The 134,893-nt window shown below is 40.2% G+C and overlaps 5 protein-coding genes across 6 annotated transcripts; 3 read left to right on the forward strand and 2 right to left on the reverse strand.

Annotated features, from left to right (window-relative positions):
* The first annotated feature begins 7,265 nt into the window (after window positions 1-7,265).
* LOC141516661 (olfactory receptor 5AN6-like) lies at window positions 7,266-8,204 on the forward strand. The gene has a single exon (XM_074227658.1). The coding sequence runs from the start codon at window positions 7,269-7,271 to the stop codon at window positions 8,202-8,204; it is 936 nt and encodes a 311-aa protein (XP_074083759.1). The 5' UTR covers window positions 7,266-7,268.
* Window positions 8,205-22,907: 14,703 nt separating this feature from the next.
* On the forward strand, window positions 22,908-23,861 carry LOC141519484 (olfactory receptor 5A1-like). The gene has a single exon (XM_074231717.1). The coding sequence runs from the start codon at window positions 22,908-22,910 to the stop codon at window positions 23,859-23,861; it is 954 nt and encodes a 317-aa protein (XP_074087818.1).
* Window positions 23,862-44,706: 20,845 nt separating this feature from the next.
* MPEG1 (macrophage expressed 1) lies at window positions 44,707-48,296 on the forward strand. Its single transcript, XM_074231439.1, has one exon. The coding sequence runs from the start codon at window positions 44,809-44,811 to the stop codon at window positions 46,984-46,986; it is 2,178 nt and encodes a 725-aa protein (XP_074087540.1). The 5' UTR covers window positions 44,707-44,808; the 3' UTR covers window positions 46,987-48,296.
* Window positions 48,297-50,045: 1,749 nt separating this feature from the next.
* On the reverse strand, window positions 50,046-90,043 carry DTX4 (deltex E3 ubiquitin ligase 4). Of its 2 annotated transcripts, none has more exons than XM_074231440.1 (9): window positions 89,818-90,043; window positions 72,793-73,519; window positions 67,781-67,842; window positions 66,504-66,665; window positions 62,873-62,934; window positions 61,769-61,921; window positions 59,494-59,655; window positions 58,736-58,825; window positions 50,046-56,663 (listed from the first exon to the last, which is right to left on the reverse strand). In XM_074231440.1, exons 1-9 carry the CDS (start codon window positions 90,026-90,028, stop codon window positions 56,430-56,432), a joined length of 1,863 nt encoding a protein of 620 aa, XP_074087541.1. In that variant the 5' UTR covers window positions 90,029-90,043; the 3' UTR covers window positions 50,046-56,429. The 2 variants fall into 2 exon arrangements, with proteins under 2 accessions (XP_074087541.1, XP_074087543.1); XM_074231442.1 differs by lacking the exon at window positions 89,818-90,043 and adding an exon at window positions 81,738-88,172 and having other exon boundaries at window positions 50,047-56,663.
* Window positions 90,044-95,621: 5,578 nt separating this feature from the next.
* LOC141519485 (serine protease FAM111A-like) lies at window positions 95,622-97,293 on the reverse strand. The gene is given in 1 exon segment (XM_074231718.1): window positions 95,622-97,293. A coding segment is annotated over 1 exon segment (1,623 nt). The 3' UTR covers window positions 95,622-95,670.
* Window positions 97,294-134,893: the final 37,600 nt, after the last annotated feature.

The raw sequence follows: 134,893 nt of genomic DNA on the forward strand, positions 1-134,893 counted from the left end.
AGCATGAATGAAATGAGAACAGTAGCTTTGTGACTTCGGGCAAGGCACTCTACTATAAATCCTAGCTTCCTCATAATTTTTAAGGGGAAAGGGTGGAACGGATGATGTGCAAGATCTCTTCTTTATCCCAAGGTCTCTTCTACCTTTTACATTCTATCCGGTTCCAACATGCTATGTTATAAAGTCCCTTTCTGATCATATAGTCTGTGTTCTAAGGTTCCTCCAAGCAATGCCATTCTTTGTTCTAAGGTCCCTCCCAGCTATGTTATTCTATGTTCTATAGCCCTCATCCATATGTTATATAGTCTCTCTCAAATCTAACATGTTTTGATCAAAGATCCCTTCCAGCATATATATATATATATATATATATATATATATATGTATTATTTTTAGTCTCCCTCCACATAACTTCTGCAGCCATTCTCCTTGGGAGCAATTATCTGGAAAAGTTCTTTCTCTCTAATTACCCCCTCTCCCTCCACCATGCACCCTAAGGAAGCATTTAAGAGAATCCCCAGTTTGACACATCTCTCTCTCTCTCTCTCTCTCAATGATGTGGCCAGCAGTCGACTGCTGGCCACAAACCCAGAGCTTAGATTAACAGCACTTAGCAAAGCAGACAAGCTTCCTAAAGGGAAGATAACATGGAGTAATTGTCTGCTACCTTGGAGAGGGTTTGTCTCTCTTTGAGCTCTGGGAGTGGATCAGAAGACAGCATACTGGATAAAATAGTAGATACTTCTGGACCTCAGAACTCTAAAGACAGAGAAGAATCCTCAGTGATAACTGGGTGAGTCATGTTAGTAGACTCATCATTAAATAAAATTGGGAAATCCCTTCTTTGGGATTTTGGCTCCCTTTGATGGGATTCTTCCCTCAACCTTCCAGAAGACAATATACTCTCTCCTGTCCAGATCTTTTCACTCTTAATTGTAAAGTGCTACCTTTCCAAGAGGGTATTTCTAATACTATCTAAAATACATTTATTAAGAAGGTATTATGTTCTGCCTGGAATAATGAGAGTTCTGACCTTAGAGCTCAAATTCTGGTTTGGCCCTTCACTAACTGTACGATTATGATCAGATGAAGTAACCTCTCTGAGCTTCAGTTTCTTCATCTGGAAAACTAGAAGATTAGATTAGATCTCTCCCATCTCTAGGTCTGTGATACTATAACACCTGAACCAGAGCTGATGTTCCATTGGCTATTTGCATTTTATCAAGGTCCAGAGTTTCTAAGTCAAAGGAATAAATTTCTGACTGTGAATTTCTGGCATTATATATTAAGAGAGTATAACATGGCCCAAAGTAAAGGTGGTATTCTTAATCTCATGCCAAATCTCCCTTTTTATAAATCAACAAATCAGATCTGTCTGGAGAAGGAGATTCCTATCACCTCTATAGATGCACCAGCCCATGCCTTCAGAAATCTCTAAGTACCCTGAATCTCTCAGACTTAGTTATGATTTGAACCCATTCCCTCTTAACTAACCAGAGATAAGGCTCCTGTTTGCAAAAAACCAAAAACTATGCTATGTAGAGATACAATGGAAAGAACCCTGGATCTGAAGGCTGGGTTTTAGGTTCAAATCTCCTCTCTGATGCTTATCAGGTTTGTGATCTTGGGCAAGCAGCTATATCTAAATCATTGCATTCATTTCTGAGCTAACCATTTCAGGAAAGACATCATCAAGAGGTAGGGTTGGATAGTAGAAGGAAAACTGGATTTAGAATTAGACGATCTACATTCAGATTCCAACTTTGTCATTTACTACCTGTGTGACCTTGGGCAAATGACTTCACCTCTCTGTCCCTACATTTCCTTATACATGAAATAAAGTTTGGATAAGATGACTTCTAAAATCTTTTCCAACTCTCTTTATCTGATCTTGTTATCTTAATATGGAGTAGAGACAGGAGAAAATGCTCATTATCATGAAGAAGAGAAGACTGTTGGAAGTGATCACTATTCAAGGTTTGTCATAGGGAAGAGGGGTCAGATTCATTCTAAGGATGATTTGACTTGACTTGACCAACTCAGAATAATGAAAAAAACCTGTAGGAAATAAGATTTTGGCTCAATGTAAGGAGAAAACATAGGACTTAGGTCTCCAGAAAGACTTCATGGGAGATCTGGAGTCATCTCTAGAATTGGAGATGCTGTTCAGGATATATTGGTTTCCCCTTCCATGGATTCTCACATGTTGAGGCTGTCATAGATAGGGATTGAAACTAGTGGGGTGAGATGACCTCAGAGGGTTCCAAAATCAAAGGGAGTATTGACCTTAGAATTCAAATTCTGACTTGATCTTTCACTTACTACATGACCTTATGCAGATCACCACCTCTCTGGGCTGCAGTTTCCTCATCTCATCATATGAATTATATTAGAATATAGTTAATTAGTGACTTCCTGAGCCTACCTGTAATCCTGAAAATCTCCTTCCCTCATCTGAGCCTCAAGTGTTTAATATATAAAATGAGAGAATTGGATGAGATGATCTCTGAGATCTCTTCTAGCTCCAAGTTCTATACCTGAGAAAAATCAAAAGAAAACAAATAAAATAACAAAACAGAAAATTACCAAATACCAGGCTAGAAAAAACAAACAAGCAAGCTTTGGAAGTCATCTAATCCAACCTAGGTTGAATGAGCATTTTCTCTCTCTCTGACATCTCCAAAGTTACAGAAATCAATTAATATAGTCATTATAATACAAATTATCATATCAATTATTATCTCAGAAATGTTATTAAATTTTATTTTACAAGCTACAACATTATTATTATAATACAAACACAAATGAGCTGGTATAATTTTGAAAGGAGACAACTGACCTTCACCTCTACTCATGCTGATTCAATTTGGACTCACTCTAGGACCATCTCACAATCATTCCCCACTTTCAGTCTTTGGGCTCTTTTTCTTTCCATTCCCTCATTTCTTTCTCTTCTCAAATTGTGTGTGAAAACCAACAAGGTCCCCCAAAGTGAGGAAGGAATGACATTAGAAAAAAGGTACCTTGATTTCCAAATCTAGCAGCAGATGATGAAAACAATATTCTATTTCTCCATTTACTCAATGAACATGGACTTCTCATTTTGTGCCTGCTGAGTGAGCCATAAAAAAAGATATTTATTTCAAAATCCCTGCCCTCATCATAGAACCACACTCAAAGGATGTGAAAAGCAAAAACAGAAGAATTTAGAGACCATCCATTCTCAGGGAAGTTAAAAGTAATCTGTCCAAGATTATTGCTAAACTAGTCAGTGACTGAGTGGGAACTTAAACCCATATTTTCTGCCTCAGTGTAGTTTTCTTCCCACTGTGGCATTCCAAAGTCAAAAGAAAAAATAAAAGTAGTCCAAAAAGTAAAATAACAAATCAAGGACAAGATTGTCTTAATTATGGAAGCTAATAATCCAAAGTCTCAACATAGTGTTGCTCTTGGGGGCCAAGTCTTGCTGTGATTTGTACATGAAAGTCTTTTATGATGAAGTCTTTGGATGCATTTTGTTACCAGATGGGGACAGAAGATGGACCCAAAAGCTACTGAATGGTGGTCTATAGAAAAGGAGGAGTTGCTGTACAAAATGTAGTCATCTGGGTTCATTTGGAGGCATTCCATTCTATAGTCAACATGTTTTTCTTTGCATTCATCATCTACTGTCCTTTCTCTGAGATTCCCCCAAAGGGTCCAGAAGAATGGAAGTAACAATAGTGTCCTGATACAACTATCCCTAGAATATTGAACTAATCTCTAATTGCCACATTTGGATATGATAACCTGAAAAGCATCCAGAATTGGGAAGAATCTTAAAATCGGAACATGTGATTCACATGTGAAGGACTCAATGGGAAAAGTAAGTTTTAGACCTTAGGGCCTTTTTCAATACTTTGGAGCCTTTGGATAGCCTTGATGAATCCCAGCACCTCCTTTTCTAAAAACCGTTTTTATTAATTATAAATTAATTTACATAAAAGTATACTTATATTAAATGATTATAAATTCAAATATGTAGAATTTAAAAGGAGATGAACTATATTGAAATATAGCTATTAAAACATTTTTCAAATCAACCAATTAACAGAATCCAGGTTAAGAACCCACTCAAATGGAAGACAAGATAAATGAAAAGTACCTGAAAATCTGTCATGTGACCAAGGGATTAAATTTGTTCTTGGTTCTCATAGTCAGGACTAAGAGTAAAAAATTGTAGGGAGAAAAATTTTAACTTAGTGTAAGGATATATTTCGTAAGAAGCAGAAATGGCTGCCTGAGAATTTGGGGGTGTTTCCTCATCAGAGGTTGTCAAGCAAAGGTTGGGTGATCATTATCATGATAGTTATATTTATGTAGTGTTTTATAAACATTATCTTACTTTTCCCTCATAACAATCCTAGGAGGGAAATACTACTTAGAGATTAGGAAACTGAGGGAAGCAGAGCTTGTGATATGCCTGTGGTCACACAGCTGCTAAGGATCTGAGGCCAGATGTGAATTCAGGTTTTTCTAACCTCCAAGTTCAGTGCTCTGTCTATCCACTGGGCCACCTAACTGACCATTTGTAGGGAGAATTCTTGTTTCGGTATAGGTCGGTTTAGAAATCACTGAAGTCCCTTCCCACTCTGAATTTTTGTGTTTCTGAAAACAAGAAACAAAAGAATTATCTCCAGGAAAGAAATCTCTGTGAAGCTTTCCAGAGAGATAATAATAATAGCATTTAGAGATTAAATGTGACTGGCTGTATGTGGCCCTGTCCTTAGAGACAAGAAAATCTAACATATACTGGTAGTATATATCACACTCAAGTCACTCTAAGATTAAAAATTGCTACAAGATGGCAATTTCCATTGGTAGAAGGAATTTATCAATGAGACTTCCTTAAACTACTGAAATCATAGGCTTGTTCAAAAATAAAACCAAAAACCATTCTATTAGCTTCAATAGGTTCCCCTAGTGAGTCTATCAATACTGTTACTATAGCTTCATGAGTCAAGATTAGCTGTAATACCATGAGGTGTCTCACTATCATTTGGTAGACTGTTAACTGCAGTGATTCTATGAGGAGATAAAAGGAAAAAAAAAACTAAGAAAATTTATTTCCAGGGGAAACTTTTTTATCTTTTGTGAAAAAGCAATAACTTTTGAGAAGCAGCTTTAAATGATATCCTGAGTGAAGTGAATGGTAGGTTGGGTTTTCAGAAATGAGAACTCAGAAGTTAAAATGATGGTTACAGATGACTCCGGTTGGGATATTCCAAGATAATAATAATAATTTATCTGTTTCGTTACTGATTATACTTAACAGTAATATGGAGATCTTGTCCGTATACACACATATGTGAGTTTAATAACACACACACACACACATATATATATATATATATATATATATATATATATATATATATATATATTTATATATCTGGAGGGAGAGAAAGGAGTGAGGGAGAGAGAGAATGAGAGAGGTCAAAATTTATAAGCAAAGAGGTTTCTTCAGTTGAGTTAATAAATAATAATAAACAAGATTGAGAAAAACATAAGAAAATGATGTAATTTTTAGTAATTAATAAAGAAATATCTTAAAGGGATGAATATACATAAGTGAATTGACTCCAAACTACTGCTGCAGAATCATAACAATTCACTATTTTAGTGTTTTTTTAGCAGCTCCATCAATAATCCAAGGATTATTGTCCAATTTAACAAATGAAAAACCAAGATTCAAAGAGGGGACTTGCTTAGTTTTATCTATGATTCAAGCAAGTGGCATTGGATAGAATTGAACTCAGGTCTTCTGTTTCTAAATGCAGTTGTTTTGCTGGCTCCTAGGTGGTCTTTAAAAGGGGGATCTTTGGAACTCTTCTTCTGCCCTTTTATTTCTACATAGGTTCCTAAACAACCATCCAATTTTTAGAAATCTCCAGATAGCTTGCTTTAAATACAGAGAGTCTGAAATCTATAATATAAAATAAACAAACTGGATGACCTACTATGATCTTTCCTGCTCTAATAGTTCTCAAATATTTTCTAAATTACTGAGGTTGCAAAAGTCCATGTCAATGTAAAATCAAAAAGTTTTGGTGCAAGAAGGATCATGTTATTTATTGTTTCAGTCATGGTTAGCTCTGTGACCCCTTATTGAGTTTTATATGGCAGAGATACTGCCATTTGACAGCTTCTCCAGCTCATTTTACAGATGAGGAAACTGAGGCAACCAGTGACTAGCCCAAGTTCACATAGCAACTAAATGTCTGAGAAACATATAGTCACCTATTAATATAGTCGGCCTCCATTACATATTCAGGTTCAGAGATTTCAAATCAATTATCCAGCCAAGCTAAGACAGCACCAGTAACACAGTATTTAAATATGTCTAGATGATGAGCAGACAGACACCAAGTATCCGGACAATTGCCAATAAAATCCACCTTTAATCTTGATGTTTTGGTATCAGCAAACATGGTTCCAGCAGCCCGGAATTTTCTCAACTAGCAAAACTGTCTAGGGAGACATGTTACATCTTCCTCCTAGGGAAAGGTTTCTTTTTAGAAGATTTGGAAGTTGTCTCTAGGGTTTCTATTTGTAAAGCTAAATCATTCACACTAGAGCTGGAAATTGGCCAAACTCTATATTTTACTCATGAGGATTTTAGGAGAATATACTGTTAGCCATTCATTGTAGCAGGATAACTGATGATAAGAACTCCTTGGTCTCATTGTTAATTGTGTATTTGACTTGTAAATATGTTATCCCCAGACATGGTCCTATACAGACAGAAATAGATTGTATCGGGGGAAATGTTATTTATTTATTTATTTTTAGATTAATAGAAGACAGAATATTCAGGTTGAGAGGGACCTTATAATTAGAACATAAGTTATGGTAAATCTGGAAAAGGGATTAGAAAACAGAACATGGAATGTCAAACTGAAAATGACTGTAGGCTATAGAATAGCATGTATTACAACTGAAAGTAATCTTAAAATGTAGATGCCTTTGTTGAAGACCGTTACTAATGGAGGCCTAATCATCCCCAACCAAGAGAGAGGAATTATATTTTTTTAAAATAACAGTATGATAAAAATATGCTTTTATACTCTAAATTTTATTAGTCAACAAATATTGGTTGAGGCTCTATTTGATCATTTATCGCTTCTCTTTCTTTACTGCCAATGGTCATTAGTTGACTTGAAGGGCCATTATTAACCCAAAGGTCTCTTTTTCCTTAGCTTTCTGTAGAATTCAAGAGCATCAAACCAATGGCAGGAGGAAAGAACATCACAGCAGTAACCAAATTCCTCCTTTTGGGATTCTCAGATTATCCAAAGTTCAGTGTTATCTTCTTTGTGATATTTCTGATGATTTATCTCATGACCTTAGCCTGGAACCTGAGTCTTATCACCCTGATCAAGGTGGACTCCCATCTCCACACACCCATGTACTTCTTCCTCAGCAATTTGTCCTTTCTTGACATGTGCTATATTTCCTCCACAGCCCCCAAGATGCTGTCAGACTTCTTCAAGGAGAAGAAGAGCATCTCCTTCGGGGACTGTGTTACTCAGTACTTCATTTTTTCTGGAATGGGACTTACTGAATGTTGCCTCCTGGCTGCCATGGCATATGACCGTTATGCTGCTGTCTGCAATCCACTGCTCTACACATCCATCATGTCTCCTACCCTCTGCATGTGGATGGTGGCTGGATCATATATGAGTGGATTCTTTGGTTCCTTGATCCAAATGTGTTCTTTACTTCAACTCTATTTCTGTGGACCAAATGTGATTGATCATTTTTTCTGTGATCTGCCCCAGCTGTTGGTCCTGTCCTGTTCTGATACCTTGGCCCTACAGATCCTTAAGTTTGTGATTGCAGTGATCTTTGGGGTCCTATCTGTCCTCATCATTATGATTTCCTATGGTCATATTGTTGAGGCCATATTGAAGATTAGCTCTGCCCAAGGGAGGTCAAAGGCCTTCAACACCTGTGCTTCTCACCTGATGGCTGTGACTCTATTCTATGGCTCTGGTCTCTTCATTTACCTGCGACCCAACTCCAATGACTCTTTCAGTCATGACAAGGTGGTATCTATTTTCTATACAATGGTCATCCCCATGCTGAATCCTTTGATCTACAGTTTAAGGAACAAGGAGATAAAAGAAGCACTAAAGAGGTGGGAGAAGAGAACCTTTGCCTAAGAAGCATTTGGTTCTGGAAGGTCTTGAAAGGTGGACATTGCAACCTCGGGTTTAGAGGACACAAAGCTTGCATCTCATATTTTCCACTATAGTCATTAGCCTGATAGTATTCCATCATAAAGAACTGAACTTGGGCAAGTCTGTACTCTTTTCCAGTGGTTACTTAACTCAATACCAAATGATGCTCAAGAGAAATGCCAAGCTCTCTTTTCTTCTCCAAGAGCTTCACACCTTTCTCTCCCAACTCTGCCCATTTTGTGGATGGTAGTGTTGTTCACCCATTTGTCAAAGGGTATGGTTTGTGTGATTTTGTTCAAATATTCTCATGCTCAAATTTCCATACACCAGTTGACCCTAGTCACTTGAAAATAGCATAATGGAACCAAACATAGAGTTGAAGTAGAAGAGATTTGGAGAAGGATCATCCTGTCCAACCTTCTTCCTTTACACATGGAGAAAATGAATCAAAGGAACATCAAATAATTTGCCTAAGATTGTACAGGTATTAAAGTATAAGATCTTCTAACTTCAAATCTAACTTCTAAACTTCAAATAGTCTTTATTTCTATCTATTGAATCAAATGAAATAAACATATAGATAGATAGATGTGTGTATATGTGTTTATGTACACATCTACAGATACATATGTGTAAATACACAAAGATATACATGCAAATGTGTCTATATACATATATATGTGTGTGTGTGTGTGTGTGTATTTATATAAATTCAAAACACAAATACTTCATATCCCTATGACTTCTCTTAGGAATAGTCATCCCATCAAAATCCCAGTGATCCATACCAAACTCAGTGGTTCCTTGACACAGTTCAGGTGCTTAGACTCAGCAGTTCCCATTGGGAGCTACGACCATCCTCACTATGAGAGTGAGTAGATAATGTCAGCTACTTCTGCTTTTCCACTCACAATGTTCTTGGCTTCCAAATGGTGAGGATGGTCAATCTTCTTCTCAAGGGGGTGGGGAGTAGAACATTTTTGTCTCATTAATCCTGGAAGAGTGTATTCCTGCCCAGAGGCACAGCTAAACTATTACTTTGTCATCATCAAGGAGTAACTGTAGCGTCAATCAGGTTATCTCTTTGGTAATGAGACTATGTCTTCTCTTTGTCCTTTGCCTTTGGCTCTCATTACCCATGAGCAATTAGTGTTGGGTTTGGAGTCAAGAAGACAAATTCTGGAGTTCCAATCTGACCTCAGCCACTTACTAGGTCTGAGACCCAGGTAAATTATTTAACCCTTTTTGCCTATTTCCTCATCTGTAAAATGAGCTGTAGGAGGAAATGACAAACCACACCACTATCTTTGCCAAGAAAACCCTACTTGGAGTCCAGAAGAGTTGGACACAAATAATCAACTGATTACCCATCTGGTCTCAAATATTTAATATTCTCAGATCTCAGGTTTCTCATCCATAAGAGATAATGTCAATGAAACACTTCAGGTTCTCTTACTATAATCTTATGATTATGACTTTCCCCCAAAGTTCAAACACTGGAATCAACCCCGTGTTAGATGGAAGCATAGTTTCTCCCATGAATTGAACAGAATTATTGATAAAAATGCCTGCTGGTATAAAGACTCAAACCAAAGACCAGATGAAGTAAGCTTTCATTGAGAGAATTTATATTTCCATGGTACTCTGAAGTTTACCATAAGGTAGGAAATATCAGTATTCTTGCCCTTATTTTTCAAATAAGAAGGTGGAGGTAACTCACACAGTCACCAAGTATTGAAATGAAAGTTGAATCCATGTCACCTGGTTCCCTGGTCCAGAGTTCATTTCATTCCACAGAATGGGCTCTCATGGAAGGTAGCCTCTCATTCTTTCCTCCCCATGACAGAGTTAGCATTGTTGACCCCCCTGGATATCTTACATAGCATGCCAAACTTAAAGTGCCCCAAAGTGGAATCATTCTCTTCCCCTCATATCTAGCTCTTCATCTAGTTTCTCTATTGTTGATGGTAACACGGATGCCAGATAGCCTTGAAATCTGTTATCTTTAATTCTTTCTTCTCTCTCACCCCCAACTCCTCTATATTTAATTTTTTATTCAAATCCTGTGTATTTAATCCAGTGGAATTGCTGAAATTCATCCCTTTATCTTTATTGATATAGCCTCCCCCTAGACCAGCTATATGGTCCTTTTGGAATGTTATAATAGTGACCTATCTCATCCCCCTGCCATCCACCTCTCCTTTCTCTAATTCATTATCTCCATGACTGCCAAAACTTTCTTAATGCACCGAATTCAATCTTATCACTGTCTTCACAAAAACATGGCACCCTGTAGCCTAGAAGGTTTCTTATCTTGGTGTTTGCAGCCCTCATTCTAGACTATCTTCTCAATCTTCTTGTATAACATTGGTGTCAAACTCAGTAAGAATCGAACCCTATGCCACACATAAGGATACCTGTCTTATGGAATCGATTAGCCATGTTGGATTCTTTGAAACCCCATTTTGAAGTTTTCTTGGCAAAGATACGGGAGTGCTTTGACCTTTCCATCTCCAGATCATTTTACAGATGAGGAAACTGAAGATTAAGTGATTTTCCCAGGGTCACACACAACTAGCAAGTGTCTGAGACTGGATTTGAGCACAGGGCCTTCTGATTTCTAGGATACACTTGCTATTCATTGCATCACCATATATTAACATTATCTGTTTTGTTGGATTTTTATTTCTTTCACTAAATATTTCCCAATTCTATTTGAACCTGCTTCTGGGATTGACGTGGACTGTTTATGACTTGCAGACCATGTGTGTGATGTCTATTTAATATTAACCCCTTTGTAGATACTCTGTATTCCAATATCCTAGGCTACTAGCTGTCCTTTCAATTTTACAGGTACAGAATCACAGATTTAGAACTAGAAAAGACATTAAAGGTCATCTAGTCTATCCCCCTCCCCTATTTTATGGATAAAGAAAATGGAGTACCAAAATATTGGAATGATTTGACCAGGATCACCCTGGAGAATTTGAAACTGAATCTTCGTGATGCAAAGGCCAATGCTCTTCCCATGATACCACACAGCCTCACACCTTGTCTTGACAAGCTGGCTCCTATCTTTTCTCCAGATAGGAATCTCAAGCCTGAATCCCATATCGTGAATATACTCCTTTGTCACATTTACTGTTGACACTTTTCTCTTGCTTAGAAAAAATAATAGTTAGCATTTCTATGTTGCTTTATAGTTTGCTAAGGACACTATATAGGTTAATTCATTTTCATCTCACAACAACCCCAGCAGGCAGGTGCCATTATTACTCCCAGTTTTCCAGATAGGGAAGATGAGGCTAAAAGGTGGGAAGTTTTCAACTTATGGGTTACCCAGCTATGTATCTGAGGCAGGATTTGAAGTCATTTCTTCCTAATTCAATCCAATACTATGGCAAGCCTTGTCTCAAGAATCAAAGTCACTGAAATCTTTTCCAATTTCACCAAGTGGAAGTATTAGTAGTTATCTCTAGCTGTCATAGATCACTTTGCTCCATCAAAACCCACCTTGCATTATGCCAGGTGGCCCAAAGGTTGTCATGTAGTTTTAAGCTTTAGTAACTTGAAACGACACTTAGTCTTCTGAGACACGTTATTCTTCTTTATATATAAATCCTAACTTCCTTAAATAAGCCCAGGACCTGAAAGACATTTATTAAAGACAAATTTAGGACACATGCATAGCATAAGTTTTCGGGTTAAGAAAGGTCTTGAGGAAGTCAAATGTCTGAATGAAAAGTGACTTTAGAATATGGAACACATGTGTTAGAACATAGAACTCAGAATATCAGATTCAAAACCAGAATGTTACCATTTAAATGAGAGAGTAGGAAGACAAAGAGAGAGATAACGTTAGTCCTGGAATGAATCTTATGGATCAATTGTCCTACTCCTCAATTTGCAGAGAAAGGAATTACTGAAGATCACACAGATCACGATCAATTTCTAAATACTTCTAAAACTTTTAAAAAATTTATTTATTTTTTCCAAGTCCATGCAAAGAGAGTTTTCAACCATCATTTTTTGTGTTTCACAGTTTTTCGCTGCCTCCCTTCCCTTTCTCTTCCCCCAGTAGAAATCAATCTAATACAGATTATACATGTGCAACTCTGCTAACCATAGATCCATATTAATCAGGTTGTGGAAGAAGAATCATATCAAATCAAAAAAAGGGAAAAAACCTTAAAACATAAAACAAATTTTAAAAATTGAAAATTATAAGCCTTAGTCGGTATGGAGACTTTATTCCCCCCCCACACATCTCAGGACACTTTCTCTGGAATTGCCTTTGATGAGTGTACTGCTGAGATGAGCAATATTTCTATAACTTGATAATGGACATCTATGTGGCACAATCAGTAGTGTTAGGCCTGGAGTCAGGCAGATCTGAGTTCAAATCTTACCTTAGACACTAGCTGTGTGTTCTTGGACAATTCACTTTACCCTGATTACCTCCATTTCCTAATCTGTAAAATGAGCAGGAGAAAAAAAAAATTGGCAAACCACTTCAGTATCTTTGCCAAGAAAGCCCTAAATTGAATCATGAAGAATTGGACACATAATAAAAACAACTTGTTAGTTCCTTTCCCCCTAAAAATACTCAATTAAACCAAAAAAAAAAAAGGAGAGATAAAGAGGGGCGGCTAAGTGGCATAGTGGATAAAGCACCAGCCCTGGAGTCAGGAGTACCTGGGTTCAAATCCGGTCTCAGACACTTAATAATTACCTAGCTGTGTGGTCTTGGGCAAGCCACTTAACCCCGTTTGCCTTGTAAAAAAAAAACCCTAAAAAAAAGAGATAAAGAAAGAAAAACAATGTATTGATTGTAGACAACAAAGTTAAAATCTGCTTAGGAAAACTGGTTTAGGGAGACAGGAACCCAGCCCAGCATGAGTAGCGGTGCTGATCCTGAGGGTCCAGGAGAGGGAGGCATGGAGCTGAGACCATGGGGCTTGCTGCAAGAACTGGAACACAGAGGGAGTTTCATAAAATCTGATTGCTGGCAGAACCTTGAACACCTGCTTGTTTCCTCTCTCCCGCTATTTGGGTCTGGAGCAGAATGAATGGGAGCCTCTTTTTGGATGGGAAGGATGCCAGGAGCTTGGGTACAGGCTTGGGAAGCAGCCAATAGTCTGTAGAGATAGGAAACCAAGGAAAGAACAGTAACTCAAATTTATAAACCTGATTCTGACACTCACTAACTGAGTGACTTTGGTTAAATCACTTCACTTCAAGTCTCAACTTCCCTCATCAAGAAAATGGGCAGACTATTTGTCACACCTGCCTGTTGGAGTTGTATAAACTTGGTAAGAATTCCAAGTAAAGGATATCTTTATATTATTGTCCAGGCTAGACGAAGAATCCTGACTGCCGCCTCAGAGCGCATATTATCTATAAATTCCAATGGAGAAGGGGGGGGATACTTTTTCTTTATCTGCCGCACTCATCAATTAAAAAATTATTATAGACAAACTATAGACCAGGGACGGTGCTTGGGTCAGGAGACACAAAAATATAAGCAGAAACAGTCCCTGATTCCCAGGAGATTAATTACAATGGGGGGTAGATCATGGACATATACACATACATTAAAAGATACAAGATGGTTGGAGAAGGGAAAGGGACTAGCATCTTGGGGGATCAGGAAACCTGTCATGTAGTTGAGTGCTTGAATGAAGTCTTAGAGAGAGACCGCAGAGTCTGAGAGACTGAAAAGGGAAAATATTTAGGCTTTGGAGACCACTTTGGTAAAGATATGGAGGTAGAAGATGAAGGTTCATGTGTGCAGGACCAAGAGATGGCCAGTTTAGCAGGACCACAGTGAACATAAGGACTAATATGCAATAAGCCTGGACAGGTAAGGAGCTGTAAGGTTATTAAACAAGAGACCTGTGCTTTTGGAAAATCTCTTCGGTAATTGAGTAGAGGATAGATAGGCATAGGAAGGGTTTGAATTCAGGGAAACAAATGAACAGATTAGTAGTATAACAATACAGATAAAAACTGCTGAGGCCTTGAAGTAGCGATATGACTAGAAAAGTGGAAAGAAGGGGGTGGATTTGAGAAATATCACTGAAATAGAAACCAAAAAAAGTTGCCTACTGATTTCAGATTGAGGATGAGGGAGAGTGAGAAGTTTAGGATATGAACTTGGGAGGGTGGAAGGATGGTCCCAAAGGAGAGAATACATTCTTTCTGCCTTATCAAATAAATCTGATCCATTCAATGGAAATATCAAGGAAGTTTACTTCTTTAAAAAATGTATCTGATGTTCTACTGGGTGTAAATGTCTGTTTTGGACACAGGGAGAGAGGTTTAGACTTGAGATAAGACACAGTTCCTACTCTCAAGGCCCTTACATTCTCCTAGGGAAATATTACACACAGATTAATATTCTGATAGAACTGCCACAGTTCTGGTTTTGGTGTTCTTTCCATCAGTGCATATCACAGTCCTCCCAGATCTCCTCATTGAGTCCCAGGCTGGTCCATGTTTTCACAAAGACCCATCACAGAATGTGGTGGAATCTTCCTCTAGTGATTTTTTTTATTTCCTAGGTCCTAGAACTCTGCCTAAAGGGGTTATCCCCCATTCTTTCTGCCTGACCAGTCTACCTCCTTTGCTCATCATTTATTTCCTTCACAATATTCCTTATTTACTCAATCAATTGACTACCCCTTATCAAGTGCACTGTACTGAGGATATAAATATTGAATTATGTGCCAGTCATTGTAAAACCAAGGACTGGGAAATATATATATATATAATAGTCAAGGTGATCCATTATCAAATAGCTTGCATTCCAACAGAAGACAACACACTTAAAAAGAAAGCTATAAGGGAGAGGGGGTTCAATGAATATGGTTGGAACTGTCCTGGAAGTGAAATGGAGGTCTGAAACTCATCTTTCAGGGCCTAGGCTCCCAAGGACAGAGTCCAGGTTCCAGTAAGAGGGGGAAGAGGAAGATGGCCAGAGTGCCGGCATCATAGTTTAGAAAAGACCAAAGACCAAGGTCTGCTTCCAAAGAAGATAAGGTGAAAGCTCACATATCAGACTTGTCCTGGGGATAGAGTCCAAAGATTTAAACCACCTTCTTTTAGTAAAATCTGGATCCCTATGGATCTTTGGAAATATGTCCCAGCCCAGCTCTACCCACCTCACATCTCTCTGTTGCAGTTTGGGTCACCTGCAACTGACTGTTCATAGATTAAGATGCTGTGATTTATTTCTTTACAGCCTCATTGAGAGAATTGTTGAGTGGATTCATGTTTTCAAGCACTGGATTTGGAGTAAGACGACCTGGGTAGAAATTCTGGCTTCCTCTGTGACCCTAGACAAGTTATTTAGTCTTTTTGAGCCTCAGTTACTGCTCATTGCTAAAAAGAGAACATGAGACCAAATAACCTCTAAAGTCCCTTCCATCTCTAAAGTCTATAATTCTATAATTTCTCTCCATGTCACCCCATCTTAGAGAGCAGCTCAGTATCATTGAATGCGCTACACAGTTTCTCAACAGAGATCCAACTAGAACAACATACCATATTACACAATAAGGTCATTAGAGAGATTCAAAGTACTGTGGGAGGTCTGAGGGGAAACGGGAGGGGGGGGAAGAGCAAGGCATTTAAGGCAAAGTTTAAAAGAATAAAAATTGAAAAGATCTCTCCCCCATGCACTAAAACAAATAAACAAAAGCCTACCACTACATAGTATTCATTTTTTTCCTTGGTTGTACTAATTTCACAAAAGCAAGACCCTGGATTTGCCTCTGTCCCAGCATCTGGAATACAGCTGTGTAGCCCTGCCCCATTTTTGTTCCCCGGTTCATCTCCATGACTCCGGTCAGAGTTGACTTTTTTTTTCTTGAAACTGAGTTGTGGCCAAGAAAATGTTGCTTTCAAGATGAGGCTAGACCAGGGTGTTTTCCAAATGATAGGCTGTGCGTCATTTGGAGTTTGTTTCTAGAGGGAATTTGGTGTTTCAATATGCCTCCCTCAAAGTCACGCAATCAGAATTCCACACTGGATTCTGAGGGTTGAGGCTAGGGTTCCACTTGAACTGGCCCCTTTAGGGATGGGGAGAGGCTTCTCTCAGAGGAAATTGCCTCACTGATTGGCCTTCTCAGACCCTCTTCCCCCACTCTTAACTCCTCCAGAAATTTGTGCTAAGGGATTGGCTGCCCCTGGAGACAAGACAAGGGGTGGTGCATGTGGACAGACCACAGCTGTTGAACAAAGCTGGCATGGCTTCACAGAATTCCACGGTTGGAAAGAATCTCAGAGTCCATCAAGCCTGAGCTAGGCCTGGTCAATAATCCTCTTTCTGACACCCTAGCAAATTTAGTTAAAGAAGTTGGAACAGGTGTGAGGGAAAAGTTCAACATTCCCAAGGCAGCTCGCTCTGCTTTTGGTGAGATCTAATTGTTAAGATATTTTCCCTGACATCAACTTATTTCTGTGTGTGTGTGTGTGTGTGTGTGTGTGTGTGTGTGTGTGTGTGTGTGTGTATTCCAGTCATTAGCTCTGTTTCTGTCCTTTGGGGCTGACAAAAACCAGGTTGATCCCTCTTCCCCATGAAAGCCCTTCATAAAACTTAACAATAGCTTTATATTATCCCTGAGTCATCATTTTCCATGTTAAATAGATTTTCTCCTGCAACCAGCCTCTTCTGGCATTATCTGGAGACCCTTCTCCATCTAATTTGTCCTCCTCCAGAAAACCATTAGTTTAGCAAAGTCCTTCCCAGAATGCAATGCCCATATACCATTAGGCCAGTATACAGCAGCAACATCTCCTCCCCTCCTGGGCGCTATCCCCTTCTCATGGAGCCTTAGATCACTCAACGCTGTTGACTTATATTGACTTGTAATTTGACAAAAATCCCAAGAACATAGTCACTGTTGCTGAGTTCCATTTCCACCATCTTGTACTTGAGAGATTGATTTTTGAAAACCAAATCTAAGACTTTATAGTTTTTCATTAAATTTCATCCTATATCTATATCTATCATCTATCTATATCTATACATATACATTCAAAGCATTCTAATATCTACCCGACGGTGGCTTCTCTTTTAGTGTAACCATTCAATTAGTTCAAAAATCACCTCACTATGCTATCTGACTCATAACTGGGCATTTTACGGATTGGGGTCTTCTATTCCTGGAACCATATTTCAAAAAAATGATCAGAAATCTCAAATTTTATTTTCAATTTATTGAATTTATTTTCTTTTCTATTTTCAAAATATAGACCCTAATTCTGACCATTCAAGTTTGACCTCAGTTTATGTTCCTAGACATTTCCCTGTATACATACTGTTGCTTGTTGTTACAGTTCAGTCACGTATGACTCTTTGAGACCCTAGCTGGTGTTTTCCAAGCAAAGATGCTAGAGGAGGTTTCCCCTTTCCTTTTCTAGCTTACATGAAAGACAAGGAAAGGAAGGTAAACGGAATTAAGTGACTTATCCAAAGTCACATAGTAAGTGGTTGGGGACAGATCTGAACTCATGATAATTAGTCTTCCTGCTCCCAAACTCAGAGCTTAATTTTTAAATATACTATATCCAAACTCAAATATTGATTCTCCCCTGTCTTTGTCCCACTATCCATCCTTTGTTAACGCTATGCCTCTGTGTTTTGAATGGTTGTTCTCAGAATTTTAGAAGCAAAGCTGGGAAAGGTCTAGGATATAGTACAATTGACTCATGTTTACAGATGAGGAAACTGAGGCCCAGAAATATTAAATGACTCATTCAAGGTGATAATAAATCCAGATGTGGAATTTGAACTCGAGTCCTCAAACTCCAGAAAACATGCTGTTTTTCTCCATTCTAATCCTATCTCCAACCCCTAACCCTCATACACTATTTATTGAAGTCATTCCCTTCATTTATATTTTTTATTTTATTTTTAATTTGTGGAATTAAACAAATATTTCCACAACATAGCAAAATAAAAAGATGATTGTATATAAAGCTGTTAATCTCCTATGCACAATTTGCTATTCTTTTCAAAGATACAACAAAATTATCAGGTAATTTTTTTCTTTTTTTCCCTCTCCTCCTCTGTTGCCCTAGAGATGGCTAACCTATATATAAAATTATTCTATACATGCTTCCATTTATCACTTCTTCCCCTGGATAGAGATTGCATCTTTTTATATATCTTTTATGGTTAATTTGAGAATTTGTAATAGACAAACATTTACTCAAAGTCTTTCTGGAGATGATAAATCTTGTGCTTACCAACTTACAGAATTATTGCTAGTGAAGAGTTTTGTGGAACTGAAAAGTGATATAAAGATATCAGTGATTTTCCTTATTTTGCCCTTCCCTCTATCAGAATTATTTGTGTATATGTCATTCCCTCCATTATAAGCCCTTGATTCCAGGCTAGCAGTTTGTTATTCCCAGTTTAGCACAATGTTGTCCTGATAACAGAAGCTGGATGATTTGTTCATTTGAACGGAACCTAGCATAGCAGCCCTTCCCACCATCCATGTGAGTTCCAACAAAAGAAAAATGCAAAAACAAATAAAAAACCTTTAAAAGGACAAAAATCAAAATTTACCTCCAAAAAGAGTTCTGAAATTCCCTGATTTTATCTTTATCCCATTTCAAGATGATAGATTCATAGAGCTAAAGCTGGCACCTAGTCCAATTCCTTCATTTTTACACATGGGGAAACTGAAGCCCATGTCTTTGACTCCAGAGTTTGAGTTTATGTGATTAGATATCACTTTGTTGTTATGCAGTCATTTCAGTCATGTCCTATTCTTCACCTCTTCTAGAGTTTTCATGGTAAAGATACGGGAGTGGTTTGTCACTTTCATTTTACAGTTGAGGAAACTGAGGCAAACAGGGCCAAAGTCATATACCTAGAAAGTATCTGAGGCTGAATTTGAATTCAGGAAGACGAGTCTTTCCTACTTCAGTCCTGGCCCTCCATCCACTGCACCACCCAGCTACTCCTAGTACCCACCAATTGGACTTCATTCAAGAAGCATTTTTTGCTTGTGATCTTTGAGTTGGGAATGAGCACACCTCAGAGATAGGGAGTGGTCCCTGGAGTTAGGAAGGTCTAGGTTCCAGTTTCACCTCAATTTTCTGGCTGTGCATCCCTTGGCACCTGACCTTTGAATAGTTTAGACAACTCTATAGGTGTTCATCCTGGATCCCACTGACTGTCTGGTGAAGTCCATGGACCTCTTCTCAGAATAATGTTATAAGATGTATAAAATAAAACATCAAATTACAATGGAAACCATTTATATTGAAATAGTTATTACATTTTCCTTAACAAGAACACCGAATGTGGAGAAAAACCCAGGCACATATTAGGAATCTACAAGCCTTGGGCTTAAGTTTTGTCTTGGACTCCTCCTGGCTTCCTGGCCAGCAATGCTCCCATCCTTGGCAGCATACCTAGCACATGGTAAGTCCCCAATAAATGCTACCGATTTGGTTTTCCAGAGAGTTAGGTAGAGTGTCTACCTCCCAGGCTATCCCTCCATACCTGGCTGCTTCTCAGAGCTTCAAAAAACCATCTAGAGTCCATAACCCTTGCATGGCCCTTGACCCAAAGTTCTTTGCTTCCTCTTTCCAATAGGCATCAATGTATCACCAAGAGTTTTTCTATGAAATCCCCCTTGCCTAAGTGATTTTTTTTTCAATAAAAATGGAAACTAGCCAGGAAATACTAGGACCAAGAAAGGAATGAGGACTAATGAGAGTCAGCTGTGCCCCCAGAGATGCTGGGGATCTCTACACTCCTGAACCCCCCCCCCCAATCTGCCAGTCTGACTATAATTAGAAGCCCAACCTTTGGGCATCAAAGCTGGATCTCAGAGGAGGTGACTGGCCATCGGATTTCCTTTAAACCCTCCATTGCAGAGTCCACAAATACCAGCCTTTGCTAATCTTTTAGATTTGTTTCCTTAACTCCCCTTCAGTAAACAGTGTTAAGTGACTCATTTAGAACCTTCCTGGTCATTAAGCCAACACTCCCCAGCCAGAAGTAAGGCTTCAGTTTCTGAAACAAAAAAGGAACGGAGAAAACCCAGATTTTACCTGGGATCTGCAATCAAATTGAAACTGGGAAGAGAATGTGGGTGAGTCTTCCCAATGGTCTTTGATTGTCACTTTTAGAAGCCCCCCCCTCTCTCTCAAGGACTGCTTAGATATTCAGGGGTCTAGGGACCAAGACCAGGCTTATAAATCACACTTGAAATGGAGAAACAAAAAAAATTGAGAAGAGGGATGCTTCTGCTATTTCATTTACTAGCTGGGAGAAGTTTTTTGATTGGTCAATCTGGAAACTTGGTAAAACATTAAATTGACTGTATTCAATTCAACCGAATTCAACAAACATTTATGAAACATTTCAGTAAACATTTCTTAGGAGTTGTCAATACAAAGACAAAAGGAAAACCATTCCTCTTTATAGTTATTGGGAAGAAAGTACATATCCCCAGAAACTTTGCAAATATAAAGCAACTTCATTTTGATGAGTGCCAGAATCCTACAAATGAAAAATTCTTTGTTAGGATTGAACGAGACCTCATATGTTAGGTGGTGAAAAGATCTGTGTGAATGTGCTTTTCATAGAGGTGACATTTTCCCTTAGGATCCCTCATGTCTCACTTTCTTTCCCCTTCCCCACAGTGAAATTTCTCCAGCTCAGAGTCCAGTACTCTCTGGATTTGGGGGGAAAGACCCAAAATGAACTCCACCCATAAATACATAAGACCTCAGTAACTTAACCCTTTATACTCCCTCTCAAAAACAATAATATTTCTGAAAAGTTGCTTCAGTCCAGTGGGGAAATGATTCACAAAGAAGGGGTTGCTTATGGTACAATTTCTACCATCAAATGAGGAACATATTTAATATTTGGGCACAGTTCCAACACCTAATCCTATGAAAGTTTTTACTCCTATCTGATATATTCTTTATTCATTTGTAGTTTAGTAAGTAAAGTACTGGTCTCGGAATAAGGAAGACCTGAGTTTGAAGACTCATATACTTTCCAGCTATATGAGTCTGAACAATTCACCTTACCTCTGTCAGACTCAATTTCCTCATCTGTAAAATGAAGATAATAATACCAATGTATGTTTTAATAATCAAATGATAAAATATCTGTAAAAGGTGCTTCTGAAATCTAAAGCACCATATAAAGTCAGCTATTATGATTTCTGTTTAATTCCACATCCTCCACTTACTAGTTATATGACCCTAGACAAAGTAACTTCCTCTCTTTGACCTTCTGGTTCCTTCTCTATAAAATAAGGAAGTTGGACTAAATGAACCCTAACATTCCTGTTTCTGGGGTCCCTTACAATTGTAGTATCCTGACATCCATTTTCAAAGGTCTTCCTCAGGTTTAAAACCCTTTTTGTTCTATGTTCTCTGACCTTTTATGTTTTGAGATCAGAATCACAGAATCTAAGAGCTGTAAAAGGATTCTAGAGACCATAAATCAAACTTTTACTTGACCAAGAACCCTACCTTTCATGTTTAATAATTTAGGTCCTAAGACCTTTCACAGTAGTGATGTACCAATTTCCCATTCAGATTTCAATTTTCATTCCTCTCTGTGCTAACATTTCAAGATTCTTGATAAAATGGTGATATAGCTCTAGCAATACACTGCGGAACAGAGAGGCTGAGGCTTACTCTCTCTCTGTTTCTCTTGTCTGGTATGACAAAATATTTGTTATTTGGCCTTTAATGTTTTGTTTTCAGGATTGCAGGAGGGAAAGATCCAATTTTATTCTAAATATATCACTAATATCTTTAATTTGAAAGGATGTCCTTTTCTAGATGCTTACCTTTGCCTTTTGATTCTACTGGATGGAGAACAAGACACCTTAGATGTCTGAAGTCTGGTAATTGTCCGTGATGAGAAGAAATGGTAAATAACTCCTGATCATTTCAGTTCTTGCCATATGAGTTTCCTTAAAGATGAAAGGATTACCTGTCGACTAGAAGAGGAACATCACACTTATTCTGCTATATCCCAAGAGGCAGAACCAGGAATAAAAGAAACAACTGTAGGCTGGAAAAATTTTCTAACTAGAGCTGAGGAATAGAGGAATGGTCACCCTAAAGAGGTAACAATTTCTCCATTGTTCCATGTCTTCCCACAAAGACTGGATGACCCCTTGTCAGGTAGGTCATAGTAGGAATTCCTTTAGGGATATGGATTGGACTAAACGACTGCTGAGGTCTCTTCTCATTTTGAGTTTCTGTGATTTTGTGATTTGTCATAACCCCTTTCATGGACTAGCATTCAAAATTAAAGCATATATAAGTTGCCAACAGGTTATCTGAAACAAATACAAGAGACAACTGCCTTTAATTTTACTGATGATGTTGGTAATGATAATGGAGATGATTAACCTGGTGTCAGTTGCCCAACAAAGTGGTACTGGGTAAACCCTAGTTCTTATTTACTTTAGCATAAATGTGAGCAAATTACTCCTAGTACCTAAAATTGGTTCATGAAATGCCATGAAATAACTGTTGTGTGGGAAGGGGGGGGGGGGGTTGACTAGATGACCTCCCGGGTCCCTTGCAACTCTATGATCCCGTACTTTTATGATATCCTATAAAGATTCCTTCGTTGGATCACCATTGTAGGAAAATTCTTGGTAGACACTAGAAAAATGATAAATGGCTACAGGTAGAAATACCACAACAGTGACCAGATTTATCCTTCTGGGATTCAATGAGCATCCAGAACTTCAGGTCTTCCTTTTTGTGTTGTTCCTGGGAATCTACTTCATGACTCTAGCCTGGAATGTGTCTCTTATAATCCTGATCAAGATTGATTCCCATCTCCATAACCCCATGTATTTCTTCCTCAGTAATTTATCCTTTGTTGATATTGCTTATACTTCCTCTGTTGCCCCCAAGATGCTCTATGACTTCTTCAAGAAGCAAAAGACTATCTCTTTTGTGGGCTGTGCTGCTCAGATGTTTGTCTTCATTGGGATGGGGGGCACAGAATGTTGCCTCCTGGCAGCCATGGCATATGACCAATACATTGCCATTTCCAATCCACTGCTCTATGCAGCTGTCATGCCCCCCTCCATCTGCATGCAAATGGCTATGGCAGCCCATGTTGGGGGAATCTTCACTGGCTTGCTCCAAACTATCTCTGTATTTCATCTTTACTTCTGTGGACCAGATATAATAAACCATTTCTTTTGTGATGTTCATCCCCTGTTGACCCTCTCCTGTTCTAGCACATTTACCAGCCAAGTGGTGAACTTCATTGTTGTATGTATGGTTGGAGGGACATCAGCTACTATTGTCTTGGTCTCCTATTTGCATATCATTGTGACAGTTTTGAAGATCCATTCAGCCAGAGGACTAGCAAAAGCTTTCAACACTTGGGCCTCTCATCTGCTGACCGTGGTTCTCTTCATTGGCTCTGGCCTCTTTGCATACCTCCATCCTATTGCCAGGTACTCACAAAACCAAGATAAAGTGGTGGCCGTGTTCTATGGAGCTCTGATTCCTATGTTAAACCCTATTATATATAGTTTGAGAAGCAAGGAGATCAAAGATGCACTGGAGAAGCTTAAGGAGAAGAGAAAGCAGATGTCTATCTTCTTTCCTTAAAGCAAAGATCTTGGGTTATTCCATGCCACTGGAGCCCATGTCTTCAACATCAAAAGATTCTCTGGGATCTTGAATCATGGACCAGAATAATTTTAAGAGCGTCAGCATCATGGATCATGTATTCAATGGAAAGAAAAATGGTATATGTGAGTGTAAATGGTATTAAAAGACATAATCAAGGTTATCTATGATGGGAAAGGGAGGTGGGTTAATCATAAAGGGAGAGAGAAGGATTGTAGATGTCCATGAAATAATGAATGCATAAATTAAAAAGTATTGATCAAATACTTGGCATGTGTTAAGCACTTTGCTAGGTACTTAGATACATTCTAAGTGAATACAATTTCTGCTCTGGAAGTATCTATATCTAATAAAGAAAGATAATATATAGAGGGGACTGTTGATTGGGGAAAAGTATTGGGTTTGGAAAGTTGTTGGGTTGACAAGTGAAGTCATTTGGAATAGATTGATACATGCTTTCTATGAGGAAGGACAGAACTGGAGAATGTATATTTGTAGAGGAGAGAAAGATGACATGACTGATGAGCCCAAGATAGACTTAGCAATCAGACCAGTAGAACCCCAAGGCAGAAATTTCAGAAACAAAAAAAAAACAGGGCATGGTTTGTGATCATGGCTGCAAGGTAGCAGGTGAGTAGATGACTGAGGAACAGAATAATGCATAGCTGGGGCCTGTCTGAAATTGTAAGCAACAGGAGAGGCTCATCAATCAGAGCAGAAGGCCCCAAGGTGATTAATTCCATAGATGAAAGGTTAAAATCCTCAGGTCAAACTTTCTGAAGTGTCAAGTGACTCTTCTATATAGGAAAGAGGATGTGGGCAAGAATCAAAAGAGAAAAAAGTGTGAAATAGTGACTGTACTGTGGAGATCATGGGTTCATTGAATTACTGAACTAAAAAGCATTCAGTGAAGGAGATGGGGAGGGAGAGAATGAAATTGCCTGGTTGATTTTGACTGAATTTAGCGAAACACATCTAAATGTCACAGTTCCTTTTGAAAACTAGAAACCTCTTACCTTGAATTCTGGAGGGCTTTATTTTTGTGGGGGAGGATTAAGGTGAGAGAATCATAATTGTGATTATGCTAATCACAATTATGATTATGCTAATCACAATTATGCATATCATTGTCTAAATCTCTATTCCATTGCCACTCTTTACTCATGGAGTCATAAATCAAATAGTAAAGTGTTTAATCAGAACAGAATAGCAAGAAAATGAATGGATAACAGGATTATTCTCATCTATGCAACTCCCTATTTGATTTTATACAAATGCCAGTGGTGAGAAACTAATCCTTTCCCTTTGGAAAAGACCAGTGGTTGAAATTTAGGTGACAGTGTTAACATGGAGGCTATAGTATTTGGGGTTGGATTCACTATCAGAGCCCCCTCCATACAAAGTTGAGTTCCCTAGATTGACATCCAAAGGCTTTCGATTTCAAATATGTTCACTATAAACAGCAACGTCATTATTCTCTCCTTTTCCTCCATGTCTCTGGAGAAATTAAGTGGTGAGAAATTAAGGAAGCAAACTTATATCAAGTGTCTACTATGTGTCAGATACATATTAAACTTTTTACAAATATGATCTTTTTTACCTTCTGGTTCTTCCTCTGTGAAATGAGGAGATTGGATTAGATGAGGCTTCACATTCTCTAGTCTATATTCTAAAATTCCTCCCAACCCTAGTATCCTCAGGCATATTTTTCAGAACTCTCTTCTAGGTCCAACACCCTCTATCTACTCTTGGTTCAGATACAAATCAAGATTAATTCACTCTTGTTAGAGAATTTTATTGTTGAGTTATTTCAATCATGTCTGACTTGTTGTGACCCCCCCTTTTAGAGTTCTTTTGGGGAAGATATTGGTTCTCCAGTTAGAGAGTTTACCCAGAAGTAATTTATTTTTGGAGATGAATATGACTGACACAAAAGGAAGAAGTGATAGGGCAAGGAGGAATAGCATTTAAAGGAACAATAAAATTAATAGCCATGGTGACTTTTTAATGTAAAGAAAATCTATTTAGTGGAAAGAGGAACAAGAGAGGGCTGTGTTCTATCCTGGTGCTATGTGAGACTTCATAAAAAGACTTCTCAATAGTCTAATACAAAACTTAGGTCTGGAAGGAACCTTAAAAGTCAACAAATCCAGCCTCCTAACTTCACAGATGAGGAAATTGAGTGACTTGCCCAGGGTCATATAGCTAGTGCCTAAAATAGGATTTGAAACCAGTTCTTCCCAACTTTTATAGTACAACTTGCTGAAGACTACTTTATGGTATCTTCCTAAATGAAAGTACTATTATTATCATTATTTTTTGTCTCTCTGGTCCTCAGTTTCCAAATTTGCAAAGTGAGTAAGGAGGACTGGAATATCATTAAGGTTCCTCCTAGTTCTAATGTTTCATATTCTTTCTCCTAAATTCGCTCTCAGCACTGATATTCTGTGTTTCATGTTTTAAAATCCCTTCTCGTTCTGATAATTTATTTTCTAAGGTTCTTTACAGCTCAAATATTCTATCTCAAAAGTCTATCTTGGGGACAGCTAGGTCTCGCAGTGGATAGAGCACCGGCCCTGGAGTCAGGAGGACCTGAGTTCAAATCCAGACTCAGACACTTGATAATTACCCCATTGCCTTGCAAAAAACTAAAAAGAAAAAGTCTATCTTGCTAAGTCTATCTTGGGCTCATCAGTCATGTCATTTTTCTCTCCTCCACAAATATACATTCTCCAGTTCTGTCCTTCCTCATAGAAAGGATGTATTCCATCTCAAAATTGAGAAATCTGGATAATTTGGTTTTATCCCTGCCCCCAAGTAAAACTTCCCAGGATATACCTTCCCTTTCTACACTTCTCAAAACCAGCTCATTTATACATTATTATGAATTTCTATCACTGATCCTTTCTACCACAGTAGATTCCCTTTCACCCCGATCGCTGATTGTGGAAGGAGCAGATGAAGCAGTGCAATGGCATCATGATCATGGTACATGAACTGGTACAATAAACACTCAGTTTAAGGGTTAGATAAACTTGAAAAAAATTCTTTAATGAGAACGTATCAGAGAAAAATGCTTAGGTAGAAATAAACCTCAAGGATGTGACATAGCCTACAGGGAGGCAACTGCAGATGGAAAGGAGATAAAAGCAGTCAGAAGGAGTTCCCAGGAGTCTCAGAAACTCTCCATCAAAGTCTTATATTATCTTTCTAGATCTCTTTTCTCAAAGAACTCAGCTTTGTTCCAGAGCATTCTACCGGTGAGCACGGCTAACTCAGACATTCAGACCTATTCCACTATCTTGGCTTCCAACAGACCTAACTGGTACTTTTCAGGTACTGTGGTAGCTCAAGGTTTCCCAGTTCTGCAGTATCCTAACCCTCTACAAATAAGAAATGTGCTGAGCTAGAAGTCGGTTGATCTGTGTCCTAGTCTTGGCTTTGCCACTCACTTTGTGCTCCATCCTTCCCCTCTCCATCCCTCAGCTATCTCATCCCTAAAACCGGAAAATTTGATATGCAAAAACTTGATTTTGGAAAACTTCCAAATCCCTTCCAACTGTCAACACATTTGGTTCTAGCTTTGGGTTCCAATGTTAAAGAGATTTCAGACAGCGTCTAGAATGTCAGGGAGGTGGGGAAATGGGGTAAAAGAGAATCCTCCAATCCCCATCAAACTGCTTTATTTATAAATTGGGGGCAGTCCCAACAAGCTAAAGAAAAATGTAGTGCGTTGGTGGAGAGTGATGGTGGAAGAGAAACAGAGCAAAAAGAAAGCAGAGTAGAGGGACAAAGAGAAAGGAAAAAGGAGAGAAATTAAGAGGAAAGAAAACCCTAAATGGAATCACAAGTCAGACACAAATGAAATCATTGAACAAATAAGCCACTTCCCCATCTCTTGACTAGTTTCCTCACGTGGAAGGTGTAGGGGTCAGACTAGTGGGCATCCTGGCCCTGGGAAAAGACCTGGTTTCAACTGCCAGGACTGTTGGTTAAATTCTGAAAATGACTTTCCTCATCTGTTAAAGAGTAATAATAATGTACATTTGTAGAACTGATAGTGGGTTCAGTGGGAAGAGCCCTGGCTTAAAGGGAATAGGTTTAAACTTGTCTCTTTCATCTGTGAAACCCTGAACAAGCTTTTGCATCTTTCTGGGGCTCCTCTGTAAAATGAGGGAGGGGGCGTCTAGATGGCCTCTAACATTCTTGTTAGCTCTAGATTGGTGTTCCTATACAAATTTTAAGATTTCCACAATCTCTTCCTTAATCATACTCCTTTGCCCATAGTATTATATCCTTTTTTACAAATGAAGAAACTGAGACTCTGAGAGGTTCATAGACTCAGGGATAGAAGAGACCTTAGAGGTCATCAAATCCAAGTTTCTTCTTTTACAGAGGAGGAAAGTGAGACACCACAAATTGCCTGATATAAGGTAGCTAATGAGGAAGAATGGGGATTCCAACCCAAGTCCTCTGCCTCTCTACTCCTCACCCTTTTCACTATTCTGTGCTGCCTCCTGACAAGTAAAATGAGTCACTCATGAGCATACATTGGGGATAGGAGCCAACCTGTTGCTCTAATCATTAGGTAACACTACCTTGAGTTAGTCATTGTAAAGTCTCAATGAGCCAAGTGATGCAAATGGGAGCTGTTACTCCTTCAGATTAACAGCCGGAGACCCATATCACCCTCATCCTGGAACTGGAGGCTATGTGGTATGAACTGACCCTGCTCAAAGGAACAGATGTACCATTCTACCCCCACTATGAAAAGAGCAGCTGCAAATGAGTAGATTGAACTGAAGAAATGAAAAGTCAATGAAGTGGCTCCCCTCCCTCTGTGGCTTTCCTGTGTGAGTATCTCCTTCCTGCCAGCTGTCTGGAGTGGCCCACTAGCACCTCTAAGCTAACCAAGAATTTCTTTTCCATGATGCAAACTCAAGATACAGTGATTCCATTCTGGATTAACTGACTTTCCATGAAGAAGTAGGAAGAAACTTGACCTCAGAATCAGAATGATCTGGGTTCAGAGACTGCCATGGACTCATACTTTTTTATGACCCTGAATAAGTCACAGTGTCTCCCAGGCAACTACAGAAGACTTTATGTTCTGGACAAGTCCCTGATCTTCATCAGTGAAAAGAACTCACCACATCTGTGAAACCACAAATCTAGGTCAAATAATAACACAAAGCAAAACCAACAAAAGAGTCTATGCACAATCCCAAACTGAGTCAAGAGTAGGCAGGTCAAATTTTTAAACTTCCTCACATCAACCTCATTAATTCCAGAAACATTTGTTGAGGGCTATTTTGTAAGAAGAAGCTAAATGTGGCTTCAGCAGCCTGAGGGGAGCAGAGAAGCAGATTTTTCCAGTGCATGACTATGGAGGTCCAGAAGAGATGTGGGTCTGTCTAGCAGGCAATGTGTTAAAAGACCATCCCTCAAAGAGACCAAGGACACTCAGGCCTGCCATCCAGTGCTGGGTCCACAGATTTGCTTACGGATGTTCCTCGCTGTTTGGTCAATTAGCATCATTCTTGCTTGGCATGTAATACATATTGATTAACTGATGATTGCGTGTAAGTCAGGATCCACTCCCTCCTACTGACACTATTACAGAGGTAATAGAGTGTGACTATGAGCAGTTTGATATGTTATGACTTGTTAGTAAACACATCATGATTAATAGTTAATGACATCATCTTGGCTCATTTGTTTAAAGGGGAAAGCATGCCAGGCGTTGTTTGGGAATTAGTCGGAAGTGGGAAACTTTTGTGGCCTCAAACACGAGGATTGCACATACGTGAGATTAGGAGAGATTTCTAGATCTTGGAGGGGGCTGCTTTACAGCAGAATGACAGGCAGGCTTCTCCTACTACCCAACTCCTTCCCTCAACATAGGGTCATGTTGCTCAAACCAATAGATCTTTCACTTACAAGGCAGTCTTCCCAGATGACGTTAATCAGAAATTATTTTTCAAGTTCCTCCAACACTCTGAATTCCCCAGTCATAAAACTTTATTCCATTCAATTTAGCATTTATTAAAGGTCTGTAAAATGCCAGAAAGGAGTGGACAAGAAGATAATCAAGGCCAAAGGTTGATTTCACTGAATATAAGAAGAGCTAGGGTAAAATGGTCTATAAGGACTCTTTCATCTTTGCTGGAAATATAAAAATGAAAAATAAAACCTTCAATTCTGCTGCCTAAGAAAACATTTCCCTATCTATTAATGAGTATAATATAATAGATAATGGGAGTTTGGGGGTTCAAAGACAAAAAAATTAATTATCACAAATTTGAATAGGAAGGTACTTTGGTCTCCATTAAGGCTACCCGTACATGGGAGACCAGGAACACATAGTTCTTCATCCTGGAAATGAGTCAGGAGAGAATTAAATAGCTCCTGCCCTCAAGGAGCTTACAATCATGATAATGAAAAGTTCTTCTATTACACTGTAAATTTTTTTGGGGGGAGGTACTATACCTTATTCACAAAGTCAGAAAATTTGGAAAGGATTTTGAAGTCTAGACTGACCTGGGAATATGCCTTAAAAAGTCTACCCTAGTGGGTGGATCTACCACTTAGAATAATATTTTTAAGTGCATAAAATAAAGAATATAATTATAAAGGAAAGTAATTCTATTGGAGGAAAATGTCTTTTTTTTCCCTACTCAAATGGAAACCCCTTGAAATCTATCCACAGATCCCTGGGAGGATAGGCTTCTAACTTGGGACTATAGTTCTCAAGTTCAGAGCCCTTTATCTTCTCCAATCCTCTTATATATAGATGAATAAAGAGTCCCAGAGAAGGGAAAAGATGGCTTTGGTTGCCTTACTGTACTGAGCAAAGGACAGGACATGTGGGTGCTCATCAGCCCTGTGCTTAGAGAGGGCTTAGATAAATGAGTCCAGGGCTTAGATATATGAGTGAATAGAGAGAGAGGATGTGACATAATGGGAAGATCACTGAGTTGAAGTTCAAGGGCCTAAATTCTAACCTATCCTTGTTCCTTCTCCTGAGTTTGCCCCTCCTCTCTGTGCAATCTCGATCACATGTCTTCACCTCTCTAGACTCAGTTTCTTCAGCTGTAATGAAAGCATTGGGCAGGCTCTCTGAGGTCCCCTCTTTCCCTTCCTACGATCTGTGACTGTTTTTCTGCCCTTGTTGAAATTGTTGGGGGCTGACCTATTTGTGACTTTGGGGGGGATTTAAGACAGTTTCTCTTCCCCAATTTTAGCCCACTATTCTTCTAATCTCCAATAAGCAGGGGCACACATGAAAAGAGGAGTTCACATTTTTGTTTATGAGCAGAAAGACAAAGATGGAGACTGGTGACTTTATGAATAACCATAACATTTGCTAATGTGTGAATTCTTCACTTTTCCCCCTTCCCTTTGAAATTTATTCTGTGTGGTTGCAGAGGATAGAACTGAGATCTATGGGTATAAGAAACAGACAGGAAGGACTGTCTGCCAGTTAGGGGTATTGCAAAATAAAGTCAGTCTCTACCTTCACTGGGTAGAGAGCTCCCCGTCACTGGGAGGAGTCAATCAGAGGCTAGCTCTCCTCACCAAGATATGTGGTGTAGTCAATGTAAAGAATATTTGGCCTCAAGTCATGAAATGCAAGGAATGCAGAATTCATGAAGGAAAATAATATTTAATAAACTTGGAAAGACAAGTCGAAGCCAAACTGTGAAGGGTTTTTGAGCCAGAGGGTCTATATTCACGCTAAAGTAAAAAGGGAATGATTGAAGCTGACTGTACTTAGATCACCTCCAACTCTAAATCTGTTTGGCATCTCAGTACTACAATACCTTCCCAGGAAATCCATTTGCCTTAAGGAAAGAAATAAGCATTTTCTCCATGCTAAATCCTAGGTTAAGACCTTTACAAATAGCATCTGCTTTGACCCTCCTAACAGACCCGTGATTTTTTTATTTCATTTTATTTCATTTTTTATTTCATTTCAGGTGAAACAACTGAGGCAGACAGTGGTTAAATGACTTACCCAGGGTCCCAGAGCTAGTATCTGAAGAGAAAGTGGATTATGGAGGTCCCTCAGTTACTAAATGACTAAAATGGGATAAGGACCGGTGTTCCTGACTCTTAGACTACTGTATGCCACTACATCATGTAGTCCCTCCTGGTTTTTGTTCTAATCATTTTTTCTTCCCCCTTTTACACTTTCCCTTTGACTTCCCTGTCTTTTTTTTTTTTTAGGTTTTTGCAAGGCAAATGGGGTTAAGTGGCTTGCCCAAGGCCAGGCAGCTAGGTGATTATTAAGTGTCTGAGACCGGATTTGAACTCAGGTCCTCCTGACTCCAAGGCCAGTGCTTGATCCACTATGCCATACCTCCCTGTCTTTAACCCCTAGGAAATGTCATCCTATTCAGATTCAATGGAAGAACCAAAGACCATTAATTTGGAGCTAGATGGGGCCTTGGAGGTCCTTGGGTCTTTCTGATTCAGGGCCATTGCTTGATCCAGTCATTTTTGTGATCCAACAGGCCAGGAGCAGAGAATTTAGGTAGGAAGGCAGTATCCTACTGCCTGAGTTGAATGTGCTAAGCCTAGGGAGCCGGGAGATGAATCTCATCTTCCTCCATCGGCTGTGTCTGCCTTTCAACTCATACTCGACTTCTGCCTATCCCATCCACCTCTTAGAGAAGTCTAGGGTTCCAAAGCTGTATGCAGATCGAGATATTAAAGATGCTTCTAAGCAACTTTTTTTGTCTCATATGATCTCATTTGATCATGAGACCAGGCTATGTCCTTCACTTAGAATCCAACTCAGTCACCCAGAGGTTACTAAGGTTCATAGACCTAAAGGACTTTAGAAGTCATCAAGGCTGTGAAGGGCAAAGTGCTGACTTGTCAGAAACATGCTGCTAAATTAGTCTAAGCCATAGGCCTCAGTTTCTGTTTCTCAAGAATCAGGTGAGCATGAGAACCCAGATCTTTGGCTAGAAAAGTCATGTCACCTTAACCTTATAAGATGTAAACAAAGACTAACTTTTCTGGGAATGCTCAGGTATACCCCCCTTCTCTTTGGACCATCAAGTTTGACCAATTGTTGTAAGGGGCAGCAGAAAAGAGGAGGGAATGGGTTGTGGTTTCTGTGGTATTTTAACCCTCCTTCAGCTTCTGAAACTTAGCTTTTCCTGCTCTCTCTCTCTCTCTCTCTCTCTCTCTCTCTCTCTCATAGAGAGTTAGGAACTTCCCCTCTTCTTGCAAGAACCGAAATAAATTTTAACTCTTTGCTACCACTTTGAGAGGACTTCAAGGAGTCATTTTAGCTTAGGGTTTCAATACCCCATACAAGGCCAAGTCCCAGATTTAACAAATGAGACCCAAAGAAATGAAGTGACTTGATGAAGGTCACACAGTTACTAAATGATAAAGGACTCAACTGTTCCTGATTCCAAGACTAATGACCTAAGTTTGAGGCTAAGCATAGTGGGAGATTAATGCCAGTTAGCTGTTGTGAGTTCAGCAGAATTAAAGTTTCTTTGGAAGTATATTTTAGTATTAACTCTAACATGTTACAGCTTATTCAAGTAGTAACTTTATTATTGTTATAAGCTTAAATATGATTTACACAATTATTCTATTCATGTGGGTTAATCGCATGACCCACTTTACACTATACCATGGTGTCCCTCCACTTTTTTCCTTTCTAATCTATTTCTCTTCAACCCCCCACCCCATTTACACTTTCCCTTTGGCCTTCCTGTCCTTAGCCTGCTAGGAAATAGCATCATATGCAAATTCAATGAGAGATCAAAAGATCATAAATTTGGAGCATCTAGTTTAGATTTTACAAATGGGTAAACTGAGACCAGAGAGTAAAATAATTTGCCTGGAGTCACAAAGTTAGTAAAGGACTGAAGTAAGGTGTGAACCCAAGTCTTCATGACTCCAGGTCTTTAGATTCACTATAACACATTACCTCTCCAGCTTCTCTACCATCTACCTCTCTCTAAAAGTCATACAGTCTCAGAGTTGGAAGGGATCTCAGGAATCATGAGATCCAATCTGTAGCTCTGTAGGTATCAAATGCTTCCAAAGTACCAGATACTGCTGAGTCCTGGGGATCTAAGACTCACCAACAACACAGCCCCTGCCCTATGAGAACAAAAGGGGAGACAAAGGTTCAGTATAGAAGTAAATAAGCAAAAAGATTAAATCTAGAGTTAATCCATTCAAGATGGTTTGGGTGGGAGAACCTAAGTAGTTAGAGGGATGAGAAGTTTCTTGTGAAAGTATTCATTCAATCTTTGCTTAGAAACATCTAGTTTGAGAGGACCCCACCTTCTTTTGGGGCAGTCGGGTCAGAAATTTTTATTTTTATCAAAGTTAAATTAGTTTTCTTGACCCTTCCCCCTACAGCTCTTAGTTCTGCCCTCTGGGGCCAAATAAACTGTGATCAATCTCTCAGTTGCATGTTCTCAGACTCCTTGTTTAGGGTTTTAATTCTGCCTGGGGTACAGTACATCAACCAGAGTCCAAGAATTAAAGCAAGTAATCTATTTAATATATCAAGTATTCCTAGATCAAAAGCAGTTCTCTAGGCCCTAGAGAAGGAGATTAAAGCAATCAGAAAAAGGAGTTTAAAGTATTCTTAAAGAAGATTCAAGGGCAGCTAGGTGTCATAGTGGTTAGAGCATGTCCCTGAGGCAGGAGGATCTACTAGCTCTGAGAACATGAACAAGTAACTGCCCCAATTGTCTCAAAAAAAATGACCCCCTAAGGTTCTTTGGGGACTCAGGACCTCCCCCATCAACTCCTGAAAACCATTTTTATACTCTTCTTGCCTTTGGGCAAAACTAGAAGGCAAACTACAGGCAAACATCTCCTGTGTCTACAGTTATCCTTCATGTGGCATTAAATGCAATTGCAGCTGCCCACCATGGATGCCTACCAGGGATCCTTCTGTGCCCTTCTTTTCTATCCCATACAGGCATTTTCTCTCCAGTCTCTCCTGATCCCCCAAACCTGAAGGCATCTTCCATAATGATCGCCTTTTCATCACATTTGCCCATGTAGTCCCAAGGTTATTGTGATATAGTTTGAAGCCTTCTCCACCCCCTCCAACTTTCCTTTATCTCTCTTTTTTTTTTTTTAGATTTTTCAAGGCAATGGGGTTAAGTGGCTTGCCCAAGGCCACCTGGCTAGGTAATTATCAAGTATCTGAGGTCGGATTTGAACCCAGGTACTCCTGACTCCAAGGCTGGTGTTCTATGCACTGCGCCACCTAGCCGCCCCTTTCCCTTATCTCTTAAAGCTAGCTATAATTCTGCAGGATCAGAGTTTATCTTTTTTGTCTCATCCCCTTTGCTGTCTATTCCAGCTATAAGATAACTAACTAATCTTCAAAAACTCCAGGAATGTTGCCATGTTCCCTATCTAATAGAAGTCAGAGGGAATTGTAGAACAGCCCATTCTCACAATTTCCCTCAAATTACTAAATCTGATATCAAACCTTAACTATTCACACTGAATCAGCTCTTGCCCAGGCTTTACTCACTCACCTATAATTCTTCACCACTGCCAGGATTTAAATACTCTCTTGTCCACTACAATATTCTCCTGATCCTTCACCAAGAACAGAGCAATCAGATCCATCCCCACCTTAGCTCAACCACCCCAAAGCCCATGTAAAAAAAAAAATAAGAGGGGGCTGAGTTCTTTGCCAGAGAGCAATAGTGCAAAATCTATAGCCTCCTGTCAGGGTTAAGACTGATGTCAGATCTGAGGAACCCCCAAATTCCCATAGTACTTTTCTTTTCCTCAAAGCTAGCCAGCCTTTCCTGAAGTTCACCTCCCTGACCTCCAAGAAACAGCCTCTTTGTGGTTCTATCTCTGATTCTTATGTATAGACTAGAGGTGACAAAAATCATTGACCTGTTCAGTCTCCTTCCCTCATAACTAATTTATTGAAAGGCATCCTAACCAGTCTCCCTCCTTATTGCTCCCCTTTCTTTTTTTTTTAAGATTTTACAAGGCAATGGGGTTAAGTGGCTTGTCCAAGGTCACACAGCTAGGTAATTATTAAGTGTCTGAGGTCAGATTTGAACTCAGGTCCTCCTGACTCCAGGGCCAGTACTTTATCCACTACGCCACCTAGCTGCCCCCCCTTTCTTTTGTTAATTGATGTTTTATTTTATTTTTTCCAATTACATATTATGAAAGTTTTTCAACATTCTTCCACACGCATACTCATATTTTAAGTTACATAATTTCCTTCCACCCTCCCTTCCCATCCCCCTCCCACCCTTGGCAAACGGTCGGGTGAATATTGTACAAACACATTTGTGTTACACATGTTTACAAAGTAGTCATTTTCAATATGAGAAATTAGGATTAAGGGAAAAAGAAAGAAAACCATGAAATAGGAAAGAAATGCATAAGAGAAAAATTTTAAAAAGAGAATGTAGTGTTCAGTCAGATTCTGAAGGGTTTTTGTTGTTGTTTTATTTTGTTTTTCTTCCTCTAGATGGGGATAATATTGTCCAGAGTTGGTCTCCTAGGTCCAGCTCTCTGAACTGCTAAGAGGAGCTACATCAAAGTTGACCTACTCACAATGTTGTGAATGTGTACCATGTTTTCTTGGTTCTGCTCCCTTCACTCAGCATCAGATCTTAGAATTCCTTCCATGATTCTCTAGAGTTCAAACATTTATGGTTTCTTATAAAACAATAATACTCCATAACATTCATATACCATAATTTGTTCAACCATTTCCCCAATTGATGGACATCCCTTCACTTTATAATTTTTTTGCCATTTTGAAAAGAGCTATTATGAATATTCTGAAACATATGAGACTTTTCCCATTTTTTAATGATTTCTTCTGGATATATGCCTAGTATTGAAATTGTATAGCTAAGGCCAGCTAGGTGGTGCAGTGGCTAGAGCATTGACCTTGGATTCAGGAGGATCTGAGTTCAAATCGTCCTCAGACAAATAATTCTTCCATGGCTGTGTGATCTTAGTCAAGTCACTTTTTGCTTCTTAAAAAAAAACAGGAATTGTATAGCTCCCCCTTCACCTTCCATTTTGATTCCTTTTGCTGATTCTACTGGCTCTTAGTTACCTTTCTAAAACCTAGTTTGTATACAATCCATTCTCAGTCCCTAAACTTCAGTGACTGAGACACTGGGTTCGTCATTATTGGAGGCTGAATGGCCACTTAGGAAGGATTCTATAGGATAGAATGGGAAAGGTGGTTCTGCCCAGGTAACAGTTGGAATAAATGGGCCTTGGGGTCCTTTCTGGCGCTAAATATATGATCACCTTCCCTAAAATTCTCAACTGAAAAACTTATACTTCCTTGAAAGTTACATAAATACATTATCTAAATTTTTGTCTTTTTTTTTGAAGGATCTTTCCTTTGTCCCTCATCACTATCTTAAAGTTTGTGTACTTAAAATTTTTTTTCTGGGATTGAAGATGGTGTTGCAGATCTGTACTTTCATTGGTGTTAGCAATCTTAGGATGAAAACTTCCACCAAAGCAAATCATCAACTTCACTGTAATGTACTATTAAGTGACTTGCCCAGGGTCGTATAGGTAGCATATGTCAGCAATAGGACTTGAACTCCATACCTTCTGATTAAAAGACTGACCTTTGTCCACTCTACCATATTTTTTCCTCTGTATTTCATTTAATCAAGTTTTACGAAGGTGCCAAGGCACCAGAGACATCAATAAAAAGTGAAAATCCATACCTTCAAGGAGCTTACATTCTAATGAGGAGATAATATGAAGATGTATGGATATATAGAAAACCGATACAATGAAATCTTAAGAGAGAAGATGCTAGCAAATGAGTGGACCAGGAAAAGGGACTTGTGTAGAGTGCAGAGGGTGATGCTCAAGCATAGTCCTGAGGGAAGCCAGGTATTCCAACAGCTGGAAGAGCATCAGATCAGAGACACAGAAGAGAGATGGTGCCTTGCGGAAGAACAGTAAGAGAGCCAGCTAAGGCTTCATAGAGGGGACTAATGTCTCAATTTATATTTGATTTTTGGGATAATAGGCAGACAGTGGAGTAGGTTGAGTAGGGAGCAGACATGATTGGACCTTCACTTTAGGAAAATTATTTTGGTGAATGATTTTAAAGACTTGAAAATGCTGATTCTATATATATTTACACACAGATAAGCATGTGTGTAATCATGCACACATATACTAGTAAATATATTTAACTATGTTAAGGATATTGCATATAATATATATAATATTAATGATATATGTATATGGGTACATAGTATGTGGGTATATATAAAATATATAATGTGTAGTATGTAGTATGTAACATGTAATAGGTAATATACCATATACAATATACATTATAGAATATACTATATACTATACACTGTACACTATACACTATACATATACCATATACTATATAATAATATATAATATATAATGTATACTATATAATATGTAGTATATAATGTATAATATATAATATAAAATATATAACCTATAACCTATAATATATAATATATAATATATACTATGTATGGTGCTTAGTAATGTTTGTTGAAAATATGAGGGATCTGGCTTCCGAGGCTTTGCTTTTATTCCTAGCTCTGCTAAATACTACTTGTATGACAATGGGACAGATTCCTTTCCCTTTCTGACTCTCCATTCTTCTATAAAATTAGGGAGTTGGATTAGCTAGTGTTCAAGGTCTATTCAAGCTTGAACAGACTCATTCAGGAGACAGGATCTAATTCGATCCTATACATATTCCCCCCCTTCCAAACACAGACACACACACAGACACACAGACACACACACACACACACACACACACACACACACACACAGATCCCTGACTAAATGACCTAAATGACAAATATAACCAGGCACTTCCTCTATCCAAACCCCTCCAAAAGAGGAAGTGAGATTAGAGACAAGAAGTGACCCGATTTGAGAAATCAGACCAAAGGAGAGTCTTAGTCTCACTTTGCATCCCAGGATCCATAGGACTTCTGTTTTTAATTCTTCAAATTTGACAGCAGGGAACAATAAAAAGTGCCCTGACTTAAAAGAAAGACTCCTGAGTTCAGGTCTCAGTAATATGTATCACCGATGACTTGAGCAAGTCACTAAAACTTGTTAGATCTTGAGGAGAGGAGAGGAGAGGAGAGGAGAGGAGAGGAGAGGAGAGGAGAGGAGAGGAGAGGAGAGGAGAGGAGAGGAGAGGAGAGGAGAGGAGAGGAGAGGAGAGGAGAGGAGAGGAGAGGAGAGGAGAGGAGAGGAGAGGAGAGGAGAGGAGAGGAGAGGAGAGGAGAGGAGAGGAGTGGGGAAATGGATAGAAAATACTGCTATTGGGGCAGCTAGGTGGTGCAGTGGATAAAGCACTGGCCCGGGAGTCAGGAGGACCTGGGTTCAAATCCAGTCTCAGACACTTAATAATTACCTAGCTGTGTGGTCTCAGGCAAGCCACTTAACCCCATTTGCCTTACAAAAACATTAAAAAAAAGAAAGAAAAGAAAAGAAAATACTGCTATGAGGGTACAAATTATGGAGAGCATTAAAGTGCTTCCAACAGCTACCTCAGGTATAACCAAAGATAGTGGTTTCTGTCCCCTTGGGCTAATTTAAAATACTGAACCCCAACATTTCACATAATCCTTCTGTTTTGGCCTACAGGATTACAAAGATCTCCTGGGATCTCTTTTTTTGTCTGTGGTTAGATTAGATGACTTCCAAGTCCCTGCCAGAACTGCCATTCCATGATTCTGTGATTATAAGATTCTTTCCAGTTCTGGTAGTCTCTAATTAGCATTTAATATCTGCTAATTAATTGCTGTTCTATCCTCCCTTTTAGATCTGATGCTCTGTGATCTGTGTTGTCAAGGTCCTGTTCGGTTGTAACACTCCTATTTTCTGAGATCTCTTTCCACCACAACATTCTAGTTCTTTCTAAGGTCCATTGCAGCTCCAACATTCTAATACCAACATTTTATTACTTTAACAATCATCATTCTGGGGTGGGGTAGGGGCAGGAGCAGCTAGGTGGTACAGTGGATAGAGCACCAGCCCTGGAGTCAGGAGGACCTGAAGTCAAATCTGGCCTCAGACATTTGATAAGTATCTAGCTATGTGGCCTTGGGCAAGTCACTTAACCCCACTACCTTGCAAAAACAAAATAACAAAACCCAATTATCATTCTAGAGTCCATTACAGCTCTAAGATTCTAGATGCTACAATCTAAGGATCAGTCTGCTCTCTCCAATTCAATTCACTCCAATTCCATAAATATTCATGTTTCAGGCACTTCCTATTTACAGCAGAGGTTTTAAGCTTGGATCCAGGAATTACATATTTATGTGTCTGTGTTTGTGTGTGTGTGTGTATATATATATATATATATATATATATATATATAGAGAGAGAGAGAGAGAGAGAGAGAGAGAGAGAGAGAGAGAGAGAGAGAGAGAGATAGATATAGATATAGATATGTGTGTGTATATATGTTTATATATGTATACAAATAAATATATATGTATGTATAGGTATACATTGATTAGATATATATGCACAGACACACATATACATATGCATACCTGCATGTAGATATACATATGTATGAATATCTAAAGAAACAATATTTTAATAGATTTAGTTTCCTCCATAATGTCGTGTACTTTATTTTTTGCCTTGAAAAACACTATCCTGACATCTAGAAGCTTCACTGAATTGTCAGAGAGGTCCATGACAAAAAGAAAGTTAAGAAGCCCTGGTTTATGGTAGAACATTCTCCTTCCTGCTCTGACAATTACCATCTATACCTTCTATCTCTGACAGTTCTTGGTCCTTAGATCCCTTCCAACTCTAATATTCTATGTTTTTCCTCATTTTCCCCTTTGTGAACTTCTATTAATATATCTTGTTTTAACATCCCTTTAATTTCCCAATACATCTCTCCCTCCTCCTCTGCTTGAAGAACCATCACTTAATATGGGGGGGAAAACAATAAAAGAAAAAGGGGAGGAAGGCAGCAGCAAAACTAGCAAACACCTCCATTGAGTCTGGTGGCATGCAAGCATTTTTCTTCACCCATAGTAGCCACTTCTGCACAGAAGGGAAGGAGGATCTTTTTCTCATCTTTTTTTTCAGAGTAGGTCATTATAATTATGGTGTCTAACATTCTATCTATACTGTGAGGTAGCCTCCAGCTTTTACATTTTGTGATTCTATCAACCCTGCAACAATAAACAACAATATTCTGTCTAATCAACCTGTATTTCTTTGTCCAAAGCCTAAAGAAACCTCAGAAATGATTTGATCAAATCATCATCATAGACTGAGAGCTAGAAGGAGCTCAGAGGTCAATTAGATAAACCATTTTGAGATCCAATGACTTATCCAAGATCCATCAGGGAGCAAGTATCATAGGCAGGATCTGAACCCAACTCCCTTGCAGGTCTGCACCATGCTACCTCATGAGAACAGGCACTGTTCACTATCCTTTGATCAATATGGAGCAAAAGATGGGTTTGGAAGTCTTGAATGCTAATGGAACAAAGAAAGTTCCAAGAAAGAAGAAAAAGAGAAAGGGGTTAGCAGAGAAGGAACATAGCAAAATCAAAATGTGAGACAACCCAAGTACACCCATGTTATGCTGATTAGTCATCACTGCCAGATCCTTCTTTTTCAAATTTGACATGCAAATTTTGAATGAAGCAAAACTCCCTGTTTTTTTCCCCCCCCTTTCTATTCTTTATTATCACATGACTTTGAACAGAGGAAACATTCAACATTGGGACCACATTTGATTCACATCTGACATGGTTGGGAGCCACAGAAATGTTGTGATGGTGAAGACTTCTGATATTTACAGCCCATTGACCACAGGCCCACAGACCACTCTCTAATCCTTATTCTGATCTCTATCAAAATTGAAGAGATTTCATTAAATGTTCCTGATGTCAGTATTAACAAGGTCTCTTTTAATAGATTGTAAGCTCCTTGAGGGTAGGGGCTGCTTTTCCTTATATTTTGGTAGGTGTAGCATATAAAAGACACTTAATACATGAAAATGGTCTTAATTAGAAAGGGGGAAAGCTAGCTTGGACTGTGGGGGAAAAAGTATGGGTTCTGGAATCAAGGGACCTTGGTTCCAACCCTGTCTGTGATGCAACCTCCCTGAGTCATCTTGGGCAAGTTGCTTCATTCTCCTGGGACTTCATGAAATGAGGGCTTTGATTAGTTGGACATTGGAGGCTCCTTACTCTTCCACAGCTATGGTCCTATGAATGGGTACGTCTTACGTGTCCACAAAGTTCCAGACAATAGATTCTGAAGCTACAAAATGAAACAGTCCCTGATCTCAAGGAATTTACATTTTATGGAAGAGAGGTTAGGGTGAAAGATGAAATATGGTGCTGATGCCGATAGTGACATTCCCTTGTATGCCCCATCTGCAAAGGCTCATTTTTATACCAAGGGAATTTCTGCTGAGAAAATGAGATTTAAACCAGCTTATTATAGCAGATTAAAAATGGTTCAGCACCAACGGCTTCCCCAGGCTTTGGGAACCAATCTGTTAGCTCAATGCCCAAATCACTGGCTAATTAGTCTAGTCTGAAAACAGCTGGCAAATCTATTCAGGTACTAGCAGCTTGAATGGCCCCAAATTAGTCTGATGACTTCACTCCACCAATAGAACTCAATGTTTGGGCTTTCCCCAGTATTCCCACTGAGTCCCAGGAGTCTCATTGTGCTCCCTGAATGGCATAGGAAATTCTGCTCCCCTCAAAAATTAGAGAGTGTAATGAGAGCAGACAGCCCTCTGAGATCTATACCCAGTTCTTGCACTCTCCCCTTTTTGGAGGTTTCTGTTTGTCAACATGATCCCAGTTCAATGAAATTGAGTGTCTCCTTCTCTCTGTCCCCAAAGTCACTATCCTAACTCAACTTCCCATTTTCTTTCACTGAGATTATTCCAATTACCTCTTACTCAGCCTCACTGCTTCCAACCCATCCTCCACATGGATGCTGAAGTGATTCTTCCAAAAGCACAAATTTGATTATGTCCCTCTCCTTCTCAATAAATTTCATTGGTTCCCTATTACCTTTCAAATCAAATTTGAAATCCTGTTTGTTATTTAAAAGAATTCCCAATCTAGCTCCAACTTCCCTAAGCACGGTTGAGTCTGGTTGGTTGATGCAAAAGGATTGGGAAGAGTTACTTCTAGGAACTAAACAGGCGCTGGGCTTCTTGGTGCTAGTCTCAAATCTGGATGGTACCCATTGAATGAAATCAGGAAAGTCGTTTCTTGACTTGAATAGTTTTTAAAAACAAGTTCATAGTTTTTTAAACAAAATGAGGGTATTTTGGGTGGGGGGGGATGAATTTTATAGTCACCTTATCAATTTCAAAAATCTGGATGGTTAGTTGAGGTTTTTTTTTGACATTAGTCCAGATGTTTGGATGATTTGAGGATACAACCTTGATAGCCAGCCCAAAGAAATGGAAGAAATGAGTCCCATCCAAGTTGGCAGGCAACTTTCTGGTATTCGATTAGATGTAGTTTCAAATTGCAAATTCAAATTGCTCAATGCTCTAGCACAGCCGTTTATTAAAAACATCTGGGTGCTTCCAAAAAGGGAAGACAGCTATGAGTTAAGCCTAATTTTAAATGAAAGCATAATGGAGAACAGAAGTATCATTGTAATAAAACTGGAAGGGTGCTTTGAGATCAGCTTCTTCCAATCCCTTCTTGTTGCAGATAGGGAAACTGAGGTGCCAAAGGGGAATGTTAGGACTCTTGGATTCTAATTCCAGTTTTGTGATTAAGTTCTGACTCAGTCATCTGTACAGCACAGAGTTGGGAGATGTTCTGAGATTCTGGAATTTTGACACTTGATTTTCTGGCCTCAGGACGCTCCCAACTCTGTTATTCCATGTTCTAAATGTCCCTCCCAGTTTTACCAGTCTCTGTCTTGTCTGATCTAATGTCTCTGCCACTTCTGACATCTAGTATTCTCAGACATCTGTCCTAATGCCCCTTCCATTTACCTGATAGCCAGAAGAATACTACTGCCTAGCTAACTATGTATATATACCTCCTAGAATATTCACTGGATCTTGAAATCTTGGAATGATGAAAATAGGGATCTCAGATAGTAAGTCAGCCCAGTCCCTTCCTGAGAAGGAATTCCCTCTCCAGCACCCTTGATGGATGAGCTGACCACTTCTAGTCTGTCACTTTCCAGACTCCTAAGAATATCAGGAGTTACCAATCATGCTTACATAGAACAATGGGCTTGCTCATAGTTTTGATTTATTTGGGAGGGAGGCATGAAAAGTTTGATTAAATGGTAATCTAAGTTGGGTAGTTGAAAAGTAATGGAAAGTTTGGATGACCAGGCTCTTTCAGCCTGTAGAGATGGCAACCCTGAACAGAAGTTAAAAGCATAGAATGCCAGACCTGGATCCTTAGACCATCCAGTGTTATCCTTGGAAGATAATTTAAAATATAGGATCTCAGATCAATTTGCTTATCTTCAAGAAAGCCAAGGGATATAAAGCTGAAGTGATATATTCAAGGTCATACAGTGAGCTCATTTTCTGATTCCCCCTTCTCATCCTTCCACCCTCCAGATCACCCCACTGTCCCCCAGAAATGTTCTCTCAATGGGGTAATTATCTTCTTTAGGATTGGGGGGAGGGGAGGAGAGATATTTTTATCCTGAGCAGGTCTTCTTCCACACCCACTGCCAAACTTCATTTTCTCTCTCATTTCTCTATTTTGCAACAATATCAACATGAAAAGAGGAACTTCTCACTTTACTGCCTCGGCAGGGTCAGGTCTGCTGATTCATTTCCCAAGCTCTTTTGCCACTGACAAGAGCACTGTGTGCCATAGATTCTTGGATTGCTGAAATTATGAACTGCTTGGGAGGTGTCCTTCTCTTCTGGACCGTCCTTGTGTGGGGTAAAGGGAAAGATACCCCTCTGGAGAATTCTCCTTATGTTGGATTTCAAGAATGCAGGAAAGCCTTGAACCTCTCAGTTCTGGAAGTATTGCCTGGTGGAGGCTGGGATAATTTGAGGAATATGGACATGGGAAGGGTGCTTCAACTGCAATATAACAATTGCCAAACCACAGAAGATGGGCAGTACATCATCCCAGATGAAATCTTGACAATTCCTCGGAAGCAGAGCAACTTGGAGATGAATTCTGAAATTATTGAGTCCTGGATGAATTACCAAAGTACCACCTCCTCCTCCATCAACACGGAGGTCTCCCTCTTCTCCATGGTCAATGGCAAGTTTTCCATTGGGTTTCAGAAGATGAAAACCCATCAGGTGAAAGAACAAGCTGTGACTACCAGAGTCCAGGTAAGAAACCTGGTCTATACAGCCAAAATCAATCCTATTTCACAGCTAAGCAAAGAATTCAAGAAAGAGATAATGGATATCTCTGACCGCCTGGAGAATAACCAGACTCGGATGGCTAACTTCATGGCAGAACTCCTGATCCTCAGCTATGGAACTCATGTCATCACCAGTGTAGATGCTGGAGCCATCTTAGTACAAGAAGATCAGATCAGATCCTCCTTCTTAGATGACAGCCAGACCACCCGCAGTAGCATTACTGCATCTGCTGGGGTGGCATTCCACAATATCATCAGTTTCAAAATTGAAGATAATCATACCTCCCAGGATGTTTTCCACAAGAACTACCTTTCCAACAGAACCAACTCTGGGGTGGAAAGCATTGGTGGGGTCTCTTTTTATCCAGGTATCACCCTTGAGGGCTGGCAAAAGGGCATCACCAACCACTTGGTAGCAATAGACCGTTCTGGTCTGCCCCTGTATTTCTTCATCAACTCTGACACTTTGCCTGATATCCCAGCCCCCTTGGTGAAAAAGCTATCCAAAACTGTAGAAGCTGCAGTGAGACGCTATTACACCTTCAATATCTACCCTGGTTGTACCAACAGAGATTCCCCCAACTTCAATTTCCAAGCTAATATGGATGATGGGTCATGTGAAGGGAAAATGACCAACTTCACTTTTGGGGGAGTTTATCAGGAGTGTACCCAAATCTCAGGGACGGAGGCCATGCTTCTGTGTCCAGAACTAGAGCAGAAGAACCCACTCACCGGAGGATTCTCCTGCCCAGAAAATTACTCCCCAATCCTATTACATTCCCATTTTAGAGAAGAAGGCTACAACTTCCTGGAATGCCACCGAAAGTGCAGTCTGTGGGTTTTCTGTAAGAAAGAATGTGAGGATGTGTTCCGAGTGGCAAAGGCTGAATTCAAAGCTTTCTGGTGTGTGGCAAGTGGCCAGGTTCCTGAGGATTCAGGTTTCCTCTTTGGTGGCCTCTTTAGTGACAGGACCATCAATCCTGTGACCAATGCCCAGTCATGCCCCTCTGGATATTTGCCATTGAGACTCTTGGATGGCCTCCATGTGTGCAGCAGTCAAGACTATGAGCTGGGCTACAGGTTCTCCGTGCCCTTTGGTGGTTTCTTTAGTTGTGATATGGGGAATCCTTTAGTGAACTCATCCCATCCTGGGAACCGAGGTGGACCTTTCCTGAAAAAGTGCCCAGTAGGTTTCAGCCAACACCTGGCTCTGATCAGCGATGGTTGCCAAATATCCTACTGTGTCAAAGCAGGGCTCTTTACTGGGGGCTCTCTGCCTCCTGCAAGGCTGCCTCCCTTCTCCCGGCCACCCCTCATGAGTCAGGCAGCCACCAACACTGTGATGGTTATCAGCAGTGAAAGTGAGAAGTCCTGGATCAAGGATTCCAGTACCCATCTTTGGAAGTTGGCAGATCCTTCTGAGGTCCGCAGGACCATAAAGCTCATCCATGGTGACGGTGGCTTATCAGGGGGAGCAACAGCTGGTATCACAGCTGGTGTGACTATTGTCTTGGCAGCCCTGATCACCCTGGCTATCTATGGTACTCGTAGGTATAAAAAAAGGGAGTATGAAGAAGTAGGAGAAGAGAATAAAAGTTTGTTTGAGGCTACTGCTGAATATAGGGCATCAAGAGAAGTGGGGGACACAAGTGAGCCAAGTCAAGAGCAATGTCCTTCTCTGGTCTAAATTGCTTTCTGTGCATCATTTGACTTAATCCCTATCCAGAGCTCTCAGTTTCTTTTCTATCCTGACTTTCCCTTCCCAGTCTAGTTTATCTGCTGCTCCTTCTGTCTCAGGAATTAAGAACAGAAATAACAAATGTGCCTGGAGACCTTCTCTTCTCTATTTGGGGATGAGGGAAAGGGTGGCATTACTTAGTTCCATTTAATCTCTCTGGGCCGCAGTTTTCTCCTTGTTGAGTTGGAGAAGGCAAGCTTCTACTACATTATCATCTAGATTCTCGTTTTCTAAGTCCCCTCAAATGCTATGAGTAGAATTTTATGTTTGAAGTTTTCTTTTAGCTCAAATAAATGACAAAGATGGGGAAAGGATCTTAGAAGGGGAAAGCCTCTTTTAATCCTATACTCTGTACTCTTTGTTTAAAGTTCTGATAATCTTATTAACATTCCACATCCCTGTCAGGTTCAGAACATGGAGAATGAGACACGGAAGAAACTTTAGAAAGGAGACTTAGGATACAGACTGTCAGAATGTAGGTCTGAAGAGGATTATTGGGATTGAGGGCTCTTCTCAGCATTGGCATTCTGTGTTAAATGATCTTAAAATGGTGTATGCAGGGGAGAAAGGAGGGAGGGAGAGAAAATAAATGTTTATTAACTGAAAAACAAATTTAAAAATGTAACTCAACATACATGCATTCTGAGCAAGTAGGGGTTGGGGGGGAAGAAAAGGAAATATAACTGAAAATTAGAGACTGACAGTCACCACCTGCAGACATCAAAACAAATAAGAGAATGGGAAGTTCAGAAGATTTGAATTTTGCTGTATAGCCTGAGAAATTGATGGGGAAGAAGGGGTGAGGGTACTTATTTCTGTTCCCAATAATTCTCAATATGATCATAGCTTAAATGAATCATCACTCTCTCAAATTTATTTTAAATTAAAAAAATAAACCCATGTTTCAGGCTATTGGCAATTTCATAAAGGGGAGTAGAGAGAGGGAAGAATGACAGAATCCATAGGAAAGGGGAAGGTGGGAAGAAGCACAGTGTAATTCTGCTTGGGGGTGGGGGTGAGTAGGAGGGATTCTGGGTAAAGAAATAGGGAATGATAGGCAGAATTGCAAAACGTCTTGGTCTCTAATGAAAACTCAATAAATGATTTTTGATTAATTGATTTGTCATCACTCCTTACTTTGCTGTGACAGCACAGGTCCTACTAATAAAGTCCTAAACTATCAGAGTATCTTTTATTCTTTGCCCAGTACACTTTCAACTTCATTTCTTTAAAAACCAAACCAAGCCAAAAAAAAAATCTCCTCATTCCACATTACCTGGTTGACTAATGGCAGTCCTTCCAGAAGGTCATAAAGTTCTCACAGGTATTTTATGGTATAGCTGGCAAATGCTTCTGCTCCAAGGATATCCTAAGATCAGTGGGAGAGGAAAGAAAATTGATGGGAATGATGATGCTGCCCTAGGGGAAATAGGAATTCTGACCTAGGACTCACAATAACCATTCAGTTTCTATCCATGTTCCTTCTAAACAGGATAATTAAATGAAATTTTTAGCTCTCAGTGCTCACATACCACTGTCCCCCGATTTATTTTTACCTTCACCTCCTTTGAAAAGAAAATATGCCTTATTTTGAATAAAACTGGACAGGAAGTGGAGACACTCTCAGGGATAGGCTAGATGGAAGGACAGATTCCACGCTCTCTGCCCAAGCAGACCATGCCGAGAAAGCTTGGTGAAGCATTCTTTTCCCTTCTCCAAACCTTTATACAGTCTGTCTTTCATGCCTGGAATATTCTCCTCCTCAACCTGACCTTTTAGTTTGAGCAGTTTTCCTCTCCACCCCCACTGCCTGTCCTTCTCAGATTATTTCCCATCTGTATCTAATTTGTACCTAGTTATATCTGCCACAAAAGAATGGGAGCTCTTGGAGGGCAGGGAGTGTTACAACTCTTCCTCCTAATAATCTGCCTCAATCCCAAAGTCAGCATATAAAACATGGTTTTTGATTAGTTGATTTGTTACCAATATTCCATTTACTCAGGCAGAAAGTGGATAAGAGCAAATAATCATAATTCACTTTATTTTTTAATGGAATGGGAAGGAATATCCATCATTATCTTTAAAAAACCCTGAACCTGTAATTTAGTGTAGCAAGCTACTAATGATGAATTTCCTTAAGCAATGTAGCTCAGCACCTTCTCTGCAGTGTAAAAACTTCTTAAAAGAAAGGACCATCAATTCTTGAATATTTCTGTTTGCCATATTCTCAGGCAGCTTTCACTCCAACCGCAATTTGCCAATAGTCTGTTTCTCCATAGAGTCACTTGATTTCTGTCCAGTGTGCTTCCTCAAGAAAAAATGTTGTAAGCCTTGGAGTAGTTTCTAATATGAAGATTTGTTTGCATGGTGGAGTTTTTGTTTGTTTCTGGGGGGAGGGGGGTGGTTGAGTGAGTGTATGTTGTGTTGTTTTTGGGTTTTTTGGAGATAACTGGAAATAATTGACTTGTATGTTTTTTTTTGTTTGTTTTTTGGGGGTTTTTGCAAGGCAAACAGGGTTAAGTGGCTTGCCCAAGGCCACACAGCTAGGTAATTATTAAGTGTCTGAGGCCGGATTTGAATCCAGGTACTCCTGACTCCAAGGCCGGTGCTTTATCCACTATGCCACCTAGCTGCCCCGACTTGTATGTTTTATCAGTGCTGAGCTCATAGTGGATAGAAAGCTGATTTTGGAAGCAAGAAGATGAATTCAAGGCTCAATGGTGGCAGATACTGGCTATGTGACTTCAGGCAGGTTACTTACCCTCCTAATGCCTCAGACAAATTTCTAAGAGAAGATGCTGATCTGCATTTGCAGGAGGATTTTCCTCCTCTGAAGTTCCCTAAACCAAAGAAATTATAAATCTAGCCCCTATCCTTGATAGCTGGAGAATGTTACCTAATTTGTACTTTGACCTACCCCCCTCCCCCAGAAAAAAAAAATCAGATTAATTTTTGCTTTTTTTTCTTCCCCACACCCCATGCTTAATCAAATGCTTTCCCCCCAGAACATAATTTTTAGCATATGTTGTTTGAGATTATTTATGCTTCTAACCGAGGGGCAGCTAGGTGGTGCAGTGGATAGAGGACTGACCCTGGAATCAGAAGTGCCTGAGTTCAAATTCAGCCTCAGACACTTACTAATTACTTAGCTGGGTGATCTTGGGCAAGTCACTTAACCCCATTGCCTTGCAACCCCCCCCCTCCATGTATAATCGAGAGTTGAGCTAATCTCTGAATTTATAGGAAATCTTTCCCCCCCTGTTCTTAAGGAGTTCAAAGCACTCCCAATTGAAGGCATCATGGGGAAGAAAGTATATAGTAGTGTAGTATAATGATCTTGAAAAATCTGAGTTGCAGGTTTCACTCTGCTAAATTATTAGCTATTTACCTTTGACAAATGACTCTGCCTTTCTAAAGTCTAAGTCCCCAAGTCTTTCTTTAAAATGGGAATTAAAACACTCACATTACTAATTTCATTGGGTTATTATAAGGAAAGAAACTTTCAAGCTAGAATAAGTTATATAAATGAAAGTGGTTTATCCTCATCTTCTTTTTCCTCCTCATCACCTCCTCCAAATCAGATTTCAGAGAGGTAAAGGCCACACAAGTACCAGTAGAACTAGGTCTCAACTCTCCAATTTCCCTGGCTGGAACTAGTAGTACAGCAGCTTACCAGTGAACCTTTCTTTCCTCATCTCTTCCTTTTTTTTTTTTTTTTTTTTTAGGATTTTGCAAGGCAAATGGGGTTAAGCGGCTTGCTCAAGGCTACACAGCCAGGTAATTATTAAGTGTCTGAGACTGGATTTGAACCCAAGTACTCCTGACTCCAGGGCTGGTGCTTTATCCACAGTGCCACGTAGCCGCCCTCCTCATCTCTTCTCTTTCTTCAGAGTATAGTTCAGCTATCACACCCTCTTCTGTGGAAACCTTCCCAGCTAATCAATCCCCAGTTGAAAGGATTCTCTCCTTCCTCATTTTCCTGATGCATTACAAATGTTTCTCATCTTTGTCCACTCACTTCCTACCTAATATTGTGTTTGCTGTGTGTATCTCATAACTTTCCAGAAAACTGGAAGTTCCTCGATGGCACTGCCCCCCCCCCCCATCTTTTAAGCCTAGGTCCACTCACTTGGCAGATTCTTAATGTCTGTTAAATTGAATCCTCATGCCATCTCTAAAAGATCAATTATATTGGGAGTGATCCTAGGAACCTCAAAGGGTTTTTTGGAGTAAGATTGAGAGTAACAGAAAACTGCAACCATAGGCTTCAGACTGCTTTTCATATATCCAGGAGAAGAGGGTTTTTTTTTTTTTAAATACAGACCATGGGTGGAAGAAGTAGTTTGGGAGATTATTCCATCTGAGAATTCTACAGATAAAGTGATTAAAACAAATTTTAGGCAGGTCATTTTGTGTAGTTTAAACTTGGAATTAGTGGTCATCTTCCCTGGTCTCCCAACCAGGGTCCTGGTAGTAACTTCCAGGAGGTACCCTGAGCTCTGAGCACAGGCCTGGCTGGAAAGTGATGCCCTCCAAAGTATGCGGGAGAGAAAGAGGCTTCAGTGCAGTAAAGAAGATAAAATATGGGTCCTTTCAAAGAACATTCTGTATCCTCCTCTGTGCCAGTGGGGTACTTGACCTCTTGTTCTCATCCTTTTCCCACTCCAGTGACATGTGCTATTTGTGAAGTCCCTAGCACAGACCCTGGCACATTCACTGACTGCAGATGCCAGGAGGGAATCTGACTGGCAACATCTTGCAATGGAATCAGAGATTGGAAAAGTTCTTTTTATCTAAATGGCACAGTCTATTTGGGTTAGACTGGGATTCAAGAAGATATAGGTTCAAATTCTGCCTCAGAAATGTACATGGCCTTGAGCAAGACATTTAGTCTCTGAGTCTCCACTTTCCTCATCTGCAAAATGGGAATAGTAATACACTTATCTCACAGGATTTTTGTGAGGAGCAAAGGAGATCACCCACACATCTGAAGCCAGATTTGAATTCATGAATGGGTCTTCATGACTCCAAGTCCACCTCACCACTGAACGGCCTTGCAAAGCACTTTCCATACTTAAAAGTGGGGTAAATACTAGCTCTAATTAGTGAAGAAGAGGAAAGGGGAGTTGCATTCATTTGACCGTGCAGTTTTGCATTCATTTCAGATGACTCCTGAACTAGAGTTTTTGATGAATGATTCTTGAATGCCTCGAGATGACAGGGATCCCCGAGTAAACTGCAAATTGGGAGGAAGAAAAGGACCAATTTCCTTCTGTTTTCTACCGCTAGGCCATTCATTGTGGCAGGGAAAATGTCAGGTAATTCGGTTCCCCAAGAAAGGGATTCCCCCTAGCCACAGAGCCCAACACCAATAGGGCTACTGGCACAACAGTGACAATTCTTTTATTGTTCTGCACACAACCCCCACGGGCACTAGGTGTCGCTGTCCTCTAGCAGAGCAATACAGCAAAGACAGCCAAAAAACCAAACATTTTTTTTTAAACAAACAAATCGATAATACACCAGGACATTCGCCCACTCCCTCCCACCTCCCCCCAAAGCCCCAAATCAGTTCCAAAGACAACAGGTGGAAGGCAAGGGACCTTTTTCCCAACAACCTGTCCACCTAACTTCCCCTCCCACCCTCATGCTCATCATTTCAGTGGGACCTCAGGATGCCACAGGTTCCTGACCAAGTATAAAAACACAGAAAACTTCAAATTATACAAAGAAGAAAAAGAAAAGACACATACACACCCACACGTACACACACACACACACACACACACACACACACACACACACACACACCTCCTACATAGACGGAATGGGGTTTGCAGGGACTTTTACTCTAACCCCATTTGCCATGACTACAGGAGGTCTCGGATTGAAGGCAGGGCCCAGGTCATTGCTGGTGCTGGGATGGTGAGGGGCAGGACGAGAGCTCTCTCCTGGGCAGGCAATGGATATGCAGCAGGGCCTCCAGGGAAGGACAGCTCTGCCTGGGACCAGGCCCATGGGTGAGCAAGGCAATTGCCGAGGGCCTCTAGAGTTCTTGGAGCTTCTTCCTTAGCTCTTGCAGAGAGTACAGTCAGGAAACTCCTGAGCAACGTGACCAGGTCCTTTGAAGACCTCTGAAGACTACTCCCTATGCCAGGGGTGGGTAATGCCCACTGACAACTCATGGAATCACAGGCCACAGAGCACACTTTTAGAGCCAGTACATTTCTTGCTTGGCAAGGGGGAAGGAGGTGAGAAATGCCCCTACCCTCAGCTGGCACAGTGAAGAAGGGAAAATTTAGTACTGTAGGGAGAGGGCACTGTGTCTGGATTCTGCCACTTACTATCTACATGACCTTGAAGAAATAATCTCACTCTTCTGGACATTAAGTCTCCTCTATAAAATGGGACAGTTGGACTTGGTATCTCCAAAGTCCCTTCCACTTCAGAATCTATGCTCCTAGGAATCTTTAAGGTCCAAAGAATCCTCTGAATGCTATAAACTGAAAGCTCTGGGTCAGGGTAGATGAAGTACCCCCATTAATATCTTTAAAAAGGCAGTGAAAATGGCACATAAACACATCTTAGGCATCTTATGGATAAGGAAGCTGACTAGAGTCCAACAGCCCAAGTGCTTTTAACCAGAGTAAGCTGACCAACCTAGATGGACTCCCTGGGCTCTCATTTTCATGCCCTCTTCCCATCCTAATCTTCCTTGTCCCTGGCCTAGTCCTCCAGCAAACCACTCATATTATTCTTTCATACCCATTTCCCACAGGTCAACAAGTCTGTCCCCTCTTTAATTTCAACTCCTTTCAGGCCCTTCATCCATTCCAACTTTGCTGTTCCCCAACTTCTCCACTACTGACAAGCCCAGAGAACGGACCAGAGGAACAAGCAGAATGCCTAGCACCAGATGGGTGGCAGCAGCACAACTCCGTTAGGAAAGTGAAGGTCAGATTCTGAGGATTACCCTCTGCCACATTATGGGTCCCAGTTGTTGGTTTGAAAAATACTTGTCACAGCCAAGTAAAACACAGGGCCAGAATCTTCCAAGGAAAGGCACTCCTAGCTCTTCCTTCCGTGACACTGTGGGGGGGAATGGAAAATAATGGAGATGACCCAGATGAGGGGCTACTGTTTTCATGGCTCTAACCTTGAGGATAGAAAAGAGGGAAAGTGGGGAAAAAAAATTCAAAGTCTCCAGGGAGTGTGGTTGTCTGATCTCCTGCTCACCAGGGAGAGAAAATGATGAGCCTTTCACAGAAAGAAACAACCAAAAATAAAAAATAGTGGCTTATTACACAGAGGGATGAGAAATTGCCATCCGTGTTCCCTCTAGACAAAGTCGCTGGTTCTCTCCCAACTACTTTTCATTGCTGACAGAAATTTGAAATAGGTTATAGATGTCAGCATCAGCTTTTTCTTTTTCAATTGGGTGAAAACTGGGTCATAGAGCCCCTGACCACCATCATTTTAAAATGGATTCTCTGCAAGCAGCCCATGGGGCTGGCCTCCAGTCCTTATTGAAGTACCATCAAAAACCTTCCAAACATTATGAAATATATGTACATATATACGTCAGGCCCCGCAAACATGAGGCATATAAATTCAAATCCATATCCAGGGGAAATCTCCCCATACACAGTTCAAAGAACCCACCTTCTTCAAAAGGGATATATTTAGTTTCCCCTTCTCTCTGAATCCTAATTCCTCCCCCCACTGGGAGTAGATAGCAAAATAGAAGTTTGGGCCAAATGAACCCCCCTCTCTCCCAGGGATGCAATTCAGACATAGGCTAGACCAGATGTAGGTAGGGCGCAGTTCTATTCCATTTTGGAATGAATCAAGAACCCAACTGGGTTCTAACCCTGGCTTAATTAGGTCTAGAATATGGGGTTCTTTGCTTCTCTACTGTCGGGCAAAATTTTAATAGAGGAAGCCTGGTAAGTAGAAAGAACACACATTTGAAGTCGGAGGACTGGGTTCAATTCTCAGTTCTAATTACTATCAGTGGGACCTGAATTAAGTCCCTTCATTTTTCTGGGCCTCAATTTCCTCATCAGTAAGAGGGAAATAGAATAGATAATTGCCATGGTCTCTTCTCTTTCAAAATCTCTTTCTTTAGTGGAGGACAGACAGAAGGAGGCCCAAGAGTGGGACAGTGAAGATCTGTCCATGGTTCTGATCTCATCTGGGGATTGTTCAAAGAGATGATAATGTGTTCCCATGCTTCTTCCCTAATCCCTCTTTCCACTTGGTCCATTCACAGTCTGGAACAAATCACATTCCACTTTTACAGTGGGCTGCTTAAGAGCTGAGGGAAAATGACAGTGCATGTGAGTTGGTTCTGTTTGGATCCCAGTTCAAATGGTATAGGTACACACACACACATACACACACACAGAAAAACTGGGTCTGGGGCTGATGACAGCTCCAAAAAGACATGGGTATGCGGGGAAGCTGATGGGTGATACATGGAGATAGAGGTGCCCCTTGACACATACACAGATAGGACAGAGTCTGGCATGGATTCAACTCACAGTGAAAACATGAACTTAAGGGAACCAGGTCTCTATTTGGCTGGGCTGACATGAGTCAGGAGGGAAAAAGGTCAGAAAGGCCTTCTTTCCCTGAGCACAGCTCAGATGCTGGCTAGGACGGACCTGGAAGAGGGCAAGAGAATGGAGGGTCTTGGGTGGAAACCTGAACCACTCTGGGCAGAGAAGACTCAGGCTCAATTCCAGTTGATGAAACAGAGGCTGAAGTGGCCACTCCAGAGAAGAAATCCCGGAGGCCATCATCCATAGAGAACCTCATTTTGAGGAGCTGGAGGGAGCAGGTTATGGTGATGCTCCCAGAGGCTTTTACAAAAGCCTCCCTCCTCATCAAGAGCAATCATGCTGACCCCACATTGGCCAAGGCATTCAAAATCACAGCGATTTAACCGGTTCCATGCCCTCCCTCCCACCCACCCTGCACAGTGAGGGCCCTGCTCCCTTCCCTTAAGAGGGAAGGAAGCTGAAACTCTGCTCTGAAAGCAGAGTGTAAACACAAAGGAGAGACTCCAAGAGGATAGAGCCTCCAACTTCACAAGGCCCAGGGTGTGGAGTGATCGCCCACACCTCATTTAGCCAGTGCACACTGGCCTAGTCAAGCTCCCCACTAAAGGGATTCCTTGCCCATCAGGACTATAGTCTCATGGAGAACATGGTGAGTGGGACTCTTTGTCTCATGTTCCCTTTTGTATCTGATGAGGTTTATGAATGACATAGCCTATAAATGGGGCTTTCACCTGCAAAGGCGGAAGGAAAAGCAAAGGGAGAGGGACACTCCCTCAATTTCCTGCCCCGGGATGGTCAGCCCTCCCCCTATCATGCTTCCTTCAGGTATCAGTCCTTCTCCAGGGCAGCGCTGTCCTCGGCGATGCCCTGGGCAGCCAGCTCAGCTAGCACGTTGTCCAGGTAATTGGCATCTGGGTAGCCATGGCCCGTGAGGTTGGAGCCAAACTCCGTCTTGTGGTGGACTTCATTCCAGATGACTGTGTCAGACTCTCCTGTGGTGCTGGAGGTGCCCACAGCAAAGATCAGCCGACGATCCCAGGCTACCAGCAACAACTTCAGCACCTGGGAGAAACGAAAGAGGGGAGAAGACCAGATATTCAGACACCAAGATGAAGCTCAAATTGTTCCTGATCAGCATCCAGAGTCAATACAGAGACAACCCAAGTCCACCATTCAGCCTTGAACCTTGTCTCTATTGATCATGAAACCTTCCACCTAGCTGCCTCTGAACAGATAGCACAGAATACAGAGCAAAACCGCCCTTTAGGACGTAGAATGTCAGAACTTGTAGGGAAGAATGAAGAACAAGATATTAGAACTGGAACAGATCTTGGAAGGGACTTTGTAAAACAGAAATTCTGAGTTGTAAAGGATATAAGAGATCATTAAATCTAGCCCTTCCACTTTACAAATGAGAAAATGGGATTCAGGGAGAGAAATGAATGAATTGTGGTATGATGTAATGGAAAGCAAACTTGCCCTGGAGATCTGGGCTGAAATCCCAATTCTATTCTGACATTCTGAAACTCAAACAGCATCTTCAGGACATAAAGGCCTAGACCTCAATCTAGGAAATAATGCTCATTGTTCTACCTAGGTCTGATGTTAACAAGAACTCTTCCCACCTTGAGCTCATGTCCCACTTTGTTTTTGTTCTGAGTGCAGTTCAAATCAATATTAATCCTGCTTCAGGAAGGGTGTGCCATTTATTGTCTCTGGCTTCACTTGGTATCCCTATAATTTCTAAGACCACAACTCCCTTCCTCAGCTATCATTCTCTTCCATGTGGTATAGAATTCAAATTCCTAGAGGATAAAAATTAATTCCTTCTATTTTTAGTCTGGCAGGTATTGTTTAATAGTTTTTTTATTCATTGATTTCCCTATTCTAGAATCATCTCTGGCTCCACAAAGGGGTCAGCCAACATGGTTGTATTATGTATTGGGTTCAAGAATGGTTCTAGAGTCAAGATGTAGGCTGATCCTCCCTCATCATCCTGGTCCTGAAGAGTCAGAAAGAGTTGTTGACTCTTCCCTTCTTGAGCCTCAGTTTCCTTCTATGTAAAATATGTGGAAAATAGGAATAATGAAACAGCTACTCCCTGCCGTCCAGGGCTGTTGTGAAAATTAAATGGGATAATGAATATAAAAGCTCTTGGTAAAAGGTTACATAAAGGGAGGTTGGTTTTGTTGTTGTTTTTGTCAAAGATCAGACATGCTCGGAGGCCTCAACAGGCTTGTAATTTGAGGGTGTCCTGAGTGGTGCAGGATAGATAAGCCTCCTCATAATTCATTTAACCACAACCTAACCAGCCTACTGCCTTTCATTTAATAACAGCTCCCATGTGTAATGTGCTATGGTTTTGAACTCATTCCCACATTAATTATTGTATTTAGTCCTCACAACAACTCAGTGAGATAAAGACAACAGGTGTTACTGGATGAGGATTCATTTGACATAAGTAACTGAGGCCTGTTAATAAAGTGAGTGGACTTGTCCTGGGTTGGGGGAAGGAACTCAGCAGGTCAGATGGGGCTAAAATTCGAATTTGGGATTCCTGGCCAGCCTGCCTTTCTCCTGATCATCAGTTCAATCACCTTGTCTCTAGAGTGGGGGTTCTTTATCTTTTTTAATGTTTTGAATCCTTATGAAAGTCTGCTGAAGACTGTTCTCAGAATCACATTTTTAAAATATATAAGGTTTCAAAGGAAACCAACTAATATTGAAATACAGTTATCAAAATAGTAAAAATTTTAGAAAATATTTTAGAGTTCATGGAATCACAGACTGTAAGTTAAGAATGTCTGTTTAAGACAGACCACATCATAGTCAGTTAAGACTAAGCATACTGTCAGTCAAAGGAAATGGAAGAAATTTGCCCTCATAGAGCAATATATTGCCTGAGAAGTTCTAGAGGATGAGAGGGATCCAATTCCTAGAAAGAAGCAGATTGGGGGAAGGAACGTATCTCTCTGGCCAAAGGACTACTCTGGCTACCGTTTCAAGGTCACTATCACCTCCTGAACAGAGAGAAAGAGCCAGGGTTGACCTCAAGCTTTCTTCATTCTGTATTTGGTAAGAAATAGGATTCCAAGTTAAAAATAAATTCCTTGACCTTAGGAAAAAGTTCTCACCTTCCTCCCTTTCTCACTATCTGGGAGGTAACAATGTCGAGGGAAACCCCGGGCTGTGAAACTCTTTCCAGGATTCGGGTGTTCTGGTCCCTGACGAAATAAAAGAAACACAAAAAAGTGATTTTCCAAAGTATTTGATTCAGAAAGATCACCCAAGTCAATTCACCTCAAACAACATTCAATTCCATCAGTACAAGAAGAAGAGGCAGGGGTGTACACAGGTTATCAGCAGCAGCCCCTGCCAGATCTGTCAAAACATGTTCTAAAGTTCCACCGGCTCTGACATTCCATGTTCTAAACCCCTGCCAGATCCACGTTCCATGTTCTAAGTCCCCTTCCTGCTGTAAAAAAGCCCAAGTTCACTAACCCTGCCAATTACGATGTGCCCATTTTTTAAAGGACCAGCAATATATCTGCTGGAGTCCTGGGAACCAGAAAAAAAGCCTCCCGAGACTGGGAGGGTAGGTACATCATGTCAAATCCTAAGGGCTAACACCAGTTTGTGATTTTCCCTCTCCAAACCTTGGCTTCCTTAAACTGAAAAATAGCCCTAAAAGCTATTGAACTCCTTAACTTCTAGGGTTGTAATGAGGAAATTCCTTTTCTGTGGATGAAAAAGAAAACTATCGAAATGTGTTTCTGTTGCTGCCATTGTTTTAACAGAGAAAGGCTTCCCATCAGCACCTGAGCACTTTTCAAACCTAACCTTCAACAAGGGAAGTTCTAGAAATTTCCTAAAACCGCTCTCCCATGCTCACCTGAATCCCTGGGGGGATATTGTAGATTATCCGAATGGTTTTACAATCTGGGTGCCCAGGCAGGGAGTGGGGGATGAGGTGATACTCCATCTTCCCAGGGGGCTGGGTCCCTGTCTTGACTCCATAAATGGTTTTGCAGGTTGGACACTGCAAACTTCCATCCTGTAGAGGAAGCAAGGGACAAGAACAGCTGAAATGAGGAGACAGCCTTGGAGAAAATCTCCAAAGACAGAAGGAGGAGGCAGAGGAAAATATGAAGGCAGGTCAAACTCAGAGCAGACCTCTTATCCTCACTCACTCCCATTTTTCCTAAAGAAGGGGCATAACTCAGACTAAAACAATGTAGTGGGAAGAACACCGGTAAGAGGTTGGGAAGAGAGTGGGGTTCTCTTGGCCACTTCACTGCTCATCAGTCACATGACCCAGATCATTTATCCCTTTTGGGGATTTAGTGTCCTCAGCTGCAAAATAACATGTTGGACTCCATTATATTTAAGATCTGAGCTGTGATATTTTATATTCTCAAGTCTCTTTTAGTTCTAACATTTTTGTATGCAAAAACTGCTTCCAGATCTAACATTTCATGTTCTGTGTTCTAAGGTCCCTTCCAGTTCTGACAAACTGAGGCTGGAAGACTGCCTTTGGGTACATTATAATTTTTTTCTGTGGGGGTTAGACTAGATAGCTGCTGAGGTGGTTCTTGCCAAGGCTCCAATTATGTGAGTTCTAGATTTTCAAGGTGAATCAGTTTTAACATTCTATGTTCTTTGTTCAAAGATTCCTCAGAGCTCTGACATTATATACCTTAAAACTCCTCCCAGATCTGATATATTCTATGTTCTAAGGCCCATCCCAGTTCTAAAATTTTAAGTTCTAAGTTTCTCCCTCATCCAGTTCTGAAGTTTTATACATTAAGACTCCTCCCACTTCTGATATTCTGTGTTCTAAAGGTCTACGTTCTAAAGTCTCCTCCGACTCCAGTCGGACATTCAATATTCTGATCTTTTTCTAAGAGACTGCGGCTCAAGGTCCCCATCCCTGCCAATACCATGAAGAGATTCATGCCACTCTGCATCTACTTCCTCTCCTGCAACACAGGTTGATCTACCACATCCAGTTGATATAAGAAAAAGCCCTTCATAGGGTGCAAAATCTAGGACGGTGTGAACTCTTATTACGTATTTTTTAGTCTTGATTATGATCCTAGGCCTGTGCTAGGTGTTGTGAGTCATCCAAGTAAATAATTCAAGGAGATGATAGTCTTTTTTTTTTTAGGTTTTTGCAAGGCAATGGGGTTAAGTGGCTTGCTCAAGGCTACACAGCTAGATAATTATTCAGTGTCTGAGACTGGATTTGAACCCAGGTACTCCTGACTCCAGGGCCGGTGCTTTAGGCCACCTAGCCACCCCCACTACGCCACCTAGCCACCCTGATGATAGTCATTTTTTAAGGACCAAGATAGACATAGACAGATATAACTAGGTCCAAGAGGCCAAAGATGCTGCTGCTAAGTTGACCAGTTTAACAATTCTGCAAATTCTAAGCAGACCTCACACTGGAGGTCGCTGACTCTTGAACACAAATGAGCTTAAGGCTTCTTCAAAGCCTCTGGAAATTCCTTTAGCCCATGCTGATTTTTCCTTTTTCAGACATCAGAGAATCCCAAAATCTATAGGTTATAAAGGACCTAAGCTGCCATTTCTTCCTAGTCTGTACTCAATCAAAAATTCCCCTCGACAAAATACCAAAAGAGTCCTCTACTTTAGTCGATGCCCTCCAGTGAGCACAAATTCTCTGCCTCTTCAAGACTGCCTATTCAAGACTATGGGATCATTCCAATAATTAGGAGGTCCTTCCTGATATCAATTCCAAGTTTGCTTCTTTATACTTCCATTTGTGGCTCCTACTCCTGTCTCTGGTTTCATGGAGAGAGAGACTATTAACTCTTCTGTATGATGAGCCTTCAAATACTTGAACATAGCTATCATATTCCAACTCTGGGACTTCTTTCTTCCATGCTAAATACCCTTTAGTTGATCCACATATGACATGGCACTGAAACCCTTCATCATCCTGAATAACCACTTCGCAACATCACCAAGCTCTTCAATGCCCTTCTAAAGGGTATTACTCCTCAGTAATGAATAATGTAGAAAGTCTTAGATCTGACAAAAATGGCACCTAAGCTACCAGCATAACTTATCTTCTTCCTAAGGGTTTCAGAGGTACCAGAAAAGCTTGGAGTCCACCCAGACAAGCAGACCTCAAAACATACCTTGTTTCCATTATTGTACATAGCAACCAGGCAATATAGGTGATAGATGTGACCACATTTGGACAATTTTCCCACCAGGTCTGGCTTGACTGTTGGCTGAGGGCCCTTATAACCTGAAGGTGCTGCAAGGCGCTCCATACAGATGGTGCAATCCTGTGAGGATCAAATAAAGAAAAAGGGCTCCTGAGATCATAAACATCACAGAGGAGAAAATAGAAACCCACGATAAGGAAGAAATATATCCAAGGTCATATCGTTTCTCAGTACCAGGGCTTGGACTCCAGCTCAAGTTTCAGAAGATTGAGGTCTGGATCTTAAAGATCATCTAGAGCAATCCTAATTCCTACCCCCCCACACACTTTATAGCTGGGGAATTAGAAGCCCAAAAAGGTAAGGGAACTGGCTCTCCCTCTGAAGAACCAAAGTAGTAGGACTGAGACTGAATCGAGATTGTGGGAGGGTCTTAAATGTCAAACTAGGTTGGGGGGTCTTAACCTGGGGTCTGTGACCTTGCATGTTTATGCATATATGCATTTAGATGTGTATGTGTGTATTTGCATGTATATTTGTCTACATGTGTTTTATAAACTATGTTTCAATGTATTTTATGCACTTAAAACCATTTTTTCTCAAGAAGGAGTCAAAGACTTTGCTAACCTGTCAAAGATACAAAAAAAAGGTGAATAATCTATGGCCTAGGGGCGGCTAGGTGGCGCAGTGGACAAAGTGCCAACCCTGGAGTCAGGAGTACCTGAGTTCAAATCCGGCCTCAGACACTTAATAATTACCTAGCTGTGTGGACTTGGGCAAAGCCACTTAAGCCCATTGCCTTGCAAAAAAAAAAAAAGCCTAAAAAAAATGAAGAACAAACAATCTATGACCTTTATTAGGTTTTTCTAATGGACACTAGAGGTAAGAGGGAGCTACTCAAGATCTTAGAGAGGATGAGTAACTTGGGGAGACCTATGTCTGAAGGAAATTATGTTGGTAGATGTGAAAGGAACTTTGGTGGGAGTCAACCATAGAATTAATAGTGCAATGTTTAGAGATGAGCATCTGAAACCTAAACTGGCAGTCCCAATCTGAGCTCTGATGGAGACTTACCTCATCTGGGGGGTGGCGCACTTTCTGCAGGTACTTTTTCAGAACTTCTTCTGGAGTCTTCCCTGTAGGGATAAGATAGAGAAAGGAGGTCATGGGAATGGGAAGAACAGTGATGACAATGACAAATATGACCAACATTTATTAAATATCTTCTGGGCACAGAGTACCAGGGGAGGAATAAAGTTCTGATAAGACAGTGTCTTGTAAAGAGATAAAATCTACACACACACACACACACACACACACACACACACACACACACACACACACAGCTGGAAAGAACTTCAGAAGCAACAGAATATCCCCTTTGTTTACAGTTGAGAAAACTGAAGAAAATGATGTGACTTGCCCAAGGTCAAACAGTATTAGAAGGGATTTGAATATAGATCTTCCTATCCAAAGATAATATTTTTCCCACTGCACAAGAAACTGATCAAAGGTAAAAATTAAAAGGCTAAATGAGATTTGATATGAAATGTGGTGACTAACCAGGGAAAGGTCAATACAAGTTTCTGGAAGGAGGTAATAATCAGTTGGACTTGCAAAAATGAGTAGAAATTCAAGAAGTAAGGGAAGAAGGACACTGAGGCATGGGGATATGAGTCCCACCACTGGGGTATGTGTTTTGGAGAACAGGGATTCAGCAAGAACAGAGTCTGCAGGAATGGGAAGAATCTGGGATAAGGTGGAAAAGCTGAGGGGTGCCAGAGCAGGGGAGGACCTGAAGGGTAAGCAGAAAAGATCCTAACTGACTCATTCAGCAAGAGGGAGACCCAGATAGTTTTTGAACCCCAGAGCTATGATCAGCTCTGCAAACAAAAGAGATTATTCAGGCAGAGGTATTAAGGATAAAATAGACAGAAGCTTCAAGGTGATGGAAACAACCAGACTAATGAATCCTTCCTGGGACAAGTATAGTCAAAGAATGAAGAAGGAGAAGGAAAGAAGAGCAGGGGAAGAAGGGAGAAAATATGAGAGGATATGGAGAGGAGAGGGGAGGGGAGCACAGGAGAGAGGACAAGAGGACAAGGGAGGGGGGCCAGAAGAGAAACATAGCTAAAGAGAAACTAGGGTTCCTGGCAAAGGGGGAAGACTGGGAAGGCATTCAGGGAAAGAGCAGGGATTGAGTAGCTGGGAAGAGAAGAGCCAGTCCTGATGATCATGGTTTAGGGGTAGAAAATGAAAACAGCTGCATAATCTTCAAGTCTATGAGAGAGGACCCTGTATAAAGATGCACAATAGAACAGAGATACAATGCTAGCACTGAATTCAGAAGACCTGAGTTCAAGTCTAGCCTGGTCACTTATTGGTTGTGTGACAGAGAGTAAGGAATTGATAACTAGGTCCTGTAACTTCCCAGTATTCAGTTATGATAATAAAGTAAAATAGAGTCATTGTTTTCAGCCCAATGGAAATATACAATGTGAATTCAAATAATACTTCAGGGAATTCCTTCCCTGCTAATTGAGACCTAGTTGTAATCTCTGAGTTTTAATTTTTCTGCTCATAAAATATGGATAATATCACTGAGACTCTACCTCAAAGCATTCTTTGAAGAAGAAGGTTTTGTTGACTGTTAGAAAAAAGAGAAGGTATAGATTCAAGCATGGCCTCTGACACTCACCAAGGGAAGGGAACCTCCATTACATCGTGTCTGCTGTTTTCTAGGTACTACTCTAAGCACTTTACAATTATTATCCTATTTGGTCTTCCCAGCAATTCTGTGAGGTAGATGTTGTTCCTATGATCATTTTAAAATCGAGGAAACTGAGAAAGACAATGATTAAATTACTTGGCCAGGTTCACAGAGCAAGTGTCTGTGATAGATGTGAACTCAGGTCTTCTTGAGCCCAGGTTCGGTGCTCCACCACACCACCAGTTGCCTTGCTGCCTATATGATGTTGGGGAAATCACTTAACCTCTTTGTGCCTTAGTTTCCTCATCTGTCAAGTGAGGGGATTGGGCTAGATGCCATCCGTGGTCCATCTATTCAAATTCTAAATCTAGGCAGTTGGGACCCTATAAACTCAAGTCATAGGATCAAAAGGAATCCAGGCGCCTTAGTGACAATCTAGGCCAATGGTGTCAAGCTTAAATAAAAAAAACCAATACCTGTGGGTATCATATTGACTTAGAAAAACACAAACTAATATTACCTATGTTATGTTGTGTTGTATTTTAATGTATTTTGTTAAATATTTCCCAATTACATTTTGGGTTTGGGCTACATTTAAAAGTTTCAAGTTTGACTCTTCTTATCTAAACCAATCTCCTCTTTTAACAAATGAGGAAGCTGAGCAAGGAAAGGTGAAGCAAACTGCTGAAGATCACACAAAAGTTTGAACCTTGATGTTCTGACCTACTTAGAAATGAGCAAAATGAGCCTCTAGTTTTTCATTCTATTGTTTTTGTTTTACTATTTCTCGATGTCTCATAAAGTCATCATCTATTTGCACAATTCTAACTTTTAAGGAATTATTTTCCTCAGTGAGGTTTTATCTGTCCTCTTCCAAATCAACAATTCTACTGTTTAAGGAGTTCTCAAATTCAGTCTCTCTCTCTCTCTCTCTTTTTTTTTTTTTGCAAGGCAATGGGGTTAAGTGGCTTGCCCAAGGCCACACAGCTAGGTCATTATTAAGTGTTTGAGGCTAGATTTGAACTCAGGTCCTCCTGACTCCAGGGCCGATGCTCTATCCACTACACCACCTAGCCACCCCTCAAATTCAGTCTCAAAGTGTAGCAAGCTAAAGTCTTACAGGTGAGTTCTTGGGTTTCCAAGTATAGCTTCCTACAAGATTATAATAGGCTCTGGTGAGTTTCTTATTCACAACTTATGATAAAAAAAAAAACAATCCAGAGCTTCAGACACCAAACTAGTGGCACCCCTCCATACCCCCACTAAAAGATATGGTCAGAGATAGCCACAGTTAACCTCTAGAGTTGACAAGATCACCCAAGACATAGTCTCAGAAAGACATTTAGCTCTCAGTGACCCAGGTAGCTCTCTAAGATTAGATAAATTGCAAAATAGGTATCAACCTGCATTGGTGAAGTGAGTTCCCTCAGTGGGAGTGTCTCACTCCAAGTGAAATTACAAGTCTGATTTATTAAAAAAGATTCAAAACCATTTTAAGATTTCTATGATCCAATGAAGACTTATCTCAAGTGGAAGTTAAAGGAAATGAAATTAAGTCATAGTTTTGTCATTTTGGGATTTTGGAGCAGACTAGAACGTAATTGATCTTCCCCACAAGTTCTCTCCATTACGTTAGTGTTGAAGCTTATAACATGAAATGTCATAAATAGGAGGGTCCTGAGAACACTGTGAGAGTTGAGAGGGTTCTTCCAATAAATAATGGCAGATCTTTAAGGGCATTTCGAGTCTAAAAGCTCAGAGACTGGAGAGACCTTAAAACAGAAATGAAAGATTTGGACAAACCCTTAGAACATAAGATATCAGTCAGCATTGGGAAAAGGACTAGAACATCTGATCTATTTCCTCATTTTTCAGATAAGGATACCCATAAGGAAGAAGTGACTTGCCCAAGGACACACAGCTAGTGAGAAAGATGAACCTTGAACCCCAGCTCTTCAGACTTCCCACTCCCTAGTGAAGCTGGAAGGAGGATACCTTTCTTGGCTTGTTTTTTTGTAGTCTTGCGGCTTGTGTTGGAGACCCCTGGGATAGATTTGATTTCACTCTTGCTGACAGGAGGAGGGTGCAGGACCAGCTTAGGAGGTCGGGTGAGGCATACCGGTAATCCCGCAGCACTCATAAGTATTCCTGTGATTCCTAAAAGAGAAGCAGGCAAAGGAGAACAGATGACGAATACATGAGGATCCCCATTCCCCTCCTCCCAGCTTCCTAAGAGTCATTGACTCCCCCCTGACCCCAACCTCTACTCCCCTCTTTCTAAATTCTCTCAAGCATCACCCTGTGCATTCCCCTCCTCCAATCCCCCTTTTGTTCCCCAAAGACATTCAAATCCTCTCTCTCTCTCTCTCTGACAAAAGAAACTTTCCCCTTTATTTTCTCGCCTCCAAGTCCCACCTGCCATGCTCAAACAGAGCCAGAATAAGCCATGTCTGCTTCCCTAGGCAAAGGTTGACAATTGTATCTCTCCCATGTCATTATTCAATGGAGTATATTTAAGCCTCCCACATGGGCCTTGAATGATCACAAAACAAATTACCACAAACCATGGAGAGGCCCCATTTTCTGGCATTAAGAAAATGTGCATCTATAAAGTCATAGTAAAGGGTATTATCTATCCAAGGAGGTCAAGTCAGAAAGGTCCCATTTATGCCACAATAATCAGAGCAATACTTTTTGTGAAACTAAAGGAAACAGAGTGGGCACTCACCGGTTGGGGGAGAGCTAAACACATTGTGGGAGATTCATGAAATGAAATGTTATTGAACCACAAGAAATGATGAAGAGGAGGAATGAGGAGACACATGGGAATATGAATATGATTGGATATAGAATAAATGAAATAGAAGCCTAGAGGAATATACTCATTGACACAATGATGATAACTATCCAAACAGGAAAAGAAAAAGAAGAAAAAAGATGAGAAAAAGAAAATACATTGTTATTACAGTGTCCAATCTTGGCCTTGAAGGAGAGATACCCCACCCTCCTTTTACTAGATGTTGGGAACTGTCCTATCAGACACGGCTGCTACATTGGCTTAGTTTGCTGAACTGCTGTTTTTTTTGTAACAGAGACAGCTCAGGTATGTGGGGGGTGGGGTGGGAGGCAAAGCTAAATATGAAAAAAACTCAAAGATAATTATAAAACTTGTAAGTAAAAAAAGAAATAGGAACGTGTCCCTTTCATCACCCACTTATATGGGTGCCAGGCAACTGGTGATATTGGGTACAAAGCCAAAGGGTGCCTCTTACCTGCTAAGGCAGGATTCACAGGACTGGACCCATTAAGATTCTTCACTGGGACTGTGGGAACACTTTGAAGGAAGGGAAAAAAATCCATTATTATGTATTCTATCTGTGGATGTGGATGTGGATGTGGATGTGGATGTGGATGTGGATGTGTGTGTCCCTTATAATCCAGAATCTGTAACCCAATAGTTCTCCTTTCTCTTCCCTCCCAGGTCTTCCACTCATACTCTGGGTGCCATGAGGGAAATACGTACTTGATCTGGGTCTCCAGTTCCTCTTTTGTTGATGGGATTGGCCTAGATCAGGGGTAGCCCCTAGGTCAGATTCTGCCTACTACCTGACTGGTATGGCCCCAGGAGACAGGAAAGGAAATTACAAATGTAAAAACCATTCATTCTAAGCTCTTAAGAACTAGGGAACTAAGGGACTGTTTCCCTTTTTGTCACCTACAATGTTGCTGACTTAATAAATGCATGTTTCCATCCACTGAACCCTATGATTCTCTTAACACTCAGAAAAATTCAGAATCAGGGAATATCTCTGATTAGGGTTCAAAGCCTTTTTCAAACATAACCTGGGCTGCATCATATTTAGCACTTCTTAGGGACCCTTTTCAAAAGGAAAAGAAGTTGCAGCTCTCTGAAGTATTCAAGGGAACAGGCTCATTGGGGATTGTGCATACCAAGGAAATCACAGTTTGAGTCTAAAAACAACTCCCCAAATACTAATAGGTTTTGTGCAATAAGACCTGAGCCCATCTGAACAGAGAGATGATGAGCTATCTCCTTTCCCCAGATCAAAGAGGCAAACAGGAAAAGTGAGCTTTCCACAACTACCAAACTACCTACTCCACCCTTCCCTTGGGGCACTAAGGGGACAGGTGCTTATTATGGGTAGTGGAGGAAGTGGGGGGAGGGTAGCCTCCTACCCCTTCCACAGAAGCCCAGTCCCGGGACCTTTGAACAATTGCCTCTGATGTGAAGAGAGAACTGGGTTCAGAGGTTGAACCTGGGTTCAAATTCTGCCTCCCATTTTCACTCGTTGTGTGACACTGACACCTTCGCGTGAAGCCAAAGGAAGCATAAGTTTGAAAATTTAGAGACTTCTTCGCTCCATGTGTTCACCCAATCTGTGGCAAACCTTTTTGAGCTCACATTGGTCTGATCAGGACCATGAAGGAAATCATCCAATCAACCTCCTTGTGCCTCAGTTTCCTCACATTTAAAATGATTATTGGCTATTAACTTCAATAGCCACTGGAGTATACCCAGGGGTCTAAGAGGGAAACAAAATGGATGTAGACACAGGGATGCAATGAACAGGATCCAAGTTTGCATCCAAGTTTGCTCTAGAACTGGAAGAGCATTAAGGAAAAAAGAAAGCAGGAGCAGGAATCATCCCCTAATGAGACCTGGTCTCAAGAAGGAACTGGCGACAACTCATGCAAGGCCTGACAAAAAGGAAATGGCAGTGGAGCTTTGGGATTATGGGAAGAGGAGAAGAGCAGAATGGGACTGGGGACACTCAGTTTAGGGAGATATCAGAGCAAGGAGGATTCCTAGATGCACAAAGGTGGGGAAGGAGTGTCCATTGTGACTGACTCTACAGCCTGGGTGACCCTGATTAGACATATCAGTTTACTCATCTGCAAAATGAGGGAGCTGGTTAGATCATTTCAAAGATCCAAATTCACAGCCTAGTTCAATCACTATGTTAGTCTGAGAGTTTTCTCCCCACATAGGAACATAGGTTTTAAACTTGGATAGGGTTTTTAAAGAACTATTTTCCCAACAAGGGGGCAGGGGTTTTAACAACAGCACCTGCTCCCACCCCCCATTCCCTCAGTACTTTTTAACTGTCTTCCATATGTTCTCAACGATCATCATCAGGGGTGATCACCACCACAACTGTCTTTCCAAAAGAAAGTCCCCATCTCAGCTGATATGTTGCTGTGATTTGGGTGACAAAAGCCACCTTTGTTCCCACAAACTGGACTGGCAGGTTTCCACACCTGACCCAGGACAAACAGGAAACAGCAGCAAAGGACAGGTAGAAAGCAGGCCCAGCTGGGCAGTGAGGCCCACATGAGTAAGAGTAGGAAAGCCAAAGAACATATGTGTTCACACACTCATGTGAGGAGGTGAAAATTCCCTCTGGACGCCCGACCAGGCTAGAGGTGGTTTCATGGGAGAAAGAGAACTAGAATGGTAGTTAGGGGTGGGGAGAGGCAGGAAGTTAGCTTCTCCAGCATCTACTAGTGATCTTAGAGAAGTGATTGCCCCATTTGAAAAATGACCTGATGACTTCTAAGATCTCTCCCAACTTGGGCATTCCATGATCTAAGGTCTGTCCCACCTCTGACATTCTCTGTCCTAAGTCATTTAACCTAAGGTCTTGCCCACTTCTAGCATTTGAGATCTTAATAAATATCTGTTGGGTATTTAAGATCCCTTGTTCTGTGTTCTGGAAATTAAATTCCATTCATTCTAATGTTCTATGTTCTAAGATTCCTCCAGCTCAGAAACTCTATGATAAATACCCATTTTCCATCTATTATCAAGAACCCAATGATTCTTTCCTCAAGAATAGAAGTCCCCTATAGCTTTCTTTCCTTTCCCATACCCCTTGCTCATCTAAGACAAAAAAAAAAAACTAGGAAAAAACAGAGGCAAAGGCCATCGTGACAGTCAAGCCCCAGTGGAACCCAGAGGGGATAAATATAACTGTCAGACCTCCTCAGGGCAAAACTTCTATGCTAGAGTGGGTCCCTGAGTCAGTGTCGGGCCTATATTTCTTATCAAGCTCTTGCTTCACACAAAACCAAAATCTGTAATACTGAGCTCCCTAAAAGATCCACTCGGTGCCAAAGTCCACATTGATCACACCTTCTGTAAGTGCCCAAGCTGTTCACATTGAGCCCATCCCTTTGAGAAGAGGCAGAGACAGGAGCCATAATCCATCACAGCTGCCAGGCAGCCCTATTTGGGCCAGCCTGCCCCAACTGTGCTGACCAATCAGAATACTCCTTATTTGTTTGGCTGTTTGGCTTTCTCTAAACTGGAGGAGGGTGCCTCATAAACCCAAAAGACTTGATCTATATGATTGAGAAAATGAAAAGACTGGAAAGGGGTTGGGGGGAGGGGGAGGGTGGGGAGACATCTCTGTAGAAACCATAGTGAGAAGCAGGGGTTTTCACGGAGATAAACACACCAGTCCAGGAATCTCCAGAGTCGGACAATGGTCTGTCACTACGGTAACTGAGGCCTAGCTAGAGATAGAGAAATCACTAATCTAGAGGAGACACACAGAGGGACAATTCCCGCCCTCCCAGCATACATACCAGTCCCCCCTTCTACTCTTTAGAAACCCCCTGCTTGTCTCACTGAATAATTCACAGGGTCTTTTGTGCCCCCAACCCCCAAACCTTCTCTATCCCATTCCTACTGCCCATCCCCTCTTTTTTTCCGTGGGAAAGTTGCTTGAAGGGGTCATGGGCAGAGGGGAGGGGGAAAAGGGGTGAGCTCCGACAGAAGGCCGATGGCTAAGTCAGACAAAGGGGGATAACACGCTAATTAAGTGGCCAAGAAAGGGCTGAGAGAAGATGGGTTTGGGGGTGGGGGGGTCAGGGGAGGAAAGACTGGAGGAAGAATGGAAAAGGAAAGGCTTGAGAGATATAGGGAGAGGCCTCTCTTGTCAAGGCAACAGTATAAAGGAAGAAAGAAACTACTTTCTATAGTCCTTTTGATACACCATTACCCACCCCTTCATCCCTACTCCTGGCCTATACTTCTACTGGCATTTAAAGAAGAGGAGGGAGAAGAAAGAACAGACAACCAACTCACCCATTAGGACTCAAAGGGATTCAGGTCTCCTCTCCCCCAGTTTATATCATTGGGGTTTCCTAGCATTTCAAAAGACACCAGGAGTGACCAGGGACATATGAGAATTGATACCACAAATGGTTCATGGATCTTGGTTGAAAATATTTAATGACTGGGGTTGAGCATGTCAGAGATGGGACAGAAGGAGGGAGACTAGCCATCTTTCTCCCTTTGTATTTACCTCCCAAGGAGCTTGACCAGTTTAGAAGATTCCTATCTTTAACAAGAGGACTAAGGCCCTCTTCAGCTTTTATAGTTTAAAACTCTTTGATTCCACTTTGGGTAATACCATGTTCCCAAGTATGGTAATCTAGTTGAGGGCAGGGAGGATTTCATTTTTAGCTTTGGTTCTCTGGTGCTGGAACTGGACCAAATTGAGCCTCATATTGGAAACAAGTTTTCATAGACCTAAAATAGCCCTAATCATTTTGGTCAGCCAAGGAGTACAGACAGATCTGGAAATTTTTTCAAAAAGAAAAATAGCCTGGAGAGGTCAAAGGATCACAGACTTTGGAAAAAAAGGAACACAACGAAAGGATCAGTTAAAGAATGGGAGAAAAGAGTCAAAAGTAGATCACCCAACTTTGGACAAGACTACCTTAACTCTCCACTTAATACTGATCATCACAGCTAAGAGGAAAGAATTTTCTAGGATTTATTGCTGTGAGGAAGCTTGGCCATCATCTAGTTCGGTCCCTTAAAGATGAGGAAACTGAAAGATTCAAGGCAATGAATTTCCTAGAATCAGATAGATTGAATGCAATGAGGCAGGATCTGAACCCAGATCTCTCTGATTCTAAGTGTGGTACCCTAATCACTCCTCTATGCTTCTTCCTCAAGACAGCTGAACTTCTCTGAAATGATACTGGGAATTACAATGTGAGCCTCCTTCATTGATACCAAATGCAAAGTTCTTCCCACCAAACCACCAGAGAGACATAGAACAGAAGCTCAGCTCAATTCCCTCTTCTGCCTCAATTGTTAACTTGACTGCTCTTATTTCAAACTGTCATTATTCTAATCTAGCATTCCACAGGATAAAGGGGGAAATGATGGAGAGTTCCAGACTTCTTCAAGATCACCCTTAAGCTTACAGTTGTGTTCCCTCAGCATTGAAGAAATGGAGACACCTACCCAGAAGCAATCAACACTCTGGACTGGGCGATGGCGAGGCGCTGCAAATTGGTACGATTCAGAGTAGCTAGGGCTACCCGCCCATTCTTGCTGGTGGCCCCTGGGGGGCTGGCTGGGGAGGCTGAAGAGGTCAGGGCCGGTGTGCTCGTTGCCTGTCTCCTGTTCACCTGCGAGGTCACTGTCTTCCCTGGGCCCCGAATGGTACCCATCCCATCCAGAGACTTGGGCCCAATACCTGGAGGTGGGGGCAACTTGGTCCCACTAGGGGGAGGCATGTTTTTCCGGGCAGGCATGGGTGGTAGCAGGCCCATGCCACCATTGGCCCCAGCAGCTGCCTTGACACTCATCACCAAGAGGCACTGTGGGCAGGAACACGGAGGGCCTGGGGGGGAGCTGGTTGTGCCCTGGCTGACCGGCCAGGACTGAGACTTAGGTAAAGTGCCTGTGACCATGGGGTAGATGAGGTCAAGGCGGTGTCGGATATGACGTTTCCTCTGGGTCTGCCTGTTGATCTGACTCATCGTGCCGAAGTCGATGACATAGCAGAAGCCAATGGAGGTGAGGTCAATCCAGGGATGCTGCTTCTCATAGGCATGCTGGATGGTGATGCCTACCTCCATGTCGTAAGGGGTCCAAGAACCATTGTCATTCTCCCACTCCCAGACCACACCTTTTCCAGGTGCTGAGGCTGGGTCATAGTAGCTTCGACGGACAGGACGGAGGGTCCCTGCCAAAGATAAAGAGGAGAGAGTGAGATATCCCTCCCAGAAACATGCCCATATCCCCTTCTTCTGGCACTGGGACCCTAAGCAGTGTTGCAACCATGTAACATTGAGTAATTCCATTTCTGAGGCCCTCAGTTTCAATGTCATCTTTATGAATAACATTTATGGTCATATTTCAGGTACTGTGCTTATACCCTCCAATCCATTTTGCAGCTGAGAAAACTGAGGCAAACAGAAGTTTGGAAAGGGGTTCAATCAGTGACGGAGATAAGTTTTGAACTCAGGTCTTCCTGACTCCAAGATCTAGATCCTATCATCTATGCCACATGCCTCCTCTTCACTCCCTACCATTGCTAAAAGAAGTTGGACTAAGTTGTTTTTTTTAATTCATCCCACAAACATTTATTCTGTATGTACTCTGTGCTAAGAAATATATTAGAGGTTGAGGAAGTTATATAGCAAGTTATGTTTTAGGCTCCCTCAGCCTTAGTCTCCTCATCTGTCAAATGAAGTCATTAGATTTGAGGGCTTCTAAGGGATCTTCCAGCTCTAATTCAATGGTCTTGTAATCCTGCCCCAGGACAGCTTTCCATTACATAGAGAGAACACACACACACACACACACACACACACACACACACACACACACAATCACAAACACACCATAAACATGAGGACAGATATGGAGACAATACTCCTCTGGGAGAGGGCAAAGGCTAACTAGGGTAGATGCAATGAATCTCCCACTAAAACAGAATTAAATTATGCAGGAAGAAGGAGAAAAAGGAGGAAGAATAAGAGGAAGAGGAGGAGGAGGAGGAAGAGGAGGAGGAGGAGGAAAAGAAAGAAGATGAAAAAGAAGAGAAAGAGAATGAAAACTAAATAAATTTATCTAGTTCCTTCCCTCTAAGGGATTCCAAGTACCACAAAGATGCTATCCCTCTAATGTTCAATCTTGCTGGGACATATAGAGAGGAAGGGAAGAGACAAAGGTTATCACAGACACTTTGCATGGGGAGAAATTGCGGGATGGGAAGCAAGAGAGTGCTTTCCTTCAGGTTTTATTGTCCTTCAGTGACAGAACAGGGAAGCAAGAGAATACTAACGCTCCAGCGCTACAGTTAAAGGACTTTGCCCTCCATTTCTGTGTTGGGAGGGTGAGAAACCTATGCTCAGGGAAGTATCATACTTAAAACCCCTATGATTGTGATCCCAGGATCTTGCATTGACCTAGCTGAGGGTCACATAGCTATTAAGTGGAAAGACTCCAAGTCAGGCTTTAATTCCAATGCTTTCTACAGATCATGTTGCCTCTCAGCACACCTCCAAGAGCCCAGGGAGCTCAGTCTTCCCAAGTTTCTGTTGTGTTCTTCCAGTTCTGCTTCCACCAACTCAAGCCTACAAACAGGTCCCCTCTCCAATCAGTGATCATTCCATGAAGGAGCCCCAAAATAAAGCACTGAGATGGGCAACAAGGAAGAGGGAGGGCCTCAAGGATGCAGGAATTTTAGCATCTGTCAGCTTTATCACCAACCATCAATCTGATGGGAAAAGGTCCCCTCCCCAGGCTTCATTCCTCTAGGCCTCAGGCCCTCCCCAACCTTCTCTCAGAGGGGAGACACCATGACCACTATGATTGGGAAAGGCCTCTCATTCAAGAGGGGAAGAAAAGGAACAATGGCTATTCAGGCCCCTGCCAGGGTCATACTCCACCCCCCAGGCCCCACATCTCAGAGCCCCTTAATGACCCCAAACGACAACATTCAGAGCCACAGAAAGACACAGAACAATTCCCTATTCAACAGCAAGACCCTTGGAGGGGGGGGACAAAGCAAGAATGGAGGAGGAAGGGCAGGGGGGAAAACAATTATCCCTCACAATTTCCTTTCTAAAGAGTCCAGATGAAGACACTGGCTGCTACTCAGACCCATGCTATGCATGGGGCCTTTGCTTCTATTTAGTATTTATTAGGGTCTAAGAAGAATTGGGTAACCATAAGGAAAGGGCCAGGATGGGGGGGGAGTACAGCTCTCCATCCCAGGGAGGACAGGGATGCTCTACTGTTTCTACAGCAAAGTTCAGAGAAATTGTTCATCCCATCTTCTATGGACATTTTGGACTCTGAGAAAGGCTATATGAAAAGAGGTTCAGATTTGGAATCAAATTCCAGCTTTAATATTTTATAGCTGTATGATAATGGGAAGATACTTTGCCTTAATAGAATCATAAAAGAAAAAAAAATCTAAAATGAGAAAGGACCTCAGAGGACATCTGATGCAAACATCTTATTTTACAGATAAGGAAAATGAGGGCCAGTGAGGTGAACATATCTTGGGTAGAATTTGAACTCCAACCTTCTGATGCCAGAGTCTATGCTCTTTCAACTATACCAAGAAACTTCTCTGAGACTCAATTCCCTCATCTGAGAAATGGGTGTCATAGCTTCCTGCTTGATATTGTAAACTTTAGTTTACAAGAAATGTAGGACCTTCTAAAAATTTCTGTATAGGTTTAAGCTATTAAAAGTTTAAGTTACCATTAGCAATTGTAACTATGAAAAAAAATTTGAAACCAATTTCTCTGCTAAAGGCCTCTTTTCTCAAATATATAAAGAATGGAGTAAAATGTTTCCCAAATGACAAATGACAAAAAGATAGTAACAGTCAGTTTTCAGGTGAAGTGATCAAAGCCATATAAAAAATGCTCTAAATCACTATTGATTAGAGAAATTCAAATTAAAACAATTCTGAGTAATAACTCACATCGTAACAGATTGGCTAATTGGACAGAAAAAGAAAATGGCAATGTTGGAAGAATGTGTGAAAACTAAGACACTAAATGAACTATCGGTGGAGTTGTAAACTGATTAATTATGTAGAGTGATTTGGCACTATGTCCAAAAGTTTATAAAATCTGGCATACTCTTTGGCTCCAAAATACCATTACTAGATCTGTATCCCCAAAGAGAATAAAAAAAAGCTTATATGTACAAAATATCATTAAGAATTCTTTTCTGGAGGCAAAGAATTGGAAATTGAGGGGATGCCCATTAACTGGGGGAATGGCTGAACAAGTTTTGCTATTTTATTGTGATGAAATACTATTGTGCTCTAAGAAGTGATGAATAAGATGTCTCAGAAAAATCTAGAAACTTACATAAACTGATGCAAAGTGAAATGAGCAGAACCAGGAGAACACTGAACAGTAAAAGCAATATTTTGAGAATGTCTTAGCTATTTTCAGCAATACTGTGATCCAAAACAATGCTCAAAGTCTTACATTGAAAAATGCTATCCATCACTACAGAAAGAACTAATGGAGTCTGAATGCAAATTAAAGAATATTTTTTGCATTTTGAGTGTGTGTGTGTGTTTTCTTTTACAACATGACTACTATAGAGATATGTTTTTCATGACTACACATATATAACATTAAATTGTTTGCTTTTTCAATAAGGGGTATGAGGAGAGAGGGAGAGAATTTGGTACTTAAAATTTTGAAAATGAATGCTAAAAGTAGTTTTTTCATATGATTGAAGAAAAATAAAAGAGTAAATAAATAATTAAAATTTAAAAAAATGTTTAAAGTTTCTAAAGCTGAAACCTGTACTGATATTAAGGACATTTTCTATGTAGAAATTTGAGTTAAAGGATGTGGCAACCTATGATCCAAAGGCTCTATTCAAAAGCATTGTGACTATCTAAACACTCTCTGTTCCTCAAAATTTTCTGACTTCCTCTGTGCTAGGTTGGTTTTGTTGGAATGCCAGCTCTTTGAAGGTGAAGACTTTTATTTGTTTTGCTACTACTGTTTTTTCTTTCTTTTTTGGTTATATTTTAAGTTCCAAAATGTCTTATTCTCTCCTTCTCTACCAAGACCTAGAGAAGACCACCATTTGATAGTGGTCTATAAATCTGATGCAGATTTATAAATATATATGCAAAACCATAATATATTTTTTTCCTTTTTATCTGTTCTTTGGAAGTGAATGGCATCTTCCTTCATAGGTCCTTTATAGTTGATCTGAGTATTTAGAATACTCAGAATCACTTGATTTTTCACAATTATTCTATGAACAATTTTGCTTTTATTATAGTGTTCTCTGAGTTCTGCTCACTTCATTTTTCATTTTTTATACTACTCTTTCCATGTTTTTTCCCCCTAAAATCAACTAGCCCAACATTTCTTTCAGAACATTAGATAACCCATGAGTATCTCCTCAATTTCCAGTGCTTTGCCACCACAAAGAAAGCTGCTCTTGTCACCTTCGAAACAGATCTAATAGTGATATGGCTAGATTAAAGGGCACAGGGCATAATTCCAGATTGCTCTCCAAAATGGTTGAAATAGTTCACAGTTCCATCAACAGTATTTTAATGTCCCAATATTCTAATTCCTCTCCAATATTTGTCATTTTCCCCCTTCCTCTCATTAGCCAATTTGATAGGTATGAGATGATATCTCAGTTATTTTCATTTAATTTCTCTAATAATAATTTTTGAGTATTTTTATATGACTATATAGTTTTGATTTCTTCATCAAAAAACTGCCTGTTCATATCCTTTGACCATTCTTCAATTGGTGAATGACTCATATTCTAAGAAAATTAACAAAGTTCTCTACATATTTGAGATAAAAGAAAACCTTTATCCAAGAAACTGTTTATACATTTTCCCACAATGTTCTGTTTTCCTTCTATTCTTGGCTACATTGGTTTTATTTGTAAAAAAGCTTTTTTTAATTTGTTGTCATCAAACTGATCCATTTTACATCTTACAATAATGCTCTCTGTTTCTTGCTTATTCATAAATTTTACTCCTATCCAAAATTCTCATGGATAATATATTCCATGCTATTCTAGTATTTTTTTTTCTTATCTCTCCCTTTATATTCAGGTCATGTATCAATTTTTACTTTATCTTGGTAACTGGTATAAGATACTGATCTATATTTAATTTCTGTCAAACTGCTTTCCAGTTTTCCCATTTTTTAAAAAAAATAGTGTATTCTTATCATAAAAGCTTAAATCTTTACTTTTTTTCAAATACAAAGCTACTATAATCATTTTACTACTATTTCTTGTATATCTACCCTGTTCCACTAATCTATTTTCTATTGCTTAGATAGTATTACATGGTTTTGATAATCACTATCTTATAATTTAAATTTTACTACTGCTAAATTTCCTTTACATTTTTTATTAACTCCTTTTAAGTTATTTAACTTTTTTCTTCCAAAAGAATTTTAGTATGATGTTTTCTAGTTTGATAAAATATTTTTTTTGATAACGTAATTGGGATGACATTGAATAAATACATAGAAAATTTTAAAATTCTGTCTTGATCTCTAAAGCACTTATCAGAGCCTGGCAAATAGCAAATGCTTTATTTTCTGCCCTTCTTTGTATCCTCCAGTGCCTGACATGGGGCCTGATACATAGTAGGTACGTTATTGTTTTTGTCCAGTCATTTCAGTAGTGTCTGACTCTCCTTTATCCCATTTGGGGGTTTACTTGGCAGATATAGTGGAGTGGCTTGCCATTTTCTTCTCTGGCTCATTTTACAGATGAGAAAACTGAGGCAGACCGAATGAAGTGATTTGCCCAGGGCCACAAGCATCTAAGTGTCTGAGTCTGGATTTGAACTCAGGTCCTTTTGACTCTAAGCTTAGCATTCTATCTTTTGCACTACCTAACTGACACAAAAGATAATTAATTAATTCCTGATTACTACTATTATCATTACAACAACTATTGCTGCTACTGCTATTACTGCTCTACTACTTCTGCTGCCGCTGCAGCTATTTCTATTGCTGCTGCTACTAATGCTGTTGGGGCTATCACTGCTACTGTTACTATTGCCACTGCTTCTATTACTGATGCTGCTGTTACTGTTACTGTTACAATCATCACCACCATTGCCACCACAACCACTGCCACCTCTGCCGCCACCACCACTACCACCATCACTACTACTGGCTCCTTATTTCCCTTAGTATCCAATACCAATCCTTCTGTTTAATAGTTAATAACTTCATAATATGACTCTAAACAATTTTTCAAGCTTCTACATTGCTCATTCACTCTATGAACCAGCTAAATTTGTCTTCTTGTTCTTCACATATCACCCCTTGTTTCTCTATCTTTGCAAAAAGACTTCATAACTGGGAAGAATTTCTTCTCATATTTTAGATTCCCTAGTTTCCTTCCAAGTTCAGTTCAAGTGGTACAAATTCCATAGGACCTTCTCTGATGCTACCCCTGCCACCGCTCCCAAGAAGCTTACACTTTTCCTCAAGAATCATCTCATCTATTCTATCCCGTTTTATGTACTTATTACTTCCCCTTATAGAAGGTTAGCTTCTTAAGGGCAGGAACAGTTAAATGTTTGTCTTTGTATCTATAAGTGCTTAACAAAAGGTCATTAATCAATCGAGGGACAAAGGAAACATCTCCAGAAATGGAAACAATGAGCAAAACAATATCATAAAGTCTGAAGATTGATGATATTAGCTGCGCTGAAGAAAAAGCAGAGACATCTTTTGTGAAGTCAGTTAAGTTTATGGTCACCCTAGTGTACCAATTCTGATCCCGTTTCCCATCCATTCATCTCAGGTGACTAGTGTCCTTTTAGACCAGGATCCTGGGTTCCCTTGCTCCTTGTTAAAATCTGCTTCCAAGATCTTTCTTTGTAAGAAGATCTAAGTGCTTCATAAAAAACTTAAGGAGCCACAAAGGCATACTTACAATTATTACATTAGCAGATGAGAAAAATGGGTTGTAGTCTTTGCAGTGCCATTAATTAATGGGGGAACTTTGGCCAAGTATTTTAAATTCTCTTTGTCTAATTTTCATCATCTATAAAGGAAGAGGATTTTATCAGATCAGAGGCGTCACACTATGGATACAGTCTGATCAAGATGAAAATGTAATTTAGAAATGTTTAACAAAGTAGATAAAAATATGATAAAATATTTTTAAAAAGCAGGCACTTAATAAATGTCAATTTACTCTTCTTATTCTTCACATATCACTCCTTGTTTCTCTATCTTTGTAAAAAGACTTCACAACTGAGTAGGATTAGATTTTGTTATTGCTGGTCAGTCATGTCTGACTCTTTTTGACCCCATTTGGGGTTTTCTTGGCAAGGATACTGGAATGGTTTAGTCATTTCCTTCTCATCTTACAGATTAGGAAACTGAAGCAGCCAGGATTAAATGACTTGCCCAACATCACACATTTAGTAAATGTATGAGGCCATATTTGATCTTAGATCCCCTTAACTCCAGGCCCAGCACTCTAACCACCCTAGACCCACTCTAGCCTGGGTTAGACTAGATGACCTCAAAGAAATATACCCATGACGACCAACACTCTAAAAGCAGGGCCAACTCTATACTCTGAAGCTTTCTTGATGTCATCCAAGATTATTTGGCCTTCCCTCAAAAATCTTATGGAGGGTTAAGAGCAGTCTTGCTGCTTAACCCCAAATTCTTCTGTCAGTTAGATAGAAGAAGCTACTTTTGAATAAGAGAGGGTTGGCAAGTGCCACCAATGAAGATAGCTAGATTTCACTCTGCGTATTTATTAGACAATTAGTGATTTGGAAGATTTTCCCAGAGACTGGTGTTCACTCCATAAGCCTCTGTTTCTTGGTTTCCACGGCAAAGGCCAGGCCTTCCATGCAATCCCTCCTAGTGTCTGACCCCACCACTCACTCAAGGTCTGCAGTACAATGTCAACTTCTCCACAAGGTGAACTCTGAGGTAGGCAGGGGCATATTCATTTTTGTCTTTCTCTCTGCAGCATGGTACCTGGTAGGTGCCTAATAAATGTTTTTTGAATTGAATTGACTCAGAAGACCTGGGTTCAAAACCTGCTTATGCTACTTATTACTTGATATCATGAGGCAGCTGATAGAACAAAGAAGAGAGTACTAGGCCTGAAGTCAGTAAGACCTGAATTCAGATTTAAACTCAGACATTTAGTAGCTGTGATCCTAGGAAAATCAATTAATCTCTCTTTGACTCAGTTTCCTCAAATATAGTATGGGAATTTCAAATGCTTACCTTATGAGATTGTTATAAGGATCACATGAGAAAATATTTGTAAAAATTGCTTAGCATACTAAAAATATATTTATATAAGATACACTATATATGATATACTATTTGTATACAATAGGTATTACATAAATGTTTATATTCCCCTTAAAAACATACCATAAACAAATCACTTCTCCCTCTCTGTGCCTCAATTTCTGCATCTGCAAAATGAAGGAATTCAATTTGATGTCCTACAAGGTCCATTATGACATTAATTCCTATAACTTAGATGGTGATTGTGAAATTCTGATTAGATAATGGGTGTAAATAAATACTTTTCTCTTTCCATTTCAGGGAATGGTACAGGAAACTTCTGTCCCTCACCTTGAGTCCCAAAGGGCTTTCAACATCATTTTTTTTCTGTTACCTATAGGCCCTTCAGACAGGGAAACCCTCTCTAGGCATCCTTGGTTCCACTCATCCCTAAGACACAAAACAAGATACTTCATGGTGGAAACTAGAACATTTGCTTCTATACTACCATGTCCTCATATGGGTTCCTGTCTTCCTCCCCTTATGACCACATGAAGACACAGTCATCACAGGACCCAGAACCATACCAGAATCACAGAATCATGGATTAGAAGACATTTGGGAGGGGACGTGGTGCAGTAGAGCACTGGCCTTGGAGTTAGAAGGACCTGAGTTCAAATCTGTACTCAGATACTTAATAATTACCTAACTGTATGACCTTAAGTAAGTCACTTAACTCCATTGCCTTGCCAAAAAAAATCTTTTTTGGAGGATCATCCTCCTTTTCAACCACATGATCCCATAAAGGAGGCATCTGAAGCCCAAGGAAGATAAATGCCTTAAGATTCTATAGTTACTTTATCACTGGGGCAGTAGACTAAGTCTCATTTAATTCAACTCTCTCATATTTAGGGGCAAAAATGGAGGCCCAGGGAGAAAAAATGAATGACTTGCCCAAAGTCATACAGTGAGAGAGAGAGAGAGAGAGCCTAGATTTGAATCTGGCCTTCTAACCTCAGAGGCAAGGCTCTTTCCATCATACCACATTGTTTCTCAAAGGTCTCACGGTTCAGAGCTGGAATTTGAACCCAGGACTGCTGGGGACTCTTCTATTCTCTTAAATGCCTGCCATGGCTCTGTCAGTAAGAGTAAACCATTAGAATTCTGTTCAGTGGGGTAGTAGCTAGAGTACCAGATTGAGAATCAAGAAGACAAGTTCAGATACAGCTTACTTATTAGCCATGTGACCTAGGCAAGTCACTGATTTCTCTCTGCCTGTGTTTCCTCATCTATAAATTGGGGGTGATATTATTCCCTTACTCCGAACAAAAGTGGTTGTTGTAAGGATCAAATGAGATGAAATTTGTAAAGTGCTTAGCAAACTTTTAATTCTTATGTAAATCCCAGCTATTATTATAATGGTTGTCTTTCCCTGAAATTATCTTCAATTCATCTTGCATATGTCTTATGTGTATGTAATTATTTTCTCTCTCATTAAACTATTAGCTCCTTGGGAACTGAAAGTATTCTTGCCTTTCTCTTATCCTCAGATCTTTGCAGTGTCTGGTACACAGTAGGTGCTTACTGGTTAATTGTTGACATTTCTATGGTGCTTTTAAGTTTTGCAGAGCATTTGAGACCAATTGACTCATTTGGCCCCAACAACAATCCTGTGTATTTATCTTCATTTTATAGATTGGTCAAGATGCAATTACCAAATCTGCTAAAATTCTTCCTCTACTTTTATTTCCAGACTGACCTTGGGCAACTTTGTAGCCTTTAGTTTCCTCATCTATAAAATGAGGGACAGGCCCAATGGGCTCTGAGGTCCTTTCGAGCGTGATATGACCTGGGATGCCACTGAGGAAAGTCCCTATACCAATACAGATGGAGCTCTTCTATAATTTAGTGTGATAGCTATCTAGAGCAGAGGTATCAAACATAGAGACCAATGGGTCCAACCGGATTAAAATGTAATTGCAAAATATTTTACAATATAAATGAGAACACAACACAAAGTAGATAATGTTCATTTGTGGTTTTCTGAGTCAACAATAGGTAAGGATATATTTGAGTTTTATATCACTGGGCCTAGACTACAGAAAGTGTAAGTACTTGCCTAGGGACACACAGCCAACAGAAGTGTAAGAGGCAGGGTCGGAAATATATATAAAAATTTATTTCTTTTGGACTAGGTCTAATCTTTTCCTGGGGTAGGAAACTCTCAATGAGTCAACTTCCTCCATCAATGTCAATCTCTTCCTCTTTGGTATCCAGCTGTTATTAGAGAAGTCACCCAGGCTAAGGAAGGAACTCGACCAGGATCACACAGGCAATATGTAACAGAAGTGGGATTTGAATGTGGTTGATTTGAATGTGGTTCTCTGTAACTCTAAAGTCATAGCCCTATCCACTATGTTATGCTGGGTCATACACAAAACAAATATAAGGCAATCTGGATGAGAAATGAGAATAAGTGTGGGAATCAGGAAAGACCTTGTGTGGGAGGTGGCAAAAGGTAAGCTTTGAAGGAAATTGAGGTTCTAAGATATATCAGAGGGAGATATTCACCCAGGTCTCATTCCAGTTCAGTCCTCTTTCTACTATACTATACTATCTCTCAATGCTGTTATTTATAATAAGAAGATACATAAAGATTGATCTAAGGAAAAGATACAAGAAAAACGCTCATTCCCAATCTTTTCCATTGATCATCAGTTTCCTCTAACTAAAATTATACTTTCCAGAAAAAAAAAAGGAATTTACTTCCACTGACTTAAACATTTCTCCTGTCCTTTTTCTAATGGGTTCCACTGCCCTGTTCTTTCCTTTTGGGGGGGGGGGAGAATTCAATTTTAAAACAACAAAAATTAACCATTTGCTAATTAGAAAGTCCTACAATCTGATCCAGCTCACTCATAAAGTCATTGGTGTAAGAATTATTATTTAGTGGATAAGATAAGGCTTGAAGTCAGGTGGACTCATCTTCCTGGACAATTCACTTCATCCTTTTTCCCTCAGTTTTCTCATCTGTTGGAGAAGGAAATGGAAAGCCATTTCGGTATCTTCACCAGGAAAATCCTAAAATGGTTCACAAAGAGTCAGACATAACTGATCAACAAAAAAGAATTATCATCCCCATTTTATAGATGAGGAAACTGAGGCTGGTAGTGTTAGAGCCAAGATCCTAGTTTGTTCCCACTCCAAGTCTGCTACTCCTTGCACCAAATCCTGGCTGCCTTTTTACTTACAGAGCAGAGAACGCTGTTCCAGAGAGAATAAATCTATGTGACAAAAGGGCCTGATGATGAAGGATCTGATGGAGGTTTGTGGAAATAACAGGCATCCTGTTTCATTTCTTTGCCCACCAATACCTCCCTTCACTCCAAGTCTTTCTGATTCTCTGGTCCAAAATGCCAAGACGAAACAGGTTTAGAATCTGAAATGAGCTTCAAGCCTGAGGCTGAGCCAAGGAGTGAGGAGGGGCCAGGGTATCTTCAGCCAGGGTCTCCTTGGTGACTGGCAACAATGAGGTCACACGTAGAGAGGTTGGAAAGGAATAGGAGGTAGGAAGGGGACAAGGCAGACAGAGAAGGCAACTTCTGATCAAACAGTGCTCTCCAACACAGGAAAAGGTCTGGAGAGTTGATGAAGCAGCAAAAAGAGGAAGAAAGATGACAGAAGGAAAGTTAGGAAAAGAAGGAAAGAAAGGCAGAACAGTCTCTGGACAAATTACTTCCAGTTCCCTATTCTTGGGTAGTTTTGTTCCAAGCCACTGGTTAGTGGCTTAAAGCTCTTAATAAAGCCACTGGTGAATAGGGCCCAGGACCTGGTATACCAGAACCTGGTTCAGGTTCATTATACTGTCAAGCCCTGGTACAGAAGAAAAAGCAGGTCGGTTTTGTGTCAGAAAGACCTGGATTAGAGAATCCTGCCTCTGCATTCTTTGGCCATCTCACTTAACTTCTTTGGGTCTCAGTTTAGTTGTCTGTAAAATAAGGTGGGTTGGCTAGATAAATTCTAAAGGGTCCATTCAAGTCTAAATCCTATGATGCTATATGACAGCTCTAGCCTGATGCACTTCTATCAACCCTGCCTCTAGGAAAACTGAGACTGTGGAGAGATCCCCTGAGCTGTAGTGCTTTCCAAATCATTTAGCTGAACCCTATTTTTCAGATCAGAAAAGTAGGGAAGCTAGGGAATGTCACAGAGATGGCATGGATTTGAACCCAGATCCTCAAATTTCAAATTGAAAACTGTACCTCCCCTCCACTTAGTTTCTCCATCTGTCAAATGATTTAAAAAAAAAACACGCATTCTCTACTACACTTCATCTCACAGGGTTATTGTGAGAATCATATGAGATAATGGATGTGAAAGCACTTTGAAAATGATTAAAATAAGTTATTATTTTTAGTTACCTTTGTAATTTGGCTTCCTCTCTCCTCCATCACACTCTTGGAGGGGAGTGTTTCCCAGGACTTACTGCGGGGTGGGGCAAGAATCTCAGGCAGGTGATTTTAACACCTTCAAATGAACATTGGATATGGATGGATTCTTCCACTAGAGTGCTAAGTGCTACCTTTGGTCTCACTTGTTGTTACCTGTAGATTGTGTGTTTATTACTATATACATATATAGACACTTACACATGTGGTTCTATACATATATACAATGGACACATGTATACATATGTATATATGTCTGTGTATCCCCTTTCTGTGGTTATCTGTACAAGTGGTCCTTCAGAGTTAGAAGATACTCCAGCCCTGACTTTAAAATCCCTAGCTTCCTTTGAGTTTCAACTCAAGTGTGACCTTCAGGAGTCCCCCTTGAGGAATAAGATAAGTTGTTCTTTAGTTGTTGACTATGGGTGGTCTCACAGCTCTCATCCCTAGACCTTCTGTTGATCTTGCTTCCTTGGTGATCTCATCAGCTTCCAGGGATGCACTTATCACCTCCATGCCGATGATTCTCAAATCAACTTATCCAGCCCTGACCTCTAATCTTGAATCTCCAATTGTCTGTCCTGTAAACATCGCAAACTTAGCACTTCCAAAAATGAACTCATTATCCATCCTTGCCACAAACATCACCTCTTCCTAACTCCCAGTCCCCGCAGGCTCACAACCTTGGTGTTATCCTCAACTCCCTCCCTCTCCCTCTAGTCTCTCTGACGCTCTTCCTACATCATCCAATCCTGTTCATTTTACCTCACACTATCTATCACAAATGTTCCCTTTCCTCCTCCTCTTGATCCTGTCTCCCCCCATAATGTGGGCCTGGACTATTGCGATCGTCTACTGATGGCTTTATCAGCCTCAAATCTGTCAAAGCTATCTTCCTAAAGGTCAATTCTGACTATGTTATACTTCTCAAATAAACTGCAGGGGCTCCCTATCACTTCCTGGAGCAAAAATAAAATCCTCTGTTTGGCATTCAGAGCCCCTCATAATGTAACCCACCTATGCACATTTGCACATTCTGAGAGCTGCAATAGAAAGTGAGCTTCTTGAGATTAGGGGGCAGTTCATTTGGGGCCGTTGATCCCCAATTCACCCCGATGGCTGACACATGAAAAACATTCCATAAATGCTTGCCTGAATACGTTAGAAGGGTCCTTAGAACATAGAACATCTGTGTACATGGCAAATACCTCCCAGTGGAACAAAGGTTCTCTGAGGACTCCATTCTCATAAGCAGAGTGCTTTGTTCATGGGAATAGAGAATTGGACCGTCTCGTTTCATTGGCAGAGAGAGCTCAGGATGGGAAGCTCTCCCTGTCAAAGCCAGTCAAGTCTTGCTCCGTGGCAGTCTGAGAGTCGCCATGGGGATTGAGAGGAGGGTCACACGCTTGATCCCAGGTTTTCTGGGCCCCAAGGCGAGCTCTCTTATCTGCACTGCCTCTCCTTGCACATGGTAGACATGTCATAAATGCTGCTTGCACTGAACGGATCACATGTCAAAAGATGTCAGGTAACAGGACAGAATGTCAGATCTCCAAGGGGTCAAAGAAGGCAGCTGCTCCAATCTTATTTTTCCACAGAGAAAATGGAGGTTTGGGAAGGAGAGATCTCTTGTCCAAAATAACACATCCATGTCCTGACAGAGACAGGGTTAAGGCTGGAAAGCAGACTCTTTTGGTACTATTGCCCATCGTGCTTCACGCCTGGGACTGGGGAAGGGGGGCTGTTGCTCAGCTGTGGATGAAAGCGGGCTCCACTGACTGGGGAGTTTCTCCCCTTCCTCCCTTGCTTCTTCCCTGCCCCATGGAGCTGGGGTGCCCTCGAGGGGACCACAGTGAAGCACGCAGCGGAGAAGTCGGACACCCCGTTCCTAGGCACAACGAAAGCCCTAGGAGTGTGCCTGCGAGGAGGGGCATCCGTAGCTCCATGGGCTGCTCCTGTGCTGTGAGAGCCTCGCCTCTGCAAGTTTATTTTGAGCTGATGGGGTTCCCTATGCATCTCCCTTCTCCCGGGGTTGGTCCTCCCCATCCGGGTCCCCTCGTGCCCCTGCCTAACCGAGGCGTCCACAGAGAGGGGGACCCTGCCCCGAGCCAGACCCACAGAGAGGGGGACCCTGCCCCGAGCCAGACCCACAGAGAGGGGGACCCTGCCCTGAGGCAGACCCACAGAGAGGGGGACCCTGCCTAACCGAGGTGTCCACAGAGAGGGGGACCCTGCCCCGAGCCAGACCCACAGAGAGGAGGACCCTGCCCCGAGCCAGACCCACAGAGAGGAGGACCCTGCCCCGAGGCAGACCCACAGAGAGGGGGACCCTGCCCCGAGGCAGACCCACAGAGAGGGGGACCCTGCCCCGAGGCAGACCCACAGAGAGGGGGACCCTGCCCCGAGCTAGGCCCACAGAGAGGGGGACCCTGCCTAACCGAGGAGTCCACAGAGAGGGGGACCCTGCCCCGAACCAGACCCACAGAGAGGGGGACCCTGCCCCGAGGCACATCCACAGAGAGGGGGACCCTGCCCTGAGCCAGGCCCACAGAGAGGAGGACCCTGCCCCGAGGCAGACCCACAGAGAGGGGGACCCTGCCCCGAGGCAGACCCACAGAGAGGGGGACCCTGCCCTGAGCCAGGCCCACAGAGAGGGGGACCCTGCCCCCCCCAGCTGGGGCCCTTCTTAACCCTGCTGCCTCAGTCCTTCCATGCGCCTCCTCCTTGTCCCCCTCCCCAGAAGCAGCCCCCCACTCCCTGCGGTCCGTCCCCTCGAGGAAAAGGGGGCTCAGGATCCTTGGGAATGCCGCAACTCAGGCCTCGGGGTGGCCCCTGTCTGGAGGTGCCTGCCAAGAAGCGGGCTAGGGGCAAGACAAAAGGAGGAGAAAATCCCCTCGTCAGCGCCCGGGGTTTGGGGTGCTCCCAGCCGGGCGGGGCTGCCATGTGCCCCAGCTGTTCCAGGCCCCGGGCCCCCACGGGCCCCCACGGGCGGGGCCCTGCCGCGCCGCTCCGGGCCCCCCAGCCCCCCTGCGACGTCGGGGGCCGCTGCCCCCCCCCGGGGGCGGCCGGGCCCGGACCCCTGCTCCCCTAGGAGGGGGGGGCGGCTGCCCGAGGTCGGGGGTCAAGTTCCCGGGGCGCTGGGGGGGGGCCGGCCCTGCCCAGCAGCGCCCCGCGCCTGCAGCCCCTTCCCCACCGGCAAGCGCGGCCCCGCGGCGCCCCCGGCCCAAGCCCCCCTCCCGGAAGCGCCGGGCGGGGGGGGGGCCGGGGGTGTCACCCCCCCGGGGGGCGTCGGCGTACCTGGAGGCAGGGCGGGGGCTCGGGCCGGGGGGGGGGGCCGGGGCGTCACCGCCGGGGGGGGCCGGGGCTCGGGGGGCGTCACGCCGGGGGGGGGGGGGGGCCGGGGGCGTCACGCCGGGGGGCCGGGGCTCGGGGGGCGTCACGCCGGGGGGCCGGGGGCGTCACGCCGGGGGGGGGCCGGGGGCCGGGGGCGTCACGGGGGGGGGGGGCCGGGGGGGGCCGGGGCGTCACCGCCGGGGGGGGCCGGGGCTCGGGGGGGCGTCACGCCGGGGGGCCGGGGGCGTCACGCCGGGGGGGGGGGGCCGTGGGGGGCCGGGGGCGTCACGCGGGGGGGGGGGGGCCGGGGGCGTCACGCGGGGGGGGCCGGGGCCGGGGCCGGGGGCGTCACGCGGGGGGGGGGGGGGGCCGGGGGCGTCACGCCGGGGGGGGGGGCCGTGGGGGGCCGGGGGCGTCACGCCGGGGGGGGGGGCCGGGCTCACCCGTGTCCTGGCGGAACTGGTGCAGGGACTGCAGGTCGATGACGTAGGGCGCCAGGCGGCCGTCCGCGCGGCCCAGCACCACGCTGCCCCCGGCCCGCGGCCCGGCGCGCACGGCCGCCTCGATGTGGTGGCTCACGGCCGGGCTGTAGGGCCGCCAGCGGCCGTGCTCGTTGAGCCACTCCCAGACCACCACGGCCGAGGCCAGCAGCATGGCCGCCGGGCCCCGGGGCGCCTGGGCCGGGCCCGGCCTCAGCGGGCCGCCATGGGCGCGGGCGCGGGGCGCGGGGCAGCGCGGGCGCCTCGGCGGGCAGGGCCGGGCCGGGCACGGGGCACCCGCCGCGCCGCCGCCGCCGCCCGGGATGGGGCCCCGCCGGGCCGGGCCGCCTGCATGCTCCGGGGGGCGGGGCGGGGGCGGGGCCGGCCCCGCCCCCGCGGGCCCCGCCCCGGAAACCCCCCCCGCGCCCCCCCCCGCCGCTTTCTTTCATCGTCTTGCTTTTTTTTTTTTTAAAAAAATTCACTTCGGAAAGGCACGGCCACGCGTGGGGCGGGCGGGGCTCGCTCCCGAGCGCGCGCACACGCGCGGACACGCGCAGCCGCGCCGACACGGGCCCCGGCCCGGAGCTGTCCGTCAAGCCGCCGAGGCCCCGCCCCCGCCCCGCCCCCGCCCCGCCCCCGCGCGTGGCTCCCCGGAGCGCCGCCGCCCCCTGGCGGCCCCCGAGGGAGCGGGCGGGACGGGCCGGAGCCCGGGGACCGGGGACCCCGAGTCACGGGGGGAAACCGAGTCACGGGAGGGCCCCGAGTCGCGGGGGGAAACCGAGTCACGGGAGGGCCCCGAGTCGCGGGGGGACCCCCAGTCACGGGAGGATCCCGAGTCACGGGGGGACCCCGAGTCACCGGAGGACCCCGAGTCACGGGGGGAAACCGAGTCACGGGGGGAAACCGAGTCACGGGGGGACCCCGAGTCACCGGAGGACCCCGAGTCACGGGAGGGCCCCGAGTCACGGGAGGGCCCCGAGTCATGGGGGGACCCCGAGTCATGGGGGGACCCCGAGTCACGGGGGGAAACCGAGTCACCTGAGGACCCCGAGTCATGGGAGTGCCCCGAGTCACGGGGGGACCCCGAGTCACCGGAGGACCCCGAGTCACGGGGGGACCCCCAGTCACGGGAGGATCCCGAGTCACGGGGGGACCCCGAGTCACCGGAGGACCCCGAGTCACGGGGGGACCCCCCAGTCACCGGAGGACCCCGAGTCACGGGAGGGCCCCGAGTCACGGGAGGGCCCCGAGTCACGGGAGGGCCCCGAGTCATGGGGGGACCCCGAGTCACGGGGGGAAACCGAGTCACCTGAGGACCCCGAGTCATGGGAGTGCCCCGAGTCACGGGGGGACCCCGAGTCACCGGAGGGCCCCGAGTCATGGGGGGACCCCAAGTCACGGGAGGGCCCCGAGCCGCGGGGGGACCCCGAGTCGCGGGAGGGCCCCGAGTCACGGGAGGGCCCCGAGTCACGGGAGGATCCCGAGTCACGGGGGGACCCCCAGTCACCGGAGGACCCCGAGTCACTGCAGTACCCCGAGTCCCCGGAGAACCCCCAGTCACGGGGGGACCTGCCCGCTCCTCCTTCCTCCAGATTAACCTGTCTGGGGGTGAGCGGCGGACGGGACCCCCGTGAGGGGGCGGGGGCGGCGGGGCGTCACCTCCCCCCGGGAGGCTCCTGAGGTGCCGCTGCGCAGGGGGGGCCGAGCTGGCATCGCGCCGGGCCGGGGGCACGGCGGCCACCCCGGGAGCCAGCAGCCCCCCTGTGGGCACAGGCCGGGCCGAAGCAGGGGCGCCCATGCCGGCTGGCGGGGCGAGGCGGCACCAGCGGGCATGAGGGCGGCAGACCCAGACGCATCCCTCAGAGCCGGGAGAGGGATGCCCACCCTCTGCCAAGGAAGGCGCTGTCCCTGCAAGCACTGGCCAAATGAGCCCCAATGTTATCATTCATTATTATTTGCTCTTTCAGCCCGGATCAGTTGCCATAAAGTGGACGAGCCCATCCATGGGCTCGACCCAGCCAGTCCTTGAGTCTTAGCGACTTGGCCCACTGTGGGTCCCGGGCAAACCCTGAACCCACCCAGGTCCTCCTGATTCCAAGACAGGCATTCTGTTTACCAGGCTACACTGCATGCTGTTGTGCAAATATTAGTGGAATTTCCTTTGGTTGCACCCAGATCCCCCATTTAACGCATGGGAAGCAAAGACCACAGAAGAGAAATAATTTCCAATATAGCAGAAAAGTGGCCCAGCTGGAATCCAAAATCACTATAGCGTGTTAGTGCTGTTTAATCGTTGTACTCTCATTTCACCCTAGGAAGACCCTTCCTGACCCCATTTGGAGTTTCCTTGGCAAAGAAATTAAGGCAGTTTGTCATTTCCCTCTGCAACTTCTTTTACAGACGAGGAAACTGAGACAAGGAGGGTTAAATAACTTGTCCAAAGTCACACAGCTATTAAGTGACTGAAGTCAGGTTTTATCAGGTCTTCCTCAATCCAGGAACTTCTATGCACTTCACAAATAATGGCATAGGAACCCGGTTCTATTTTGCTGTTTTTTGGAACTGGTGTGGGATGGCAGGAGGCATTCTTATTGTGTTGCTATAGCTGAACCCCTTGGACCTGGAAAAGATAGACTAGAGACAAAGCAATTGCCAAGAATGTTTTGCAGGTAAGCATTAAAAAAAAAGACAGATACCATCATAGTTCTGACCATAAATGTGTCAACTACAAATCTGTCAGCATTATTCCTATGAACTTCCAGAAAACTAAATCTTTGGGTTCTCGGAAATATGGCGGCAGAACTGAGTACCTTATACTGCGGAGTGACAGCTTAACTTTAGCATACTGTCAAAAGTTTGTCCCCCAATATTTCCATACTGACAATTCGACCACCAAGCAACAGGTTTGCTTTACCATTCCAAGTTTCTCATTCTCAAGAGACCATCCTAAAGCTCTTCCTAGTATTACTGTAACACCATAGGGCCCTGATGACATGGGAAAATCATACATCTAAGGGGCCAAGGTTTCCCATTGGATCCAGACCAACACCAGAAGTCCCATTTCCTATACTATCAGGCCACTGGATTAAGATAGTTCTAGAAGAGGCGGTGAAAAGGATGTCGTTGCATAGCATTCTCACTTTAATTAACTTGAACCGTGTCATGTCATCATGCAGTGGTCTTCTTTGATTATGAAGGAAAATAATCACTGATAGGCAAGGTAACAGCATTTATTAGGCTCTTACTGAATTCTAAACTAAGCTATGGATCATGGGTACAAATGCAAGCATTTGCAATTCTTTGTTGTTGAGTCATTTCAGTTGAATTCAACTTCTCCATGACCCATTTAGGATTCTCTTGACAAGTTTAGTGAAAAGGTTTACCATTTTCCTCCTGCTGCTCATCTTACAGATGTGGGAAACTGAGGTAAGCAGAGTTAAATTACTTGCCCACAGTAATACACTAGCAAGTGTCTGAGGCTAGATCTGAAACTCTATTCACTGGACCACCTAGTCCCATTCATTTGTAGGTTGTAAAATAAAATGTAGATTTCACAGGTCTAAGAATTATATGAATCTAGGTTAGATGGAACCCTAGAGATGATCTACTCCAAGTCTATCATTTTTCAGGTAGGGAAACTGAAGACCCACTAGGAGAAATGCCTTACCCATAGTCTGGGTGTCCCGAGGAAGAAATTTAGCTTCCTGTTTTTAAACAGTAAGAGTTACTAGTCTGTGGCCAATTCCTACGTATACCAGAGACTTTGAACAACAGACATTTTATAGTATGGCTATAACTAAAATAAAATGAGAGAAATCCTTTGACCATTTATTTGTCTTACTCAGGAAACCCCAATGTCTTTCTGCTCCATCCAAAACAAAAATAAAAGCTTTTTCCAACTTTTCACTTGAAGTCTAATTTCACATCACTGCCCTTCTGAAGTCCATTCAGATTGGTTTATTAACGGATCTCTAGACTCTGAACGCCTTCTCCAAACTCCCCAATTTCAATAAGTTCTCTGGCTCTCAAAGAAATCTTAGAGGTGGTCTGTTCCAATCCTCCACTTTACAGCTATGAAGACAAAAGTGATTAAATGACCACAATCAATCAACAAGTCTGTCTAATTCTGGGCAGAAAAATCCCAAGTATGACAGAAGTGAAATGAGAATTAGAAGCCAAGTTCTTAGATTCAAAACCAGTTGCTTTCTACCCTCTGACAGTTAGGACTTTTTGACTGAATCACTGATTTCAAGATAGGACCTTAAGGAACCACGTGGGTCCTGCTTCCCCTCTTGCAGAGAAGTGAAGCTCACTGTCTATAAATAGTAAAGGATGGGAGCTTAGATTTTTGAATTCTAGTTCATCGCTATGCACTGTGGCTCCCTGGGCTCCCTGGCTTAATTAAAGGTGATATAGGATAGCATAAAAGCAGCAGAGAGGTCACTGGATTTGAAGTCAAGGAAACAAATGAATTCTGGGAACAAATAATGGTTTTGGAAACTAATCACCTGTGGGGTCACATGAACAGATTCTGGACCTGGAATCGGGAAGACCTGAAATCAAATCTGACCTCTAATACTTACTAACCCCTGAAACAAGAAAATCTGCTGCCTTAGCTTTCTTATCTCTAAAATGAGGATAGATAATTAGAATGCCAGTCTCCCCAAGTAAGAGGATAAAAATGAGAATATTTGTGAAGTCATATAGAAAAACATTTTTTATTATTATTTATTATATTTATTTTGTGTTTAAATTTTAAAATTATGTTTATTAATGTTATTATTAGGCAAGTCACATGATCTGTCAAAAAAAATTTTGGTCATTTGTGAAAGGAAGAGGTTGGACTCTGATCTTTCAGCTTTAAAAGTCTATGCTCCTTTGACTAGATAGAATTGTTTGCTCCTAGGAAGAGAGACAAACTTCTTGGAGTATTGGGGCACAATGCACCACTGCTTATCATTTGGACCCACTGATCTTCAAATATCCAGGAGAGCATGTTCTAAATTTTCATCATTCAGACATCCCCCAAGGAAGTCCAATGAAAATATTCTTTACATTCTTCAGATTCACTTGTCATCATGGAGAGATGGCCAATATGTCTCCTCCATTTCACCCATGCCTCCAATACCTAGAATGGTTTTGATGCCACTGTGCACTTATCATGACCAAGTATGGGAGGAGCAGTGGACTTCAGTCCTGGCTAAGGTGCTTCCTAGCTGGTTTAGAACCTCTCTAATATATTCCTTGGAAAGTTATGCAAATGGAATGGCTGCTTAAACTGACAAATTTCTTAAAGAGGATGACAATGTCTTTCTCACACATAAAAGTGCACAGTTAAAACATATATTTCATTATAATTTGTTTCTAAAATGAATGATTTTGCATCTACAATACTAACACAGTTCCTAGAGTGTGTGCTTAAGTAATTCTTCCTTCTCTTCTTCCTTCCTTCCTCCTTTCCTCCCTCCCTCCCTCCCTCCCTCCCTCCTCCCTTCCTCCCTTCCTCCCTTCCTCCCTTCCTCCCTTCCTTCCTTCCTTCCTTCCTTCCTTCCTTCTTCCTTCATTCCTTCTATCCCCAGAAGTTGGTATGCAGTGAATGCTTAATAAATATTGTATGAATGAATGAAATGACAATTACTTCGATAGCTTTACCAAGAAAATCTCAAAGAGGGTCACAGAATCTAATACAATTGAAAACTAGAACAACAAAAATTATATGAATATGAACATGCTCCAGGCAGTTTTTATTTTAGAAATCCATGCATCCCTCCATTTGGTCACCGAGAACAATTATTTGGAAGATGGTAGGTTTTAATCTTACACGTTATACACCATGTCATCATTCTTTTGACCTAATATATGTGAGCTATACCAGGTCAAATGTTTCTGACTAATACTATGGAGAATTGCCTCCATAGAAGACCCAGACTCAATGTGATAAATTTTATTCTCTTGGAGATAAGAAGAGCTGGCAGTAGCCATAGCAATCAGTTTTAAATCTTCATTGAAGATAGGGGAGCCAGAATATCTAAAGAGAAAAGTGGTGTCATTGCTGACTACCTTAAGGATACTTCTTGGTGTAAACACGTAAACAGGATTCATTTCATGAGTTTCAACAACAAAACGATTCTCTTTTCTGTCTGGGACTTGATCTTGACTCTCCTGTTCATGACGTGGTTGGGGGATCAAATGACAGGAATCAGCTACCTTTCTCTGTTTATCTGGATGACCAATGATATATAGGAGGCCATTCAATGGTGGAGAAGGAAAATGGTCCCATAAACCCATGGGAGGAGGAATGTCACTTTCCTTTAGTTTCAATACTACATAATCCAGAGTTTTATCGAACACTTCAAACCAAGGTTCAATGGACCACTTCTTATTTGAGTTTGAATCAATTTCTTCATCAGTAAAGGTCACCCATGCGTGATTACTGATCTCTTTTGCCCATTTACTTGGCTCCACCCCTATCCCCACCATGAAGTTCATTATGTGGTAACAAGTGAGTATGTAGTGATCCTTCAAGACAAAGCAAGTGACTCCCTCAGAGATTCCATTGGTTTTCCAGGATATATGTCCCACAGAGTCACCCCGGTGAACCAGTAATTTCTGTATTTTAAGTGTAGTAGAAGCTTGGATTTGTTTTTCTAAATTCTTTCTATACCTGTTATATTGGACACTGATTGGCTTCCTGTTCTCCATTTTCTCTTGATTAAAATTTTTTATGTTTATTTTATCTTCCTCTTTCAAATTAGGACATGGATTCAAAATGGGCCTTTCTATCGAGGAGCTTTCTCTTTGCTCCAACTCAGAGCTAGGAGAATCCACTTTCGTGGCAGATGCCCTTGTCTTGTATAACTCTACCTGAAAACATGTGCCATCTAACTCATCAACTGGAAGGTTGTTTTCTAAAACTTGATCCTTGTTTTTTATCAGATTCCACTTTCCCTGGAAAGAAAGAAATCTACCATCTTTGTCCAAGGCATCCTTAATGGTTTCTCCTTTGAAGGCATATACACAGAGTTTATACTCTTCTTTGCGAAGCTGAGGATACTTCACAATTTTCTTTTCTCTCACACCAATGGCAAAAACATAAAATTTGATGCACTCCCCACCTTTGTGGTCATATTGCCTCAGGTGCTTGCTGCCATCCCTCATGTGAGTCTTGCTTTAGATAAATGAAATTTCAAAATGAGAATCTTTGGGCACACACTGAAGGGGCATGCCCAAATGAACATATCCATTCTCGGATCCCATAGTCCCGTATATCAACATCAGCTTGTCTTGTTGCTTTTCTATCTCTTCACTGACAACTCTGATATTTTTAATGACATCAAAGATGCTATATCTGTCATTGCTCGTGATTGGATAGTTCCCCTTCTTTTCTTTCAAAGAAACTGTCATTTTTTTCTCATTGGAAGCTGTTTGCTCATTTGACATTTTCGTAATTGAAATATTTCCTCCAAGTTGACTGGCAGTGATCTCCAAATCCCTGGAAGTGTTTTGATCAGAAATGGGAATCCTTTGGGAAGAGGTAGAGGGAATTGGTATCTCGCTGTCCACCTAAACAGATGAATTAAAGAAATAACAAATTATTAATGTAACTTGGAACTTTTGCTTTTTTTCTTGACCATTCAGTATAATTTGGCAAATTTCAGAATCAACTTTGAAAGGATCAGTCAACAAGTCAGTTGGAAGCCTGACTTCTGAGATTCAAATTATGACATCATTTTCTTACCAGTTTGGTCATTCTAAAGTTTGATTTTGTCTCCATTCTGGGAATAAAATAAAAAGAAAAACAGAAACACAAGAAATATAATAAAACTGAAAATTTCTGAAACTACTTTCAAATCCCATTGTTACTACTTTTATCTTTAAAAAAAAGGACAACTCCATCTCTTGTTCTAACACAGAGCAGCAAAGAGAAAAAAATCCAAAGACCTAGGTCCAAATCTCACATTCACTAAATGAGTGACTATATCATTGCATCTGTCCAAGTCTCAGTGTTCCCATCTGTTAAATAGGATAATGCACTTTGTACTGCCTACTTTGTAGGCTTGCTATGACAAAATTCCTTTTAATCCTAGAGGAAACTGATCAGTTTTTAACATTATACATTCCTTTGAATTTCTTTTTATATTATGAACTTAAACACCAGCAAATATATTTCCGTCTAGAAAGACAAGAAAGAGAACTGTATGTGAATCTGTGAACTTCTTATTTTCTAAAACTATCTATTGTAATTTAATGCTTTAATAGTAGAATTGACCTTCTTCTTTTTAACTCTTTTTTACACGTCCTTCTATTTTCTTCTATGTACTTTTAAAATTTGGGGTTTATATTCTTTACTTTTTGTTTACTTTTGTGTAGAAGCAACAGAATTGCAATATCATAGGCATTGGGGTAGAAGGGACCTTAGAGGACAGGATCCAACTGTCTCATTTTACAAATGATAGAACTAAGACATGGAAGGGTCAAATAAATTTGCACAGGTCACATAACTAGTGAAATATTTGAGGGAGAATTTGAGCTCAGGTTTCCCTTGTCAGTCATTACCGAAAAACACATTAGCTATATCTATAAATGCATCTCTACTTGATTCCCTTAACACAAACTGATACATTAAGGCAAAATTTTATTCTTTAAAATATGCTTTAATGAAATGATAGTATCATCATGTCTTATTAATAAGACCTAAATGAATTATAAAATTCTTATGATCCTTTTTTGGTGGGTATGGCAACTGATAAAGATCAATAGCTCATCTAGGAATTACTACTCTCCAGTAGTTTGGGGCAATGATTTGCAAGGCTGTCATGTATCATTGAGAGAGATATGAACCAGAGCTTCTCAGCTACAAGGACAATTCTATATTTCTATACCATATTCCCTCTCTCAATGTTGTTGTTATAAAATGGGAGACCTTTTCAAGATACTCTTTCTTTTAAAAAAAAGATTTATTTTTCCAATTACATGAAAAAATAATTTTCAGCAATAATTGTTTTATAAGGTTTTGAGTTTCACATTTTTCTCCCTCCCTTCCTTCCCCTTTTCCCTCAACAGAGAGCAACCCAATATAGTTTATAATATACAACTGTGTTAAATGTAAATCTGTATTAATCATGTTGTGAAAGAAGAATCAAATAAAAAAGGGGAAAAACCATGAGAAGAAAAAACTATAATACATAAAATAAATTTTAAAAATTGAAAATAGCAAGGTTTAGTCTGAATTCAGACTCTGAGTCCCTTTCTGGATGGCATTCTCCATCACAAGTCAACTAAAATTGTCTTTGATTACTGTATTGCTGAGATGAGCAAGGCCATCATAGTTGATCATCCTACAATTTTACTGTCAATGTGTGCAATCTTCTGGTTTTGCTACCTTCACTCATCAGCACATGCAAGTATTTCTAGATTTTTCTGAAATCACATTCCTCATGATTTCTTACAGACTAATAGAACTATATCACATTTATATAACACAATTTGTTTAGTCATTCCTCAAACAATTGGGCATTCCCTCAATTTCAAGTTCTTTTCCATGAAAAGAACTGCTCTAAATATTTTTATATATGTGAGTTTTTTACCCTTTTTTTGTTATTTCTTTCAGATACATACCTAGTAGTAGTATTGCTAAATCAAAAGGAATTTCCAATTTTATTGTCCTTTGGGCATGGATCTAAATTGCTCTCCAGAAGCACTGGATCACTACACAACTCCATGCTTACTAACATTCCCTCCAAAATTGGCCATCTTTCTTTTCTCATTTTGACAAATCTGATAGATGTGAGGTCATTTTAATTTAAATATCTCTAATTAAGAATGATTTAGAGTATTTTTATGACTAGATATAGCTTTCATTTCTTCATCTGAGGCCTGCCTATTGATCTTTTTCATTACTTATCAATTGAGGAATGACTTCTATTCTTATAAATTTGACTGAGTTATCTATAAATTTTAGAAATAATTCCATTAACAGAAATACCAGCTGTAAACCTTTTCCTAAATTACTGCATTTTTTAAAATCTTGGTTGTATTTGTGCAAAAACTTTCCAGTTTAATGTAATCAAAATGATCCATTTTGCAAATTATAACATTCTCTATCTCTTCTTTCATATAAACTGCTCCTTGTTCTCCTAAGTGGTTTATAGTACTATGCTTTATGTCATAAATTCTGTATCTATTTCCAACTTATCTTGGTATGAGGTGTGAGATGTTGGTCTATTCCTAGTTTCTTTCATACTATCTCCCAGTTTTCCAAGTAATTTTTAACAAAGACTGAGTTCTTATCCCAGAAGACCCTGGGTTTATCAAACTGTAATACTATAGTCATTCATAACTGTTTCTTTTGTACTAATCTATTCCACTGATCCACCACTCTGATTCTTATAAGTATCAAAGAGTTTTGATGACTGAAGCTTTATAATATAGTTTTAATATGGTTTGGCTAGGCCACTTTCCTTTCTGGTTTTTTTCATTAAGTTCCTTGATATTCTTGACCTTTTATTCCTCCATATGAATTTAGGTATTGTTTTTTTCTCACTCAATAAAGTAATTTTTTGCAAGTTTTATTGGTATGACACTGAATAAGTAATTTAATTTACATAGAATTGTCATTTTTATTATATTAGCTTGATCTGTTGATGAGCAATTGACATTTGCCCAATTTTTTAAATCTGACTTTATTTATGTGTGTTTTATAATTGTTTTCATGTAGTTTCTGTTATTGTTATAATTGTTTTCATATAGTTTCTGTGTTTATCTGGGCAGGTAGATTTCCAAACATATTATGTTGTCTACAGTTACTTTGATTGGAATTTCTCTTTCTATCTCTTGCTGTCATGTCTTGTTGCTAATATACAGAATGCTGATGAATTATGTGTATTTCTTTTACATCCTTCAACTTTTTGAAAATTTCTAATTGTTTCAAGTAGGGTTTTCATTGATTTTCTAGGATTCTCTAAGTATACCATCATAGCATCTGCAAAGAGAGTTTTATTTCTTCACTACCTATTCTAATTCCTTCAGTTTTTTTTCCTTCTGTTATTGCTAAAAGTATCATTTCTAATACAATATTGAATAATAGTGGTGACACTGTACATCCTTGTTTCACCTCTGATCTTATTGGAAATGCTTCTAGCTTCTCCCCACTACATATAATGTTTGCTGATGGTTTGTAGATAGTTTTAGACCATTTTGTCTATGATTTTAGATACTTCTTATCTTTCAAGATAATCTACATTTATTCCTATTCTCTCTCTAGTGTTTGTAATAGAAATAGGTGCTGTATTTTGTCAAATATTTTTAAACATCTATTGAAATAATCATTAGATTTTTGTTAGATGTGTTATTGATATGGTCAATGATATAATTTTCTTAACTAATGATTTTCCTAATATTGGACCAATTTTGCATTTCTAGTATAAATGCTACCTGATCATAGTCTATTATTCTAGTAATAACTTGATAACTTGCTATAATCTCTTTGCTAATATTTTATTCAAATTTTTTGTGTAAATATTCATTAAGGAAATTGGTCTAAAATTTTCTTTTTTTCTGTTTTAGTATAAGCACTATATTTGTGTCATAAAATGAGTTTGGCACAACTCTTTACTTATTTTTTAAAGAGTTTTGTTCTTTAAATGTTTGGCAGAATTTATTTTTGAATCCATTTTGCCCTGGGAATTTTTTCTTAGGGAGCTGATTGATGGCTTATTCAATATTTTTTTTTCTGAAATGGTGTTATTTAAGTATTTACTTTCTTCTTCTGTTATTCTGGGTAATTTATATTTTTGCAAATAGTCATTCATTCTACTTAGATTGTCAGATTTATTGACATACATTTGGGCAAAAAGATTATGAATTATTACTTTAATTTCCTCCTCATTAGTGGCCAATTCACTTTTTTTTCATTTTTGATACTGATAATTTGGTTTTCTTCTTTCTTTCTTTTTTAAATCAAATTGACCAAAGGTTTATTTATTTTATTGTATTTAAAAAAAAGTTTTATTTATTAGCTCAATAGTTTTCTTACTTTTGATTTCATAAATCTCTACTTTGATTTTCAGAATTTGTAATTTTATGCTAAATTGGGAATTTTTAATATGTTCTTTCTCTACTTTTTAGCTGCATGTCCAATTCATTGATTTCCTCTTTCTTTCTCTATTTTATTCATGTAAACATTAGAGAGATATAAAATTTCTCCTAAAAGCAGCCTTGGCTATATCCCACAAATTTTGATATGTTATCTCCTTACTGTCATTGTCTTGGAGAAATTATTAATTATTTATGGTTTCTTGCATGATCTACTCATTACTTAAAATTAGGTTATTTTGTTTTCAATTAATTTTTAGTCTATATTTCTATGACCCTTTATTACATGTGATTTTTATTGAATCATGATCTGAAAAGTACACATTTACATTTATGCATTTGATTGTGAGAATTTTATGCCCTAATACATAGCCAATTTTTATTTAGGTGCCATGTACCATAGAGAAAAAAGTATAGTCCTTTCTCTTCTCATTCAATTTTCTCCAGGTCTATCATATCTCATATTCTATTCATCTCCTTAATTTCCTTCTTGTTTATTTTATGATTGGATTTATCTGAGAGAGGAAGGTTGAGATCCCCCAGTAGTAGAGTTTTGCATTCTGTGTCTTCCTGTAGCTATGTCTTCATTTAACTTCTCCTCTAAGAATTTGGTTGCTATATTACTTGGTGTATATTAGTATTGAAATTACTTCACTGTCAATGGTACATTTGGGGAAAATGTACTTTCTTTCCTTATACCTTTTAATCAGAACTATTTTTTCTTTTACTTTGTCTGAGATAAGGATTGCTACCCCTGAATTTTTTCACTTCACTTGAAGCATGATATATATATATATATATATATATTTATGTATATACTCTGTTCAACCTTTAACCTTTACTCTGTGTCTATCTCTCTGCTTCAAATGTGTTTCTTGTAAACAGCATACTGTAGGATTTTGGTTTTTAATTCACTCTGATATCCACTTCCATTTTATGGAAGAGTTAGTCCCATTTACATTCATAATTATAATTATGAACTCTTTAATACTCTTTATCCTCTCTCATCTCCCTTTGTACTTTTTTTGTCCTTTAACCCTATCCCAATATACCAGAGTTTGCTTCTGAGCACTGCTTCATTCAATCTACCTCTCTTCTATCAGGTTTCTCTATCTTCTATCAGTTCCTCCTTCCCTCTCCCCATTTCCCCACCTATTGTCTTAGGGGTAACATAAATTTCCAAAGTCAAGTGGGTGTATATGTTATTCTCTCTTTGAGTCAAATCTGATGAGAATAGAATTCAAGCAATTCTTACCTACCCTTAAGTTGCATAAAAAAGGTAAATGAAAAAGGGAAGGAAAACAAAAAATAAAACAAATATTGATCAAGACCACCAAATAGTATACAACCCTAAAAGGGAAGATATAACAATTTTTTTTGAACTTTACTCCTCTTAGGATAATTAAAGGGTCGAATATAATTGAAGAGAATGGACATAAAAGATATGAGCCTAGTTGGGAAAAGCAGGGGTGTTAACCTTAAACTTAAGTGTCTCATTATCCTTTGACCCACTTTAATTCTACTGTGCTGACAAAAGCTTAGCACCTCGTCTAATGAAGGTATAATAAGCTGGGTGGTCCTAAGTCAGCTGTCTGTAACCTAACAATCATTTGTAAAATTCTCAGGTGAGACCTCCAGAGCCTCTTAGTGTTTAGAGTCCTTTAAGCATCATAAACTGGGCAGTCCTGAGTTAGTGTCTCCCATAACTTACAATCATCCCTAAAGTTCTCAGTGGGGCTTTCAAAGCTTCCCAGTAATTAGAGCCCTTTAAGATTCTTATAGTTAATTATACCAGGTTTTGACTTCATCTGTGCTTCACTTAACAAGGGGTAAAGTACCCTGGGTGGAGAGGGGGGTGGGAGGATAGAGTGGGAGAGAAAATAGACTTTGGGGAGGGACACAAATAGATCAGGAAATGATATGGTTTTGAATGATACTTTGGCTCATGAGGAGGATTGTGTGTACTTGGAGGATACTTGAAAATGGGGTAAAGTATAAAATGATTATAATTATAATTTGATGTAATTTGAGTCAATGCATTCAAGTAAACAATCTGTGATGACACCTTGGTAACAATATGAGCTTATCAAGCAATCAAATAATCAAACTGTGATGGATGATATCTGATTAATTGTACTAGAGCAATAAATAACAACAGGGGAAGAGTCGCAAAGATTTATAATTTTAGAGGGAAAGAAGGAAAAATGTAAACACTGAGTAAATTCTATTCAATTTATTTAGCCCAGAGAGGGAATAAGATATATTTCCACTTGGGTTTAAAAATCTACTTTAAGCTACAGGGAAGTGGGGGACAGAGAAAGGGAGGGTGAAGATATAAGTGAAAATGAACTGAAAGCTAAATTTTTAAAAAATTTATTTATTTAAGGCAATGGGGTTAAGTAACTTGCTCAAGATCACACAACTAGGCAATTTTTAAGTGTTTAAGGCCAGATTTGAATTCAGGTCCTCCTGACTGTACTCTATCTACTGTACCACTGAGCTGCCCCTGAAAGCTAAAATTTTAAAAGAAAAGTCAAAGGGAGAAAGATGATAAAATTTTAGTGAGGAGGAATGAGAGAAAAGGAAAGAGAAAAGTATAAATGGAGAAAGACATCACAGAGGGAAATACAGGATTAGCAATCTTGGCTGTAAATGTGAATGGGATGAACCGTCCCCCCCCCCAAAAATGGAAGCAGATAGCAGAATGGATTAAAAGCCAGAATCTTACAATATATTGTTTACAAGAAACACATTTGAAACAGAGAGATACACACAGGGTAAAGGTAAAAGGTTGTAAAAAATGTATTATGCTTTAGCTGAAGTAAAAAAAAAAATCAGAGGTATTGATCCTATTTCTCAGATTAAAATAAAAGCAAAAATCAATCTCATTAAAAAGGATAAGGAAGGAAAATAAATCTTAAAAGGCACCATTGGTAATGATGCTATATCATTACTAAACATGTGGACCTAGTGGTATAGCATTCAAATTCCTAGAGGAAAATCTGAGTGACTTACAAGGAGACATAGACAAAAACCATTAATAATGGGGGGACTTCAACCTCCCTCTCTCAGAACTAGATAAATATAACCACAAAATAGACAAGAAGGAAGCTAAGAATGTGAATGAAATCTTAGAAAACTTAGATATGATAGACCTCTGGAGAAAACTTAATGGGATAGAAAAATTATACCTGTTTTTTGGCAGTACATGACACATATAACAAAATTGACCATGTACTAGGGCACAAAAAACTGTATGATCAAATGCAGAAAGTTTAGGAATAAATGGAGTTTTCCTTAAAATAATAAATAGTATCTATCTAAAGCAATCAACAAATAATATATGTAATGGGAATAAACCTGGAACATTTCAAATAAAGTCAGAAGCGAAACATTACTATTCAATATAGTATTAGAAATGCTAGTCATAGCAAAAAGAGAAGAAAAAAAGAAATGGAAGGAATCAGAATTGGCAATGAGGAAGCAAATCTTTCACTCTTTGCAGATGATAGGATGGTATACTTAGACACCCCCCCAAAAGTCCCCTACAAATTCCTTGAAACAATTAACAAATTCAGCAAAATAGCAGGATATAAAATAAGCCCACATAAATTATCAGCATTTCTATAAATGAGTAACAAAACCCACAAGCAAGAGATATAAAGAGAAATTCCATTTAAAATAACTTTAGATACTTGGGAATCTACCTTCCAAGACAAACCCAGAAACTGTACGAATACAATTATGAAGCTCTTCTCAACCAAATAAAGTCAGATCTAAATAATTAGAAAATATCAATTGCTCAGGGTTAGGTCGAGCTAATATAATAAAAAATGGCAATTGTACCCAAATTAAATTATTCATTCAGTGCCATACCAAATAACTACTTAACCAAGCTAGGGAAAAAATAGTTAAAAAAAATTCATCTGCAACAACAAAAGGGCAAGAATAGCAAGGGAACTGATGAAAAAAATGTAAAGGAAGTTGGCCTAGCTCTACCAGTTCTAAAACCATACTATAAAGCAGCAGTTATCAAAACTTCCTGGTGCTGGTTAACAAATCAAGTAATGGATCAGTGGATGAGGATAGGTTCAAAAGAAACCACAGTAAATGACTACAACAATCTAGTATTCGACAAACCCAAAGACATCAGCTTCTGGGACAAGAACTCACTATTTGACAAAAATTTTTGGGAAAACTAGAAAATAGTATGGCAAAAACTAGGCAAAGATCTACATCTCACAACCTACCCCAAAATAAGGTCAAAATGTGTACAGGAATTAGACATCAAGGGCAATGCCATAAAAAAGTAATAGACCAAGGAATACTCTGTCAGATCTATGGAAAGGGGATAAATTTATGACCAAACAAGAATTAGAGTACAATATAAACTACAAACTGAGTGATTTTGATTTTATTAAATTAAAGTTTTTGTCCTAATAAAATCAATGCTGCCAAAATTAGAAGGCAAATAGATAGCTAGGAAAATAATCCTCACAACTAGGAGTTCTGATAAAGGTCTCATTTCTAAAATATATAGAGAATTACATCAAATTGAAAAGGTTGCAACTGATGAAACATCAAAGGATATGAATAGACAGTTTTCAAATGAAGAATTTAAAGCTATATATAATCATATGGAAGAATGCTCCAAATCATTATTAATTAGAGAAATGCAAATTAAAACAATAAAGAGGTATCATCTCATATCTATCAAATGAGAAAAAAAGGGAAAATGATCAATTTTGGAGAGGTTGTGGGAAGATTGGGACAACTGATGCATTGCTGTTAGGATTGTGAATGGATCCAACCATTCTGGGGAGCAATATGGAACTGTGCCCAAAGAGCAATAAAACTGTTCATACCCTTTGACCTAACAATTCCAATTCTAGGTCTTTATCCAGAAGAAATTATAAAAACCAGCAGTTCTTTTTGTAGTGGCCAAGAATTGGAAATTGAGGGTATGCCCATCAATTGAGGAATGGCTAAAAAAAAAAGATATGGTACATGAATAGTTATTATTCTACAAGAAACCATAAATGGTTGATCTCTAGAGAATCATGGAATGAATTAGAGGATCTGATGCTGAGCAAAGGGAGTAGAACCAAGAGAACAATGTACACATTAACGTTGCATTATGAGAAGAAGAACCTTGATGGAAGCAGTTCCTGTTAGCACTTCAGAGGGCTAGGACAACTGTATTAGACTGACTATGGACAATGTTATCCCCATCCAGAGGAAGAAAAACAAAACACAATAAAACAAAAAACCAACCCTTCAGAACCTGATGAACACTTTATAAAAATTATCTCATATATTTCTTTCCCTTAATCCTAATTCCTCATACTGAAAATGACTAATCTATAAACATATTTATTAAAAATATGTATGCATAATACTAACCTGATATTTGTCACTGAAGGAATGGGGATGGGAAGGGAGGGTGGAAAGAAATTTTGTAACTTAAAAATATATATGTGCATATGGATGAAAATAAATAAATATATAATTAGAAAATAAAGTTTCTGGATTCTCCCTAGCATGTTGACTTTGCCCCTACCAAGATCATCTTTCTAAAGAGCATAAATTCATTCATTTGCCCTATGTGTCTTTTCATCTTTGTGAGATAAGAAATGTATTGCCTCATTTTGCTGATGAAGGAATTTAATACAGATAAGGGACTTGCTCAGGGCCATACGAATATGATAAGATGTATGATCTAAAGTTAGGTTTCTTGACTAAGTGCAACATGCTACCGTTGGTCTGACTGGTTCTCAAAGAACTTCTGGATTTCCCTAGATCTTTTCAAGGGGTTCACAAGATTAAAATTAGTTTTATAATACTATTCAGATTTTATTTTACTACTCAAAAACTCCTTTTTTTTCTAATTACATATCTTTGTGAGCCTGGATTTTCTAGATATACTCAACTAAAACCATGAGATATCTTCTCTTGAACAAGATATTAAAACATTTTTAAAAATCAGTAAAATAATTCCATTTTCCTCACTTATTTTTTGTTTGGAAAATATTAATTTTCATTAAAATATTATTTATGTTAACATTTATGGTTACTTTAAAAATATTTTTTTGAAATTTATCAGTATTAATGTTTAATATTACAAATATTAATAGATGCAATCCACATAAATAAAAACTCTTTGAGTTAATTTATAACAGTATAAAAGTTCCTGTGAATAAAAAGTTTGAAAGCTTCTGCACTCAGCAGATTAGTATAATGTTACAGAGGATAAAGAATGGGCTTATTAATAATGGTCTCATTTAACAGTTCTGGGAGAACCTAGCATCTGACTTTCGGCCAAAAGTCATTCAGGCCGGATCACTAAGCAAGGCCTTAGAAGGAGCACATTCTGCCCTTATATTTAATCAATTCAACTTCACTAATGTGATCAATCAGTGGATGAAATGCTGCCCCAGAGGATGCTCAAGGAACTATTGCAAGGCTAACAAATGCTAGACTTTTACCTGCCCATTGGAGAAGCATTCCCTTAACCATATTTAAATATTCATTCCTATTTTTGTTATTTTTTTCTGCGGGTAACTTGCAGTTTCTGCCGGTCAGGGCCATCAGTAGATAGATGAGCTGATCATGAGCTAAAATGATAATCTGGATGTACTAGGAATGCCTCAGGGCCTGGTTCATATATTATGAGTCCTGTAGCTCAGAGAATCATCTGTGGTCCAAGGTTCCAATGCTCCCCCAGGATCTCCTCTCATCCCCTGCTACCCCATCCCTTTTCTGTCACTGGTTATATGACCCTGAGCACAAGAACTTAAGACTCAGTTTCCTCATTTGCAGAACAGAGGCAATGATACCCATATATTACAGGGCTTTTGGGAGGATCAGATGATATTAATTCCTAGGTCATCATTTACTTCTTATTCCTTCCCATATGAAATGGAATAAAGAGAATAATTATTAATTAATGCCTGTGTAACATCAGGCACTGTGTAAAGTGCTTTGGAAATATTATCTCAGACTTCTAGGGCTAAACCAAGTTGGTACCAAGTTAGGAAGTTCCCAGAGCTTTTCCCTAAACAAAATTGAATGAAGGCTCTAAATAGATCCTAAAGTGACAGAATCCGTCTAAACAGCAGCAGCAGCAACAACAACAAAACAATGAAACAACTTTCAGTAAGATATCTTGAAAGAACTTCAGGAAAAAGATTTGTCACATGGTTAAAAAGGGCATTATAGCCCAGTGTAGGTGGGAGAACTGGGAAGTCAAAAAGGGGTTTTTAGGCACAGTGTCAGGAAGGTCCCAGCACAGTTTCCCCAGTAATGAGGGCCCCAATTCCAGCTTGGAGAGCTTGGGAAGCTGGGCCAACTTTGATCTGCCCTAGCACAGGGAGCAAACTGGGAACACTGTAAATGCCAGAGCATTAAGCCAAAGACCAGAACCCAAGCCCTCGGCAAAAAAGTTTAGAACTATATACCTTAGATCACAAGAACAGAATTCAACTAACAAAATGACTAAACAAATAAAAAAGTACTAACCACTGATTTCAACTATTCTGATAGGGATGATAAAAATGCCATCTCAAAAATGGAAAACAGTGACAAAGTACTAATTTATGAAGCTTCTAAGGGATTGACCAATTTGCCTCAATCCCAAAAAGACCTCCTGGAAGACTCAAAAAAGATTTTAAAAACCAAAGAAGAGAGGAAGAAGATATATGGAGAAAAGAAATATGAGTCATGCAGGAGAATTATGAGAAATTAACTGAGAAAATCAATAATTTTAAAAATAAAATAGACTAGCTAGAAAAGTAAACAAAAAAGCTAACCGAAGAAAATAAAAACTTTAAAAGCGAGAATTGGATAAATGGAAATGAATGACTCTGTATGACAACAAGATTTCATTAAACAAAACCAAAAGGCTAAAAAATAGAAGAAAACACATGACCTGGAAAATTGATGCAGGAGAGATAAAGTAAGAATTATTGATCTGCCTGAAAGCCACAATCAGAAAAAAAGAATCTGGATGATATCATGCAGGAAATTATCCAGAAAGAGATCCCAAAATAAAAGCTCCAAGGAATATTGCCCCCATATTTCAGAATTCTCAACTAAAGGAAAAAATACTGCAAGCAAAAAAGAAGAAATTTAAATACCAGGGGGCCACAATCAGTACTTTGTAGGACTTACACACTTCAACATTAAAGAACTGAAGTTCCTGGAATATGATATTCCTGAAGGCAAATGAATTAAAACCAAGAATCAACTACACTCCAAAAATCAGAATATTCCATTAGGGGGAAAGATGGATTTTCAATGAAGTAGAGCTCTTTCAAATTTGTCTCATAAAAAGATCTGAACTGAACAGTTTTTCAAGTGCAAGATTCAAGAGACATAAAAAAGTAACAGAAGTGAGGGAAAATGTTAGTTAATAACACTCGAGAACTATATTTTTCTTGGGACAGTTGAAAGGAATGTATTTAGACAGAGAGTGTGGGTATAAATTGTCTACCATGTGATCAAACATAGCTCTTGAAATTTGAATTTATATTGGGTCAAATAGAAAGATTGTTCTTGAAAAGAGAGTATGAGTTTAAATTGATAATGACTTCAGAATGCTTAAGGCTCTTGAGAATTATACATCTATGTAAGGATAATTGAAAGGCGTATACTTTGATAGAGGTAATGGATACAAGACAGCTATGAAACAAATAGAACATGGGAAAAGAGAAGGAATTATGCTGGGATATGAAGAAAGAGGCATTAGAGGAGAATTGTATTTCTAATGGGACAGTTGAGGGGCAGAAGACATCGATATGAAGTGGTTTTGTTGTCATAGGGTTTATAAATCAATCAATCAGTCCTTGAGACTGGACTTCTCCTCAGGAAAGATTAAAAAGAGGATGTTGGTGCAAGACAGTAATAAAATAATTAAGACATGCAAAAGAGGATTATATCCGTAGAAGGCATTAGAAGATAATGTCACATGATGAGGCACAAAGGACCTATTATAGTAAAGGGAATAAAGAAAAAGTGACAGCACTGAGCAAATCTTACTCTCAACAGATTTGGTTCAAAGAGGGAATAAAAAGTATCAAAAAGACGGAATAACTGGCATTTCCAAATAGGTTTAGAAATTCATCCTATCCTACTGGAAAATAGGAGGAAAGGGGAAAGGAAAGAGAAGGTGAGACTGATAGAAGGAAAAGGGAAAGTAAAAGTAAAGGCCTAAGTGAAAGTATAAAAGGGGACAGGGAGAAGAAGAAAAGAGAAGGAGGGTTGCTAGAAGGGAGGGCAGAATGAGGTATGCAGCAGTCAGAAGCAAAACATTGGTGAGGAGGAATAAAGAGAGAGGTGAGAGAAAAGTTCAAAGAAGGTGAAGATAGAATGGAGGGAAATAAAGAATTAGTCATCTTAATTTTGTATGGGATGAACACTCCCACAGAAAGGACAGTAGAGTAAATTAAACACCAGAATCCTACAATGTGTTGTTTGCAAGAAACATATTTGGGACACAGAGATGCACACAGGGTAAAGGAAAAAGACTGGAGAAGAATATATTATGCTTCAGTTGAAATAAAAACAAACAAACAAACAAACAAAAACCCCAAGGGTAACATTCCCGATCTCATCCAAAGTCAAAGTAATAACAGATATAATTTAAAAGGACAAGAAACAATAAAGGCATTGTAATGTTAAGGCTAACTAAAAGATGTATGTGTGAAATTTTGTGGAATGTTCCTTATGATGCCTGTCAATTGGGGAATGGCTGAACAAGCTATGATATATGAATGGTATGGAGTACTATGGTTCTATAAAAAATCATAAGTGAGGGGTGGCTAGGTGGTGCAGTGGATAAAGTGCCGGCCCTGGAGTCAGGAGGACCTGGGTTCAAATCCGGTCTTAGACACTTAATAATTACCTAGCTGTGTGGCCTTGGGCAAGCCACTTAACCCCATTTGCCTTGAAAAAACCTAAAAAAAAAAGAAATCATAAGTGATCATATTTCAAAAAAGCCAGGAAAGACATGCATGAACTGATGCTGAGGAAAGTGAGCAGAACCAGGAGACATGGTACACATTAACAGCAACTTGGGGGCAGCTAGGTGGCACAGTGGGGTGGCTAGGTGGCCCAGTGGATAAAGCACCAGCCCTGGAGTCAGGAGTACCTGAGTTCAAATCCAGACTCAAACACTTAATAATTACCTAGCTGTGTGGCCTTGGGCAAGCCACTTAACCCCATTTGCATTACAAAAACCTAAAAATAAAAAATAAAAAAAACCCCAACAACTTGGGAGATGATTAACTACAATGGAAGCAATTTCTCTCAGCAGTTCAGTGATCAAGGAAAATCTTGGGACCTCTTATGGAAAGTGCCATTTACATCCAGAGAAGAAGCTATGGATTCTGGATGCAGAATAAGACATATGTTCATGTTTTAAAACTTCTTTTATGCCTTTTTCTTACTTTTTTCTCAAGTTTTCCTTCCTTCATTTTAGTTCTTTTTAAATATGACAAATATGGAAATATGTTGAAAAAATTGTATCTGTAGAACCTATATCAAATTGTTTGTTGTCATGGGGAGGGGGAAGAAAAGGGAGGGTGATAGAAAAGTGTGGAACTCAAAACACCTGTAAAAGGATGAATGTTGAAAACTATCTTTGCATGTAATTAGAAAATATATTTTAAAAAGAAATCTTCCCTACAAAGTAGGTGGTATTAATAGTTTCATTTTACAGTTGAGAAAGCTGACAGGGCCTGAGGGGAAGGAACTTGGCAGGGTCCCACAGATAGTAATTGTTTGACTCAATATGAACTCATCTTTCTGACTCAAGACTCAGTGCATTATCCATGGTGCTTCCTCACTTTAAGATGAAAATTGCAAGAGAACATTTACAGCAGAAGGGAAGATGGGTAAGTTCAGGAGAACTGGCTCTGAGTGATAAGGTACACACTCAATATCTTACTCTAGAAGAAAGAAGGGAAAGTTGATAGGAGAATGGGGGACACTGATAGAAGAGAGGGCAGACTGGGGCAAGTGGAGGTCCAGAGAAAGAGAGCAGCAGCATCGACTGGGAGAAATATGATGGAGGGAAAAGTAGTTAAGAACCATAACTATGAAAAAAATATTTATAGTCAGTTTCTTTAATAAAGATCTCATTTTTTCAAATATATAGAAGACTGAGTTGAATTTATAAGAACTTAAGTCATTCCTCAATTGATAAATGATCAAAGGTTGTGATCAGAAAGTTTTTGTAAAAATAATCAAAGCTATGTGGTTGTGAAAAACTGTTCTATCTTACTACTAATTATAGAAATGCACATGAAAAAAGCTCTGAAATACCATTTCCCAGTTATCAGACTGGTTAATATGATAGAGAAGGAAAATGATAAAGGTTGAAGAGGATGCAGGAAAGTTGAGGCACTAATGTTCTGCTTGTGGAGTTGCATATTGATTCAGCAATCCTGTAAAATAATCTGGAACTATGTCCAAATGACTATAAAATGAGGAATATTCTTTGATCAAGCAATACCTCCATTAGGTCTAGATTTCAAAGGAATAAAAAAGAAAAAAGAAAAAGGACTTATTTGTACAAAAATATTTATATTAACTCATGTTGTGGCAAAGAACTGGAAATTGAGGGGGGGCACCAAATCAATGGGGAATGGCTAATCCAGATGTAGTATGATTGTGATGAAATAGTATTGTGCTATAGAAATGACAAACAGGATGCTCTCAGAAAAGCCTGGAAAGACCTACAGGAACTGGTATAAAATGAAATGTGCAGAACCAGGAGAATATTCTATGTAGCAGTAGTAGCAGTTGTTTGTCCTTATTCTCAAAAAAGAGGACCATGACCAAAGGGATATGATACCAAGTCATACAAGTGAATTGGATTTACATAATGCAGGACTGTGCAAAATCCCCATCTCAATTTCTACTCTAGAACCATCTGAGTATGGATCAGGACAACTGGGAATGACCCTGGGTGCATTGGGAAACAGTCTTTTTATAAGTTTTATTTCTTTAAGCCAATGGGGTCAAGAGTGATTTGCCCAAGGTCACACAGCTAAGTTATTATTAAGTGTCTGAGGCAGTATTTGAACTCAGGGCCTCTGGACTCCAGGGCCAGCACTCTGTCCACTGTGCCACCTAGCTGCTCCCTTGGTCTTTTTAAACTAACTTGATAACAGATCTCAGTTTGACTGAGGCAAAGCCCATTAAGGCTAAGTGAGAAAGAAATGAGGCAAAGGTGGGTCTCTCTAATCTAGTACAAAAAAAAATCAATCTGGAAGGGGAAGAAGACCCTCAGGGTTTCTGGCCAAAACACAAAAAAATATTATTTATAATCACAGCAATATTGTGTGATGAACAACTGTGAATAATTTAACTATTTTAAGCAATAAAATGATGGAAGATAATTCTGAAAGACCTATTATGGAAAATGCTATTCATTTCTGGACTAAGAACTGATGGAGTTTGAATGCAAATCCTGGATAAATAAGGATATAGAAGATAAAAATCTATTATACATATAGAGAGATATAGATATTTCTAAATATATCTTGGATATATTCCTTTCTGTCTTCCTCCCTCCCTTCCTTCCTTCCTGCCTGCCTGTCTTCCTGCCTTCTTCCTTCTTTCCTTCCTTCCTTCCTTCCTTCCTTCCTTCCTTCCTGATTTCCTTCCTTCCTTCCTTCCTTCCTTCCTTCCTTCCTTCCTTCCTTCCTTCCTTCCCTCCTTCCTCCCTCCCTCCCTTCCTGCCTTCCTCCCTTCCTCCCTCCCTTCCTTCCTGCTTTCCTTCCTTCCTTCCTTCCTTCCTTCCTTCCTTCCTTCCTTCCTTCCTTCCTTCCTTCCTTCCTTCCTTCCTTCCTTCCAACCTTCCCTCCTTCCTTCCCTCCTGCCTATCTGCCTGCCATCCTTTTTGAATGATGACCATTTATATATAATAACTTCTATAAAATTGCTTATTATCTCAGGAATGGGGGGAGGAGAGGGACAAAGGATAGAATTTGGAACTCAAAGCAAAAGAATGCTAAAAAATGTATTACTACATATAATTGGGGGAAATGAAATGTCATTTAAAAAGTGGGAGTTGCAAAATGGTGATGAACTCGTGGGGTATGAACTCATAGCACCAATAATAATATTGGAAAGACAAAAAACAGTGTGGTATGAGAAAAATCTTAGCACTCTAGAAATAGGGGTTCCTAACCTATAGTCTATAAATTTGTTTCTAAAACAAATCAATATAAATGGCTTCCTTATTAATCCTATACTTTATTGTATGTATTTAAAAATATGATCCTTTATAGACTTCATCAGTGTACTGCCAAAGGAATCAAGAATATAAAAAAAGCTTAATAAGAACCCCCATCTAAGAAGAAATAAGAAGCCACTGGATATTCCTGAGCAAAGAGATAATATGGTCAATTTGAACTTTCAGGAGCTTATTTTTGCAGCCTCCAATACACTGAGGCAAACAGATTTAAGTAACTTGCTCAGAGTCACACATCCGGTGAGTGAGGAGGTATTTGAATGAGGCTTTCTGACTCTAGCACCATCATTCTATCTATCACAATACTGTTAGAAGTGAAATAATGACCAAGAAACCCCAGAAAGAAAAAGGACAAGGTATCTCACAAGCCTCCATGATAACATTCTTAACTTAGGCATCTTTTACCTCTTTGGAGTACAAGTCAATTAGTGATTTCTCTGGAACCAAAGGCATGTACAGTTTATTGAATCTGGAAGTAGCTCGCCTTCTTTAATCTCTGGCCAATTTGTAAGAGAGGTACCAGTTGGGCAGACTTTCTTCAGTCGCTTCAAAGTTTGCCATTTTCCTTTTTGTCAACTTTGACAGCCAATGTATATTCCTCTAATTTTTAGAGATAGGAAGCATTTTTCTTAAATGGCTGTTGCAAGCTTGAGGTTTTTTTTTTCCTTTGAAAATGGTTCATACCCTTTGACCTTTGATCATCTGGGCAGCTACTGTCATTAAAATTTGAATCACGGACAACTAGGTGGCGCAGTGGATAGAGCACCAGCCCTAAAGTCAGGAGGACCTGAGTTCAAATCTGGCCTCAAACACTTAATAATAATGACCTAGCTGTGTGACCCTGGGCAAGTCACTTAACCCCATTGCTTTAAAATAAAATAAATGAATCAGTTCATTTTATGTCTTGGATATATAAGGATATATATATATATATATATATATATACATACATATATACATATATATATTACACATACATATATCTTGAATATATGAGCCTTGAAGCTGCTGAAACTGGTGGGAGTACACATATAGGAGAAAAAAAGGGCCTCAGAGAGACTATGTAATCCAGTCTGGGGAAGTCCAAAGTAAATGACACAGCCAGGTGCTATGGATGTCAAGTTTCATCCCAGAGACAACTCTCAAACCTAGAATTCTAATAGATATAATCTTTGAAAAAAATCAAGGTAAGTTCCATGGAATGAAGAGGCATCAGAAGACATAAAGATGAGACCCTGCTGGATTCTGGGTAAAATAGATTTCCATTGGACATATAAACATGGGGGTTTAAATAACACTTTCTTGTTGGGGGTGAGGGGAGAGAAAACGAACAAAATAATTGCCATTGCCTGTCAGAAAGATTTTCCCAAATATCCATGATTAATGTAAAAAATTTGATATTACTTCCTGAGCATTTCAAAAAAAGAAACTTTTGGTGCCTTTTTAAACTTTTATAACGACCACAGGATGGCAGCATTGATTTGTTGTTCTTTTCTTCCCGTTTACCCAAATGAGATGCACGGGACTTTTTTTTTTAAAACAAGATTTCTAAAAACTAAGGGAAAAAGTATTACACACACACTCACACACACACACACACACACACACACACACACACACACACACGCACACATCACACCAACGTATTTTGATGTATATGTTTCTATATCCCCATACACATCATTTGAGGGCTTGAAAACAAAAGCAACTTCTTTTAATTATTCTACGCATTCAAAGCTCAGCCTTACTTAGCTGGCTCACTGATTCCACAGTCCCCATACTTTCATAGGCAGCAGTGGTTTATTGAGTTCAAATCTGGACTTAGAAAGTTAGTAACTAAGGGATCTCAACCAAGCTAGCTCTGCCGGCGTCTGAAGCACCAAACTTGCAGAATCATCAGGCTCGAGGAGAGTTTTGTAAAGTGCTTAGAATAGTGTTCATCAAATAATTAGTTTCTGCCCTTATCATTGAGACCTCTTCCGAGTTTTACTTGTCCTGGACGGAGAAAGAGGAAGAGGATGAAGAAGGGGCAGAAAGAAGAAGGAGGATGAGGTTTGGCCCTGGGGTAGGCCAGGTAAAGTAGTGATTACAAGGCAAATGGCTGAGGGCATCAAACTTTCAAATTGCAGACAGTCTGACTCCCACTGAGTCACAGCTTCCTGTGCTTTCAATATCCTCATCTGTAAATGGGAAGAAGAATAGCTGAGAGAGACAGGCAGAGAGAGAGAGAGAGAGAGAGAGAGAGAGAGAGAGAGAGAGGGAGAGAGAGAGAGAGGCAGAGAGACAGAGAGAGACAGAGACAGAGACAGAGAGAGACAGAGAGACAGAGAAAGACAGAGACAGAGAGAGACAGAGGAGAATGAAGAAGATCTAGGAGTCCTGGCTCCCAGTCCAACCTGCAGGATAGGAAAAGCAGAAAATCCGAGGAATCTAAGACTGGATGGCTGCTGGGCCGTGGTCCGGCCTTCTTCTCTCCCCCCCCCCCCCCCACTGCCCAGTTCCCCCCAAGGTACCAAGCTTCCAGGGACAAGGGCGAGCGGGCTGCCAGCCCGGACCACCCCCCCCCTTCCTTAGCCTGGAAGGGGAGCCCGGACAAGTTGGCATGCCAATGTGCGCTCAGGTTGGGAAAGCCCTTCCTCATCTGGATGGAGATAACTCTCTTCACTCCACCCCTCCCATGCCTCCAGGCCACTCAGAATCGGTCTCTCTCTCTCTCTCTCTGTCTTGGTCTCTCTGTGTCCCTGTCTCTATCTTTGTCTCTGTATTTGTCTATCTATCTATCTATCTATCTATCTATCTATCTATCTATCTATCTATCTATCTATCATCTATCTAATCTATCTCCTCTGTCTGTCTCTCTCTCTCTCTCTCTCTCTCTCTCTCTGTCTCCTCTCTCTCTGTCTCTCTGTCTGTCTGTCTGTCTGTCTCTCTCCTGTCCCTTCTTTGCACACTCAGCCCCCCACCCCATACCTTTTCCTGGGGACTCAGCAGTGTAGCCGGGCACCTGGGAGGAGGATGCTGCTGACTCCTTCTAGCCCAGGAAGGTTCTGCAGCCCAGAGTGGGAGGAGAATTAAAAGGGGCCTAGGAAGGGCATGGCCAGTTGTCATCACTCAGAGTTCACTTCTTTAGACACGTCTTTGGGGAACCCTAAAACCTGCCATCTAAGGAGATCAAGATTAAAAATGGTGGGACCAGACTAATCCCTTTGTGTTTCCCATTATAGGATTGTCTTAGGGTACCAGTCAACTATTCTGCTGTCTAAGGAGATAGATTGTCTAGGAGGGGCCAGGCCAAGCCATCTGGGACACATATGTCACCATTCTAGTGAGATTTTGTGGCACCCCAAAATCACAACATTGTAAGACAAAAAGTATATCACAACTTTGTAAAACATCTTTGACCAAGCAGTAGCACCACTAGGTTTGTATCCTAAAACCGTCAAAAACTAACAAGAAAAAGAACTTAAATGTACAAAAGCATTTACAGCAACTCTTTTTAGTGATGGCAAAAAACTGGAAATTGAGGGGATGTCCATCGTTTGGGGGATGGCTGAACAAGATGTGATATTTGATTACAGTAGAATACCATTCTACTATAAGAAATGATGAGCAAGATGTCAGAAAAACCTGGAAAAATTTACACGAATTGTTGCAAAATGAAACATGCAGAACCAGGAGAACAATGTATACAATTACAGTAATGATGTATAATGATCACCTCTGAATGACTTAGCCATTCCCACCAATACAAATGATCCAAGACGATTCTAAATGACTTTTTATGAAAATTACTTTACATCCCCAGAAAAAAAGAACTGATGGGGTGTAATTATAGATTGAAGGATACATTTTCTTTCATTTCTTTATCTTTCTGGATTTTGGCCTTGTTTTCTTTCACAGCATGAGAAATGTTGAAATATGTTGTACAAAAAAGTAATATACTTGTATGCGTGTATAAAAATTTCAATATCTTTTGAAATATGTGTGTACCTGATTCTAGAAAAAGAATGAGAGATTTCATCAGAATGACTGAAGTAGTTCATGATCTCTCAAAAAAAAGTGAAGAAGTCCTGACCTAGCCTAAGGTGAAAATTAAGTCTAAAAATGCTGAGCCTGACAGGTAGATAGTTCATGTTATGGGTAGGACTTGAACCCACTTCACCCTGTGGGTTCATTCTAGCAGGTTCTAACAGTCTACCTATGATCTCACCCCTCTTTCCTGTCTGCTTCACAGATCACAGGGTTCTGGAATTGAAAGAGGAGGGAGTCCTGGGGCAAGTCTGGAAGGGCTTTGGAAATAACCTGGGTGAACATCTCTACATTCCATATGAAAATTTATCATCCTAGGAGTGGCTAGGGTGGTGCAGTGCATAGAGCGCTGGCCCTGGAGTCAGGAGTACCTGAGTTCAAATCTGGTCTCAGTCCCTTAATAATTACCTAGCTGTGTGGCCTTGGACAAGCCACTTAACCCCATTGCTTTGCCAAAAAAAAAAAAAAGAAAAAAGAAAAAAGGAAAAAAAGAAAAAAGAAAGTCTATCATCCAACCTTATATGAGGGCTTTCAGTGAAAGTGAACTCATTACCTTCAATGAACATAGTGTCTGGAACACAGAAGCTTAATTAAGAGTTATTAATTGAGTGATTGAGTGATTTTTCTGATGCTTGCTGTGACTGCTGTGGGGTGTTCAAAATGAATCAGCTCAGGGATGCTATCTGGATCTCAGTTTCTAAGATTCTAGAAGGTTCAATTACAGCCTACTGGGGATGGGGGTAAGCAAGGCAAGTGAAGGAGAGAGAGAGAGAGAGAGAGAGAGAGAGAGAGAGAGAGAGAGAGAGAGAGAGAGAGAGAGACTCAACCAACAAGTTGAGACAAGGAAATTCCTCCACCCTTTCCCTCAAAAGGGATGTAGGGTGAATCATTCTGAGAAACAGGGGTGGCTAGGTGGTGTAGTGGATAAAGCACCAGCCTTGGAGTCAGGAGTATCTGGGTTCAAATCCGGTCTCAGACACTTAATAATGACCTAGCTGTGTGGCCTTGGGCAAGCCACTTAACCCCATTTGCCTTGCAAAAAAAATCTAGAAACAAAAAACAAAACATTCTGAGAAACGGACATGCTAACTTCTGCAAAGGAAAATGAAACAGAAGACCAGAGAGACTGGGAGTGACAGAAATTGAGTTCGGGAGGCAGGGAGATGAAATGAATGGACTTAACCCTATATGTCCTCCCCACAATGGTATCATGAGAACCATCACTTCTCTCCCTAACCTTTCTCCTTTGAAAAGTGACTTCTCTTGCAGAGATCTCCCTGAGCAGATGAGTCCAGAAGACCTAGTTTCAGATTCTTCCTTCTGTGCTTATGAACCATAAACACATCAGAGAAAAATAGATCTCTTAAAAACAAAAACAAAAATACAATCTTTATTGTCCAGTTCTATAGAAATTAAGCCAAGAATTCAAAAGAAATAAAGAATTAAATACAGAAACATACAATATTCTCATTAACAGAAGATCAAGTAGAGATCTTCAACAGTTCTGTCTCAGCAATTTATATATTACACTAGCTATAAAGAATCTAAGGGGAGGGTTTAGCAGGAAACCTTGTCCAGATGAACTCAAAGGAGAATTCCACCAAATGTTCAAGTTTTAAATATTTTTTCCAATTACATAGAATAACAATTTTTTTACATTTCTTTTTAAAAATTTTGAGTTTCAAATTCTCTCTTTCCCCTCCCACTCTTCCCCATCTCATTGAAAAGGGAAGCAATCTGATCTTGGTTATACATTTGCATAAAAGCAAAACATGTGAAAGAAAAGTCAGACAAAGCAATCAAGAAGATAGAATATACTTCATTCACCTTTTGGTTGTTTGCTACTTTTAATATTAACAGAATTTGGGGTGGCTAAGTGGTGCAGTGGATAGAGCACTGGCCCTGGGGTCAGGAGTACCTGGGTTCAAATCCGGTCTCAGACACTTAATAATTACCTAGCTGTGTAGCCTTGGACAAGCCACTTAACCCCATTGCTTTGCCAAAAAAAAAAAGCCTAGAAACATTAACAGAATTTTATAGAACCAGCCTCTAACCTGGACGAAACAACAGGTCAGAGACAGTGTTATTAATCGGCTATTAATTTAATTCATTATTTTCCTTGCAAGGAACATATTTGCACCTTGGGATTTAACTCCACCTTGTTGTAGAGGAAGCAGGGATTTATAAACATGAATCATGAGAGATGGGAAGTGGAGAGTAGAGTACAAACCAATCATTTTGGAGACCCAAGTGGATTTCTGAGGATATACCCACTAGTACATGACACTACCAGAATGGTTAAATCCATTGTTTAGTCTTGGGGTACTTTATTATTTGCTTGGGTACAGAACAGGTTATACAGTTTTATGATCTTGCCCTCCCCATTATGTCTTGATTTCTTAGGCTGTATAAAGTAATAATTACTATATCAAATCGACTTTGCCCTGCCCCAAAGACTAGATTATTCATTTCTAAGGCTTTCTCCCACATAGACTAAGTTAGTTATTGTGTTTGTTAATTATTTCCTTACATAATACTCTATGATAATCACTTATTTCAAGATCAGAGGGCAATATTAATTGATAGAGTCCATAACAAGGATCATAACAATGGTCCGTATGGTTTATGTGGATCCTTCTTATGAAACTTATTTTGGACAACAATTGTGTCAGTCTCAATGGCTCTAAGCCCCAAGTTTGGAAAATTCCCCAAATTCAGAAAGTTTGGTCTCTTGCATCTAAATTCACTTAGTCTCTGACCTTTTTGTGTTTGAGGTAAATTTCAGTAAATTCAGAAACTTTTGGGAATGAAACCAAAAAAATAAACTGTAAATAAGATCTATTGATACTAAAAAGGAGTCCTGTCTTTCACTTAAAAAGTACTGAAATCATTTTTGAAGTTGGTTTCAGGCTCATGGACTAAGACATAATCAGTGACTTCCTTGTATTCTAAGGATAAAAGCCAGATTCAAGCTGCTCCATATGGCTTCTGACCAATAGAACCCCATTGTGAATAGAAGGAAACTGTGCCAGCTAAATCCTAGTTGCACCCTTGCTTGAAAAGCTTGCCATGGTATAGGACAGTGTATTTTCCTCTGTTAACCTTTAGATGGTCTATGAGGATCTCAGTTTATTCTCATCCTTAACGCAATAGTCTAACTGACCTGTAACTAAGGACCTCCATGATGTAACTCTAACTTCCCTTTCTAGTCTCATTTAAAATTTTTTTAACCCATTCTACTTCTCCCATCACTAATCCAGGCCAGACATCCTGCCTGACATAGGCTACACAGGTCCCTTTATTCCAGAAGATACTGTGAGCTGCTAGAAAGAACATTTGACCTGGAATCAGGTTGATCTAGGTGTAAGAACTTCCTCTGACCCTCACTGGCTATGTGATCCTGGGCAAGGTGCAACATCTCCAATATTGCATCTTCAATTTTACCCTAGCAATATTTCCAGAACCTTCTAAAGCCATCTCTGAACCTCAATAATTTGAGTGGTTTTACAGACTCCCAATACAGGAGTGGTAGGGTGGTGATTAAAGAAAAGAATGATTCAGCGATGGTGACTAATCCAGGCTCCCACAGCTTGTAAGGATCTGAAGCAGAATTCAAACTTTTATATTCCTGATTCCAAGTTCAATAGTACTTCTGCTGCACCATAGACTGACAGCAACAGGAGAGTGTCCTAATATTCTAACAAGAGTACTGAATGGGTGCTTTTACTCTAGATCTAAATAAATAGGTTTGATTCATTTCTTCTACTCATTTTCTTCTCTACATTTGGTGTCAATGCCTCTCCAGTTAAGTGCTTATGGTAGAAATTCTCATCAACATGAAGAAATGAAAAACCACAAATTTTCACCTACAAGACTTCCTTTAGAGCCCATGGAGGCTTTGAACGGCCTGCAGAATAGGGATGACAAATGCCCGAGTCTTTATTAATTTGGTGTATAGGCAAGAGGATTCAACTTTTACAATAAAAATATCCCATCTCTGGCATGTATTTATTTTCCTTATTTCCCAGGTGGTTGAGGGCAAAATAGAAGGGAGGCAAGGTCTCACCTCTTGTATTCATCCCCCTATCTTTTGAGGACAGGAACGCTTCCTTTTTGTCTATGGAGCAATCTGAAGGGCTGAAGGGCTTCCAGAATGGGGCAGGCTAAACTGCCCTTCAAAGTTCTTGTCATTGAAGGGGATCCTTAACCCAACATTATAGAGTGATATCTTGACTCATGTGTGAACTGGATTTAAGGTCATCAGAGTTGCACAAAGTCATTGACTTTGATCTCTCTTCCAGAGTCATTGCACTCCATCAACAAGATCAAAGTACAGATGATTCACAATGGCTGGGATTCAGGAGATGACCTTGGTGTCTTTGATGTCTGTCCAAGCTCAAAGTGCTTCATAGCACCTACCTGAACTGCTTTGTGTCACTGGAGCAAATTGTTCTGATCTACCCATTCCTCCATCTATGTTGAGGCAGGAAGGGGACATAACCAATCTGGGAGCGGCTTTGAGTTTCTGCCTCTCTCCTGAGTTGGTGGAGACAAAAATAAATGAGGCTCCCAAAAAGATTTTGAGCCTCCCTATTCCCTTTAACCCTAAGCTAGCTTCTTAATGACTAGCCCAGACCTTATAGTCTTTGCAGCTGTGGATATGGAAGTTAGTGAGTGGAGTTTAAAATACTAAGTTAAATGAAACACCAATATGGCAATTTTTTAGGAAGGAAATATGATGGACTAGAGGGGTTACCTTCCTGTTTCAAATTGTTCCAAGACAAAAAACCTGGAAAAATGTTAAAACATCAGTACTAATATGTATTGGGGTATCTCCTGTGAGTGGCCCAATTTCTCTGGCCTGAGGAAGACACAGTCTCAGAACAAAAGGAAAACAAGCAAACACTTCTGAAACTTTATATCAATTTATAAAAAGGAAGTATGAACTAGGCTATCTTCCATGCCTGGAAGGAACTCCCTTCCAGGGACTTTCAAAAAGCTTTCAAATGGCTTTCAAAAAGACATCTTGACTTTTAAGGATCCTGTCAGAAGCTATCTCTTGAGGGATACCTTCCTTGATATCTCTGGCTCCTCAAATTTTCCTTGAATGTTTTTGCCTCTCTCCCACTCTATTTTGCATCATACTCATGTTCAAATATGAAGTAGTTAGGTGGTGCAAAGGAGGGAACATCAATCCTGGAAACTGGCTTCCTGCCTCAGTACGTCCTTCACCTGTAAAATAGTGATAATAATAGCAACTTCCTCACATGGTGGTACCAAGGATCAAATGAGACAATATTTGTAAAGCAGATGACTTAGATCCTAGCACATGGTAGATGCTAAATAAATGTTTTTATAGTGCCTTAAGGTTTTTAAAAAATATATAAATGTTTTATTTGTTTTACAATTTTATATAATAGTTTCTATCAATCATTTTTGCAAGGTTTTGAATTTTACAACTCCCTCCCTCTCTATATTTGTTTCTATGATATGCATATATCAAAATTGAATTTGTTGAGAGAAAATATATATCCTTAAGGAAGAAAGAAAATATTATGGTTAGTAATATGTAAGACTACTTTCTTAAAAATTGAAGAAAATAATCTTTGGTCTTCATTTAAACTCCACAATTCTTTCTCTAGATACAGGTGGTATTTACCATCACAGATCTCCTAAAATTTTCCTGATTATTACACTGTTGGGGTGAGCAAGTCCATAAAGGTTGATCATCACTCCATGGTGTTGTTAGGGTATATAAGGTTCTTCTGGACCTGCTCATCTCACCCAGCACCAGTTCATGCAAGTTTTTCCAGACTTCTCTGAAATCCCATCCTTTCTGAATTCTAAAAGAACAATAGTGTTTCATAACTTACATTTGCCACAATTTGTTCAGTCATTCCCTAATTGATGGACATCCCCTCAAATTCCAATTATTTGCCACTACCAATAGAGCTGCTATGCATATTTTTGTATATGTCGGTTTTTTACCCTTTTTCATGATCTCTTCAGGATACAGATTGCTAAATCAAAGGGTGTGTACATTTTTATTGCCCTTTGGACATAATTCCAAATTGCTGTATAGAAAATTCCAGAAAGCTCCACCAACTATGTCTTAGTATCCCAGATTTCTCATTCCTTCCAATATTGATCATTGTCCTTTCTGGAAATGTCCTTTCTGAGGTGGTACTTCAGAGATGCTTTAATTAGTATTTCTCTAATCAGTAATGATTTAGAACAATTTTTCATATGACTATAGATAGCTTTGATTTCCTCATTTGAAAATTGTCTTTGCATGTCCCTTGACCATTTGTCAATCGAGAAATGGCTTGTTTTTTTTTATAAATTTGATTCAATTCTTTATGTAGTTTAGAAATGAGTCCTTTGTCAGATTCACTAGTTGTAAAAATTGCTTCCCAATTGACTACATTTCTTTGATTTTGGCTAGAGTGGTTTTGTTCGTGCAAAAACTTTTAAATTTAATGTATTCAAAATTATTCAGTTTGTTTTTTAATGTTCTGTATCTCTTTCTTGGTTATAACCTGTTCCCCTTTCTATAGTTCTGACAGGTAAACTATTCCTTATAATATTTTCTTTAATGTCTAAATCCTGCACTCATTTTGATCTCATCTTGATATAGAGTTTCAGATGTTGGTCTAATCCTAGTTTCTGCCAAACTATCTTCCAGTTTTTCCAGCAGTTTTTATCCAAGAATGAGATCTTATCTCAAAAACTGGACTCTTTGGGTTTATCAAACACCAGATTACTATAATCATTTCCTGCTCTCTTTTGCACCTAATCTATTCCACTGATCCACCACTCTATTTCTTAGCCAGTACCAGACAGTTTTGATAACTGATGCTTTAATACTTAATTTTAAATCTGTTAAGACTAAGCTGCCTTCTTTGCAGGGTTTTCCCCCATTAAATCCTTTGATATTCTTGACTGTTTCTCCATATGAATTTAGTTACAATTTTTTCTAGTTCACTAAAGAATTTTTTGGAAGTTTGATTGGTATGGCATTAAATAAGCAGTTTAATTTAGGTAGAATTGTCTTATTTATTATATTAGCTCGGTCTATCCATGAACAGTTGATATTTGCCCCGTTATTTACATCTGATTTTATTTCTGTGAAAAGTGTTTTATATTTATTTTCATAGAGTTTCTGAATCTGTCTTGGCAGGTAGACTCCCAAATATTTTATGTTGTCTGACGTTATTTTAAAATGAGATTTCTCTTTCTAACTCATGCTGCTATATCTTGTTGGTATTGTTTCCAATGGTTTTTTAAGATGATTTTTTAGGGTTCTCTAGGTATACCACTATGTCATCTGCAAAGAATGAGTGTTTTGTTTCTTGCTTTCCAATTTTAATACTTTCAATTCCTTTTTCTTCTCTTATTGCTGAAGATAACATTTCTAATGCAATAATGAATAGTAGTGGTGATAACAGGCATCCTTCTTTCATCCCTGATCTTTTTCAGAATTCTTCCAATTTATCCCCATTTAATATAATGCTTGTTAATGGTTTCAGAAAGATACTGCATATCATTTTATGGAACAAGTTCTCTATGTATTTTTAGTAGGAATGGGTGCTGTATTTTGCTCTCTAGTGTTTTTAGTAGAAATGGCTTTTTTCGGCATCTATTGAGGTAATCATATGATATATCATTGATATAGTCGATTATGCTGACAGTTTTCCCAATATAGAACCAACCATGATTCCTGGAATTAATCCTGCTTAGTCATAGTATATTATTCTATAGATAGCTCACAGTAATTGCTTACCTAATATTTTATTTGAGGTTTTCACATCCATATTCATTAGGGAAATTGGTCTATAATTTTCTTTCTCTGTTTTGACACTTCCTGGTTTAGAGGTATCAGCACCATATTGGAGTCATAGAAGGAATGAGGTGGAGTTTAGTCTTCATCTGTTTTTCCAAATAGTTTACATAGAATTGGAGCCAATTGTTCCTTGAATGTTTGATAGAATTTACTTGTGAATCCATCTGACCCTGGAGATTTTTTCTTAGGGAGTTCATTGATGGCTTGTTGAATTTCTTTGACTGAGATAGGGTTATTTAGGTATTTAATTTCCTCTTCATTTAACCTGGGAAATTTATGCTTTGTAAATATTCATTCTGAATTTCACTTAGAGTATCAACTTGTTTTGCATACAGTTGGGCAAAATAATTGTGAATCATTACTTTAATTTCCTCCTCATTGGTGGTGAGTTCACCTTTTTCATTTTTGATACTAGTAAATTGCCCTTTTTTAATCAAATTAACTAAAGTTTTATCTATTTTATTGGATTTTCATAAACCCACTACTGTTCAGTCCTCCCCTAGGATGATGAGAATTTGCTAGGAAACTAGTAACGGAATATATTTATTTATTTATTTATTTATTTGTTTGTTTGTTTATTTATTTATTTAAATTTCATTTCATTTAAAAACATTTCTTTTAAAAGATGCCAAAATAATTGTACCTGCCAGAAAAAGTTCTAGAATGGAAGTCAATTTCAAGACAGTGGAGATAAACTATATTATTTATAATAAACGTGTTTGAGTTTCAGATGTTAACAATAAAGTTGACTTTTCTTATTTTGGTAACTCTAGATGTCCTAACATTTTTTTAAAAATGATAACTGAAGATATTTTTGTTTAAGCTATAAATTCTTAATTTGATTATGAAAATTGTATCATATCTTCTACTAATCATATTATCATGAAAGAATACTATAAAAGGATCTCTTACAAACTAAATAATACCCCCCTGATTGTAAGACTTCCTGTTCTCTATTATTTGTGATTTAAATTAAAAGTCAAAATGATCCCTCACTGCATTTTATATAAATTATGAGTAAATATATAAAGTTATAAAATGTATCACCTCCTTAAAAGTCACCAATATGTTTCATCTTCTTTTACACTTGTTCTTATCAATGGACTTTGCTATATGAGCAGGAAGATAAGGACATTTCAGCTCTAATTCTGTTTGATTTCAATTATGAATCTTAGGCTGCTAAATATATGGCAAGATGTCATAACCAACTTCAGAAAAACCAGGAAGATGCTTTAATTACGAAGATGGCGATAGCTTAAAAGACTCCTATCTTCACCTTTGCAAGGTCATTCTCCTGACTTTCCTAGGAACTTTCTTAAGATTCAAGGACACATGACATTTCCATTGAATGATGCAGGGTGGAATATAGTTATACCTGTATTCAAGACTTAGGATAGCAGTAAATTGAAGTCCCAAATCTCTTCCTCAAATGCAAAATTTCACTGATTATAGCTTAGAATTAGATAATTGTTACTATTATTTTCATATATTAAGCTCAAAATCTCATTTAGAATTTTTTAACTATTCACAACTTTCACCTATTCACAACATCCATTCGCCCACTGATCTGCAAATAAAGCCAAAGGAAGAACATCAGACCATTTCTAGAGGAAAATGAGATGAGAATGAGTTGAGATTCCCCTAGTAGAGACCATGTAGCCAAGTGGGACAAACTTGGAAAGAATTTCCTTGGTGAAAACTCTGGTATCAGAGGGAACTTTAGAAAATGATTTTGGAAATATGGAATAGTTCAATCTTGGTCAAGGACTAACGTAAACATTAATAATATTTTTCAGGGCTCAAAGTGGGGTACAATTTAGCAGATTGACCTCCAGAAAAAAATGTCTTAAAAGGCGCTCTGAGGGGCAGCTAGGTAACACAGAGAATAGAGCACCCGCCTTGGAGTTAAGAGGATCTGAGTTCAAATCTGACATTAGACACTTAATAATGACCTAGTTGTGTGACCTTGGGCAAGTCATTTAACCCCATTGCCTTGCAAAAAGCAAAAGACAAAAAGGCAATCTGATTAAAGCTGCTACACAAGGTAGACAAGTGGCTTTCATGTAACTTGCCACAGGGGTGTGTGTGAAGAAATATATTCTTGCTGAATTAAATCTATTATCTCTTCTGTGCCATATTGACCATTTTTTTAGGTTTTTGCAAGGCAAATGGGGTTAAGTGGTTTGCCTAAGGCCACACAGCTAGGTCATTATTAAGTGTCTGAGACCAGATTTGAACCCAGGTACTCCTGACTCCAGGGCTGGTGCTCTACCCAATGCACCACCTAGTCACCCAGATATTGACCCTTCTTAAGAATTAAAAAAGTATACCTGGGGATAGAAATTGTGGAAAGGTATAGCTTACCTTTCTCAATTACTCAGACCCAAAAGACATGTTTAACTTTGTATTGTTATTTCCATTTCTTCACCACAAGTTCATATACTGTGAGTAGTTGGATCAAAATAATGACATTATAAAATACAAATACATGAGTCTACAAATGATCCCAAATCACTTCCACAATTACTATTCAAAAGTTTCATTTTCAATTTTCTTCTTGTGGTGGGAGAGGCCTTAGTTCCTCAAATAGCAGTGCTACAGAGTTTCACAATATCCTGTCACCCTGTCAGAAAAAAGATCTCCTATAAGCATTTGACCATGTTTTTTTCCCCAAGAGTAAGTCATTTTCTGTTATTAATATTGTTATCTGGTTTGTGTTTCATATACTCTAATGATCATGACAAATATAACAATATTTAGACTGAAAAGGAAGAACTCCTTTAACATCCTCTCTTATCCTTCTTGTATTTAAAACATAACCAAGCAGCTGATAATAATTTAGTTAAAAATCTTTCTGACTTATCAATTCATAGAATGTCAACTCTCTTATTACCCTGGGCATTCTATGCTAATCATTACAGTTTATGTATCAAGTATCTGAGGCTAGACATGAACTCAGGTCCTCTGATTTAAAGGTCAGTGTTCTATCCACTGCCACCACAAGCTTTTTCTGTGTCTTGAAAGTTACCTGTATATAGATTCTCAATTTATTAATATTCCATGTCAATCAGAAAAAAATACCTGTAAATGAGATGGCATTTTGTTGTATCTCTCATCCTTTACAGGAACCATGATAAAAAAAAATTACAACTAGATGTTTCTCCCAACAACCCTATAGAAAGAAATAAATATTTCTTATTCCTTTTGTACATTCAAGAATGATTAGATTCTTTAATTTACTCCCATCACAATATTTTCAACTCAGTCAATTTTGATTCATAATGACTTGTGGTCATAACTAAACTTTATTTTACACAAGGTTCCATTATTTTTTAGATGGCTTGTAGTTTTAAGAAATTGGTAGTAATGAGTGGAATATTCCCAATATAACCATCTTGGGGTTAATATTCTTAGTGGAATCCTCTCAGGGTTAAGAAACATTAAGACAAGAAAAAGCTATTATTCTTAGACTATTCTCAGAAGAAAGACCTTGCATTCCAAAAAGAACTTATGAGTCACCTGCTTTATGATAACATTATTTTTGCAAATTGGGAGGAGAGTCTAACCATAGACGTTACTTCATTAAGATAGTGATGAAGGACCCAAATTATCTCACCATCTGGTGGGAAAAATATTAAGAAAACATTTCATTGGGGTAGATTTTCTTCAAATAAGATTGTATCTCTGGAGACCCAGTCAATGGGTTAAAGGAGAAGGTGGTAAGGGAACCTGCAGTAGGACCTATATAATCTTGCTTGACTGTCCTTCAGATGCAGCGAGAAAAGCAAATAAAACTTTTCTTTTGCTCTGAAAATTTTCTTTAGTGTATTTTTATCACACACAGTAACATTCTCAATTTCCCATTACTGCTTCTTTGACTTTTTGAGTTATTCAAATTTCTAAATTACTTAGACCTATAGTATGATTTGAAATAAGAGAGAGGAAATAATCTTTTCCATATCAATCAAATAATCATCATGCATTTTTATGAACTATATTTTGTAGGATTCTATTAATTGGGGAAAGAAGGCATGCAACAATTCTCAGAAATGCATTTCTTTAAAAAAATGACTAAATCTTTATTATTTCAGTGTGATTAAGACCATCTCTGAAATCACTTTTTCAAAACTGGGTCACTTTTACAAAACTGAGGAGCTCTTTGCATCCTAACCCTGAATCCACTCTTTGTTAGTGCAGATTTTGACTTTCTTTACTCTTTGACTAATTGTTTACTTCTCTATTTCCCCATTCAACACAACTCTTTCTTTCCGCTATTTACTTTCTCTACTACCTCCCCCTCTTTTTTAGTGGTTACAAAGACACATTTCTTACCATTTTTTTTTTAGATTTTTCAAGGCAATGGGGTTAAGTGGCTTGCCCAAGGCCATACAGCTAGGTAATCATTAAGTGTCTGAGGTCGGATTTGAATCTAGGTACTCCTGACTCCAAGGCTGGTGCTCTATCACCTGTGCCACCTAACTGCCCCTATACCAATTTCTTTAAGGTCTTTTGGACAATTAAAATTGCTTTACAATCCCACAGCTTTTGTAAGTTATAGGCAAATATACCTCCAAAGCATCTCATTCAGCAAAGCAATTCCTTTATTGTAGGTGTCATAGATTTCAGGAAGCAGGTTAACTTTGGAGAGGAAATCATATATCTCCTCAAAGTTCTCCTTTATTATTCTGGAAACGCATTTATCCAGCTATTTTATTAAGGAATTTACTTGGTGATGATCAAGACTTCAACTTGGGCACAGAGTTTGATTTTCAGGTCTTTTTATCCCCTCCTGGGTGCCAAAAATGTGTCAAAGAAAATCATTCCACCTACAATAAAAAAGAATAAGGAAGAGAGCAGAGCCAATGGCACTTTATGAAAGTGTCCAAGGTCTCCCCATATGAAATGAACTGACTCAAATCTTCCTCAGAATCTTTGATGAATTCTCCTTCCAGGTTCCAATTTTTATAAGGGTTGGCATCTCAAATACAGAATATCTTTGGTTGCTATATGATGCATAGGCACAATAATATGTCAATAGGGTCAGGAGTTAGATAAGGCAAAAATATCTTCCCTGTAGATGGGCTGCTTCTTAAATCAGGCAGGAGGGGATGGCACAGGCTATACATACTGACTAGGTGGTAAGAAGGTGGTCACTTGCTTCTTGTGGCCCAGAGAGGAGCAAAATTAAATTAGAGGTTTTCCCATGAAGCTGAGTCACCTCTGCCACATTGGGTTTCATCATCTAGACTGGGAAAAAAGGGTGGTGGGTTTTAACTAGTTTCCTATGATTGGAAGTAATCTTATCATCTGTTCTTCACAGCTCTAGGACCCAAAACACAGAGTTTATAATTCTATCAGATTGTTAGATACTGTTTAAAATTTGAAGGGGAGTTCTCTTTCACTAAATCAAATTTCTCAATAGAGTGGTAGGGAAACTGTTTCCAGTCAAATCTGTGCTGTATCCTTGCTTGAATATATTTCTATGCTATAGAATAACCTATATTTCTTTTTATAATATTTATATAGTCTATGAGTAATTTGGTTTATTCTGATCCTAAGTGCTACAACTGTACAAGAGTGTCTGATCTGTTAACTAAAGCTCTTCATGATATAGCTGTAAATTCCTTTCTTAGTCTTATATTTTTTACCCCATTCTACTCCCATTCCCAATACATCCTGGGCTTACTCATTGATTTAAACTACACTGGTCCCCTTTTTTTACTGAAGGCATTGTGGTCTGATAGAAAGAGTAGCTGACTTGGAATCAGTTTGACTTGTGTGTAAGACCATCCTTTGACATTGACTAGTTGTGTGATCCTGGGCAAATCCCAATGTCTCCAATCTTATATCTCCCCCTTTACCCTAGCAATATTTCCAGAAACTTCTAAAGTCACCTCTGAACTTCAGTAATTTCCATGATTTGACAGGAGCCATTTATGTTAGTGAGAGAAAATGGGAATCATGGGGTGGTATTCGATGGAAGACATGTGCAAATGATTCAGCTCCCTCAGCTAGTTAGGTTTTTGAGGCAGAATTCAAACTCAACTCTTTGTAGGTACAGTTGTTTCTCTGTTACACCATTGAATGGCGACAGTTGGAGAATGTGTGTTAGATTAATGAATTGGTACCTTTTCTTTAGGTCTATAGGGGTTTTTTAATAAAAAAGATTAATTTCTTCTACTCATTTTATTCCCTACTATTTGGTGTCAAATGTCTCTCCACTGAATACTTATGGGAGAAATCTTCCTCCTTAATATGAGAAAAGAAGAAAGTATAAAGTCAACAAATCCAGTTGAAATGAATTGAAGGACTTCCTTTGCAGTCCTCTAAGACTTTAAAAGTACTGCAGAAGAGGGATGACAAAATACAAATGACCAATTCTGTATTAATTCAGTATGGTATCAGCTTCAAAGAAGATTCTTAACTTTCAGTTTCTATATCCCAAAGGTCCCATCTCTGAAATGAATTTATTTTCCTTTCTTCCCAGGTGACTGAGGACAATAAAAGGGAGGCAAGGGATCACATCTAATGTTCATTCCCCTAGCTACAATTTAAGGTTTTTGAGAACAGGAACTCATTTCTTTTCTTTTTCTTTTTTGTCCATGAAGCAATCATCTGGTTTCCTAAGAGGATCGGTAACTCCATGGAGCGATATCTTCCCTCTTGGATGAACTGGATGTAAGTAAAGTAGAGTTACACAAAGTCATTAACTTCACTCTCTTTTCCCAAATCCTCAAAGTAAGCAGTAAGAAAAAGTCCAGATGACTGGAAAGGATCCAGGACAAAGGATCCAAAGACACCTTGGTGTCTTTGATGTCTGAACAAACTCTTAGTACTTCATAGAACCTACTTAAACTGCCTTCAAGGCATTAAAACAAGCTGTTCTCATTCACTCATATCTCCATCTCTGTTGAGGCAGGCAGAGAATATGTCAATCTGAGAACAGTTTTGTGTTTCTATTTCTTGAGTAGGTGGAGACAAAAACAAATGAGCACCTGTGGATCCCCATAAGGTACTGAACCTCACTATCCCCTTGACTCATAAGCTAGACCCTTGATGACTGGCCCAGATACAGTAGTCTCTAATGCTGTGGATGTGAAGGCTAATGAATAGAGTTTAGCAGTTCTAAGCTACCAATTAAATGACCAAAGTAAATTGTGTACCAGGATGGTGAACCTTTGGATGGGGAAGGAATTGAAATACAAGGGATCCCTGCCTGGCTAACTGAGAAGGGGCAAAGTGGTCAGGGTGAAAAAAACTGGAAATAGTTAAATAAAACTTTGATGATTATCAGTATGGGTCAATCTCAATGTGATTTTTCTCTACCTAGGGATCCTTAGGGACTGTGTAATGAAGAATTGTCTCAAGAGTCAATGACCAGAAGATGGAGCCATTGATCTTATTACTATACTTTTACAATACTCTGGAATAAAGGACTCCTTTGAAACAGATTTTTCCTCCACTTTAATCAATTGATTGATTTATCAATCAGTTAAAATATATTAAGTACTTACTATAAGCCAGCCACTCTGCTCACCATCGGGGAATACAGAAATTGCCAAAAGACAGGTCCTATGTTTGGGATTTTTTATGTCATAAGAGCTATTACTATTTAGTGGAAACAAATTGTCTCTTTGGTGTGATGTTAAGCTAGAGTTTGGTTTAATACATGTTTGGTTGAATTGGAAAGTGAGTTGTACAGGACAAGAGGCTCTAAACCTTAAGCAAGGAAGACAACTAAAAATCTAACCTCAGACACCTGCCAGTTGTTTGATCCTGGGGAAATCACTTTATCTCTATCTGCTCCATTTTTCCCC

The sequence above is a fragment of the Macrotis lagotis genome, chromosome 3, assembly GCF_037893015.1.
Source record: "Macrotis lagotis isolate mMagLag1 chromosome 3, bilby.v1.9.chrom.fasta, whole genome shotgun sequence".
Lineage (NCBI taxonomy): Eukaryota > Metazoa > Chordata > Mammalia > Peramelemorphia > Peramelidae > Macrotis > Macrotis lagotis.

Bases quoted from the DNA above. Each gene is read 5' to 3' on its own strand.
- LOC141519484 (XM_074231717.1), top strand. From the start codon at position 22,908: ATGGCTACAGGTAGAAATACCACAACAGTGACCAGATTTATCCTTCTG.
- DTX4 (XM_074231440.1), bottom strand. From the start codon at position 90,028: ATGCTGCTGGCCTCGGCCGTGGTGGTCTGGGAGTGGCTCAACGAGCAC. The intron at 62,935-66,503 runs GTATCCTCCTTC...TTATCCCTACAG, and splicing joins AAAAAAACAAGCCAAGAAAG to GGAAGACTCCAGAAGAAGTT. The intron at 58,826-59,493 runs GTGAGCATGGGA...TTATTTCGTCAG, and splicing joins ATATCCCCCCAGGGATTCAG to GGACCAGAACACCCGAATCC.
- LOC141516661 (XM_074227658.1), top strand. From the start codon at position 7,269: ATGGCAGGAGGAAAGAACATCACAGCAGTAACCAAATTCCTCCTTTTG.
- MPEG1 (XM_074231439.1), top strand. From the start codon at position 44,809: ATGAACTGCTTGGGAGGTGTCCTTCTCTTCTGGACCGTCCTTGTGTGG.